This window comes from Leucoraja erinacea, chromosome 29 (assembly GCF_028641065.1).
Source record: "Leucoraja erinacea ecotype New England chromosome 29, Leri_hhj_1, whole genome shotgun sequence".
Taxonomy (NCBI): domain Eukaryota; kingdom Metazoa; phylum Chordata; class Chondrichthyes; order Rajiformes; family Rajidae; genus Leucoraja; species Leucoraja erinaceus.
In genome coordinates, this window is record NC_073405.1 from 30,013,926 (window position 1) to 30,158,104 (window position 144,179).

Here is a 144,179-nt window from a genome sequence, read left to right on the forward strand (position 1 = left end):
AAGGCACTACTTACTGCAAATGGTGGCTTTGGTGCCTTGGCTTGAAGTTGAAAGGGCACTACTTACTGCAAATGGTGGGATGAAGTTACATAGAAACTTGGAAATTAGGTGCAGGTGTAGGCCATTCGGCCCTTCGAGCCTGCACCGCCATGGTGGCTTATGATCTTTGGCTGATCAGCCAATTCAGTACTTACTGCAAATGGTGGCTTGGGAGCTTTCGCTGGAAGTTGAAGGCAATATTTACTGCAAATGGTGGCTTGGGTGCTTTGGCTTGAAGTTGAAAGGCACTACTTACTGCAAATGGTGGCATGCAGTTGAAAGGCACTACTTACTGCAAATGGTGTCTTGGGTGCTTTGGCTTGAAGTTGAAAGGCACTAACTGCAAATGGTGGCTTGGGTGCTTTGGCTTGAAGTTGAAAGGCTCTACATGCTGCAAATGATGACGGGTGCTTTGGCTTGAAGTTGAAAGGCACTACTTACTGCAAATGGTGGCTTGGGTGCCTTGGCGAAGTTGAAAGGCACTACTTGGTGGCTGGGTGCCTTGGCTTGAAGTTGAAAGGCTCTTTGGGTTGAAGTTGAAAGGCACTACTTACTGCAAATGTTGGCTTGGGTGTTTTGGCTGGAAGTTGAAAGGCACTACTTACTGCAAATGGTGGCTTGGGTGCTTTGGCTTGAAGTTGAAAGGCACTACTTACTGCAAATGGTGGCTTGGTGCTTTGGCTTGAAGTTGAAAGGCACTACTTACTGCAAATGGTGGCTTGGGTGCTATGGCTTGAAGTTGAAAGGCACTACTTACTGCAAATGGTGGCTTGGTGCTTGGCTTGAAGTTGAAAGGCACTACTTACTGCAAATGGTGTGGCTTGGGTGCTTTGGCTTGAAGTTGAAAGGCACTACTTACTGCAAATGGTGGCTTGGGTGCTTTGGCTTGAGGTTGAAAGGCACTACTTACTGCAAATGTGTGGCGTGGGTGCTTTGGCTTGAAGTTGAAAGGCACTACTTACTGCAAATGGTGGGCATGGTGCTTTGAAGGCACTACTTACTGCAAAAATGGTGGCTTGGGTGCTTTGGCTTGAAGTTGAAATGCACCAGTTACTGCAAATGGTGGCTTGGGTGCTTTGGCTTGAAGTTGAAAGGCACTACTTACTGCAAATGGGTGGCTGGGGTGCTTTGGCTTGAAGTTGAAAGGCACTACTTACTGCAAATTGTGGCTTGGGTGCTTTGGTTTGATGTTAAAAGGCACTACTTACTGCAAATGGTGGCATTACGTTGAATGGCACTACTTACCGCAAATGGTAGCTTGGGTGCATCAGCTTTAAATTGAAAAGAACTACTTACTGCAAATGGTGGTTGCTTGGGTGCTTTGGCTTGAAGTTGAAAGGCACTACTTACTGCAAATGGTGACTTGGGTGCTTTGGCTGGAAGTTGAAAGGCACTGTTTACTGCAAATGGTGGCTTGGGTGCCTTGCACTACCTACTAAAAATGGTGGCTGTGGGTTGCTTTGGCGTGGAGTTGAAAGGCACTACTTACTGCAAATGGTGGCTTGGGTGCTTTGGCTTGAAGTTGAAAGACATTACTTACTGCAAATGGTGACTTGGGTGCTTTGGCTTGAAGTTGAAAGGCACTACTTACTGCAAATGGTGACTTGGGTGCCTTGGCGATGTTGAAAGGCACTACTTACTGCAAATGGTGGCATTACGTTGAATGGCACTACTTACCGCAAATGGTAGCTTGGGTGCATCAGCTTTAAATTGAAAAGAACTACTTACTGCAAATGGTGGCTTGGGTGCTTTGGCTGGAAGTTGAACAGCACTACTTACTACAAATGGAGGCATGGCTTGAAGTTGAAAGTTGAACGGCACTACTTTCTGCAAATGGTGGCTTGGGTGATTTGGATGGAAGTTCAAAGGCACTAATTACTGCAAATGGTGGCTTGGGTGCTTTGGCTTGAAGTTGAAAGGCACTACTTACTGCAAATGGTGGCTTGGGTGCTTTGGCTTGAAATTGAAAGGCACTACTTACTGCAAATGCTGGCTTGGGGTGGCATGAAGTTGAAAGGCACTACTTACTGCAAATCGTGGCTTGGGTGCTTTGGCATGAAGGTTGAAAGCACTACTTACTGCAAATGGTGGCTTAGGTGCTTTGGTTTGAAGGTGAAAGGTTCTACTTACTGAAACTGGTAGCGCTTGAAGTTGAAAGGCTCTTTGGATTGAAGTTGAAAGGCACTAGTTACCGCAAATGGTGGCTTGGGTGCTTTGGCTTGAAGTTGAAAGGCACTACTTACTGCAAATGGTGGCTTGGGTGATTTTGGCTTGAAGTTGAAAGGCACTACTTACTGCAAATGGTGGCTTGGGTGCTTTGGCTTGAAGTTGAATGCCACTACTTACTGCAAAATGGTGGCTTGTGTGATTTGGCTTGAAGTTGAAAGGCACTACTTACTGCAAATCGTGGCTTGGGTGCTTTGCCTTGAAGTTGAAAGGCACTACTTACAGCAAATGGTGGCTTGGGTGCTTTGGCTGAAGTTGAAAGGCACTACTTACTGCAAATAGTGGCATGAAGTTGAAAGGCACTACTTACTGCAAATAGTGGCTTGGGTGCTCTGGCTTGAAGTTGAAAGGCACCACTTACTGCAAATGGTGGCTTGGGTGCTTTGGCTTGAAGATGAAAGGCACTACTTACTGCAAATGGTGGCATGAGGTTGAAAGGCACTACTTACTGCAAATGGTGGCTTGGGTGCTTTGGCTTGAAGTTGAAAGGCACTACTTACTGCAAATGGTGGCTTGTGTGCTTTGGCTTGAAGTTGAAAGGCACTACTTTACTGCAAATGGTGGCTTGGGTGCTTTGCCTTGAAGTTGAAAGGCACTACTTTCTGCAAATGGTGGCTTGGGTGCTTTGCTTTAAGTTGAAAGGCACTACTTACTGCAAATGGTGGCTTGGGTGCTTTGGCTTGAAGTTGAAAGGCACTACTTACTGCAAATGGTGGTGTAGATGCTTTGGTTGGAAGTTGAAAGGCACTACTTAATGCAAATGGCGGCTTGGGTGCTTTGGCTTGAAGTTGAAAGGCACTAACTGCAAATGGTGGTTTGGGTCCTATGGCTTGAAGTTGAAAGGCACTACTTACTGCAAATTATGGCTTTGGTGCTTTGGCTTGAAGTTGAAAGGCACTACCTACTGCAAATGATGGCTTGGGTGCTTTGGCTTGCAGTTGAAATGCACTACTTACTGCAATGGTGACGTGGGTGCATTGGCCGGAAGTTGAAAGGCACTACTTACTGCAAATGGTGGCATTAGGTTGAAAGGCACTACTTACTACTGCAAATTGTGGCATGAAGTTGAAAGGCACTACTTACTGCAAATGGTGGCTTGGGTGCTTTGGCTTGAAGTTGAAAGGCACTACTTACTGCAAATGGTGGCTTGGGTGCTTTGGCTTGAAGTTGAAAGGCACTACTTACTGCAAATTATGGCTTTGGTGCTTTGGCTTTGAAGTTGAAAGGCACTACCTACTGCAAATGATGGCTTGGGTGCTTTGGCTTGCAGTTGAAATGCACTACTTACTGCAAATGGTGGCATGGAGTTGAAAAGCACTACTTACTGCAAATTATGGCTTGGGTGCATTGGCTGGAAGTTGAAAGGCACTACTTACTGCAAATGGTGGCTTCGGTGCTTTGGCTTGAAGTTGAAAGGCACTACTGCAAATGGTGGCTTGGGTGATTTGCCTTGAAGTTGACTGGCAATACACTGCAAATGGTGGCTTGTGTGCTTTGGCTTGAAGTTGAAAGGCACTATTTACTGCAAATGGTGGCTTGGGTGCTTTGGCTTGAAGTTGAAAGGCACTTTTTACTGCAAATGGTGGCTTGAAGTTGAAAGGCACTACTTACTGCAAATGGTGGCGGGTGCTTTGGCTTGAAGTTGAAAAGAACTACTTACTGCAAATGGTGGCTTGGGTGCTTTGGCTTGAAGTTGAAAGGCACTACTTAATGCAAATGGTGGCTTGGGTGCTATGGCTTGAAGTTGAAATACTCTACTTACTGCAAATGGTGGCTTGGGTGATTTGGCTTGAAATTGAAAGGCACTACTTACTGCAAATGGTGGCTTGGGTGCTTTGGCTTAGTTGAAAGGCACTACTTACTGCAAATTGTGGCATGAAGTTGAAAGGCACAACTTACAACAAATGGTGGCGTGGGTGCTTTGGCTTGAAGTTGAAAGGCACTCCTTACTGCAAATGGTGGAATGAAGTTGAAAGGCACTACTTACAACAAATAATGGCTTGGATGCTTTGGCTTGAAGTAGAAAGGCACTACTTACTGCAATTGGTGGCTTTGGTGCCTTGGCGAAGTTGAAAGGCACTACTTACTGCAAATGGTGGGATGAAGTTGAAATGCACTACTTCCTGCAAATGGTGGCGGGTGCTTTGGCTTGAAGTTGAAAGGAACTACTTATTGCAAATGGTGGCTTGGGTGCTTTGGCTTGAAGTTGAAAGGCACTACACAGCAAATGGCGGCTTGGGTGATTTGGCTTGAAGTTCACAGGCATTATTTACTGCAAATGATGGCTTGGGTGCTTTGGCTTGAGGTTGAAAGGCTCTACGCTGCAAATGATGACAAATGCTTTGGCTTGAAGTTGAAAGGCACTGTTTACTGCAAATGATGGCTTGGATGCTTTGGCTTGAAGTTGAAATGCACTACTTACTGCAAATGGTGGCTTGGGTGCTTTGGCTTGAGGTTGAAAGGGTCTACGCTGCAAATGATGACGGGTGCTTTGGCTTGAAGTTGAAAGGCACTACTTACTGCAAATGGTGGCATGAAGTTGAAAGGCACTACTTACTACAAATAATGGCTTGGGTGCTTTGGCTTGAAGTAGAAACGCACTACTTACTGCAAATGGTGGCTTTGGTGCCTTGGCAAAGTTGAAAGGCACTACTTACTGCAAATGGTGGGATGAAGTTGAAATGCACTACTTCCTGCAAATGGTGGCGGGTGCTTTGGCTTGAAGTTGAAAGGAACTACTTATTGCAAATGGTGGCTTTGGTGCTTTGGCTTGAAGTTGAAAGGCACTACACAGCAAATGGTGGCTTGGGTGATTTGGCTTGAAGTTGAAAGGCAATACTTACTGCAAATGGTGGCTTGGGTGCATTGGCTTGAAGTTGAAAGGCATTATTTACTGCAAATGGTGGCTTGGGTGCTTTGGCTTGCAGTTGAAAGGCTCTACATGCTGCAAATGATGACAGGTGCTTTGGCTTGAAGTTGAAAGGCACTGTTTACTGCAAATGGTGGCTTGGGTGCTTTGGCTTGAGGTTGAAAGGCTCTACGCTGCAAATGATGACGGGTGCTTTGGCTTGAAGTTGAAAGGCACTGTTTACTGCAAATGATGGCTTGGGTGCTTTGGCTTGAAGTTGAAATGCACTACTTACTGCAAATGGTGGCTTGGGTGCCATGGCGAAGTTGAAAGGCACTACCTACTGCAAATAGTGTCGTGGGTTCATTGGCTTAAAGTTGAAGCACTGCTTACTGCAAAAGGTGGCATGAGGGTGAAATGCACTGCTTACTGCAAATTATGGCTTGGGTGCATTGGCTGGAAGATGAAAGGCACTACTTACTGCAAATGGTGGCTTCGGTGCTTTGGCTTGAAGTTGAAAGGCACTACACTGCAAATGGTGGCTTGGGTGATTTGCCTTGAAGTTGACTGGCAATACACTGCAAATGGTGGCTTGTGTGCTTTGGCTTGAAGTTCAAAGGCACTATTTACTGCAAATGGTGGCTTGGGTGCTTTGCTTTGGCTTGAAGTTGAAAGGCTCTACATACTGTAAATGATGGCGGGTGCTTTGGCTTGAAGTTGAAAAGCACTGTTTACTGCAAATTGTGGCTTGGATGCTTTGGCTTGAAGATGAAAGGCTCTACATACTGCAAATGGTGGGGTGGGTGCATTAGCTTAAGTTGAAAGGCACTACTTGCTGCAAGTGGTGGCTTGGGTGCTTTGACTTGAAGTTGAAAGGCTCTACATACTGCAAATGGTGGGGTGGGTGCATTAGCTTAACGTTGATGCACTACTTACTGCAAAAGGTGGCATGAGGGTGAAAGGCACTACTTACTGCAAATGGTGGTATGGAGGTGAAATGCACTACTTACTGCAAATGGTGGCTTGGGTGCTTTGGCTTGAAGTTGAAAGGAACTACTTATTGCAAATGGTGGCTTGGGTGCTTTGGCTTGAAGTTGAAAGGCACTAATTACTGCAAATGTTGGCTTGGGTGTTATGGCTTGAAGTTGAAAGACACTACTTACTGCAAATGGTGGCTTGGGTGATTTGGCTTGAAATTGAAAGGCACTACTTACTGCAAATGGTGGCTTGGGTGCTTTGGCTTGAAGTTGAAAGGCACTACTTATTGCAAATGGTGGCATGAAGTTGAAAGGCACTACTTACTGCAAATGGTAGCTTGCGTGCTTTGGCTTGAAGTTGAAAGGCACTACTTACTGCAAATGGTGGCTTAGGTGCTTTGGCTTGAAGTTGAAAGGCACTACTTACTGCAAATGGTGGCGGGTGCTTTGGTATAAAGTTAAAAGGCACTACAGCAAATACACTTACTTCCTGTTTACACTGTATATTGATTTTAGATCAAACGCTACCACCTACGTGTTATTAGTGTTTAAAAAATGGTGAGAATCTCTCTCCTGTCAATCACGCCATGAAAGCCACACCATTTCCGGTAGGAGGGGAAGGGGTTATAAAACCCAGAAGTGTGGGTGTGGCTCAATCTCTGCATGAGGGTGAGGGAGAGGTCACGACTCTGTCTGAACTGTAAATCAACTAAACACACTGAATGTCTAGTGAACTGTGAGTTTGGTGTTTTGTGTGGTTTTATGGTGGTTTCACCCTGCATGAAATGGTATGAACCTGCATTGGAATTTGGTGGCCTTGCACCCTGCTGGAAATGGAATGAAACTGCACTTGAATTTGTTGGCCTTGCACCCTGCTTGAAATGGAATGAAACTGCACTTGAATTTGGTGGCCTTGCACCCTGCTTGAAGTGGAATTAAGCTGCACTTGAATTTGGCGGCCTTGCATCCTGCTTGAAGTGGTAAAAAACTGCACTGAATTTGGTGGCCTTGCACCCTGCTGAAAGTGGTATGAAACTGCACTTGAATTTGGTGGCCTTGGATCCAGCTTGAAGTGCTATGAAACTGCACTTGAATTTGGTGGCCTTGGATCCAGCTTGAAGTGGTAGGAAACAGCAATTGAGTTTGGTGGCCTTGCACACTGCTTGAAGTGGTAGGAAACTGCACTTGAATTTGGTGGCCTTGCACCCTGCTGAAAGTGGTAAGAAACTGCACTTGAATTTGGTGACCTTGCACCCTGCTTGAAATGGTAGGAACATGGATTTGAATTTGGTGGCCTTGCACCCTGCTTGAAATGGAATTTCAAGGAATAGTCACGAGTCAACTGCCAGCCCACCAGCCGTGAGTGAGCTGCCAGCAGATCAGGCTTGAGGGACTGAGCTGCCACCCCAAGAGCCCATACCAGCACTCCAGAAAGCCCCCCTACTGGCCACCAATATTGTAATTGGTGGAGAGGTGGAATATTGCGTCGGGGGACCAGCCCTCCCATGTGAACATGGGACCCAATGGGTCCCACTTAGTCTATGTAATGTATATACTTTTCTTTTCTGGATAGCATGCAAACAAAAGCTTTTCACTGTATCTTGATACATGTGACAATAGTAGTTTAGTTTTGTTTATTATCAAATATAACAGGGTGCAGTGAAAAGCTTTTTTTTTTGCTTTAATAAACTAAAATAGTAAGATTAAACGAGAACTTACCAGTTTGAAGTTTGATCTTTATTTTATGAGAAGTTACGATGATGGACTATGTGAAGAACCCCATCCCCATGAAGGACTATGTGAAGCACGTGCGTCAATCTTCAAAGCAGCAGTGTGAAATCACAGATAATAGTGACTGAAGTATAATAGTAAGATGAGAGAAGACTAGAACTACCAGATGACCTTTATGAGGGTTGGGAGCGGAGGGCACGTAGTCCCTCATCGTAACTCCTCATAAAATAAAGATCAAACTTCAAACTGGTAAGTTCACGTTTAATCTTATTATTTTACTTTAGAGTCACGTGAGTGACTACGTGAAGATTTCAAAGCTCTGTGATTTCATGCCGTGAGAAACGAGTCTACACAACCACAACTGCTCCATTGACAAATGAGGGAAAGATTCATAATGCATACAGTCATGGCATAGATTATATACATGCTGATGCTGTTAAATGAAGTAATAATAATAGTCACATCTCTCATCCGGATGGAACCTATAACAGAACATAAAATAAAGTTGACAAATACCCCTGGTCTGGCGACGGTTTATTATAAAATGTTTGGAAATTCGTTCGTTTGACAGTGCTGCAGCCGTTAGGATGTGGTCCAGTGGAACGTAATTAACCCTTGCTGCTGCTGTTTTAGCAGCCCTGGTGGAGTGAGATCTGGAATCAGTATCTACGCCTGCATAACTCAATTCCGTTTTAACAACTGGAAATGGGCTGAACAGGTTCTTATAAAACATTTTGTAACTAACAATCATAGCTAGCTCAGAGCCTCAAAGGCTCTCGGTGACCTTGACATATTGTTGTAGATGTGTACCCTCACATAACGAAAGGTCCCTGGGTATGCCTTGACCTATTTTGAGACCTGACACCCCTACTGCTCTGCTTAAATAAATTATAACATAAAATACTATACATATTATTTACAGATGTAATCATCCTGTCCTGTCGCAATTATGTAGCGACTGACCTGTTGCGCTAAACCAGCACCAGGAGGATAACTACCTAATGAGTTCCGGCCAAAGCTAAGAATGTAGCTGGAACCCCTTGGTGAAATAGTGTTAACACAATCTCAACATCCCATACTGCATTGTACTTGTCCTGGGATAACTTGTGTTAAAGGTATCCTTTACTAACTCGATATCCCGGGTGAACCCAACAAAGTGAATCTCGTTTGCTGCAGCAAATCTGATGGAAAGCACGTTGGCACAGTTAATGGCCCTATAACTCAATATTGTCAAAGACCATTTAAAATGAACTCAAAGCGCTCAGAAATCTGTACCATTTTAAATATAACATGAGCATTAAACAAATGCTTCCAATCTCCTGAAAAAGCAAAGTACTGCTTTTTTGGTACTATCCCAGTACTCTGAATACATACAAGAATAGGTGTGACAACCCAAGCCGTAGGCAGTCTATTGAGAATCTGTAGAACATAAATTGATTTTATCATGCAACGGCTGATTTCCCGAGCCACAGGCTGAACCAGCAAAGTTACGTTTAGAATAACCATATAAGGTTGCATTATTATTATTCCCGACTAATCGGGAATCAAACTGCATAGGCCAATCACACAGTAGGAAATTTAAAGCGGGCTCTTGATGACTTATTTGAAAACCCGACTGATGAAGCAAAATGGAGGAAGACATAAAAGACCATTCCTCCTGCTTGTAGCGAGAATGTATCTTTCGCCACTGTTATGCCACATATTTTTGCAACCTGTGAATTAGCATGAAAACAACATATCTATATTCGGTGTTGCATTGAATCAGAATTTCATAAATATGGTGTGGTCCAACACCCATTCTGTGTTGTCATTGATCTGTACTTGATGATACTCCAGTGGCAAATGAGATTATGTACCTATTACAGGATTCTTTTACTTGATTGAACCCACTTTACTATCTTATGCCACCATCGTAGTGTATCAACATGAAGTTGAGCATGAAGATATGTATATTTGCTCAATCACTCTTTAACCCATAAAATGCACGTAGGGTCTATAGATAGTTGATACCAATAACTGAAGCATTAATAACTCATGCAAATCTCATCCACCTCCAAACTAGAGATGACATTCGCAATTTCCCACCTTGGGCCATAAGCATCATTTTGCAATATAATGAAATGTTTACTGTTCAAACTACTGGAGCAATGCTGCATACCGTTTGTCCACAATTGTGACTTTAGCAGCTTCAGCTGGTAATAGCAAAGCTGTATTAACAATGACCTACATGGCACTTTAATGTTTGCCATTTAGCATGCTGTCAATTCTCCCACTTGCACAGCAGCATCACATCTATTACATTGCCAATTAGTCTTAATGAATATAAAACTGCTTTATAACAACAAGGCTGTTCCAGGTTTCTATTGACTACAATCTGTTGTCCAGGGCAGAGTCACAGGTCAAATAATAGCCAAAGGCAAATCCCATTGACCAACTAGTACATTTGATAACAACTTAATTTTAACTGGATGGAGGAGCCCAATTTCTCAAATAGCTTGAGAGTGAAACAGTGAATTTTAGCAAAATACTGCATCAAAATATCATCCAGCCAATACATAACAAGTGTTTTTGAACTCTGAGTAGTCCTCTTTGAATGATTTATTGTCACCATACTATTAAATTGCCTCACCATAGCAATGCCTCCAAATATCTCCGATGACCACTGTAAATGGAAACACCCTATGGAATCAGTTTAATCAGCCATGTTTCATAATGAACAGGCCACACCTGCCATCATTTCATGTCTGCCGCTCAAAAGACAATTCTTGCCACAATTCTGACCCTGGCTTGAAAGACGATTCTGCCCATATTTCCGAGCCCCTCTTGAATGCAATCCTGGCTAAAATACTGAGTCTGCCTCACACAATTCTGGCCCAATTCCAACCTGCTTGGAATGCTAGTATGTTCAGTTTTACCTGGTTAAATGCCTCTGAGTAGATGACAATGTTTTAATCATTTGTGTATTGTACAACCAAGTGTAATCTTACCAACTTGTAAATGGTCCCTTAGTTGTAGAGTACCCTGGTAGAGTGTGTGGACCCTCTGGCCAGCTTTCATGCTGCCACCAGCTTCAGTGAACCGCTTACTGCTGATGAAGCGTGGGGTGCAATGTCACCGAAACTATGAAGCCTTGCTCGTCGTTGGCCTAATTGGTCCAACAGCTTATGCTTCGTCTTCCAGGTTTTGCCTGTGGAATAGGTCTTACCTGAATAGAAGATACGGCGGCTGGCTCTAACGTTCCCTGATAGCGGTGTTCACTGCATTGTGTTGAGATGGCAACCTTGCTGCCAGGAATGGTACCTCTGACACGTACCCTTCATCCCTTGGGGTATGCTCCACGGCTATACCCTCAGCCTTGGTGTCAGGTTACACTGTCTCCTCCTCCATGAGGGAGACATTAAGCAGCCCTGCTACAAGGCGCTGCTGGCGTGGCCTCTCCAATAGGCCAATGCTGGCATGGACTCGGCGTTAGCCTAATACTGACTTGGCGGCTTCCATGCCTTGGGGTATGCTGCTCTGCAATACCTCCAACTTCAGGGTCAGAACAAAACTGCCCCGGTAAGCTCACCTCCTCCATGAGGGAGACATTATGCAGCCCTTCTATAGGTGCTGCTGCCATACATTAAGCAGCCCTGTTACAAGGCGCTGCTGGCGCGGCCTCTGCCATAGGCAGGCACAGCCATAGAGTCGGCACCCCCTATAAGCAGCCCTGTCCAAGGCGCTGCTGGCGCGGGTTCTCCCATATGCCCAGCACTGCCATAGACTCGGCATCCCCTATAAGCAGCCCTGTCCAAGGCGCTGCTGGTGCGGGCACTCCCATAGTCCCGCGCTGACATAACTCCTGCTGTTGGAGTGTATCTAGATGGAGCCTCCTCTCCATTAGGAGTTCCATCCTGGCCAACCTCCAAATCTTTCTCATTACCGGAAGTGAACCCTCCCGGCACCAGGGCTGACATTTACAAACATAGAAATTAGGTGCAGAAGTAGGCCATTCGGCACTTTGAGCCTGCACCGTCATTCAATATGATCATGGCTGATCATCCAACTCAGTATCCCGTACCTGCCTTCTCTCCATACCCTATGATCCCTTTAGCCACATGGGCCACATCTAACTCCCTCTGAAATATAGCCAATGAACTGGCCTCGACTACCCTCTGTGGCAGAGAGTTCCAGAGATTCACCACTCTCTGTGTGAAAAAAGTTCTTCTCATCTCGGTTTTAAAGGATTTCCCCCTTATCTTTAAGCTGTGACCCCTTGTCCTGGACTTCCCCAACATCGGGAGCAATCTTCCTGCATCTAGCCTGTCCAACCCCTTAAGAATTTTGTAAGTTTCTATAAGATCCCCTCTCAATCTCCTAAATTCTAGAGAGTATAAACCAAGTCTATCCAGTCTCTCTTCATAAGACAGTCCTGACATCCCAGGAATCAGTCTGGTGAACCTTCTCTGCACTCCGTCTATGGCAATAATGTCCTTCCTCAGATTTGGAGACCAAAACTGTACGCAATACTCCAGGTGTGGTCTCACCAAGACCCTGTACAACTGCAATAGAACCCCCCTGCTCCTATACTCAAATCCTTTTGCTATGAAAGCTAACATACCATTCGCTTTCTTCACTGCCTGCTGCACCTGCATGCCTACTTTCAATGCCTGGTGTACCATGACACCCAGGTCTCGCTGCATCTCCCCTTTTCCTAGTCGGCCACCATTTAGATAATAGTTTGCTTTCCTGTTTTTGCCACCAAAATGGATAACCTCACATTTATCCACATTATACTGCATATCCACATTATACTGCATTATACTTATTTTGGTCGGTTTACCCCATATCTTGGGGACCACTGCGGTCTGGGCACCGTATCCTGGATTTCCCCTCCCCAGGAATCCCAGCATCCAGATGTATTACTGGAGGGAAAAAACCCTACCGGCATCAGGGCTGAATATTCCGGTCCGTTTAACCCCTGCGGTCTGAGAGCTGCATTACTGCTGGATTTTTACTACCCGGGAACCCCAGCGTCTATATGCATATCGGAGGGGAAAACCCGTCCCGACACCCGGTCTGCTGGATGTCCCCTCCCCGGGAACCCCAGCGTCTATGTGCCTATCGGAGGGAAACCCTCCCGGCACCCGGAGTGCCTGGAAGTCACTGACCACCTTATCAGTGACTGAATATGAGAAACCCAACATTCCCCAGCTATCTGCTTCCGCAGCGAGAACCGAGGTTTCCCCACAGCCCATAGCTGGTTTCCCCACAGCCCATGATGCACGTGCGGCTGGACGGGGTTCTTCACGTAGTCACTCACGTGAATCCGAAGTAAAATAAACTAATAAATCGCACCAGAGACCCGAATTCTATCCTGACTACAGGTACTGTTTGTGTGGAGTTTGTACCCAGTAACTGTGTGGGTCTTCTCTGGGTGCTTTGGATTCCTCCCATATTCCAAAGATGAACAGGTTTGTAGTTTAATTTGTATGTTAATAGGCTAATATGTTTAAAACAATGTAAATTGTCCTTAGTGTGTAGGATAGAGATAGTGTACGGGGTGATCACCTGTCAGCACGGACTCGGTGGGCTGAATGGCCTGTTTCCACACTGTATCTCTAAGGTAAAGTCATAGATACATACAGCGTGGAAAAATGCCCTTCGGTCCAACTTACACACACTGACCAACATGTTCTAACCACACCCATCCCACCTGCCAGCATTTTGCCCATTTCCCTCTAAACCTATTCTATCCATCTACCTGTTTAAATGTTTTATTAAACATTGCGATAGTCCCAGCCTCAACCAACTGGCAGCACGTTCCATACACCCACCATATGAAGAAGTTATCCCTCAGGATCTTATTAAATCTTTCCCACTTCACCTTAAATCCATGTCCTCTGGTTCTCAATTCCCCTACTCTGTGCAAGACACTGTGTGGCGTTTACCCGATCTATTCCTCTCATATTTTGTGCATCTCTTGCAGATGACCCTTTATGCCCCTCCTAAGAAATATAGTTCAAGCCTGCTCAACATCTCCCTACAGCTACAGCTCAGCCCACCACCACCACCCACCCCACCCTCTCACCTCCCCCCCCCCCCCCCCCCCCTCACACACACACACACACTGTGTCCTGACAACATCCTTGTAAATCATCTTCGCATCCTTTCCAGCTTGGCATCCTTCCAATGAGATGGTCCACAGAACTGAACATAAGACTCTAAATGTGACCTTACCAACGTCTTATCTAACTGAAACATGACCTCCCAACTACTCAATAGAAGATAGACACAAAATGCTGGAGCAACTCAGAGGGTCAGACAACATCTCTGGAGAAACGGACTAGGTGATATTTCAGGTCAAAAACATCAGACTTCATCAGACTGAGCATCAGACAGTCAGTCTGATCAGAGATCTCGATCCAAAATATCACCTGTTATTTCTTTCCAGACACGCTGCCTGACCCATTGATTTACTCCAGCATTTTGTACCTATCTTCGGTGTAAACCATCATCTGCGGATCCTTCCTACACATTCTGTACTCAATACTCTGTCTGATGGGAGGCTAATAAAACTAAGAGACATATAAATGGACTCAAGGATATGGGGAGAAAGCAGGAACGGGGTACTGATGATCATATTGAATGGCGGTGCTGGCTTGAAGGGCCAAATGGCCGACTCCTGCACCTATTTTCCATATTTCTAAAACTAAAGTGGATTTGTGCCTGGAAGGTCATGTTTGACTAATCTTCTTGAATTTTTTGCAGAGGTTACTTGGGAAATTGATGAGGGTAAAGCAGTGGATGTTGTATATATGGACTTCAGTAAGGCCTTTGACAAGGTTCCTCATGGAAGGTTGGTGAAGAAGGTTCAATTGTTGGGTATTAATGGTGGAGTAGCAAGATGGATTCAACAGTGGCTGAATGGGAGATGCCAGAGAGTAATGGTGGATGGTTGTTTGTCAGGTTGGAGGCCAATGACTAGTGGGGTGCCACAGGGATCTGTGTTGGGTCCACTGTTGTTTGTCATGTACATTAATGATCTGGATGATCGTGTGGTAAATTGGATTAGTAAGTATGCAGATGATACTAAGATAGGTGGGGTTGTGGATAATGAAGTAGATTTTCAAAGTCTACAGAGAGATTTATGCCAGTTGGAAGAGTGGGCTGAAAGATGGCAGTTGGAGTTTAATGCTGATAAGTGTGAGGTGCTACAACTTGGCAGGACAAATCAAAATAGGATGTACATGGTAAATGGTAGGGAATTGAAGAATGCAGGTGAACAGAGGGATCTGGGAATAACTGTGCACAGTTCCCTGAAAGTGGAATCTCACGTAGATAGGGTGGTAAAGAAAGCTTTTGGTGTGCTGGCCTTTATAAATCAGAGCATTGAGTATAGAAGTTGGGATGTAATGTTAAAATTGTACAAGGCATTGGTGAGGCCAATTCTGGAGTATGGTGTACAATTTTGGTCGCCTAATTATAGGAAGGATGTCAACAAAATAGAGAGAGTACAAAGGAGATTTACTAGAATGTTGCCTGGGTTTCAGCAACTAAGTTACAGAGAAAGGTTGAACAAGTTAGGGCTTTATTCTTTAGAGCGCAGAAGGTTAAGGGGGGACTTGATAGATGTCTTTAAAATGATGAGAGGGATAGACAGAGTTGACGTGGATAAGCTTTTCACACTGAGAGTAGGGAAGATTCAAACAAGGGGACATGACTTGAGAATGAAGGGACAGACGTTTAGGCGTAACATGAGGGAAACCTCTTTACTCAGAGAGTGGTAGCTGTGTGCAATGAGCTTCCAGTGAAGGTTGTGGAGGCAGGTTCGTTTTTATCATTTAAAAATAAATTGTATAGTTATATGGACGGGAAAGGAATGGAGGGTTATGGTCTGAACGCAGGTATATGGGACTAGGGGAGAATACGTGTTCGGCACGGGCTAGAAGGGTCGAGATGGGCTGTTTCCGTGCTGTAATTGTTATATGGTTAAAGTAGTCAAGTGTTTTATGGTCATATGTCCCATATAGAACAATGCCATTTTTATTTGCAGCAACACAACAGAATATGCAAACTTAGCACACAGGAAACAGTATACTAAATGAGAAAAAAAGTTCAGTGTATGTATACACATGCTCACATATACACAGATATACACACACACACACACACACAGATAAAACAATAATAATGCAATAATAACAATAATAGTCCATGTAGTTGAGAGCTTACATTGCATTCAGAAAGGATTCGAACCCCTTCACTTTTTCCACATTTTGTTACGTTAGTCTTATTTTAAAATTGATTACATTCTTTTTTTATCATCAATCTACACACAATACCCCAGAATGAAGAAGCGAAAACAGGTGTTTCAAAAAATTTGCCAAGTATTTAAAAATAAATAACTGAAATATCACATTTACATAAATATTCAGACACTTTGCTATGACACTCAAAATTGAGCTTAGGTTCATCCTTTTCCATCGATTATCCTTGAGATGTTTTAATAACTTGGTTGGAGTCCACCAGTGGTAAATTAAATTGATTGAACATTTCAAAAAGCAGACACCTGTCTCTATAAGGTCCCACAGTGACAGTGCATGTCAGAGTAAAAACCAAGGACTTCCGGTGGCGCTATGGAGACTTAAGTCCAGCGCCAACCAGCTCCGTACCGAGGAAGCAAAAAACGGGAGAAAATCGGGACCTACCTGCAGCGATCGTAATCTGAAACGGCAGCCTGCGTGACGTCATCAGGCCTGCGACTTTAAGGTATGTCGCTACAACACACCCCCCCCCCCCGTGGAGCACATAAAAAATCGGGTAAAGGAAGACCCCAGATGGAAGAGGAAGGCCCTACAGAAGCCTCGGCCTCAGTTACAGCGATGGCCCAGGAAGATCTTCCAAAGAAAATTAAAGGGAAAAAATCGGAAATGGATGATCTTAAAATCTTTCTGGCTGCTGAAATGAAGACTTTTGGAGAGAATTTAAAAAAGGCACTAGACACCTTCAAGGTAGATTTTAAAGCAGAAATGCACGCCACAGTTCAACAAATGCTTGAAATCTGGAAGAGGACGAGGGAGGAAGAGGTCAAAGACCAGATGGAAGTGCTGGAAGCCAGACTCGTTTCGGTGGAAACGAATGTTAAAACAGAGGTGGACCCCATTCGCCACGAACTTGATCAACACAGAATAGCGATAACCGAGCTTGAGAAATGGGCGACGACAAGTGCGGAAACAGTAAGTCAGCTCCTTACTGAAAACCAACGCCTCTCAAACATGGTGAGCAAATTAAATGATAAATGTATTGATCTGGAGGGGCGTCAAAGACGTAAGAATCTAAGAATTGTAGGGGTGAAAGAAGGAAGCGAGAGGGAAATGGGCACTCGGGATTTCGTGGCAGACCTACTACATAAAGTCTTAAAATTGGATCACAAACCTCTACTCGGCCGAGCCCATAGAGCGCAGCGACGTCGTACACAAGATGATGCCCATCCAAGACAAATTATTGTAAAAGTCCTACAGGATCATGAATTTGATGAGATAATGAAGAAAAGTGTTCGGAGCGGTCAACTTCTTTTTGAAGGCGTGAGATTTAGCATTTACCGAGATTACTCGACAGAGGTCTTCAAGAAAAGAATGCTGTTCAATGAGACCAAAAGAATATTGAAGAGTGTACCGGATTTGAGATACAGCCTGCTCTATCCCGCAAGGCTAAGAGTCACCTACAATTCCAATGAGTTCTTTTTTACAGACCACGAAAAAGCACTCGAATACGCCAAGGAAGTCGGTAACGTGCCCACAGACTGAAGAATCTACATCACTCCTTAGGAGCCATGGACTAAGATGACCGTCAGATCTAAAAGGACCTTTAAAATTCGTTCAAGAGCTTTAAAGACACTTGGAAACCGAAAATGATGGAGGACATTGGATAAAAACTATGGTCTTTTGAGGGTTTTTTTTTTCTCTTTTTTGTTTTGGCTTTTTTGTTTACTAATCATTACTATTATATGTAAATTCATATCTAACTATATAGGTAACAACTAATACTTATTAAATATCCTTATTTCCACTAAAATTATTAACATTATCAATTCTTATAAAAAGTTAATACGGTATAAGATGGATAACAATGATCAATAATTAATAGTCTTTGATAAATGAAGAAAGGAATTACATACTATAGTATATAGAAAGATATGTAAGAGGTAAATTAACCTATATCATAATTAAGATTGACGGGTTTCCTTTTCTTTTTTTCGCTCTATTTTTCAATTTAAAATCATTTTGCTGTCTTGAACCTTTCTGCAGGGTTACGTGTTGATACTAGTATGCATGTGGGTATGTATACATATATATATATATATGCGTGTACGTAGGTAGGTGCATATATATTGTGTGGGTATAAGTATGACTAGGTAAATAAGTTTGATACTCCCAAAGAAGTTGATTGAATGTTAAATATAATTTCTTTTTTTTTTTTTTTTTTTTTTTCTTTCCTCTTCCTCGGGCACGGAGCTGGGAATTTTTTCGTTTTACAAAGGCTACGGAAGTCTTTAGAATTCTAGCCACGTTAGTGTGGCTATCACTAACTACACTAATTGTAGATGTAGTTCTTTTTTCTTCACCCTACACTAACCAACCCTATCACTTTTCTTTCTTTAAATATTTCTCTAACTCAAGGTTTGAATGGAAAAACAAGACCAAGGCAAGGAGATATGATCGGAAGAATGATGTATTCGAATTTAAATTCATCTATCTGAGGTTTGGGAGCAGGGTCAGGTTCTATGTGTTGTTCCTTCTGCCCGGTTATAGACCACCTCAGAAGCAATATGCAAGATGCTAACATGACAAGAAGGGGTCAGGGAATAACATTTTGTAGTTGGAATGTCAAGGGAATCAATGAACCAATTAAGAGAAGTAAAGTTTTGGCACACCTAAATCTAATCAAAACAGATATAATATTTCTTCAAGAGACACATCTTAAAAAGGAATCTCAACACAGACTTAAAGCTAAGTGGATCGCTGAATCATATCATTCCTCTTTTTCCCACAAGTCAAGAGGAGTTGCAATAGTAATTCGTAAAGGAATACCTTTTGCGACCTCTTCAATAATAGTGGATATTGATGGCAGATATATTATAGTGGTTGGAGAGTTAAATGGAGAAAAAGTGATCCTTCTAAATGTTTATGGGCCTAACTTCGATAACCCCACTTTTTTTTAACAAAACATTTAATAAAATTCCTGAATTTGCACAATACAAATTAATAATTGGAGGAGACTTCAATTGTACATTAGACCCATACTTAGATAGATCATCAAGGCAAAAAAAAGCAACATCCAATTCAAGTGTATTTTTAAATTCATTTATTAATACCACTAATATTAAGGATATCTGGAGAATAGAAAACCCAACCGGACGGGAATATTCATTTTATTCACCAGTACACAAAACATACTCAAGAATAGATTACTTTTTAGTTGACTCTACGTTTATTCCATTTACTTATAATTCAAAATATCATAACATCATAATCTCAGATCACGCACCGGTAACATTCATGATTAAATTAAATGGAATGTCCGAGAAACAAATATATTGGAGACTTAACCCACAAATCTTGAACGAAAGATCATGCCAGGAATATATTATTAAACAAATCCAAATATTTTTTGAGGTAAATGACAACCCTGACACACCTGCTTCTCTTATGTGGGAGACGTTTAAAGCGTATGTTCGAGGTACATTAATCTCTGCCCAAGCATTTTATAATAAAGAAAACAGGATTAAACAACAAGCACTGGAAAGTGAAATTAAGCAACTAGATATAGAAAATGCGAGAACGCCATCTACGTTAAAACATAATAAAATTGCTGTACTGAAATATAAATTAAATAAAATGTACTCAGAACAAGTAATAAAACTTTATCAAAAAACCAAACAATTACAGTTTGAATTTGGAGACAAACCACAAAAACTATTAGCACGCCAGCTGCGAAAAATGGAAGGGGAAAAAATAATTCATAAAATTAGAACAGAGACAGGAGAATTATTAAAAATGCCCAAGGATATAAATGATAGATTTCTACAATACTATCATAACCTTTATTCAACTAAAACTGTAGCACAATCAGAAGGAACAGCAGATTTTTTAATAAAATGTAATTTAAAAGGTTTAGATTCAAACGATAGAGAATTATTCGAAAGGGAAATTACGATAAAGGATATTGAGGAGTCTATTGGCTCTCTAAAAAATGGTAAGGCAGTAGGGCCAGATGGTCTAGGTTCCGAATTTTACAAAAAATTTCATGATTTGCTGTGCCCACGCTTGCAAAGACTATATGATTATATCTACACCCAACAGAAACTTCCAGACACCTTAAATGAATCTATAATAACGCTTATTCCTAAAGCTGATAAAGATCCGGAAGATCCGGGATCATACAGAGCAATTGCACTTCTGAATACAGACCAGAAAATACTAACTAAAATACTAGCACGTAGATTAAGTACAGTGATGAATAAATTAATACACCCTGACCAAACAGGCTTTATTCAGAAACGGTATTCATATTATAATCTAAGAAGATTATTTAATATTATATATACCAAGAGAATTATTAATGAAGATTTAGCAATAATCTCACTTGACGCTGAAAAAGCATTTGATCAGGTCGAATGGCCTTATTTATTTTCGGTGATGGAAAAGATGCAGCTAGGGGAGAAATTTTGCACATGGATAAAACTGCTATACACAAATCCTACGGCTAGAATACTTACCAACCAAAGACTGTCATCTAAATTCAGTCTATCTAGAGGTTGTAGACAAGGATGCCCGTTATCTCCATTACTATTTGCACTTGCTATTGAGCCACTTGCAGAAAGAATTAGGGGGCATCCGGAAATATATGGGTATAACACTAAAGACACAGTGAATAAAATTTCTCTATACGCAGATGACGTATTAATTTACATCACAAAACCAGAAATTAGTATCCCAAACCTATTAAAACTAATAAACCAATTCGGTGCACTTTCAGGATACAGAATAAATTGGAATAAAAGTGAAATTATGCCAATAAGGGAACATAACAAACAGATAATACAACAATTCCCATTTAAAGTAGTAAATGAAAAATTTAAATATCTAGGTATCTATGTAACTAAGATATATACATCATTATTTAAAGCAAATTTCCCCCCATTATTGAATAAATTACATAAGAATATCCAATACTGGAAAACATTACCTATTTCAATGGTTGGCAAAATTAATGCCATAAAAATGATTTTTTTACCGCAAATATTATACCTTTTTCAGACGATTCCGATATACCTGGCAAAAAACTTCTTAAAAAAATTGGACTCTATTGTTAATGATTTTATCTGGGATTATAAGAATCATAGGATAAGCAAAAGACACCTGTGTAAATCAAAAAATAATGGAGGCTTGGTTTTACCTAACTTTTTGTTTTATTTCTGGGCAGTTAATATTAAAAATATGAATTTCTGGTTGGGAGAAATAGACCAGCAACCAGACTGGTTAAAAATGGAAAAGGAAGATTGTATGCCTTATGATATTGGTTCGATATTATTTGCTACGTCTAAATTAAACAAGAAAATTTACAGGGAAAACCCTATAATATTTAGTGCTATAAGAATCTGGAAACAATTAAAAAAGACATTAAAATTAGATAACTTATCTCTTTTTCTTCCAATTGTGAATAATTCATTGTTTAAGCCTTCATGTTTAGACGGGGGTTTTACACAATGGAAGAATTATGGAATTAAAAATATGGGACACCTTTACAAGGAAGGCTCTTTTTTGACATTTCAGGAGTTGCAACAGATTTATGGACTTCGAGGAAATGATTATTTCAGATATCTTCAACTTAGAGATTATGTTAAATCGAATTCTAAAAATTTTCGAAATAGAAACCCAGAGATTCTTGATGAATGTTGGAATAAGCATCCTAATACAGAAAAATTAATATCTTATATATATAATATCTTATTAGACAGTGACATTCCTTTGACGGACTTACACAGACAAGCATGGGAAAAAGAATTAAATCAGGTAATAACGAAAGACACTTGGGAAGAAAGTTTACAACACATACATCAGTGTTCACTAAACGCAAGACATTCTCTAATACAATTTAAAGTAATACATAGGTTACATTACGCCAAAACAAAATTACATAAAATTTTTCAACATATCTCACCTATATGTGATAAATGTCAACATTTAGAAGCTACGTTATCGCACATGTTTACAAACTGTACAAAAATTAAAAAATTTTGGGTAAATATTTTTAGTATAATATCCAAAGTAACCAACACACAACTGGAACCAAATTCAAAATTAATAATACTCGGAATATTAGAATTAAATCAAACACTTAGAATAACACAAAGAAACTTTATCGATTACAGTTTAATAACAGGAAAAAAATTAATCCTAAAATTTTGGAAAGGCCCTACGGCCCCCACAATCAAAATGTGGATTATAGAAATGACGGAGACCTTAAACGTGGAAAGAATCAGATTTTCCCTGTTGGACAAACAGGAATTATTCGTTGGAATATGGTCTCCTTTTATTGATTACTTAAAGGGTCAGAATAGTTCAGCACAGGAACCTGACTAGCACTCGGACTAAAGATTGGATGAAATGCTATACTCCGAAATGTACGAACATATCTCGAATGATGTTTTTAAACTCTAACAAATTTTTCCATTCTTCTTCAATTACCTCTTTCACTCCTCTTCCTTTTTTTTTATTTTAGCTTTCCTTTTCCTTCTTCTCTCTCTCTATTTCAACTATCCCTCTATCTAGTTATTAAAAAAAACGAAGAAAAATGCAAAAAGTATTGGAGACAATGTAATAATAACTGACAATATTATCAATTTAAAAATGTAAGACAGTAATGATGTAATAGATTATGTACCTATCTCCAATTAAAAAATTAAAAAAAAAAAAAAGAAAAGAAAAGAGTAAAAACCAAGCCACGAAGACAAGGGAATTGTTCATAGACCTCAGAGACAGAAATGTGTCGAGACACACATCTGGGAAGGGTATAAAACAATTTCTGCAGCATTGCAGGTTCCGAAGAGCACAGTGGCCTCCGTCATTCTTAATTGGAAGACATTTGGAACCACCAGGACTCTTCATAGAGCTAGCCGCCCAGCCAAACTGAGCAATCGGGGGAGAAGGGCCTTGGTCACTCTGACATCTCCAGAGTTCCTCTGTAGAGATGGGAGAACCTTCCAGAAGAACAACTGCAGCACTCCACCAATCAGGCCTTTATGGTAGTAGCCAGATAGAAGCCACTCCTCAGTAAAAGGCACATGGCAGCCCGCTTGGAGTTTGCCAAAAGGTACCTAAAGGACTCTCGGACCATGAGAAACAAGATTCTTTGGTCTGATGAAACCAAGATTGAACTCTTTGGCCTGAATGCTAAGCGTCAAGTCTGGAGGATACCAGGCACCGCTCATCAGGGTGAAGCATGATGGTGGCAGCATCATGCTGTGGGGATGTTTTTCAGCGGCAGGAATTGGGAGACTAGTCAGGATTGTGAGAAAGATGAACGGAGCAAAGTTCAGGACGATCCTTGATGAAAACCTGCTCCAGAGTGTTATGGACCTCAGACTAGGGCAGAGGTTCACCTTCCAACAGGACAACGACCCTAAGTATACAGCCAAGACAACGCAGGAGTGGCTTCGTGGCAAGTCTGTGAATGTCCTTTAGTGGCCTGGACTTGAACCAGATCGAACATCTCTGGAGGGACCTGAAAATAGCTGTGCATCAAAGCTCGCCATCCAACCTGAGAGGATCTGCAGAGAAGAATGGGAGAAATTACCCAAATACAGTGTGCCAAACTTATAGTGTCATACCCAAGAAGTCTTGAGGCGATAATTGCTGCCAAAGGTGCCTCAACTAAGTACGGATTAAAGGGTCTGAACACATATAAATGTGATATTTCAGCAATTTCTTTTTAATTACTTTGCAAAAATTTCTAAACACCTGTTTTCCTTTTTTATTATGGGGTATTGTGTGTAGATTGATAACAAAAATGAATTTAATCCATTTTCGAATAAGGCTGTAACAAAATGTGGAAAAAGTGAACAGGCCTGAATACTTTCTGAATGCACTATGTTTGAGGTTGTAGTGTTTAATGACTAATAATAAAACTAATATTTGGTTTGTTAACCAGCAGTTCCTTCTTACGCATTCTATACTCAATACTCTGACTGATGTAAGGTTAATAGATTTAATTATATTAAATAAAATTAAACTAAGTCTGAAGAATTCTCGACCCAAAATGTCACCCATTCCTTCTCTCCGGAGATGCTGCATGACCATCTGTGTAACTCCAGCATTTTGTGTATATATTTGGTTGAAACCAGCATCTGCAGTTTCTTCCTAAACTAAATGTTTGTTTTGTTAAAAAGCATCTGCAGTTTCTTCTAACATTCTCTGGCAGATAATAAACAAATTGTAAATAATAAACTAAACTACACCCACTGTGTTCCTCCAACATTTTGTGTCTATCTTCAGTTCAAACCAGCTTCTGCAGTTCCTACACAACTGAACTAACTGCTTAAGAATGAACAGCAGATGCTGGTTTAATCCGAAGCGATACAAAAAGCTAGAATAACTCAGCAGGGCAGGCAGCATTTCTGGAGAGAAGGAATTTGTGGCGTTTCAGGTCGAGACCCTTCTTCAGACAGGTTCAAGGGCAACAAGAGATATAGACAATGACGTGGCGAGATAAAGAAAAATGAATGTAAGATATGCAAAAAAAAACCTAATATAAAGGCCATTATTAGCTGTTTGTAGGGTGAAAATGAGAAGCTAGTGTGATTTGATGGGGAAGGTATAGAGAGACGGAATGCCAGGGCGACCTGGAGTGAGAGAAATCAATATTCAAACCGCTGGGCTGTAAGCTGCCCAAGCGAAATATGGGATGTTGTTCCTCCAATTTGCATTTACCATCACTCTGACAATGGAGGAGACTGAAGACAAAGGAATGGGAAGGAGAATTAAAGTGTCCATTAACCAGGAGATCAGGTATGTTCAGGCGGGCTGAGCTGAGCGAAACGATCGTCCAGTCTGCGTTTGGTCTCGCTGATGTATAGGAATCCACATCTGGAACGGATAATGTTTGGTGTGTAAACCAGCATACAGTTCCTTCCTACACAACAAAACTAAAGGTTTGGTATGTAAACCAGCTTTTACAGTGGTCGATTCGACAACAGGCGTGGGCAGCGTGACGTCACCGCCTGAGCTGGGCGGTTGACGTCATGGACGCGGGTGTCTGGTTGCGTGACGTCAGGGGCCGTGACGTCAGGCTGACGGCGACATCCTTTGTGTGTGTGTGGGGGGGGGGGGGGGGGGAGAGAGAGAGAGCCCGGACGCGGAGAACAATCAGTGTCAGCGGCCGACAGACCGACCGACGGAGACGCGGAGCAGCCGCGGCGGCGCCGGGCCTCAACTCCAGGTAATAGCGGGCGGCCGCTCCTCCCTCTCGCTCCTTCCCTCCCTGTGTGGACTGCCTGAGGCCTAAATGAGGGGGGAGGGGGGAGACATTGTGGCCGTTTGACTCGGGGCCGTCGCCATGGCTGCTGCCCACGTCACGGCAGAGGCCGCTCGGCTCGGCCCGGGACGGCGGCTCCTGGAGTCCGGACGTCTCTTTCCCTCTCTCCTCCACAGCCTCTGCACAGACTCTGCGGCTGACGGCCGCCCCGGCTGCGGATCGCGGCGCTGCCACCGTTCAATGGGATCAGCTCAGACCAGTTCGTACTGGCTGGTGTGTGGAAGTCCCGCCCACAAACACCGCGCCCATTGGTGCCCCGCGCCTCACTTCCGCCCACCGTCCCGCTCCTGATTGGCCGGCGGCGCTGCCACTCAGGCCCTGTCAGTGCCGGGGTTGAGCGACATTTTCTGGACATTCCGGCTAATGGTCTTTATCCTTGTTCTTTGTTTCTATTGGGGTTTAAAGTTGTATTGTTTCTATTGTTTGCCGTGTACATGATTATTCACGAGGTCAATTCAACGTCTCCCCACCCCCCCCCCCCCCCCCCATTAATGTCAGTTCAAAGCGTCAAAGATAGAGATTGTTGGTGTGCTAATGTATTAGTTAAAACACGGTGACTATTTTTGAACCATTGTGGCAATTGTTCAATTATGAAAAAAAATTATCTAAGAGGTGCAATGGAAAAAAAAACACTTGTATTTTACAAAGTAGCTTGTTAAATTTCATTGTTGGGGTATAAGATTTATGTCCTTGTAGTTTTTAATCTTTGCTACTTAGTGCAGTACTTTATCGATGTGTTTTGGCCAGTACTAAAGAGATTGTATATGTTACAGTGACTGGTTGTTCCAGTGTATCACCTTTCTTGGCAGCAAATGGATGAGGTTACATTCCATGAGTTTTGTTACTGACACTAAAAACTACGTTTTCAGGGTATGAAAAAAGTTTATATAGAATTGCTTAACTTACAGTGTGCTCCATAATTTTTGGGACAAAGACCCGTCGTTTATTTATTTGCCTCTGTACTCCACAATTTGCGGTTTGTAATAGACAAAAATCACATGTGGTTAAAGTGCACATTGTCAGATTTTATTAAAGGCCTTTTTTATACATTTTGGTTTCACCGTGTAGAAATTACAGCTATGTTTATACATAGTCCCCCATTTCAGGGCACCATAATGTTTGAGATACATGGCTTCACAGGCGTTTGTAATTGCATGCCTCCTTAATGCAAGTATAACAGAGCTCTCAGCCCCTAGTCTTTCCTCCAGTCTTTCCATCACATTTGGAAACTTTTATTGCTGTTTATCAATGAGGACCAAAGTTGTGCCAATGAAAGTCAAAGAACCCATTATGAGACTGAGAAACAAGAATAAAACTGTTAGAGACATCAGCCAAACAGGCTTACCAAAATCAACTGTTTGGAACATCATTAAGAAGAAAGAGAGTATTGGTGAGCTTACTAATTGCAAAGGGACTGGCAGGCCAAAGAAGGCCTCTGCAGCTGATGACAGAAGAATTCTCTCTCATGAAGAAAAATCCCCAACCACCTGTAACACTCAGTAACACTCTTCATTATATCGGAGTGATGGCAAGAGCAAAGTATAGAGGAGAGAAAAATCGGCTCAAGATCCAAAGTATACCACTTCATCTGTGAAACATGGTGGTGGGGGTGTAATGACCTGGGCCATAACACCCAGGCCATAACACTGCTGAAGGTACTGGCTCACTTATCTTCATTGATGGTACAACTGCTGATGGTAGTAGCATAATGAATTCTGAAGTATATAGACACATCCTATCTGCTCAAGTTCAAACAAATGCCTCAAAACTCATTGGCCGGCAGTTCATTCTCCAGCAAGACAATTATCCCAAACGCTGCTAAAGCAACAAAGGAGTTTTTCAAAGCTAAAATATTGTCAATTCTTGAGTGGCCAAGTGAATCACCTGATCTGAACCCAAATGAGCATGCCTTTTATATGCTGATGTGAAAACTGAAGGGGACTAGCCCCCAAAACAAGCATAAGCTAAAGGTGGCTGTAATATTGGCCTAGCAGAACATTACCATAGAAAGCACCCAGCAACTGGTGATGTCATGAATTGCAGATTTCATTGCATGCAAAGGATGTGCAAGAAAATACTAAACATAACTACTTTCATTTATATGACCTTGCAGTGTCCCAAACATTATGGTGCCGTGAAAAGGATGAGATTTTTTTATTTTTTACCAATCTCAAATTGTGTAGTACAGAGGCAAATAAATAAATGATGGCTTTAAGAAGGAACTGCAGATGCTGGAAATTCGAAGGTACACAAAAATGCTGGAGAAACTCAGCGGGTGCAGCAGCATCTATGAAGCGAAGGAAAAAATATAACGGTGGGCGGATGGTCGGTGAGGCGGGGCGGCGCGGGTCAGCCAACCCGGCTAGGCGACGTGATGAGTCGGTGGCGTTGCGGCGGCCATGATCGGGGAGCCCTGGTCCGGGTTAAATGATGGGTCTTTGTCCCAAACATTATGGAGTGCACTGTGTGCAGCCACTGAAGTTTAACATACCAGACAGTCCTTTTCCTCTCTATTTCTTGCTACTCTTTCACAATTATTTATGCCCCAGTCCTCTTGTAAAGGAAAATATAAGTTGTTATATTACATACATAGAAAATAGGTGAAGGAGTAGGCCATTCAGCCCTTTGAGCCAGCACCGCCATTCAATGTGATCATGGCTGATCATTCACAATCAGTATTCCATTCCTGCCTTCTCCCCATATCTCTTGATTCCGCTAGCCTTAAGGGCTCTATCTAACTCTCTTTTGAATGCATCCAGTGAATTGGCCACCACTGCCTTCTGAGGCAGAGAATTCCACAAATTCACTCTGTGTGAAAAAGTTTTTCCTCATCTCAGTTCTAAATGGCCTACCCCTTATTCTTAAACCGTGGCCCCTGGTTCTGGACTCCCCCAACATCGGGAACATGTTTCTTCCATCTAGCGTGTCAAATCCCTTAATAATTTTATATGTTTCTAAAAAATCTCCTCTCATCCTCCTAAATTCAGCGAATTCAAGCCCAGTCGTTCCATTCTTTCATCATACGTCAGTCCCACCATCTCGGAAATTAACCTGGTGAGCCTACGTTACACTCCCTCAATAGCAAGAATGTTCTTCCTCAAATTAGGAGACCAAAACAGCACCCAATACTCCAGGTGTGGTCTCACCTACAAGTGTAATGAGATTTGCACTCAAATCCTCTCATTATGAAGGCCAACATGTCATTAACTATCTTCACTGCCTGCTGTACCTGCAGTGGGGTGGGAGGGGAGAGGAGGAGCCAGCGAAGGGGGACCAGAGGAGTAGTGGCTCGAATTGGTAGTGCGATGGGTAAAGCACAGCGGGCGCTGGTCGTTCTCCGCTGGGATCAGAGTCTCCGCTTTCTGTTTGGCGACATCTCCGGGCTGGTTTTGGTCTCCCACGCTGGGCTGGTTTTGGTCTCCCACGCTGAGCTGCGTTGGGTCTCCGACGCAGGGCGGCTGCTTGGGTCGGGGCTGATTTGGGTCCCTCCGAAAATCAAGTTGGAAACCTCCGCTGGCTTTCCTCAGCTCCAGTAAAAATGCAATGGCGCAGGAAGGGGCGGATCGTCCCGTCGAGTGACAGCGAAAGAGTCCATGGCGCCGACTGGCAGGAGAAGAGATCGATCTGTGCATACGCTGTTTTTAAGATTTTTAAACTTCACTAACTTTTACGACATTCAACCAATCTTGGTTGAATGGACGCAGCACAGGAGAACGGTGAGTGAACTGGCTAAAAATCGTAGCGCTATTGCGAACCGTTTTTGTGCAAATAGAAAGACTGCCAAACCGGAAGATAACAAGATCAGAGTTTTAGTTATGTATAGAAGATAGATAGATAGACGTAAACCATTATTCTAAATAGCTGTGGTCCCAGCACCGAGCTTTGCAGCATCCCACTAGTCACTACCTGCCATTCTGAAAGGGACCCGCTTATTCCTACTCTTTATTTCCTGTCTGCCAACCAATTTTCTATTCATGTCAATAACAATACCATGTGCTCTAATTTTGCCCACTCCTGTGTGGGACCTTATCAAAGGCTTTCTGAAAGGCCAGGTACACTACATCCACTGGCTCTCCCTTATCCATTTTGCTTGTTACATCCTCAAAAAATTCCAGAAGATTAGTCAAGCAAGATTTCCCCTTCATAAATCCATGCTGACCTGGACCGATCCTGTTACTGTTATCCAAATGCGCTGCTATTACATCTTTAATAATTCACTCCAGTATCTTTCTCACCACCAATGTCAGGCTAACTGGTCTATATTTCCCTGCTTTCTCTCTCCCTCTTTTCTTAAAAAGTGGGATAACATTAGCTACTCTTCAATCCATAGGAACTGATTCAGAATTAATAGAACGTTGGAAAATGATCACCAATGCATCCACGATTTCTAGAGCCACCTCCTTGAGTACCCTGGGATGCACATCGGGCCCTGGGGATTTATCGGCCTTCAATCCCATCAGTCTGCCCAACACTATTTCCTGAATAATGTGAACTTCCTTTTGTTCCTCCGTCACCCTAGATCCAATGTCCCCTAGTACATCTGGGAGATTGTGTCTTTCTTAGTGAAGACAGAACCAAAGTACCTGTTCAACTCGTCTGCCATTTCCTTGTTCCCCATAATAATTTCACCAGTCTTCACGAGACCCACATTTGTATAAACTAATCTTTTCGTTTTCACATACCTAAAGAAGCTTTTGTTATCCTCCTTTATATTCTAGGGTAGCTTACCTTTGTACTTTGTCTTTTCTTCCCGTATTGCCTTTTTAGATACCTTCTGTTCTTTCTGTTGTTTCCCACTCCTTAGGCTTCCCGCTCATCTTTGCTATGTTATACGTCTTATCTTTTAGTTTTATACAGTCCTTGACTTCCCTTGTGGCCATGATTGTCTCCTACTACCCTTAGAACCTTTCCTCCTCTTTGGAATGAAATGATCCTGCATCTTCTGGATTATTCCCAGAAGTTCCAGCCATTGCTGTTCCACTGTCATCCCTGCTAGGGTCCCTTTCCAGTCAACTTTGACCAGCTCTTTCCTCATGCCTCAATAGTCCCCTTTGTTCAACTGCAATACTGACACCTGATTATACCTTCTACCTCTCAAATCGCAGATTCGAATTTATCATATTACAGAAACATAGAAAATAGGTGCAGGAGTAGGCCATTCGGCCCTTTGAGCCTGCACCGCCATTCAATATGATCATGGCTGATCATCCAACTCGGTATCCCGTACCTACCTTCTCTCCATACCCCCTGATCCCTTTAGCCACAAGGGCCACATCTAACTCCCTCTTAAATATAGCCAATGAACTGGCCTCAACTATCTTCTGTGGCAGAGAATTCCAGAGATTCACCACTCTGTGTGAAAAAAGTTTTTCTCATCTCGGTCCTAAAGGATTTCCCCTCTATCCTTAAACTGTGACCCCTTGTCCTGGACTTCCCCAACATCGGGAACAATCTTCCTGCATCTAACCTGTCCAACCCCTTAAGAATTTTGTAAGTTTCTTTACCTTGAGTTCCCTTATCAAATCCAGTTCATTACACAACACTAAATCCAGAATGGCCTTCTCCCTGTTAGGCTCCAGTACAAGCTGCTCTAAGAATCCATCTTGGAGGCACTCTACAAACTCCCTTTCTTGGTGTCCAGTATCAACCTGATTTTCCCAGTCTACCTGCATATTGAAATCTCCCATAACCACCATAGCATAACCTTTGTTGCATGCCAATTTTAACTCCTGATGCAACTTGCACCCTATATCCAGGCTACTGTTTGGGTGCCTGTAGATAATTCCCTTTAGAGTCTTTTTGTCCTTACAATTTGTCCGTTTTTTCCACAATTACTGCATCTTCTGATTCTATGTCATCCCTCTCAAAGGACTGAAGTTCATCCCTTACCATCAATCTTAACTTTCAATCTTAACTTTTTTTGTTAATTTGAATGAAGGTTTATTTTTAAATGTGCCCCAGTTCATTTGCTTCACAACATATCAATTTTATTCTTTTAATTGCTTCATAATAATCTGTAGGTTCACAGGATTACTTTGTATATAGGTTCTTGGCCAAGGCCATGCAGCCCAATGGATCTATTCTTGCATTAATGTCCAACATTAGCAACAGGTCCATTCCTTTCCATGAAATTGTTCCCTAGTCTTTATTGTTGTGCATTAATTACATCACAAACGATTGTAACATCTACCTGTAGTTTAGTTTATTATTGTCACATCTACTAAGGAACAGTTAAAAGCTTTTGTTTGCTTGCTATCCAGTCAAAATAAAGACTATACATGATTAGAATTAAGCCATCCATGCAGATAAAGGGTATAACATTTGGCGCAACAGTAGAGTTACTGCCTATAGCGCCAGAGACCAGGTATTGATCCTGACTACGCCTGCTGTGTCTGTCTCTAGTTTCTAGGTTCTCCCCATGACCTGCATGGGTTTTCTCCGGTTTCCTCCCACATCAAATACATACAGGTTTGCAGGTTCATTGACTTGGTATAATTGTAAATTGTACCTAGTGTGTAGGATAGTGCGGGGGTCGCAGGTCGGTGCAGATTCATTTTCGCGCTGTAACTCTTAAACTAAACTTTTTTTAAAAGCCTCATTAAAGATGATTCGAAGATCCCCAGTAAGGTAGATGGGAGGTCAGGACTGCATTCCAGCTGATGATACATCCTACTTGTTTTTGTTAACAGCAAAACGAGCTGCTGCAGAACCTGTAGCATTGTTTTTGAATAACTTTTGTATATTAACTTTAAATTATTAATACACTTAGTAATTATTACTTCTGCCACTGCCAGAGCTCCTATCAAACAATCTTGGCAAATTATATTTGAGCAATGCCACGGATGCAGTGTTGCAATCTTGCACTTGAAGGCATTAAATCTGAGGCGGAACTAAAAACTACTTGCATGTAGGCTTACCAATTGGATAACTAAATGGCAGTTATAAACAACAATACTTGAGATATTTATTTTTTTAAGTTACCGGTGCTTCAAAATGAATGGTCTTTGCCGCAATTGGATAACAATGAGCAGACAGGATTTATTCCGTTTTTATTGCTGCCTCACTGAATGTCGTGTCCCTTTGGGAGAAGTATCTGGGTTTTATGGTGGGAAGCACCAAGTGACCATGTTACACTTTCTGATTATTGGTTTTTGAAAACCTGGATGTTTCTAAATTTTCCATGCTTTCTGTACTTTAGGTTGTGAATCTATCAACGGTTGATCTTTAGTTGGAGGGAATTTCTTTTCAAATTATTTAATTCTGACCTAAGTCATATTTGGTTGAATATTTTGCATCTGGAAATGTTTTGACATTCAAACTTTACTTGGCACAGTTTTTTCATTAAGTTTTGACGATTGTTTTTTTTAAAAATGCGTATAAAGCTGAAGTTAATGGGAATGTAGGGAGTATTTTAACAAAAGGGGTAGATATAAGGTTAATGTGGATAGGGGGCAGTTTCTGATGTATAATTTGGCTGTAAATGAATTTCCTTATTATCACTACACAAACTACTGAATTAGAATTATTCTTATTTGTAATAGTCCTTAGCTGATAGTGGGATGCAATGTGACAGTATGGTGCATGTATGATGGCTTGATTGCAGAAGTGTCCCTGAATGCTTGAGACATCAAATGGGGAACAGGCTTATCATAATCATCATGTGACAGGAGTAGAATTAGGCCATTCGGCCCTTCAATTGTATTCTGTCATTCAGTCATTACTGATCTATCTCTCCTTCCTAACCTCATTCTCCTGCCCTATAACCCCTGACACCCGTACTAATCAAGAATCTACCTATCTCTCTGCCTTTAAAATATCAATTGACAGCCCCCACAGCCTTCTGTGGCAAAGAATTTCACAGATTTACCACCCTTTGACTAAACATGATGAACAATGTCCACGAGTAAAATATACTTGGGATGTAAAAATATGCTATCCAATCATATCAGATAATACAATCGTCAAACTCAAGTACAATAAGTAGTTCAAAGGGGATGTTACAGAGTGCAGAATATAGTTATCTGCATTGTAGGCAACAGTTCCATAGACAAAATGCATTGACTGCAATTGGATAAAATGTGGTGGACTTACAGGTGGAAAAGGGATTTAAAAGAGGAGAGCAACTGTATCAGATGATGGTGGATCTTTCTGTGGGAAGAGCATGCAAGCAGTCACCATGCTTGGCACCATCTTGCAGTTGCCAATTGGTTAGTGTAGATAATGGTATGTGTGCGAGTGATAAAACAAAAGTAAAACGGAACAGTTGGAAGGCTGTGCTGATGACGAGAGCCATTCATCCTGATCGATGACCTACAGCAGAACAGAACACTTCTGATAGGGGCAGTGTTAACACAGGAGACTGCAGATGCTGGAGTCGAACAGTCATACAGATTAGATACTCAGACCCTTCGGCCCAGCTTGCCCATATAATCATACGTTCTGAGATGCTACCTGACCTGCTGAGTTATTTCAGCCCTCTCGTTTGTAAGCCAGCATCTGCAGTTCTTTGTACCTAGAGGTCCTCCAGCAGTTTGATTTTTATTATAATGCTAGACCAATTGCTTCCCCAACGCAATATTGCACCCGTTCCCCCAACGCAATATTCCACCACTCGAGCATAGCCCCCAACTGCGCAGACGCGGCTCATTTCTCCTAGTCCCCCAGCATTCCCTCCTCTTCACCTTTCCTCTTCAATCCCTAGAGGGGGGGGGGGTAGAGAGGGAGGGGGAGAGGGGGTAGAGTGAGTGAGGTCTCTCTCTTCAATCTAGAGAGCGAGAGGGGGGCAGGGAGGGGATCAGCGAGGGAGGGGTTCAAAGAGAGGGGGTAGAGAGAGAGAGAGAGAGGGATCAAAGAGGGAGGAGAATGGAGAGGGAGGGGAGTAGAGAGGGAGGGAGAAGGGTAGAGAGGGTGGTAGTAAGGGTAGATTGGGAGGGGGATGGAGTATAGATGTGGCAACTACCCTCGCCCAACATCGTGAGGCCTCACCGCTGAGGTCTCGATGTCTCCTTCACCGCCGCGGTCTCGATGCGTCGCGGGTGGAAACCCGGGTCGGAAAAAGCGGAATGTTAAATACGGCCCACCCCCTGCAAGCTGCTGGCCGCCCACTCCTCCTTGGTGGGTGCCCACCCCCTGTGACGTCACTGGAAGCGGGTTTAAGGAGGTTTGCCGTTTGAAAACGTGGTTTTGACTATTTTTAAAACACTGTAACTTGTGAAATATAGCACGAAATGTGAAGTTAACCAGTTTATTTTGTCGAAGGGGTTAATGTAATTAATAATCTGTGAAAATGTCTGCGCTAGCGCGTGGCGTTTTGACGAAGGTAGAAAGACACACACACGGATACACGCACACACACATGCATACAAGATGAGACTTTTATAGGTATAGAGATATACATACAGAACGAGTTACCTGCAGCAGTTTAGTTTAGCTTTAGTCTAGTGATACAGTCAACAAGCCCATCGACCCACTGGGTCCGTGCTAACCAGCACTCCCATACATTAGCACTGTCCTACACAAAGTCAATTAACCTACAAACCTGTACGTATTTGGAGTGTGGCAGTAAACCGATGGGGAGAATGTGCAAACTACATACAGACAGCACCCATAGTCAGGATTGAACCCTCGTCTCTGGCAATAGAAGACAGCGCCTCTACGCTGCGCCACCGTGCTGACTTTCGAGTTGAATTTGATATCTATTCTGGAAGATTTTAAAATGCCTGGATGGGAGAGGAAGTACTGTTGCTCAAGGTTTTCCCTTGATTCAAACTCGGAGAATGTCCGTAGCGGATCCGTAGGAGTTCGTGGATGTCTCAAACCGGTTCGTAATGCTAACAGTAGGTGCTCGGGACATACGGCTAACTCGTGATGTTTTTTCATCACTGTAAAAAATGTCCACGAGTAAAAAAAATACTCGTGATGAAAAACATTGTTATTTTTTACTCTTAGTTAGACCATTACGACCCGCTACGAGACATCCACGAACTCCTACAGACCCGCTACGGACATTCTCTGAGTTGTAATCAGGAAAACACGGGAGAACTCGTGAATTACCTCGTAGAGTGGGACGGGCTTAAATTTCATAGAACTTTTCTTTTGTGCCTTTTCATGTTGTCAGGGCTCGAAATTAACGGTTGCCCGGATGCCACAGACCACTCGAAGTGCCGCCGGGCAACCTAAACGGCGAGTCATTTTGCCCGGCTTGGCAACTTGGTCTATACCGAAGATAGACACAAAAAACTGGAGTAACTCCGCAGGTCCGGCAGCATCTCTGGAGAAAAGGAACGTGACGTTTTGTGTCGGTGACGGTTGTGGGAAAGATGCTAAGTGTGGCTTGACGGAGCGAATGACGGGACCCGCACATCAGCGGCGGCGACGGCTCCATCTCCTCCTCCTCCTCCTCCTCCTCCCGCCCCACCCGGCCTGTTAGTGGCAGCTGCTGCCACTCCGCCAGCGGAAGTAGAGTAGGGGGGGCGGGGAGGCTGAGGATCGAGCGCGGTGATTGGAGGAGGGAGACGAGCCAAAACACTCTCGGCAGCCCTGCACCGCAGCCAGGACCGATCCCGGTCTCCGGCGCTGCAATCGCTGCCGAACCGCCACTGGACCATCCCCGTCCCCACCTGAGATACCCCCCCCTCCCCCGGGGGTGGCCAGAGGCGTCGGGAGTCAGACGGGCGCGGTGCCCCCAGGCCCACAGCCAGCGCAGAAAAGCAGCGCAAAACCCAGCTCACTGCCTGTCCCGCCAGGTTAACCAACAGCCATGTCTGGATTGAGACAGGGCTGTAGGTGAGACGGGCACAGTTGAGCTGCATTTAGCGCTGGATTGAGCTGAAATTACCGTTCACAGAAGCTTCCGAAGCCTCGCGTGTGAGTGTGCGCATGCGCGCGCGCCCGTCAAGATAATATGTCCACGGTCCCCTCTATATTTTGATAGCGATTTCCGTGCCTGACAGGTGTTGTCCGAGGAGCGCTGGCCTTCCTTCCCACCTCCTCTGCCCCTTCCTCTCTCTCTCTCTCTCTCTCTCTCTCTTGTACGCCCCCCTCCACTCCCCTTATCCTGAGACCCCTCCTCTCCATTCCAGCACTGATCCCCATTCCTGCCTCTATTCAGTCCTCACTGACATCGCCTGTGCTCCCCACTCCCCCCTCCCCCATCTATTCATCCTGCACTGATCTCCCTAGTCACCTCACATTGATTCTCCTGCCACTCCCCATCAATCCTACACTGGACCCCCAATTCATCCTGTACCGACCCCCCTTCTAATCCATCCTGCACTGCTCACCTCTTCATTCTGCACTGCTCCCCCCCATCCATCCTGCACAGATCCCCCCCATTCAACCCCCCTGTCATCCCCCGCGCTCTCCCCTCACAATTTTACCTACTCCAACCAACACGCACTAATTCCTCTGGTTCAATCCATCCATTCCGCACCAATTGCCTTCTCAAGCCCCCCCTCCCGCCACCTATTCACCCTGCACTGATTCATACACCCCCCCCCCCTCCCGATCCTATTGTGCTGGAAATGTCTTCACAGCTAACATTGACTATGTTTGATAATGGAATGCAATCAAATATGTTTTAATTCCCAATGTTATTATTTGTTTTAATCCATAATGATGGATTAATTAAATTATGAACACGTGAAACATTAAAACCGCAGTGTTCGATTGTCACTGCCACGTTATTACAGAATTCATTTTAATGGCAAATCAATGCTCTTAATATGGAGTATCAGTACTGTAGTTATTTAATGAGCAATATTCACAACTATACGTTGGATTTATCCAGGTTTTACTTCTACAGTCAGCCATGTACATCACATATTTAGTCAGGAGATATTGCAGTTGAAATTTTAACATTCATTCTGAAGTGGGAATGATGGAAAAAGCGTTTATCAACAAATTAAAAAAAAAATGGTGTATACAAGCTGGGTATCTTCATTACCACATACATCTAATCTGAATGTCCAGTAATGTGGCGTCTTGACAGCTTTAAATATATTACCAAACATTTGCTGCATTTATGTTCTTTGGCCATCTCTTGTTAGTTATAGGTATGTTGCAAAGCCTACCTGAAGCGTCGCTGAAAATCTGTCCCAGCCCGTGTGCGCGATTTTGGCGACGTTTAGAGGGGGGCGGGTTTAAAACGCGATTTTCTCTAGGCTGTTCCAATCGAAGATGTTCAGCCTAGTTAATTATTAACGAAAAATCGCTGGAAGACCCCGTCGCAAAAGCTATTATTAGTTTTAAAGGCCTTGTATAATAGTTATAGTAGTTTAAAAATAAATCTCTAAACCCGCGACCACCGGCAGCCGTCAGGGTCGCATAGAGCAGTCAACAGAAGGTAGGTTGTTTATTTTTACATTAAAAAGGGCTTCTTAAGATCCCTTTATACAAAGTTTAATATTGCGAGTAGCTCATTTTGGCCCCATTATATCCCGCAGTATTTTTCTGGGCATTTGAGGGCACAAATCTAGCGCAATGTGAACGTTCTAAACCAGCGCGTTCACAGGATCCCACTAGAAAGCTGATTTAAAATGGACTTTAATTTACAGCAATTGAACACTAAATTCTTCCATTTGGCCTATAAATTAATGTAAATGAGATTTAAAAATCATGTTTTATCGTGAATTATTTATGAATATTATTTGGACACTTAGGCTATTTAAAAATACAGGTGCACAACCTTTTATCCGAAAGCCTTGGGACCAGACACTTTTCGTAATTCAGAATTTTTCGGCTTTCGGAATGTAAGATTTTTAGCGTAGATTTTAACGGCCGGCTCAGTGGTAGAGTGCTCGGCTCGTATCCGCAAGGTCGCGAGTTTGCGCCTCGATCCCGGCAGTTACTCGATCGCGAGTTTGAGTCTTCAATGTAGTTTTTTCTTGCAGAATAGGAGAGAATAGGGAGGGTTAGGCTGGGATCATTCTCTGCGAGATAATCTTAGTGCGGTAGACAAGTGTAGGAGAGGTGTACTGACTGTGTGGGCAGAACTTTGGAAGTGATTGCCCACCATTCTCAAAAGCCGCTGTGTCTTCCTGTCCCTCCAACTCCAGAGGAATCCGCTCCCCGATGGGCCGCTACGGCGACAAGTGGCAGTTCGCCCACAGCCCGAGCTGCGCCCCCTCATCCGCAACCCGGGTTCCTCTGGAGTTGGAGCGGGACTGGGCTAGAGTTGTTGCTGGCTGTGAGTCTCTGGGATCTCCGTGCTTGCAGTGGGCCTGGGGGTCGGTGTCCCGATGAGGGGCGCAGCTCGGGCTGTGGGCGAACTGCCACGTCGCTGTAGCGGCACATCGGGGAGCGGCTTCTGGTGGTCCTGACGTCTCTCAGCTCCTGTCCAGGGGGACGGCCGGAGACGTCAGGACCAACAGGAACCCGCTCCCCGATGGGCCGCTACAGCGACAAGTGGCAGTTCGCCCACAGCCCGAGCTGCGCCCCCTCATCCGCAACCCGGGTTCCTCTGCAGTTGGAGCGGGGCTGGGCTAGAGTTGCTGCTGGCTGTGAGTCTCTGGGATCTCCGTGCTTGCAGTCGGTGTCCCGTTGGTCCTGACGTCTCCGGTCACCCCTCTGGACTGGAGCTGAGACTGGGAACTGTACCGCCCTTGCCCCCTCCCTCTGCAACTGCAAACAACCCCACAGTTCCCAGTCTCAGCTCCTGTACAGGGGGGTGGCTGGAGACGTCACAGCCCGAGCCATCAGCTTCTGTCCCTACGGGGACAGCGGAGAGCGTGTTCCTCTGGAGTTGGAACGGGGCTGGGCTGCTGCTGGCCGTGGGTCTCTGGGTTCTCCGTGCTTGCAGTGGGCCTGGGGGTCGGTATCCCGTTGGTCCTGACGTCTCCGGTACTGGCACTGGCTCGAACGTGAAGACAGTGCAAAGCCCCCGCGCCGGTGCAATGCGCGGGGAGCTGGAGAGGGGAGGGAAGGGGTCACACACATGGCCGGGAAGCAGAGGGGTGTAGGTGGGGTGAAACTGAAGGGAGTGACAATTTGCTGCTGCCTGCCCGCTGAGTTAAAAGGTTCGCACGCAAGACTCACGATACACTGTGTATCGTGAGTCTACCGTGGGAACTTTATAACTCAGCGGGCAGGCAGCAGCAGATTGTCAATTATTAACCCTCCCGCGCAATATACCCTCACCTTCTCTTTTATGAATGGGGATTTAGTTCCCCTTTCTTCGAGGACCGACCGGAGGTTCCGCTGTCACCTCTGCGGGCCGCCCTCGGTGAACGTTTTCAAGGACCATTATTCAAGGACTGAAAAAATGTCGCTATTCGGAGGTTTTCGTTATTTGGATCTTCGGATAAAAGGTTGTGCACCTGTAGTAATCATTTATTAAGAAATGGATAGTTTAGATCTAGTAATTGAAGTTTGAAATTAGCTACACTTGGGTAACTAACTAATTATAAGCTTTAATTTCAGGTCATCCAAGTAAGATTATTTTATATTTGTTTCAGAATGGTTCAATCTACGATAACTGAAAATTTCATTCAGTTCTCTTAATTTTTAAGAAGGTTATGGGCTTTTGACTGCACACGATCACAGCTTTTTTGTTATGTCCATAGAAAATCAATAGGGAACAAGATGCTTATTTCCGAGTATGAAAATGGCCATAACTTTTTAAATACTTGAGATATGAAAGTGAATTAGGTGTCAAATTAAACTTCTTTTTATGCTTTATCTGATGGGATAAATTACAGCCTTGATTTTTTAAATCTCAAAATTTTGTAACATTGCTATTAGTTAGTGTAATGTTTAACCATTCAGATGGGTATAGTCAGTTTTAACAGCTATTATCATAAAATGCCTTCAGAAAATTCCTTGCAACCTGTATATTTTGTTGTGGATAAATTATGTGGGAAGCGCGAGTGTTTCTGTACCAATAGCAATAACGACCCATGCTATGGCCATGTCATGATAATTTTCGATCCTTCACAGAAAACATGCTTGCATCAATCTAGTGTGCATGGTTAAGCATATATGTTATCAAGGTCCAGGATTTATTGACACAGGTTGATCATACGCTGAATAATCCAACCACATTTTTGTTTGGAAGTGGAAAAAAATAATAAAAATTGCATTAATTGCAATGTGTAAAAAGAGTTGAGATACCGTATTATAATTTTGCTGCATGTCATTGTGGTATATATCATGTCTTGATTGGTGAATATGTTAGTTTGTGACTTTATTTGAAGCAGAAATAATATGTGAATGCTTCATTGAGCATAATTCCGACTGGTAACTATGCACTTCGTCCGAGCACGCGTCATGCAAGCCATCTTAAATGACCACCTAAAATGTCATTTGGCAACCTAAAAAGCTGCCAAGGTTGTCCGGCTGGCAACAGGGAAAAAAAGTTAAGCGAGAGCCCTGGTTGTGGATTGGGATCATGAGCTAACTGCCTTTACATGATTTGCTTGGATATAATTTTCAAGCCGTTTGCACAGATGTACATTGTATGAGAGAACCGAACTCTGCTTGATCCAAATGCCACAGTGGCGTAGCCGTAGAGCAGTCTTACAGAGTCAGAGGCCCACATGTGATCCTGATTACGTGTGCTTGTCTGTACAGAGTTTGTACGCTCTCCCTACGACTGGGTTTTCTCTAGGTGCTCCAGTTTCCTCCCACACTCAAGTCGTACAGGTTTGCAGGTTCATTGGCTGCAGTAAAATGGTAAATTGTCCCTAGTATGTGCGATAGCACTGGTGTACGGAGTGATCGCTGGTCGGCTAGGACGTGGTGGATCGAAGGTCCTGTTTCTGTGACGTATCTCTGAAGTCTAAAGTAAAAATCTACCTACATGCTGTTGCTGTAAATTTCCACATGCCAGAATTCCAGAGTTGCAGTGTTTCATGGTATTAAGCAGTTCTGTGAAAATAAATGTAATATTGGGTCATCGGTAAATTCCCAGCCATCATTGTGCCTATCCAGCAGACATGAGTAAATAACATTGGATCTATAGATGACAACACCTTGACTCAACAAATACTGCTATTTCTAATTGCGACGATGTACATTTTAATGACGATTTGGCGTTAAAACAAAATGCTTCTCTCAGCCTTTTGTAGCAGGTTTTATTCAAGAAATGATATGGTTCACAGTACAACTATTTCCCAAGAATAATCTTTAACTGGCAAGATTGTATATCAACAGATTTGAAAGAAATTGCAACAATGGGGATGAGAATGGTATAAATCCAATCCACTTATTCTAATAGACCAGAATATTAGGTAAAAATAACACCATATTTTAAATAACTAATTTTGACTTTTAAGCCTGTCAGTGCAAACGGATATTAGATTTTAATTTTATCTTGATGTCCTTGGAGGAACACTTGGCATTGTCTATGTAGAACACCTTTAATAAAGGTGTCCTGAAACTTATATTTACATTGTGTGAAAAATCAGCTAGTTTTTCATTTTGGGAGTTGGTATGTTAAAGTTATATGCAGTGGTACGTCCATGCCAACAGAATTCAAAGCTGTCAATAACTCATTTCTGGAACGTTTGTGTAAGGCATTTTTAACCAATGAATTGAGATTTATTTCTCCATTCTTGTTTCATCCTTTAATGTTTTTGTTTTCCTATCAGTCATTAGAATTTGAGTAAATATTGTGGCTATTGTGTATAGACCATTGTCTATTTGTCTTTGTTTTTATATACTAAACTATTTATGGGTTTTACAGAGTAATATGTTTTGCATATCTGTTGTGCTGCTATACAAATAATAAATTAATTGTTCTGTTTTGGGACATATGACAATAAAACACTCTTGACTTGCTTGAAAATGACTTGTAAATAATGTTTTGACTCCCTCTTTGTTTCATTGAACGCTGACTCCTCACTTTGATAACTTTGTTGTTTCCTATCTGTGCATTAGTAGAAATGTGACTTTGTTCATGGACCAGAGTGTGGTTCTGGACTCGGCCAATGCTCCCACAAATACACAAAGGAACAGTCAGTTCTTTAGACAATTATTTTCTTTGCCAGATAGATAAAGCTTTAATCCAGCAGCAACTGAATGGGCATCAATACAATTTTAAATATAAAACTGTTATCCAGTTGGGTCTGGAGTGAAACTGAGATGTGGGCACAGAAACAAACACTTTAATTTCCTCTTCCACAGTCCACAATCAGTTCATTGGTTTTACTGATATTGAGAGCCAGGTTGTTGTGCTGGCATCATTTGGTCAATCGGTCGATCTCACTTCTATACTCTGACTCATCACCATCTGTAATTCGTCCAACAACGGTGGTGTCGACGAACTTGAAGATGGTGTTCGCACTGTGTCAGGCTACACAGTCATGAGTATAGAGGGAGTAGAGCAGGGGGCTGAGCATACAGCCTTGAGGTGCTCCCGCACTGATTGTTAATGAGAAAGAAGTATTTCTGCCAATTTGAACAGAACAGTCTGTGGATAAGGAAGTCGAGAAACCAATTGCAGAGGGATGCGCAGAGACCCAGTTCCATGAGCTTAGTAACCAGCTTTTTTTTGTTGTTATTTTTGTATCAAAAATGTATTTAATTACGAACACGATACAAAAACCAAAAAAAAACAAAACTGTGTTGACATACCCACCACCATATTACAAAATCACCAAACTATTCGGACATTGAATTACAAACAACTATGTTACAAATAACACCACCCTCTCTAACACCACCCGGGTGCGGACGGAACCCCGGTAAAGGGACAAGTATTCTGGCTCGGGCAAAGCCCTCTTCCGTCTGGCGCCGTGACTTGCAGATGGCCAGCTTGGCCAGGCCTCGGAGCAACCCAATCAGGACATCTACAGCCCTGCCCACTCCCTAGATCCCGTCACCTGTCCTTCGGTCACTGCCAGCAAAACCACTCCTCCCCCCATGGACCCTGTGGAGTGGCGGTGCTCCTTGCCCTCCGGACCCTGGCTACAAGGGACGCTGTACTGATCCCTCGACCCTCAACAGGAACAACGCTGCTCTTGGTCATAGCGTCCTTGTCCAGATCGTCCAAGAGGGACCTGGGCTGACGCCGGTCATTCCCCTTCATCCCTTGCACCTCCTCTCCCCTGCCCCTCCTGAGGATGAGGTTCAGTGAGCTGGTGAACCCGTGTAGGTTTGGCCTCCAGGGGGAGGCCAGTCTGGTCCGGATGTTGGGCTCTTTCGGTGGCCTGGATGAACTCACGGATTCCTTCCACAGGAATGAGTGGAGTGGCATCGGGGGGAGCGAGAACATCCATTGACTCATTATCTGAGGAGTCCCCTTCCACCTGCTCACTGAGGATGGAGACACCAGGGGTTTTGTTCCCCATGTGTTTTATCTTTGCACCTTGACCCCCCTTCTTTTGACCCTGACTCAACTACAGCGGGGGTGGGAGCAGGGGGCGGGAGGGGGTTTAACGCCACCGGAGTTGGATGCTTCCATCCGGGATTTGGGGTAATTCCTCCGAATATGCCCCACTTCCTTACAGAACACGGCCTTCCCAAACATCCTTCCCACGTACAGGACGCCTGTGGGCTTGGTCGTCACGGCCATGTCAGCCGAGCAGTCCTCTAGGTTTATCTGAGTGGGCTCGTAGCACCTTATGCCATGATGGAAAGGCAGGTTCCTCATGGCGAACCGGCCCCCAGAGGTGCAGCTGAACCAGCCACCTTTGCATAGCTCCCGGAAGGCCCTGCTCACCGAGACCTTGCATGGTATCAGACGCTCCAATTTAAACAGGGGAATTAAACACAATGCCAGACAGATGTAGACAGTCCAGATAGTGTGAGGCCAAGTCCACACACAAAAACAATATGGAACAGGTCGACGGAGGAAGGCAAGTGGTGTCGCCTCGAATGATGATAATGGAGGCTCTCCCGAAAAACTGCTGCATCACAGCCTCTTTGCCCGGCTATCTCGGCTCTCCTGTATTCTCTGGCGAGCTGCTGACCTTCGCAGGCAATCCCAGCTGGTCTTCGCTGCTCCTGCAGCAAAGTTCGGGATTTGCCTGCAGTCGTAGTTGTTGGAAGCCTCCTATCTCCGAGAGAAAGGAGGCCCCGTCAGCTCCAGGTTCCAAGGCTGCAGAAGGAGGTCGTGACGGTGCAGAAAACCTCCCACACTGCACGAAAGTCAGACCGGCCCAGTCAGCACCGATGGGGCAGTAAGTTGACAAGACCTTTCGCAGTCCCAAAACTTTAAAACAAATCTCTGCAGTGTCGCAGTGGTTCTCAAGGTTTTTTAAAAGTACCGCTGTACCTCCTCCAATTTAAAAAAATGTTTAAACTTACTTGTTTTTGAGTTTGGATGGGAGCTCCGCAACACCACACCTCCTTGGAGGGGATGATGGGATTGAACGCCGAGCTGTAGTCTATAAACAACAGCCTGACGCAAATGTTTTTATTGTCCAAGTGTTCCAGTGCGGAGTGTAGAACCAGTGAGATCGCATCCTCCGTGGACCAGTTGTAACACCACCGGTTGGCGCCAGCAATAGCTGCCTCACTAACAAGTCTGACTGTCCTTTCCTTTGTGTTTTAATCCATGGCCGTCCGAAGGGGGGGTGCGTTGGGTGCGGTCGCACCCCGTTTTTTTCCAGAATAAAAACAAATCCAGAGAAAACAAAATTGGAGCGCAATCAGTGTTTCCACTTTGAAGGAATTTACCGGAAATTCGGGATATTCTGGTTCTGGCCTGCGGGATGATTTGAAAAAAAATATTTGCGACCTGCGCAGTTGGGGGAAGTTGGTGATGCGGTAGCGACATAAAATGACTCTGTCTCTCCGCGCGCAGTGGGAGGGATTAGACGCCGCCATTTTCAATGCATCACCTCGACGCACCAGGCCTAATTTGGGTGCGTTGGACCGTGAAATATTGTGTTGCGTTGCGGGAGGTGGAAATTTTTTTTTTTATCGGGGGTGTTAAACTAATGGTCCAATCCGACCCGCGGGATGTGTTGGGGGAAAAAAAGGAGTGCCTGCTTCTCCGGGGAGGGCTGCGGTGTCTCCCAGCACGGTGCATCGCTTCCATCCGCGCCGTCAGAGCCTCACCGCTGGCCAACCTGGTGGCTATGGAGCAGGTCTGCTGCCGGCAGGCGGTCTGCGGAGGCTGTACTCCCGTCGCCGGGCGAGAAGCGGGAAGGACTGACTCCGAACAGTGCTGGCAGCGGCCGTGACCCGATACCAGGCGCCGCTTCTGCCAGGTCCACGCCCTCCCACCGGTCGCTCGCCCCACCCATCCTGCACTGATCTCGCGATCCATCCTGTACTGTTCCCCCTCCATTTATCCTGCACTGGTCCCCCCCATCCACCTTGTAGTGATCTGCCTATTCATCCTGCACGGACCTACCCATTCATCCTGCACTGGACTACCCATTCATCCTGCACTGATCTACCCATTCCTCCTGCACTGAACCACCCATTCCTCCTGCACTGATCTTCCCATTCACCCTGCAGTGATCTCCCTATTCACCCTGTACGGATCCACCCCATCAATCCTGCACTGACCTCCCCCCCCCCCCCCCCCCCCCCCCCATCCTGTACTGTGTCCCCCCGTCCTGTACTGAGCCCCCATCCTGTACTGAGCCCCCATCCTGTACTGAGCCCCCATCCTGTACTGAGCCCCCATCCTGTACTGAGCCCCCCCGTCCTGTACTGAGCCCCCCCGTCCTGTACTGAGCCCCCCCATCCTGTACTGAGCCCCCCCATCCTGTACTGAGCCCCATCCTGTACTGAGCCCCCCCGTCCTGTACTGAGCCCCCCCCCCCCGTCCCTGTACTGAGCCCCCCCCCCCGTCCTGTACTGAGCCTCCCCGTCCTGTACTGAGCCCCCCCCCCCCCCCCCCGTCATGTACTGGGCCCCCCCATCCTGTACTGAGCCCCCATCCTGTAGTGAGCCCCCCATCCTGTACTGAGCCCCCCCCCATCCTGTACTGAGCCCCCCCCCATCCTGTACTGAGCCCCCCATCCTGTACTGAGCCCCCCCCCATCATGTACTGAGCCCCCCCCGTCATGTACTGAGCCCCCCCCATCCTGTACTGATCCCCCCATCCTGTACTGAGCCCCCCCCATCCTGTACTGAGCCCCCCCCATCCTGTACTGAGCCTCCCCATCCTGTACTGAGCCCCCCCCATCCTGTACTGAGCCCCCCCCATCCTGTACTGAGCCCCCCATCCTGTACTGAGCCCCCCCCATCCTGTACTGAGCCCACCCCCATCCTTTACTGAGCCCACCCCCATCCTGTACCGAGCCCCCCCATCCTGTACCGAGCCCGCCATCCTGTACGGAGCCCCCCCCATCCTGTACTGAGCCCCCATCCTGTACTGAGCCCCCATCCTGTACTGAGCCCCCATCCTGTACTGAGCCCCCATCCTGTACTGAGCCCCCATCCTGTACTGAGCCCCCATCCTGTACTGAGCCCCCCCATCCTGTACTGAGCCCCCCCACTCTGTACTGAGCCCCCCCACTCTGTACTGAGCCCCCCCCCCCGCCCTGTACTGAGCCCCCCGCCCTGTACTGAGCCCCCCCCCGCCCTGTACTGAGCCCCCCGCCCTGTACTGAGCCCCCCGTCCAGTACTGAGCCCCCCGTCCTGTACTGAGCCCCCCGTCCTGTACTGAGCCCCCCCCCCGCTCTGTACTGAGCCCCCCCCCCGCTCTGTACTGAGCCCCCCCCCCCCGCTCTGTACTGAGCCCCCCCCCCCGCCCTGTACTGAGCCCCCCCCCCGCCCTGTACTGAGCCCCCCCCCATCCTGTACTGAGCCCCCCCCCCGCCCTGTACTGAGCCCCCCCATCCTGTACTGAGCCCCGTCCTGTACTGAGCCCCCCCATCCTGTACTGAGCTCCCCCCCCCCCGCCCTGTACTGAGCCCCCCGTCCTGTACTGAGCCTCCCCGTCCTGTACTGAGCCCCCCCCGGTCCTGTACTGAGCCCCCCATCCTGTACTGAGCCCCCCCCATCCTGTACTGAGCCCCCCCCATCCTGTACTGAGCCCCCCCCATCCTGTACTGAGCCCCCCCCCCATCCTGTACTGAGCCCCCCCCATCCTTTACTGAGCCCACCCCCATCCTGTACTGAGCCCCCCCATTCTGTACCGAGCCCACCCCCATCCTGTACTGAGCCCCCCCCCCCCATCCTGTACTGAGCCGCCCCCCCCCCCCCATCCTGTACGGAGCCCCCCCATCCTGTACGGAGCCCCCCCCCATCCTGTACTGAGCCCCCCCCATCCTGTACTGAGCCCCCCCATCCTGTACTGAGCCCCCCCTCATCCTGCACTGAGTCCCCCCCCATCCTGTACTGAGCCCCCTCATCCTGCACTGAGTCCCCCCCCCCCCCCCCCCCCCCCCCCATCCTGCACCCCCCCCCTCCCCCCCCCATCCTGCATGGCAGATGCAGTATAATGTGGATAAATGTGAGGTTATCCACTTTGGTGGCAAAAATAGGAAAGTAGATTATTATCTGAATGGTGGCCGATTAGGAAAGGGGGAGATGCAATGAGACCTGGGTGTCATGGTGCACCCGTCATTAAAAGTAGGCATGCAGGTGCAGCAGGCAGTGAAGAAGGCGAATGGTATGTTAGCATTCATAGCAAAAGGATTTGAGTATAGGAGCAGGGAGGTTCTACTGCAGTTGTACAGAGTCTTAGTGAGACCACACCTGGAGTATTGAGTACAGTTTTGGTCTCCTAACCTGAGGAAAGACATTCTTGCCATAGAGGGTGTACAGAGAAGGTTCACCAGACTGATTCCTGGGATGTCAGGACTTTCATATGAAGAAAGACTGGGTAGACTCGGTTTGTACTCGCTAGAATTTAGAAGATTGAGGGGGTATCTTATAGAAACTTACAAAATTCTTAAGGGGTTGGACAGGCTAGATGCAGGAAGATTGTTCCCGATGATGGGGAAGTCCAGAACAAGGGGTCACAGTTTAAGGATAAGGGGGAAATCTTTTAGGACCGAGATGAGGAGAACTTTTTTCACACAGAGAGTGGTGAATCTCTGGAATTCTCTGTCGAAGAAGGTAGTTGAGGCCAGTTCATTGGCTATATTTAAGAGGGAGTTACATGTGGCCCTTGTGGCTAAAGGGATCAGGAGGTATGGAGAGAAGGCAGGAACAGGATACTGAGTTGGATGATCAGCCATGATCATATTGAATGGCGGTGCAGGCTCGAAGGGCCGAATGGCCTACTCCTGCACCTATTTTCTACGTTTCTATGAGACCCCCCCATCCTGTACTGAGCCCCCCATCCTGTACAGAGCCCCCGTACTGTACAGACCCCCCCGTCCTGTGCTGAGCCCCCCGTCCTGTGCTGAGCCCCCCGTCCTGTGCTGAGCCCCCCCATCCTGTACTGAGCCCCCCGTACTGTACAGACCCCCCCATCCTGTGCTGAGCCCCCCGTCCTGTGCTGAGCCCCCCCATCCTGTACTGAGCCCCCCCCCCATCCTGTACTGAGCCCCCCCCCCATCCTGTACTGAGCCCCCCCCCATCCTGTACTGAGCCCCCCCATCCTGTACAGAGCCCCCCCATCCTGTACTGAGCCCCCCCCCATCCTGTACTGAGCCCCCCCCCATCCTGTACAGAGCCCCCCCATCCTGTACTGAGCCCCCCCCCATCCTGTACTGAGCCCCCCCCCCCCCCCCCTATCCTGTACTGAGCATTGGAGTTATCCAGGGTTTACTTCTACAGTTGGTTATATACATCACAAATCTGGTCAGGATATATCTCAGTTGAATATTCCAAAATCCAGGGGTGACAGGGAGCACCGTGTGTCACTACGCATCACGACGTGTCATGACCTGACCACGCGCGCCAACCTCTTTTCAGGTTGTCACCGAAAATGTCACCCAAGTGGGACAGGCCTTTCACTCGAGTGAGCGAAACTTGAGGGCAAGGCTTTTGAAGGCGGTGGCGGCGTCGGCGGCAAACTTCTCCCTGGCCAGGTTCTCAATCATCTCGGGCTCGAGTCCGCAGTGCTCGAAGAAACTGTTCAAGCGCGAGCAGGCTCGGGAGAAGCGGCAGTTGAGGTCGTAGTGCAAGCGCTGTAATCCACCTTCATCAACCTGCCGCTTGAGCGGCTCCTTGGGCTGACCTTGTGCTGCTTCTCGTGGAGCTGCTGGTGTGGTTACTTGTGCATCCTGGGATGCTGTTGGTGTGGAGACTGGTGCTTCCTGGGGTGCTGCTGGTGTGGTTATTGTGCACCATGGGATGCTGTTGGTGTGGTGACTGGTGCTTCCTGGGGTGCTGTTGGTGTGGTGACTGGTGCTTCCTGGGGTGCTGTTGGTGTGGTGACTGGTGCTTCCTGGGGTGCTGCTGGTGTGGTTACTTGTGAACCCTGGACTGTTGCTGGTGTGGTTACTTGTTCCCCCTGTGGTGCTGCAGCCTCTGTATCTGCTAATTCAGCCCCTTCCGACATTGCTTCTCCTGTTGCCAGCACCTGCTGCTTGTCGCGCTGGCCGCTAGAGCCGGGCAGCAGCCGCAGGACCAGGCTGCCACTGCCCTTGAAACTGTGGTCGCTGCTGGTGGCCGCCGCTCCCCGCATGAACTCGCACTTCTGCCGGTACATGACCAGCGAATTGGGTCTGAGCTGCCTCTTGGAGCTAGAACGATGTCAGGCGGAAACATCAGCTGCCCACTCTGCTGGGGGCTGCCAGAGGCCAGGTAAGTCTTTGTGTTGCTGCTGGCCCCGTTGCCGCTGCTGCCACCTGACCCCACCATTTGACTGTGGAGGTAGCCGGGACCTTTGGTCATGAGCCTGAGCGGCAGAGAGACGCTCACCTCGGTCGGCATGCTTGCAGTGGCCACGATCTCACTCGGCACCTTACTTTGATCCAGCAACGTGGACAAACATGTTTTCACATCCACAAAGAAGCAAAGACCAGGACTTCCATGAGCAATAACAGGCTGTCTGCAATCACCTTCATCCACATTCTATGACGGCAGACCTGTTGCACTGACCTCTGTAGTCATGAAGACACTCAAAAGGCTTGTGCTGGCCAAGCTGAAAAATATCACAAACTCCCTGCTGGACCCTCTGCAGTTTGCATATCGGGCCAATAGATCTGTGGACGATGCAGTCAACCTGGGCCTGCACCTCTAACTACAGCACCTAGACCACCAGGGGACCTGTTTGTTGATTTGAACTCTGAATTCAACACCTTTTGCCAGAGCTACTACACTCTAAACTTTCCAAGTTGACTGTGCCTGAACCCCTGTCAGTGGATCTCCAACTTCCTGGCAGACAGGAAGCAGCATGTGAGGCTGGGAAAGCACATCTCGGACCCGCAAACACTCAGGATAGGAGCACTGCAAGGCTGCGTACTCTCTCCTCTACTCTCTCTACACCAACGGCTGCACCTCCACAGACACCTCTGTCAAGCTTCTCAAGTTTGCGGACGACACAACCCTGATTGGACTGATCCAGAATTGGGAGGAATCTGCCTACAGACAGGAAGTGTCACAGCTGGCATCCTGGTGCCGTAGCAACAACAACCTAGAGCTCAATGCTCTTAAAACAGTGGAATTGATTGTAGACTTTAGGAGAGCTCCCCCTCCCCTCACCCCACTCACCATCAACAATACCACAGTCACATCTGTGGAGTCTTTTAAGTTCCTGGGAACCATCATCTCCAAAGACCTTAAGTGGGGGGCTACCATCGACTCCACAGTCAAAAAGGCACAACAGAGGATGTATTTCCTGCGGCAGCTGAGGATGCATAATCTGCCACAGGCAATGATGGTCCAATTCTACACTGCCATCGTAGAGTCTGTTCTCACCTTCTCCATCATAGTCTGGTTTGGCTCAGCCACAAAGCCCGACACCTGGAGGCTGCAGCGAATCGTCCGATCAGCAGAGAAGGTTATTGGCTGCAACCTTCCCTCCATTGATGAACTGTACACTGCAAGGGCCAGGAAGCGAGCGGGCAAGATCATCTCTGACCCCTCTCACCCTGGCCACAAACTCTTTGAATCACTACCCTCTGGAAGGCGACTCCGGACTGTCAAAGCTGCCACAGCCAGACATAAAAACAGTTTTTGTCCACGAGTAGTTGCTCTATGCAACAGCCAAAAATCTGTAACTTCCCTTTGATCTGGTATTTTGTTGGTTCACATGCTTGATCAATGGTGTTTTATCATTAGTGTTTTATTATTATTAATGTTTAGTGTTTTCTGAGTTATTCATAACTGTCACTGTATGTCATGTTACTTGTGGGCGGCGCACCAAGGCAAATTCCTTGTATGTGAATACTTGGCCAATAAACATACTTACTTATTCACTACGACTTTGTCCATCACTCGGACAAAGTCGTGACTAGGTTTGCTCAGTTACATTCTTGGAAAATGGAACTGGAAAACATGAATTCTGGCTAAATGGCAATATATGCAGGCGTGCCACGAGTGTCCGTCGCCTGCATCACTACACCAGGACTTCCATGAGCAATGACAGGCTGTCTGCACTTACCTTAATGTACATTCACTATGACTTTGCCCATGACTTGGACAAAGTGGTGACTAGGTTTGCACAGTTACATTCTCGGAAAATGGAACTGGAAAATGTGATTTATGGCTAAATGGCAATATATGCTGATCTGCCAAGAGTGTTGTCAAAGTCTGTGAGAGGAACCCTAAACAGTCTGCCACTCCCCTCACACTTTGGGAGCCCAAACAGGGCACTGCAAGAAGAGGTAGAAGTTGGGCTACCTACATCAGTGTACTAGCTGCGGAATGACACAGGCCTTGGACGTTAACGAACTGATGACTGCCATTAAAGATAAAGCCACACTTCGGGAGACCAAACATGGCACTACAAGAAGAGGTAGAAGTAGGGCCACCAGCATCAGTGTACTGCGGAACGAAACATGCTTTGACAGCATTAACAAACTGAGGACTGCCATGCTAGATTAACTGGTCTGAGGACCAGTTTATTCGTGGGACCAGGAATGGCATATAGGCTAAGGGCCAACTAATGCCTTTGCATTAGTCCTAGGGGTAAATGGCAATATACAGCCAGGAGCACCTGAATGATTATGCAGCATCACGTCAGCATGTTTGATTGTTTGGTAAACTATATGACGATATGCAGAATTTATGTATATTATTATATATTTTTATGTTATGGAATCAAAATCAAGAATTATAAATTCACATTTCAAAAATGGTATAACAATTCAGTAATACTGATTCTCAGTATTCAATAATGATATTTGAGAATACATGAGGTTGCTTGCAAAACACTGATTTTCAAAAATCCAGTTTCTGTGTAGTACGTTCCATTGCATTTATGTGAGAAATACCGATTTCCCCAACAAAATACTGATTTTCAGCCATCAAAATGTGGAAATGCTTGGTGAAACTTGGCAGCTTTGCAATTATTCACAATCACATTATGTTTGAGAATTCAAAATGTGACTTGTAATCTTGTTTATGAGTCATCATGGAACTAGAATTTGGTATAATAATATGACAATAAAATAAGTTAGTTCGAAAGTGATCATAGTAATGTAAATGCACCATTGAGTTTGACTTCAATTTTCATGATGGAAATTGATGTCAAACTAAATGTTGTATTCACATCACTATTCCATGTTGAAATTGAGGTGATGTGAAGTTGTTAGGTCAGGAGGACCATTAAAGGTGCACTGCACACACTAACACAGCCTAACAGTAACAGGCAATCAAGTCACCACAAAACATTTAAAAAAAGGTTTTCTTTACTGCAACAACTTACAGTATTTAATTTGCATTTTTTGCATTCTCCTTTACAACATTTTTCATAACATTTTACAAGAGTACAACTTGATTATTAAAACAAGGGCAACAATTCTTGATTTAAAAAAATGTATACAACAATGATCCCAATCATTCCATTCCACCCACTCATTAATCTTGACTCCACGAAAATTATTTCTGAAACATTGGTCATAAATTTGGTGCAAAAATGCTCCAAAATAAGGCTCAGAATGCAACAGAGATCATCGAAAACCCTGGCCGCAAGGGGATTCACGCTCATGATATGAGCTGTGTGCACATTAGTTCACATAAATATTTTGTAATCCTGTCATGCCACCCACCTTTTTGTAAAGCTTCGTACGGGCTGTAATTGTGTGTGTGTTAAATGTATGTTTTTAGTGTTCTTAAACTTATATTATGTGGGGGTTGGGGGAAACTTTTTCTAATCTCTTACCTCGACGGAGATTATTTCCGTATTGTATCTCCATATTCTTCTCCAGAGATGCCCCCTGCTGCCTGACACTCCAGCATTTTGTGTATATTTTGGTGCATCAACCAACCTGTTCTATGTGGGGGTGGGGTGATAGTTTTGTTAATTGTCACATGTACTGAGGTACAGTAAAAAGCTTTTATTGCGTGCTAACTAGTCAGCACACAACAAAAGCTTTTCATTATACCTCGGTACACGTGACAATAAACTAAATTGAAGTAATTGCTGGAAACATTGGAATTACTCCTGACATGCATATTGCAGGGGGAACGTTCAGATGGGAATTCATGGCAAGGAGTGTACCAATTTCTTTGATGAGATACAAAACCTGACCTTCCTTATCCTTCCTGCTATCCATGGAACAGAAGAGTCTTTCCAAGTGAAGTGGTACATCACTAACACTTCCAATGTTGTGTATTCCACTCAATGCACGCAATATGGGAATTTCTACATCGAATAATACAATTTGTGTGACTTGGACAGCACAGTGACGCAGTGGTAGGGTTGCTGCCTTAAGTCCCATTTTCCCGAGTTATTCATGAATTCTCCTGAGTTATTCACGAATTCTCCTGAGTTTTCAAACTCGCAGAATGTTTATAACGAGTCCGTAGGATGCAGTAGGAGTCAGTGGATATATCGCAGCAGCTCGTTATGCCAGCCGTAGTTATCCGGGGCATCCGATAAGTCGAAAAATCAGGTAAATTTAAAAATGTCCACTAGTAAAAAAAAATTGCCCCGAGTACCTACGGCTGGCATAACGAGCCGCTACGATATCTCCATGGACTCCTATGGCCTCCTACTGACTCGTTACGAGCATTCTGCAAGTTTGAAAACATGGGAGAATTCATGAATAACTCTGGACAGTGGGACAGGCCCTTTACAGTGCCAGAGACCCGGGTTCGATCCTGACTGCGGCTGCTGTCTGTACAGAGTACATACGTTTTCATGACGATGTGGGTTTTCCCCGGGTGCTCCGGTTTCCTTCCACACTCCAAAGACGTACAGGTTTGTAGGTTAATTGGCTAGGATAAAAATTGCAAACTGTCCCCTGTATGCTAGTGTACGCGGATTGCTGGTCGGCCTGGGCTGAAGGGCTTGTTTTCATGCTGTGTGTGTAAACCAAACTAAAAACTAAACTTCTGCAGTTCCTTCTTAAAATCTAAACTAGACTGCTTTGTAAAACGCCTTCAGTGAATCTGCAAAGGTGTATTTGCCTGTAACTTTGATTCTCCATTCATCTCTCATTTAGATTTTGCTTTCTTTGGTCTCCTACACTATTTCTAACAAAGCCCAATGTAAGCTCAAGAAATAGGACCTAATTTTCCATCTGAACATACTGCATCTTGCCTTTTGTCAGAACTAGCCAGTTCTAAGGCAAGGTCGATCACCGAAAACATAAATTCTTCTCACTCCATGGATGCTGCCTGATCAACTGGTTATTTTAGGCAGTGTGTGTTCTTGTGTTCTTTCCTCTCTCTGTAACTACCATTATTCATTTGATAACAAGATTACTGATTGTTTATCACATCGATAACTTTGATTTCCACTATACCGCAACATTCCCTGTATTGTCTCTGCAATCTTTCTCAATTTTTCCGTGTTAATGTCGGGTAATTGACCAAAAATATTACCTGTTTCTCTCTTTACAGAGGATGCCTGCCTGGTGTGACCTGCTGTTACTTCCAATGCTTTGTCTTTATTTCACTTCCAGCAAGTACTTTCTTTAAAATTGTTGATCTTGGGTGTTGATAGATTACAGGCGTGATTCCTTTGCCTGTCAACTGAAGATACTGGCTGAACTTTGGCCAATTCAAATAACGTTACCTGAATGTGGAGCCAATGGGGTGCTTTTGCAGCATTGGGGTGTTTTTGGAATTGTTTTATGTATTTTCCATTATATAGTTTTGCCTTGTCCAAATCCAAGGGAAACGATTTTGGAAAATCTTGACAAGGTTGGGAAGCATCTGTGGAAGGAGAAACATGAGTAAAGTTTTTGGGTCAAGGACCCCATGACATAATGCTAAAATAAAAATTTGGTAAATAGGGTGGCACAGTGGCACAGTTGCGGCCTTGGAGCAACAGAGACCGGATTCAATCCTGAATACGGTGCTGTCTATGCTGAGTTAGTACGTTCTCTCGGTAACTGTGTGGGTTTTCTCCGGGATCTCTGGTTTCCTCTGAAATTTGAAAGATGCACAGGTTTGTAGGTTAATTGGATTTGCAAAATGTCCTCAGTGTGTAGGATAGTGCTAGTGTGTGGGGTTATTTATTGCTGTTGGTGCAGACTCAATGAGTCAAAGGTCCTGTTTCCACGCATTTCTCTAAAGTCTGACGGTAAAGTCTAGATTTTGAATGGATTGATTAAAATGTGATGGAAATATTTTAAGTCTCTTTGGGGACCCTTTATCTCATTGGCATGGTTGATTTTCTTGCAGCAAAATATAAATGGATAACGCCAGTCAGTACTTTGTAACATCAAGCCTATAGTGTGTTAATCATTTTGTACATGTTGTCTAAGTACATACAGGTATGTCGCTGCTTGATTAAATACCTGTAAAGATGGGTGCAAATGCATTTTAGTTTGCCTTTCATTTTTGTTCATTCTTAAAGTCACTAACTTCTAGAAATGTTTTTAAATGGAGAAATAATTTCACAACACTGCTCTTGTTGCAGAATTTTTTGTCTATCTTTAAAAAAACTCTTCTTGTAGTTCAGCGGGTGAGGCAGCATCTATGGAGCGAAAGAAATAAGCAACGTTTCCAGCCGAAACCCTTCTTCAGCCCAAAAAGTTGCCTATTTCCTTTGCTCCACAGATGCTGCCTCACCCGCTGAGTTTCTCCAGCACTTTTGTCTACCTTCGATTTTCCAGCATCTGCAGTTCCTTCTTAAAAACTTCTTGTAGTTCCCTTGGTTTTTTGAAGAGGTTTTGGAAGTAATATTTCTAAGTGAAACTATTTATTCTCCCCTTCATTCTTTCTATGCCCGACTGCATTGAATTTGACTTTGATTGGATTCTGAATGATACCTTCGTGTGATGTGAAATTTATTATTGACAGAATTGGAGTAGTCTTCACAAACTTAAGTCTGAGACTAAAACAGGATACAAGTAGTAGGAACGGTTACAACAAGATGATTTTTTTTCATCCTAACTGGTAGTTATTGCTTGTTACTATTTTAACCAAATTCTGATAATTTATGCAAGGGAAAAGAAATCTGTAATGTTTTTAAACTTTGTGACTATGGATGCGGTCTGTGTGGAGTTTAGACATTCTCATGTGACCTGCGTAGGTTTTCTCCTGTTTCCTCTCACACTCCAAGATGTACAGGTTGGTAGGCTAATTGGCTTAGTAAAATTTGAAATTATCCCGAGTGTGTGTAGGGTAGTGTTAGTGTACGGACTAGACGGTGTGGACTCGGTGCGCCAAAGGGCCTGTTTTTGCACTGTATCTCTTGTGGTTTACTTTAGTAATCCTAAAATCTCTGTACTAATTACACCTGAAGAAGGTGAAGTTTTGAATGTGCTTTTTGATATTAGTGAAATATTCTCCATCACAATATTAATGATATTAATTTATAATATATTGTGTGATTTTTAATTCAATGTTTATTTTCTCTCCCTCTCTTTTCAGATTGCACGGTGTGTGTATAAGACACGATGGCCCAGGAAACGAATCAGACGCAGGTCCCCATGCTGTGTACCACAGGCTGTGGTTTCTATGGTAATCCAAGAACTAATGGAATGTGCTCAGTTTGCTACAAAGAATATCTGCAGAGACAGCAGAACGGTGGCAGGATAAGCCCACCAGGTAAGTCGGGAAGCTTCGGTGTGGAACACGTGAAAAACCTTTACAAATGGATTGGGGAAGCCATCTACTTTTCTGGTTTCCTGTTGTGCAATTCTGGTAAGCCAAGAAAAAAAATCTATTGATCCATAACTTGCTACAAAATAACAATGAGACAAATTGTGCAATAGGTAAAATAGAGAGATCCACATCTTTGTGCAGGAAGGAACATGTGTACAAGTGTCCTGTTTCCTGTCATATCCCATCACTGAAATATTTGTGGCATGAAATTGCAGTTTTTTCCCAGGTTTTTCCAAATTTTTTGTTCTTGAAATATGCAATATATTTGTAACAAAACCAGTTCTCTTTATAAAGTTTTTTTTTAAACACAAAATGTTCTGCTCCAAACTAGTCAACAAAGGATGTGCTTTAATAAGTTCATTTAATCACCTGGGAAGGAAGTAAATATGTTACTCTTTCTTACGCTCATGGCTCTTAATTTTTAGAGATACATCGTGGAAACTTTGGCCCACCGGGTGTGCGCCAACCAACAATCACTCCTCCACTAGTTCTATCCAACGCACTAGGGACAATTGTGCTGGAGAAACTCAGCGGGTGCAGCAGCATCTATGGAGCGAAGGAAATAGGCAATGTTTCGGGCCAAAACCCTTCTTCAGACTGTTGTAGGGGGGGAGGGGGAGGGGGGCGTGGAGAACAAAGGAAAAAAGAAGAGAAGGAGCCCAAGGGCTGAGGGAGAGGTGAGAAGGGGAGGAGACAGCAAGTGCTACCGGAAATTGGAGAATTCAATGTTTGTGCCGCTACAGTGCAGACTTCCCAAGCAGACGGTGGTGCTCACTCTGGCCATGGAGAAGGCCCAGGATTCGGAATGGGAGGAGGAGTTGAAGTGCTGAGCCACCGGGAGATCAGGTTGGTTATGCGGAGGTGTTCGGTGAAACGATCGCCAAGCCTTCGCTTGGTCTCACCGATGTAGATCAGCTAACATCTAGAGCAGCGGATGCAATAGATGAGGTTGGAGGAGATGAAGGTGAACACCTGGAACGACTCCTTGGGTTCTTGAATGGAGTCGAGGGGGGGAGGTAAAATAACAAGTGTAGCATCTCTTGCGATTGCAAGGGAAAGTGCCCGGGGAGGGGGTGGTGCAGGAGGGAAGGGAAGAATTGACCAGGGAGTTACGGAGGGAGCGGTCTTTGCGGAAGGCAGACAGGGGGGGAGATGGGGAGATGTGGCGAGTGGTGGGGTCACATTGGAGGTGGCGAAAATGACGGTGGACTTTTTGTTGTATGTGACGGCTAGTGGGGTGAAAGGTGAGGACTAGGGGGACTCTGCCCTTGTTATGAGTGGGGAGGTGGGGAGAGAGAGCAATGTTACGGGGTATGGAAGAGACCCTGGTGAGAGCCTCATCTATAGTAGGGGAGGGGAACCCCCGTTCCCTGAAGTGTGAGGACATGTCCGATGCCCTTGTGTGGAACACCTCATCCTGGGAGCAGATGCGCCGTAGACAGAGGAATTGGGAGTAGGGGATGGAGTCTGTACAGGAAGCAGGGTGGGAAGGAGTGTAGTCTAGATAGTCATGGGAGTCAGTGGGTTTATAGTGGATGTCGGGCAGAAGTCTATCACCTGCGATGGAGATAGTGAGGTCAAGAAATAGTAGGGAAGTGTCGGAAATGGTCCAGGTGTATTTGAGTGCCGGATGGAAGTTAATGGTGAAGCGGATTAAGTCAGTCAGTTGTGTGTGGGTGCAGGAGGTAGCACCAATGCAGCCGTCGATGTAGCGGGGGTAGATGTTGGGGATGGGGCCCTGGTATGCCTCGAACAAGGATTGTTCAATGTACCCGACAGAGGCAGGCATAACTGTGGCCCATGCGCGTGCCCATAGCTACGCCTTGTATTTGGAGGAAATGGGATGAGCAGCACCTCATATTACTCTTACAGAGTGAGCACCACCGGAAATTGGTGGAGCAGCACCTCATATTCCGCTTACCCTCAATAACTTCTCGTTTGACTCTTGAGGGTAGTTGAGGCCAGTTCATTGGCTATATTTAAGAGGGAGTTAGATGTGGCCCTTGTGGCCAAGGGGATCAGAGGATATGGAGAGAAGGCAGGTACGGGATACTGAGTTGGATGATCAGCCATGATCATATTAAATGGCGGTGCAGGCTCGAAGGGCCGAATGGCCTACTCCTGCACCTAATTTCTATGTTTCTATGTTTCCATTGGGCAGTCTGCACCATAGCGGCATAAACATTGAATTCTCCAATTTCCGGTAGCCCTTGCTGTCTCCTCCCCTTCGCAGCTCTCCTTCTGCCCTCGGGCTCCACCTCTTCCTTTTTCCTTTCTTCTTCCCGCCCCCGCACCCTACATCAGTCTGAAGAAGGGTTTCGGCCCAAAACTTTGCTTATTTCCTTTGCTCCATAGATGCTGCTGCACCCGCTGTGTTTCTCCTGCACTACTACCTTCGATTTTCCAGCATCTTCAGTTCCTTCTAAAACACTAGGGACAAATTACCGAAGCCAATTAACCTATAAACCCACATATCTTTGGAATATGGGAGGAAACTGGAGCACCTGGATAAATCTACACGGTCAAAGGAGAACGTACAAAACTCCGTCCAGGCAGCACCTGTGGTCAGGATCAAAGCTGGGTCTCTGGCGCTGTAAGGCAAGAACTCTACTGCTGAACCACTGCGCCGTCCTATCTTGATATGGCTCCTTAGACTGTCTGGCCTACAAAATATTTTTAGCAGAACATTTATATTTCTATCTTAACAAGTTTGTGCGGCTAGTTCATCACTGGTTCATTTCACTGGAAAAGTCTTTTATTCAACGAGATCCAAATCAATTTCCAATATGGATTGCCTTGATTTAAATCATTTTCAATTTTTTTAAATGTTACGATTTGTGCTTGGGGTAATTTATTATTAAGAATAATTGTCAGGCAATTCGAGAAGTTTACAGTTCTAACTATTCATTGTTCCTTCAGTAAATAGAGTACCATTCCGTGAGGAAGGATGATGCATAATGAATGATTCTTATCCCGGAAGCGCCTTATAAAAGCTCAAATCTCTGTTTAAAACACGCAAGGAAGGGATAAAATTAACTCTAAATTCATTCTAATCACAAATTGACAAAGCTTACCCATAATAAGCAAAAGGCTGAGGTGAAGGTGTTTGCTTCTCTTTTGTAATTGAGTTTGATGAATTTGCGTTGATGTTTCTTTGCTCAACAGCAGCTACTGGGGCAAGTAGTAACAGCAGCTCGAGTACCGAGTCAATCCCGGTTCAGTGTACGGAAGGAAACCCTGACATGTCTGCAGATATCTCCATGAATGGCACCTCTGCCAAAACTAGGTATGCACTGCAGTCGTAAGATTTATAGCAAACCTAGCAGAATCTGCATGGTGGGAAATATTACAGCCCTGTGTTTCTCAAAACCTCCTGCGACCTTCAGCAATGCTGGGTTTTGATTTCCTGTGTATAAATATAAATATCCCAAGGGTAAGATAAAAGCATCCTTTGAAATACCGCTTTTCTCAACATTGAAAAATATGTGTGTACCTATTTGGAACAACATCATTGAAGTGGAGGGTTAGTTGGAAATTATTGGTTGAAACTTTTCATCAGCCACAATGCTACACCAATCTTGACCAGTAGTTCCTTCAGCCACAATTGTCTTCAAAAATTATCTGCCTTAAAGTCTGGCAAAGAAAAATACCCGACAGTGACTTAGCTTTGGGTTTGCTGACATTAATACAGCACTCACTAGATGAAGGTCGTACTGGTTTCAGAAATCTTTAATTATTACTCTTGACCTATGAAGGATATATTATCTGTAAGCCTGACAGCATTTTAAATCATCTCTCGCCTCTTTCCAGCACTCCGGTAACACAGCAGATGACAGCGATGAGCATCTCCCAAGATGAATCAAGCCTTGACAGTGAGGGAACTCTAAAATTGGAAGTCATTACAGCATCAGGTTGGTTTTCATATGAACGGGGGTTTGTTCATAAAAATCACAATTTTCATGCTGCAGATCTGCTAAAGTAGTTGTATTTTTTAATTTGCTAATATACTGGCAGAATTCAGTTGTGTACTGAAAATGGTGCATTGGAATAAATGTATACTATACAGCTCCTCAAATCTAAGTTTCTGTGTGATTAAATTGTGGCCTTTATCTGGTCTACATTCGTGTACCTGGACAGGTCTTGATAACCTTGCGGAACAAAATTTGCGGCAGTTTTGTAATTTTCATTTGACCTAACATGGTTTAATGATCTACATTTTATTTACTTTTATCTCTACCTTTCAATTCTTTCATCATCTGTTAAACATTAACATCTCAATTACATTACTAAAATGTTATCTTTAAGAGTATGGAAACTTGGTCGATTTGGGACAAGTAGTGATAAATTCTCAGCTCCTGTCCAGGGGGGTGGCCGGAGACGTCAGGACCAACAGGAACCCACTCCACGATGGGCCGCTACAGCGACAAGTGGCAGTTCGCCCACAGCCCGAGCTGCGCCCCCTCATCCGCAACCCGGGTTCCTCTGTAGTTGTAACGGGGCTGGGCTAGAGTTGCTGCTGGCTGTGAGTCTCCGGGATCTCCGTGCTTGCAGTCGGTGTCCCGTTGGTCCTGACGTCTCCGGCCACCCCCCTGGACAGGAGCTGAGACTGTGAACTGTACCGCCCTTGCCCCCTCCCTCTGCAACTGCAAACAACCCTACTCTCCTGCTCACCTGAAAGGGCGGTACAGTTCCCAGTCTCAGCTCCTGTACAGGGGGGTGGCCGGAGGCGTCACAGCCCGAGCTGCACCCCCTCATCTGCAACCCCAAGAACAAGACGTACCTTGCACACCATCAGCTTCTGTCCCTACGGGAAGCGTGTTCCTCTGGAGTTGGAACGGGGCTGGGCTGCTGCTGGCTGTGGGTCTCTGGGATCTCCGGGCCTGGGGGTCGGTGTCCCGTTGGTCCTGACGTCTCCAGTGACTGGCACTGACCTGCTGGCTGGCATCGCCGACGTGAAGACAGTGCAAAGCCCCCGCGCCGGTGCAATGGGCGGGGAACTGGAGAGGGGAGGGAAGGGGTCACACACATGGCCGGGAAGTAGAGGGGTGTAGGTGGGGTGAAACTGAATGGAGCGACAATCTGCTGCTGCCTGCCCGTTAAAACGTTCCCACGCAAGACTCACAATACACTGTGTATCGTGAGTCTACCGTGGGAACCTTTTAACTCAGCGGGCAGACAGCAACATATTGTCAATTATTAACCCTCTCGCGCAATATACCCTCACCTTCTCTTTTATGAATGGGGATTTAGTTCCCCTTTCTTCGAGGACCGACCGGAGGTTCCGCTGTCACCTCTGCGGGCCGTCCTCGGTGAACGTCTTCAAGGACCTTTCTTCAAGGACTGAAAAAATGTCCGCTATTCGGGGCTTTTCGTTATTTGGATCTTCGGATAAAAGGTTGTGCACCTGTACTGCCAATTACTTGCTTAACTTGTTTATAAACGTATAATCTGTTAGCTGGCAGAACCTGTCTTCTCCCTTCTGTTTGCATTTGCCATAGCTGCCAATTTAAATCTCTGATATATTCCTAGCTGCTGTGAACTTAGAAACTACAGAAAGTTCCACAAACGGAGAGAAAGCTCCAGAAAAAACAAAACCCAAGAAGAACAGATGCTTCACCTGCAGGAAGAAGGTTGGATTGACTGGTAAGGATAAAGCAAAGTGTCGTCACAATATTTTAAGTAGACTTGTTACGCTGAATATGGATACGGCAATACGAAATGAAAAAAAAAAATGATTTTCAATACCTCTTCAACTCTAGGCAGGCACGCTGAATCGTTAAACTTTCTCCAAGATTTATTTATATGAGTTATCCTCTAGAGTGCACAACATTAAATGATTAAGATGAAACTGCAGATGCTGGTATACATTTAAGATAGACACAAATTGTGGAGTATCTCAGCAGGTTAGGCAGCATCTCTGGGAATAGGTGACCGTTTCTGGTCGAGACCCTTCTTCATGCCCATTTCAGGTCGAGACCGTCTTCAGAAGGAAGGTCTGAAGAAGGGTGTTGTCCCAAAACATCACCTATTCCATATTTCCAGAGATGCTGCCTGACTCCAGCATTTTGTGTCTATCTTCAACCTTAAATTATTGATTTGCAAAAAACAGCATACCGATGACCCCTGCCCACATTACAAATGGGTTGTGTTCCTAGGAAAACTTTTCCCTTTCTGTAATAAGAACCATTTTTCCCCACAGGCTGTTTTTAATTTAGTATTAAGCCATTTTAATAGCAATGACAAAACAATCCATTGCTATTATTTAACAGCCACGGTCAAAGTTAGACTTGGGAGATGGACAATGATCCTATGAAAGAAACAACAAATTGTGAATTTTGACTTTTTGTCACTAAGTACTATGGGCAGTAAAATTTGGATAGGACATCAGTGCCTCAATTGGGTGGGAATTCACAACAGTGTTCATCCATTGCAGTGCCCTCTCCAGTCCAACAAGTTTAGTTTATTGTCATGTGTACCGAAGTTTTTGTTGCATGCTAACCCATCAGCGGAAAGACTATTTATGGTTAAAATCGAGCCATCCACAGTGTACAGATACATGATAAAGGAAATAACGTTTAGTGCAAGATAAAGTCTAGTAAAGTCTGATTAAAGATGGTCCGAGGGTCTCCAGTGTAGATGGCTCAGGACCGCTCTCCAGTTGTTGAAAGGATGGTTCCTATAGTGTAGGCATTCATCTGCAAGGGTCTTCATCTGCAAGACACTTTCTCTGACGTGCAAGCTTCCTGGATTAGGAAAACACTGAGGAGGTGGGATATCGGGGAAAGAGAAGGGATTTGAGGATCCAAATTCATGGGAAAAAGATGATTACGTTTAGTTTGGAAATACATCATGGAAACAGGTCCTTTGTCTCTCCATGCCGATCATTATCATCAGTTCACATTAGTTATCCCACAGAGGACAATTAACTAACAAACCTGCACATTTTAGGATGTGGGAGGAACCCCACATAGTCACAGGGAGAATGTGCAAGCTCTACACTGACAGTCCGGATTGGACCTAGCAGTGGCGCCGAGAGGCATCAGCCCTGCCAACTGTGCCCCTTTGCTGCCCAAAATGGTGTAAAAGTAGTTTGTAGGAGATTGTGAGTGGGGAGGGGGGAATAAATGGGTGTCCGTGGAAGTGAAGTAATGGCAGAGGAACTACTTTGTTTCAGTTTAGTTTATTGTCACGTCTACCGAGGTACAGTGAAAAGCTTTTATTGCGTGCTATCCAGTTGGTTTTGAGGAGCTGGTGTAAGAGATAGCCACGGCTATTGGGCTCACCGCAAAGTAACTTGCCAGATGCACAGCGTGGCATCACTGCATATCACCAGCAATTTGTCCTGACCAGCCACATTGAAGCTATGGCCAAGAAAACATACCAACCCCTCTACTTTGTTCTAGGGATTTAGGCATGTCCCCAACTATTTTCACCACCTCCTACAGATGTGCTGTAGAAAGCATTTTATCGGGATGCATCACAGCATGGTTTGGGCCGCTCAAGACCACAAGAAATTGTAGAGTTGGCGTCGCAGCCCAGACCATGTAAACCAAGCTCCCTTCCATTGACCTACATGTCACGTTGTGCGTAGGCCACCCGCATAATCACGGACCGGTCTTCTCCCCTCTCCCATCGGGCAAGAGATACAGAAGTCCTTCCATATTCAGGGACAGTTTCATCCCCGCTGTAATCAGGCGGCTGAATAGTTCTCTCATCAGCTAGAGTGGAGTCGTGACCACCCATCTACGTCATTGGAGACAATAGACAATAAGGGCAGGAGTAGGCCATTCGACCCTTCGAGCCAGCACTGCCATTCAATGTGATCATGGCTGTTCATCCACAATCAGTACCCCGTTCCTGCCTTCTCCCCATATCCCCTGACTGCACTATCTTTAAGAGCCCTATCTTGCTCTCTTTTGAAAGTATCCAGAGAACCGGCCTCCACCGCCGTCTGAGGCAGAGAATTTCACAGACTCACAACTCTCTGTGTGAAAAAGTCTTTCCTCACCTCTGTTCTAAATGGCTTACTCCTTATTCTGAAACTGTGGCCCCTGGTTCTGGACTCCCCCAACATCGGGAACATGTTTCCTGTCTCGAGCATGTCCGAACCCTTAATAATCTATATGTTTCAATAAGATATCCTCTCATCCTTCTAAATTCTAAAGAGTGTGCAAACCCAGCTGCTCCATTCTTTCAGCATATGCCAGTCCCGCCATCCTGGGAATTAACCTTGTGAACCTATACTGCACTCCCTCAATAGCAAGAATGTCCTTCCTCAAATTTGGACACCAAAACTGCAAACAATACTCCAGTCCTTTGAACAACTTTAATTGGACTTTATCAGACTTATCTTGCACTAAATGTTGTACCCTTTATCATTTATATGTATACTGGATGGCGTGATTGTAATCATGTACAGTCTTTTCTTTGACTGGATAACATACAAACAAAAGCTGCCCCTTTGTACACGTGACAATAATTAAAACTAAACTGAGACAACTGCCACAGAGACTAGAGAGGTCATGGAATATCAGGGACAATGCGTGACTATCGACCCAATCAACACTGACATTACATCCAAATCTTATTGCCCCTTAACATTGAATGACAAAAAATAAAAATTACATATTTTCTTTCACACTGTGTGGTGATTATTGTTCTCCCCATAGAGTTTCATAAGAGTGAATTTTATTCCTCAAATCTTATAATTATTTTTTGTGATTTGTGAATTCTGTAAGTGTAAATTTCTGTGCCGCTGTCCAGAGTGCAAATGGTTTTAAAATGATGTTAAAACCAGAATTCATTCTGGTTTTTACATTTGAAATTTTCAAAATAATTGGCCCAAATTAGTGCTTGGTTCAAAGATGATGGGCACAAAATGCTGGCGTAACTCAGCTGGTCAGGCAGCGTATCTTGAGAAAAGGTAATAGGTGATATTTTGGATCGAGAGATGGGGCCAGCAAATTGGAAGTGTAAAATCAGGACCGGTGTAAGAAGGGAGGTGAATATTGATTTAAAGGTGTTGTATTTGAATGTGTGCAGTATAAGAAACAAAGTGGATGAGCTTGTAGCACAGTTAGAGATTGGTGGGTATGATATTGTGGGAATTGCAGAGACGTGGCTGCAAGAGGATCGGAGCTGGGAGCTGTTATACGTTATATCAGAATGACAGGAAGGTGGACAGAGGGGGTAGGGTAGCTCTGTTGGTTAGGAATGAAATTCAGTGAGGGGTGATATAGGATCAGAAAATGTAGTAATTGTGGATTGAGCTGCGATATTATACGGGTAAAAGACCCTAATGGGAGTTATTTATAGGCCCCCAAACAGTAACCAGTGTATAGGGTACATGTTACATCCGGAGATAAAATTGGCATGTAAAAAAGGGAATGCTACGTGGTCATGGGAGATTTCAATATGCAGATAGACTAGGAAAATCAGGTTGGTACTGGACCCCAAGAAAGGGAATGTGTAGAGTGCCTCCAAGATGGATTCTTAGGACAGCTTGTGTGGAGCACATCAAGGAAAAGGCAATTTGGGATTCAGCGTTATGTAATGAACCGGCTTTGTAAAGGAAACTCAAGGTAAAGGAACCATTAGGAGGTAGCGACTACAACATAAGTTTTAATCTGCAATTTGAGAGTGGGAAGATGAAATCGGATGTGTAATGCAGGTGAGCAAAGAGGACTACAGAGGCAGGAGGGAGGAGCTGGCCAAAGTTGACTGGAAAGGTGCCCAAGCAGGGATGACGGTGGAACAGCAATGGCAGGAATTTCGGGGAATAATGTGGACGATGCAGGATCTTTTCATTCCGAAGAGGAAGCAAGATTCTTGAGGCGACTGTGGCTGACAAGGGAAGTTAAGGACAATATAAAACTAAAAGAGAAGGCGTATAACATAGCAAAGATTAGTGGGAAGCTAGATGATTGGGAAGCTTTTAAAGAACAACAAAAGGTAACTAAAAATAATATACGGGAAGAAAAGATGAAATACGAAAGTAAGCCAGCCAATAATATCATAATATAGCGAGAGTTTCTTCAGTTGTATAAAGAGTAAGAAAGGGATAAGAGTGGATGTTGGATCGCTGGAGAATGATGCAGGAGAAGTGATAATGGGGAATAAAGAAACGGCAGAGGAGTTTAATAACTTTTTTGCATCAGTCTTCACAGAGGAACTCAGCAGTAATGTGCGTGAAATTCAAGAGAGTCAGGGGGTGGATGTTAGTGGAGATGCTTGGGAAGCTGAAAGGGCTGAAGGTTGAAGTCATCTGACGGATTGCACCCTAGGGTTCTGAAAGAGGTGGCTTTAGAGATTGTGGAGGTATTGACAGTGATATTTCAGGAATCACTAGAGTCAAGAGTGGTCCCAGATAATTGGAAACTGCCCGATGTTACCCCATTGCACAAAAAGAGGGCAAGGCAGAATAGTGGGAACCATAGGCCAGTTAGTCTGACCGGTTGGTAAGATTTTACAGTCCATCATAAAGGATGAGGTTCCTGAGTACTTAAAAGTTCATGATAAAATAAGCCAAAGTCAGCATGGCTTTGTGAAGGGCAGGTCTTGCTTGACAAATTTGCTGGCATTCTTTGCGGAAGTAAATAGCAGGACAGCCAAAGGAGTCAGTAGACGTAGTTTACTTTGATTGTCAGAGAGCCTTTGATAAGGTGCCACATGTTAGGCAGCTTAGGAAGATGAGAGCCCTCAGTATCAAAGCGCAGTTACTAGCCTGGATATCAGGTTGGCTGAATAGCAGAAGATAAAGAGTGGCAATAAAGGGAGCTTGTTCTGGTTGGCTGCCTGTGACTAGTGGAGTTCCACAAGGATTGGTGTTGGGGCAGCTACTTTTCACGTTGTATATTAATGATTTGGATGAGGGGATTGATCTAGGAATTAATAGGTTAACCTATGATGAGTGTTTGTCGGTACTTGGCCTGTACTCGGTAGAGTTTAGACGAATGAGGGGGGACCTCATTGAAACATACAGAATAGTGAAAGGCTTGGATGGAGTGGATGTAGAGAGAATGTTTCCACTACATGGAAAGTCTAGGACTAGAGGTCCTGAAGGAGCCTGAAAGGATGTTTTAGGAAGGAGACATTTATTTTGTCAGAGGGTGGTGAATCTGTGGAATTCTTTGCTGACAGGGTTGTCATAGTGGGTGACTTTAATGTTCCCAATATTGACAAATAGAAGGTACAAAATGCTTATGTGGAGCAGAATTTGCGAGTTGTATCCAAAAGAGTTTCTTAAAACACTCTGAATAATCCAATTCGAGGAGGGAACCATACTGGACCTTGTGTTGGGATACGAGCCAGTCTAAGTGTTGCTTCAGTAGAAGAGTATTTTGGGGATGATGATCACTCCATACGTTCCATGAGGAGGGCAAGGTAAGGGCACTTTGGAACTGCAAAGAGGTAGTAAATTTTGTCATAAAGAAACAGAACGTATATGTAAGGTTTAAGAAGATAAAATCGGACAGGGCATTTGAAGAATATCAGGGCTTTCACTTAACTTTTATTCTCTGTTGTCAGCCGGGCAACCAAGGCAGCTTTTTAGGTTGCCAAATGACAAATGCCAAATTAGGTGGTCATTTAAAACGGCTTGCATGACACGTGCGATAATGTGCTCGGACGAAGTGCGTAGTTACCAGTCGGAATTATGCCCAATGAGGCATTCAAATATTATTTCTGCTTCAAATAAAGTCACATATTCACCAATCAAGACATGATATACACCACAATGACATGCAGCCAAATTATAATACAGTATCTCAACTCATTTTACACATTGCAATTAATGCAATTTCTATTATTTCTTTCCACTACCAAACAAAAATGTGGTTGGATTATTCAGCGTATAGAATAGAATAGAATAGAATAGAATAGAATGCAATTTATTGTCATTCAAACCTAGGTTTGAACGAAATATCATTTCTACAGTTTACAACACAATCCAAGACCCACACTTAACACAGTTTTACATAAACATCCATCACAGTGAGTCTCCAACATCTCCTCACTGTGATGGAAGGCAAAGTCTTTATCTCTTCCCTTTGTTCCTTCTCCCGTGGTCCAGCAGTCCAACTGCAGTGTCGAGGCGAACTGGGGCTCCAATGTTAAAGCCCCCGGCGGGTGATGGTAAGTCCTGAGGCCGTTTAAGCCACGCCGGGCGATGTTAGGCCCCGGCTCCATGTCCTTAAACCCGCGATTCCAGCAGGAGAAGTCGCCGATGCGGAGCTCGGAAAAGCGGTCTCCCACCACGGACCTGCGAGCTCCCAATGTTCCCGTTCACCGGGTCTGCGGCCGGTGCCTCCGAACTCCAAAAGTCGGGTCGCAGCCGCACGCCACCACAGCTATTCCCGCTCCGAAGTCGACCAGCTCCGCGATGTCCGTTCCGCAGGCTCTGCAACTGGAGCCCTCAGGTTAGTCCCGGCCGGAGGTCGCCGCCGGCTCCACGAAGTTAGGCCCAACAACATCCGAGACCCGACAGGTAATAGTCGGGTCCCCGCACAGGGAAGAGATTCAAACGGTTTCCCCACAGCCCCCCCACCACCCCCCACATATACACAGCTAAAAAAAATAATAAAAACTGACTCAAAGACATACATTTAACAAGACAAAAATTAACAAAGACAGACGACTGTAGTCGAGCCGCTGCTGTTAGGCGCCGCCACTGTATGATCAACCTGTGTCAATAAATCCTGGACCACGTTAACATATGCTTAACCAAGTGGTCGGGGTGCCGATGCAGCGCGATCAGTGACTATGGGTGGGCGGAGGGAGCAGACCGTCCCCAACTCTGCTGCAGCTGACGTTGCCTGGAGCCGCGGCCCCGCTGCACCCGGCCCCGTGTGTGGGCGCTGCCGACCTACAGCCCCGTGACATTGCGGCCCATAGTAGGAGACGGGGCGGAGGGAAGTCGTGGCCGGACAGCGCTGACCCGGGGGGGGACAGTGGGGGCTGTCCCGAGGGATGTGCTCCTTCGGCCGCTTACACCTTGGTGCTCGGGTTCAGACCAAACCTTCCCGCTTTCAATGATGGCACCCACAAATATTTATAGCACAAAAAATGATAATTTTATCGTTTTTTAACAGGTAAGAAGGTACCGTGTGTTAACAGTGTGTGCCGGAAGCTGCCATGTCCTCCACATGGATTGAGCTGCTCCGTGCGTCACGCCCTTTGACCCGATGACCTTACGTGCAACCCCTCTATACAGGTTGCAAGGAAATTTCTAAAGGCATTTTTTGATAATAGCTGTTAAAACCGACTATACCTAAATAACCTAGATAAATCCAACGTATAGTTGTGAATGTTGCTAATTAAATAACTACAGTACTGATACTCCACATTAAGAGCATTGATTTGCCGTTAAAATGAATTCTGTAATAACGTGCCAACGTAGCAGTGACAATCGAACACTGCGGTTTTAATGTTGCATGTGTTCACAATTTAATTAATTCATCTTGATGGATTAATACAAATAATAACATTGGGAATTAAAACACATTTGATTGCATTACATTGTGAACATTCACTCTGAAGATATTCCCGGCACAATAGGGTCGGGGGGAGGGGTGGGTGGGTGTGTGAATCAGTGCGGAATGGATAGATGGCAGGGGAGGGGGGGTGTTGAGAAGGCAATAGGTGCAGAATGGATGGATTGAGGCAGGAGAATCAGTGCGTGTTGGTTGGAGTAGGGCCTGAACATCGGGCCACCTGTAGTGGCGGCTGTGGGGTGCTCGGGGGGGCCCGACCATGGGTGAACATTGGGGAACATCAGCGAGGAGGTTGACTCGACTTTGGTTCCTTCCCCCACAGTGGGAACTTTACAGCCGCTGGGGGGATGTTGTGTTGTGGATTACTGTGTTCTGTGTTTTGTGGTTTTTTTTTTTGTATGACTGTAAGGGGAAAAATAATTTTGTTGTCATTTCATTGAAGACAATGACAATAAATTAAATCAAATCGAATCAATTCCTCCCGACCTCGGCATGAGGGAGGGTTTGTTTTGAAAGCGGTTATCGCCGTTGGCGGAGTGGCAAGCAGCGACCACTATCAGGGCGGGCGGAGTGCGGGAGGAGGATGAGGCAGAGCTGCTGCAGGAGCCTATGTTGAAGATCTTTGCATCTTTGGCCAAAGGTGAGGTCCTGGAAGACTGGAGATTAACCAGTTTTGTTCCTTTGTTTAAGAAAAGTAGTGAGAATCCAGGTAATTATACGTGTTAGTGGTTAGGAAACTATTGAAGAGGATTATTTGGGATAGAAGTTCCATCCGTTTGGGTTAATTAGGGACGATCACCATGGCTTTGTACGAGGCATGTTGTATCATAAAACATGCAAAATAGGTGCAGGAGGAGGCCATTTGGCCCTTCGAGCCTGCACCGCCTTTCACTGTGATCATGGCTGATCATCCACAATCAGTAACCCATGCCAGCCTTCTCCCCATTTCCCTTGATTCCGCTAGCCCCCAAGAGCTTTATCTAGATCTTTTTAAAATTCATCCAGTGAATTGGCCTCCACTGCCTTCTGTGGCAGAGAATTCCACATGTTCACAACTTTCTGGGTGACTATCGTACTAACTTGACTGAGTATTTTTTAGGAGATCGCGAAGATGACTGATGAGGGTACGGCAGTGGATGTTGTATTCATGAATATTAGTAAGGCATTTGATAAAGTCCCCCATAGCAGGCTGATCCTGAAGATTAAGATTCACGAGATCCACAGTGAATACTTGGTCGACATATTCAAAACTGGCATACTAATAGAAGGCAGAGGATTGTGGGTAGTAGGGCAATATTCAGGCTAGATGTCTGTGATCGGTGGAGTTCCGCAGAGATCTGCTGGTTGTGAAATATGTTCATGACTTGGACGTAAATGTAAACGGGTTGGTTAGTTAGTTTACAGATGAGGCCAAGATTGCCGGAGTCACAGACTGTGAGGAAAGCTGTCAAGATAAACAGCCGGATATATATCAGCTACAGAAATGGCATATGCAGTTTACTCTGAGCAAGTGTGAGGTGTTGCATTTTTGGAGATCGAATGTAATGGGAAAATATGCAATTCATGGCATGAACCTTAACAGCATTGATATACAGAGGGATCTTGGGGTCTGTCCATAAGTGGCGAATGTTAAAGAAGACATAAGGTATGCTTGCTTTCATCGGTCGGGAATTTGTTTAAGATTCTGGAAGTCACGTTGCAACTTAATATTTGCCTGGGCCTCATTTTGAGTATTGCTTGCAGTTCTGGTCACCAAATTACAGGATGGATGTGGAAGCTTTGGAAATGGCATGGAAGTGGTTTGTCAGAATATTGTCCGAATTAGAGGGTAGCCTTTAGGAAAAGTCATAAGGAATAGCAGTAGAATTTGGCCCATCAAGTCTACTCTGCCATTCAATCGTGGCTGATCTATCTCTCCCTCTTAACCCCATTCTCCTGCCTTCTCCCATAACCTCTGACACCTCAACTAAACAAAAAGATTGGTTGGAGAGGTTGGAGAAACTTGAATTGTTTTTTTCCAGAGTACTGGAGGCTGATAGAAGTATATAAAATAATGAGAGGCATAGACAGTTAGAACTCATTCCCAAGAGTAAAAATGTTAGATACTAGAGGACATAGCTTTAACTTTGAAGGAGTTGTGCAGGAAATGTTTTTTTACACAGAATGGTTGGTACCTAGAACGTGTTTCCAGTGGTACTGGTATAAGCAGATACATAATTATATTTAAGAGGCTTTTAAATAGGCACATGAAGAATATGGGCCAAATGCAAACAGATGGGACTAGCTTAGTTGAGACATCTTGGTCAGCTTAGACGAGTTGGGCTGAAGGGTTTGTTTTTGTGCTGCATGATAAGATGCCGGCCAAGGAGATTAGTTGAAGTGGGGATCATGTTCGACATATACATTGTCTGCCTGTTCCTGTGCTGTTCTATGTTCTGTTAGTTTTCAATGGGGCTTTAGTTGTCACATGTGCAACTGCACAGTGAAATTATTTTTGCATATTTACACATGCAGGCACTGTTTTTGTCATTTCCACAAGTCCACACATTCTATAGTGTCCTAACATTGATCTCACTATCCTCCATGTTCTTGGTGAATATCATTGCAAAGTGCTTGTTTGGTACCTTGCCTACATCCTCTGATCACCTTTATCCGTGAGTGATCCTATCCTTTCCTAGTTATGCTCTTGTCTTTAAAATATGTCTTAAAAAACATTAGGATTCTCTTTAATTTGACTTGCCATTGACATTTCACGGCTCCTTCTGGGCTTCCTAATTTATAGTGGGTGGCAATTTGGGTGGCAGTTTGAACTGTGAAGAGGATGTTAGGAGGTTGCAGAGTGACCTGGAGAGGTTGAGTGAGTGGGCAGATACGTGGCAGATGCTGTATAATACAGATAAATGTAAAGTTATCCACTTTGGCGGCAAAAACAAGGAGGCAGATTATTATCTCAATGGGGTTGGGTTAGGCAAGGAGGATGTGCAGCAAGACCTGGGCGTCCTAGTACACCAGTCACTGAAAGTTGGCGTGCAGGTACACCAGGCAGTGAATAAAGCTAATGGAATGTTGGTCTTCATAACAAGAGGATTTCAGTATAGGAATAAAGAGGTTCTTCTGCGGTTGTATAGGGCTCTGGTGAGACCACATCTGGAGTATTGTGTCCAGTTTTGGTCTCCTAATTTGAGGAAGGACATCCTTGTGATTGAGGCAGTGCAGTGTAGGTTCAAGAGATTGATCCCTGGGATGGTGGGACTGTCGTATGAGGAAAGATTGAAAAGACTAGGCTTGTATTCACTGGAGTTTAGAAGGATGAGGGGATATCTTATAGAAACATATAAAATTATAAAATGACTGGACAAGCTAGATGCAGGAAAAATGTTCCCAATGATGGGCGAGTCCAGAACCAGGGGCCATAGTCTTAGAATAAAGGGGAACCCATTTAAGACTGAGGTGAGAAAAAACTTTTTCACCCAGAGAGTTGTGAATTTGTGGAATTCCCTACAACAGAGGGCAGTGGAGGCCAAGTCCCTGGATGGATTTAAGAGAGGGTTAGATAGAGCTCCAAGGGCTAGTCGAATCAAGGGATATGGGGAGAAGACAGGCACGGGTTATTAATTGGGGACGATCAGCCATGATTGCATTGAATGGCGGTGCTGGCTCGAAGGGCCGAATGGCCTCCTGCACCTATTTTCTATGTTTCTATGTAGTTGCTTGAGTTTTTTCCTACTTACTTTATATTCCTGAAAGGCACGGACAGATTTAATCTTCCTAAAGCTTGCTAAAACTTCCGTGCCTTTCAGTAAATTTTTGACTAAATTTACAGCCCTTCTTGTCTTCCAATGTTCTCTTGTCCCTCCTCCTTACTGGAACATGCCAGTACTGAACTCTGATCAACTCGTCTTTAAACAACTCCCACATGACAGAAGTCATCCTGCCCCATAACGGTTAATCCCAATTTACAACTCTAGCTCATGCCTAATAATGTTGTAATTTGTCCTTTCACAAGGGTCCAGCCTTGTCCTTATTCATAACCATCTTAAAACAGAGTTGTGATGTGCAAAGTTCTCTGAATGCGCTCCCACTGAAACGCCAGACACCGATGCAGACTTGTTTCCCAATTCAACGTCCAGTAGTGTCACATTTTAATGATTCAGTGATATTTTGTTGTCGCGTACCTAGGTACAGTGAAATTCTTTGCTTTTGCATATAACACACAAAGTATGCAAAGAGTCGTCACTTATCTGAAACAGACAAATTAAAAACAGTAATCGTTAAGAGTCCCGATGGTCCCTCTTTGTTCCCTGAGGCCCAACCATCAACCACCTCATCTTCAGCCTGACCACCTCTCCCCCTCATACAGTTAGCCAGCGAGCCATCCCTCTCTTCCCTGGTCGTTCATGCCCCAGGGGGGCGCCTACCGCAGTTGACCTTGAAGGTGCGGCAAGTTGTCCCCACTCCCAATTTTTTATTGAGTACAAGAGGTTTAGACAGGACAAAGTCCCAGTCATTGTTGAGAGTTTTGTTAAATCTCTTTTTCTAATGCTGCGTTTTTTGTTTTGTCTAACAGGATTTGATTGCAGATGTGGAAACCTTTTCTGTGGACTTCACCGCTACTCAGACAAACACAGCTGTCCTTATGATTACAAGGCTGAAGCAGCAGAGAAGATCAGGAAAGAGAATCCCATTGTGGTGGCTGAAAAAATTCAGAAATTATGAACTGCAATATTGTAGCAAGACTTTCATGTGGGAAAATCCAACATGGTATCAAGAGCCCAGCTTAATACAAAACCTGTTTGTGTGCAAACGGATAGGCATGAGATTGGCAGATGGTTTAGTCAATGGCTTCCTGCTGATGGAAATTTGCCCTGTGGTACAATGAAGAAACTATATTATCAAGTATGGAAAGTTAAAGCAGCCAAGGAACAAGGTGAACTGTACCACACATGCAGTCCCTTTTTCAGCAGCGGGCTTTTGACTGTGCCTTCTGTCTTATTAATCTACTGAGATCAAGTCTGCAGGGAACCAGGCCACTGTACCCATTTATGTGCCTGTAGGTACTTGTGCCCCTTTGCAGAACCCTGAGTAATGACCTCATTTGGCTTACTTCTTTAATGAGCTATGAACTTATTCTTTGTGTGTTGGATCTAGGTGATTATATACCTTTTTTCCCCTCAGGTAATTACCGATGTATAGCAGGGATCTGGCGTTGTCCAGTACTCTACAGACTGAAAGATGGACTTAGAAGTTGCCATGGTACACAAGAGAAGAGAAGATGCTGAAATCAATCTAATAAACTGATTAAAATTAATTTTCAGAGTTAAATGAAAAAGACAACAGTCATACACTATCCTGTGTATCATGGCTGCTTTCTGAGCTAAAAAGGTTAATTCATGCAGGTAAGTATAGATATTATTCATGGCACAATTACTAAAGTATTTTTTTATGGGTGGGCAAACAGGAGGTTAGCCAAAAGAGTCTTTACCCAGACAAATTAGAGGGACAGTATCTCATTTCAGTAAGTTTGCTGTCGGATTTACAGTGATGGATTATACCAAAAGACCCCAATCTATTTTTAATGTCCGCCATATTTATGGAAATCTCCACAGCATGGCATTAAAAGGAAACAAAAAGAATCTACGTCTGGCAAATGACTTGGGTTTTCTTTGCAGTATTATTGCCTTTATTGAATTTTTGAAAGAAAAATATTGGGTTTGTGGCATCCAGATTAGTTTTGAGCCAAAAAGTGATTGTGTTTAAAAATGGATGTGAGACTGGTCTGGGCGTGGTCCGGTTCACTGCACACTTCAAGCTGAGCTACATGCAAATAAATTGCAGTGTTGCAGTCTTTGACCATTTTTTTCCCTTCCTTTTTAATAGCTAATTACAGCTTTGATAGTTACTCACTTTGTAACAATGTACAGTTTAAACTTGTAAATTGGAAAGGGATGATGACTGAATGCTTTGGGTGCCAGTTGTGTGCTTGTTTTTCTTCTATATAATTTTCTTCCTGTAATGAAAGTATGATATAAAATGATAATATATTGTAGTTTGCTTGAATTGTGTGTTTCCGGTCATATTAGTTTAGTTTTGGATTTCTGAAGTTTCAACCAGACGCGTGCACATGCTCCAACTGTAGCCTTTCACTGTGTATGACACCTAACCAAGCAACCCATCTCTCTCTCTCCGCATTGCTGTTAAACATTATTCTTTCTTGGCCCACACACAAATTATAGTGGAAATAAATTGAAATGCTGACCCGATCACCACAATGTTTTATGATCATATCCAATGAAAAGCATGTTGAGAATACGAGCGGGTCAGGTTCACGGTGTACGCTTAAAAAGAAAAGTACCTTCTCCTGAAGTGTTCATAATCAATGCAATCTAAGATATTAGGAACAATACATGGTAAATGGGGGAGAGAAACAATGAACAAAGAAGCATTGTTGTGTACACAGATAATTCTATGTCCAAATTAGGACCGAGATGATTTAGTAGAATGTACGTCCATTTTAAGCTTTGCACGCTGTGTTTCTAACAATTTCTGGGAGTAATTTTTCCTCAAATTTGTGTGCTTTGGTCTATTCCCTCCTTTGCAAATCCTGAGACTAATGTGAATTTTAATGGAATCAAATGCATAATTTCTATTTTGTTGGCCTTTGTGCTGGATTTTCATTGCATATCAGAGGAATGCAAATTCAAATGTTATATTTGAATAGACACCAGCAATATTAGTAGGTGAAACACTTAATTTTGAAAATATACAGCTCCGTTGCAATTGAAACATGTACTCCTATCAAAATGACAAATTTTAAACTGCCAAAATGCAGCAAATTAAAAAAAAAGTTGCTTCTTACAAAGTTGGTTAATGTTAAATGTGCATTACATCAGATCAGTATTGCCCCTTCTCCCAACATGCCCCAAACTTTACCAACAGCCTGTCTAGTAGCATGGACTTTTTTTTCTTTAAAAAAAACCACTGTTGTCGTCAGCTAAGACTTATTTTGCAGTTTTACTTGTGTTGAAAATTAAGTACAAGTTACATTGTACCTCGACTTGTGGGAAATTTACATATCCAGCAAGTTTGTAAAAGAATTATGAAGAAGGAATATCTCAATGTTCATTTTGAGATGACAGCAGAATATCACGCCAGTCCTACTCCACAAAGAATGAAGTTTGCAGATCAGCCACCATGTTTAACTATTATCCAAACCTTATTCTTTCAAATTAATGATTTGCTTTGATGAATGAAGAGACTTGGTTTCTGTTGAAGCAGTCTTTAATTTTGCTGCTTTTAAACTTGTATGAACAGTTTTCCCGTTGTACTGTGTAGTCATAAATTATCTCCGTAAAATTTGTTGTTTCATTATGCACTAGCTGTGGATGGAAGTAATCGAATGCACTGTTAGGTTATTGATAAATTTTGATTTCAAAATTACTTTTTTTACTTAGAATATTTTTAATTGGATCTGCCATTTAAGGTCTTGTTTAGACTGTTAAAGTGTTGCTAGTTCACAAACCCATGTAAACCCATAAAATGAATTTTGGTTCTTCAAAGTAATTGTGTAGTTAACAATACTCAATACTCTGAGTAAGGTGCCATTCAAGAATAAAACTTCCATTTACAGTCTACCGTTAATGCTGTTTTTGCTTGAAGAATTACCCAGTAATTAAACATTTCAATAATACAGTGCAAGATTTTATTTAACAGGATTTCAGTTTGACTTCACAAATTTTGAAATGCCCTATCCCGTAGCATTTTGCTACATTCTAAAAACAACTCAATGCGCTTGGTTATTAAAAACATTTTGAGCTAATTGCCCTACCCTGACCACTTGGTTGGATCTACAATTATTTCTTTCCTTGCAAAGGTTGTCTGGTGGTTATGTAGAATTCTAACATGGGAAAAGCTTCCTAGTTGTCATTGGAAACACTATGGAAAATTTTAGCATCCACCAAAACTGGAGACTGCCCGATGGGATCTCTATTTCGTCACTTTAAAGAATCGCAATTCTGGCACCATAGCCTGAGATACGAGACCGCAGATGCTGCAGGCTAGAGCAACTGACAAATCGCTGGAGCAACTCGGCAGGTTGGGCAGCATCCGTGGAGACAAATGGACTGTCACTGTTTCAGGTTTAGACTATTCATCTGGACAGATAATTAATTTTGTATTGTATCTCGACAGATGAAGGATCCCAATGCAAAATATTAACTGCCCATTTCTTCTACAGATGCTACCTTACCTGCTGAGTTCCTCCATGAGTTTGTGTTTTGCTCCAGTACTGCATGGTTCCATGGAATGCGTTCCAGGTCTGGAGTGAGTGAACACATTGAACGCTTACAATTGTTCTTGTTTCACAAATGTTGCCCATCTTTAGAAATGTCCTTGCTTGGATCGAATCGGATTCCTACGTCTGTCGCACATTAAGACTAAAACTGAGATACAATTAGAGTTCCGCAGGCTAGGTAACATGAATTGGCAAAACTGTTAAATGAAAGTACACTTTAGCTTTTAAAAGATAAACACTAGTAATATTGGTATGTCCTGTTTCAAGTTTTTTATGCACTTCGAATATTATGTGTCCTAGCATTTATTATGCTTTTAATGTTCATTTAACTTGTGGCATTTCTTTGCAAACCTTTTCACAAAGATCTGCACTGTTTTTGCATCATTTTTTTTGTGGTTGATCTAATAAATGCTAATGGATAGTATGTTATTGGCATTTTTTAAAGAGACCTGACAAATTAATTTTTACTTGGATATACCTTGCCTTTCACAGTTAATGATGGTGTTCATAATTTAACATCACATCCATTGGAAAGTATGTTGTGCCTTCAAAGTGAATGCTACTATGCTATATCCATCAAGCCACCATCTAGCTCCCTCCTCATTCCTTGGCCATTCACTGTGTGGAGGCAGGAAATAGTTTTTGGTGACTTGTCACAATTTCACCTGCCTCTTGAAAATTTAATGGGAATAGCCAGGTGTTGCAAGTACATTGGAAATTTCTCCTATATCCTCGTGGATAATAACAGTCAAAAGGAGCATGTTTATTGTGGTTATTAAATTTCCCAGGCGAGCAATTATATCCCAGAGAAATTTGATCTCAATGGACACTTGTTTTCTAAGTGCAACAACTTCTATCTTCCGTTTGCTGAATGCTGATTTGGATTTGCATTTGTAAGATGACGCATGTGCCTATGCATTTGATAAGGACCACTGGACAATATTGCATTACTGAAATTATTTTGGAGTTGTATGAAAATGACAAAGTATGCAATGGTATTTGAAAGTAAAGTACAATTGATGATTTTAATATCTAGTGTGGCACAAATATTTTTGACAGAAGTAATGGTCCTAATTTTGACATTTGAACAAAATATTGTCGTCCAGTAAATCTCCCTCTGACAGATTCTGGTGGCATAGTGAGACATTACCCTTTCTATACTGCTGATTCCTGTATAATACATAATCTAAACTGAAATATTTGATGATCTAATGATGATTGTCTATTTTGATATTCACAGTTTGAAAGATGCCTGTTTTCCTAAGTATGTAGTTTCCAACAGGCATGGTTCACCTTTGTGTGTTGATACACCATGGTTGAACTTCTCTTTTCTTAAAAAGAAACATTATTCTAGATATCTTTTATTGTTGGTTAGGCTTGAGAATATAAATTTTCACATGTATTAATTAACCACGTGTTCTGCATAGCTACCAGGAAATTTTGGAAAATGTAAGAATTTTTCATCGTTATTCTTGCTTTTTCTGTGAAATACCTCATTTTGGTTTGGCTAACTTTGCCTAGAACTGTACAATCCTTAAATCCATACATACCCTGAGATGTGACAGAATTATCAATGTTTAACCTTCCTACCGGCGTGGATCTTTCAGCTGCTTAACATTTGAGCTTGTGATGATTGAATCCAAAGGCATCTTCACTGTAAACTGACAAGACTGGTTTCCGAGTGGAATTTATTTTCTAATTCAAAACTAAATAACGTAGATAGTTTAATGGTCATTTACTGAGTTATTTTGCAAGTGACCCTCTGCTACATACTATTTTCAATGTTTTTTTTTTTGCCCAGCGAAATGCAAGCTTCTGGTTTATCTTAGTGCATGCACTTCATTTACTTTGGTTATATTTTACAGTATATTGACTGTTTATTGTACATTGTCACTAAAAACCCCAGGTTTTTGAATTTGTACAGAGCACACTGTTATATTCAAGTTAATACTTGATTTAGCTTGTGTTTGGGAAATGTTGTAATGTGTAAATAAACTGTTGTACAGATATTATGATGAGCCGGTTTCTTGCCTAAAGCCTGTTTACACTGTCTGGTTCACACTTGCGGGCCATTCTGTTGAAACACGAAAATGGGTTGTGGTATCATGTGGATTTAAAGATCATATGTCGTAAGCGATTATAATATTCTTCCCAAAATAACTAGTTATTGCACTGGGGCAAGGGGATATTCAAATCTCCCCATTTTGTTCTAATTAGATGGCTAAAACAAATAAACTTTAAATGATATAACTGAACCAAAGATTACTGTTGGTCAGGAGCCATTGCTATTGGTGACGCATGTACTGTTTACTGACTATAAATGAAAACGAATGCACTGACTAAATGGAAACGATTACAACAAACACTAACTTACCCCACTACACTTTTATGGGAGAACTGTTTAAATTTTAATATGTTAAAAGATTCATTGGTTCTAAGTATAAACTGAGTTATTTGTGTATTTGCATTATAGTACTTACATACCAAGATTAGAACTCTAATCATTTTTGGATTTGTGTGAATCTAACTCTAGGACTCAAAAGCAGACTTTAATTGGCCTACCAGCATTTCTGCCAGTAAGCATTCAGTTTATAATAAGAAAAAGCAATATTGTTCAAATTTAAGTGTAAACAAACTACTAGAGGTAACTTAAGTATGATTTTTCACCGTGATCCAATTTAAAATGTGTGTTTTTAGTTATACAAATCCCCGAGTTTATTCCGCTGAAAAATATTACCTGCAACATGGACACCACTAAATTTCTGTTAAACTTCTGATTGTAAATGGCCTAACTTGCCCACACCGGCCAACATCTACGCTGGTCTCACCTGCCTGCGTTTGGCCCATATCGGTCTAAACTGATCCTGTCCATGTACCTTTCTAAATGTTTCTTAAATATTGCGATAGTACCTGCCTCAACTACCTCATCTGGCAGCTTGTTCCATACACCTACCACCCTTTGTGTGAAATAGTTTCTCCTTAGATTCCTGTTAAATCATCCTCCCCCCTCCCCCCTCCCCATGGAGCAATGATTGCTGAAGTAGCTTCAAGGTATTGTTAGCTTAAAAACTACACTGTTTTGGTGTCCTCGTGTTTTACTGATCCATAAACAATCGAGTTTAAGTCTGAAGAAGAGTCTCGACCCAAAATGTCACCGATTCTTTCACACCAGAGATGCTGCCTGTCCCACTGAGTTACTCCAGCATTTTACATCCAGCTATCTTTGGTTTAAACCAGCATCTGCAGTTCCTTCCTACAGCACTAGTTCATTTGTGTTGTGGGAGGGTGGGTGATTGGTAAAGCTGCCATTGTTAGAAATCTACCTGGGCATTATCAAATTTAGCTGCCAAGCCCTTTAATTGGATATGGGAATGGTGAGCAAAAATCTTCAGGTTTAAAGCCAAGGTCGCTGTTGGAATTTCAGACTTTAACCGAGAATGATTGACTACATAGCTGGCAACAGAATAATAAAGGAAACCTCTAATTGACCGGAACAGGGGAAATGTCATTGGCTATACAAAGGAGCAAGATCGTAAAAGCAAATGAAAATCATGTTCATAATTCAATTTGTTTTTGCTGCATTAGCCCATTGTTATTAACCAGGACAAGGCAGATGAGCAAGCAGAATTGGAGTCTGAAGAAGGGTTCTGACCAGAATGTCGCCCATTCCTTTCCTCTGGTGAAGTGGCCTGACCCACTAAGTTACTCTAGCACTATGTGTCTATCTTCAGTATAAATCTACATCTGCAGTTCCTTACTACATCTGCAGTTCCTAACTTTTGATGCAAATCTGTATGTGGGCAACAAGCCTTGTGGATGTGAGAGATCGGAATGATCACAGGAGAGCGGTGAAATAACCTGGTCTATAGACAAAGGACATGCGATGGGGAGCAGCCAGGGCCAGACCAGTCTGACAATGTTGGATAAAAGTTCACGATCTATAACCATCTAAGTTCTTGAAATGGCCTGCACAACCCTAATTGTATCTCAGCAAAGGAACACCGCGGCCCACCTCTTGCACTACCCTGGACTTGCTTTCAAATTGGGCATTGCTCTAATGTCATGTTTGCTTTCCAGTGTCTTTATTCTCACTGTCTTGCAGAATCTGTAGAATTTGTTTTTGTGTTTTGAGTCTCTGTGCCTGTAATGCTACTGCAAGTAAGATGTTCAGAGTGCAAGTCTGCTTTGGGACAGAGATGATTGTGAATTTATGGAATACCCTGCCACAGAGGGCAGTGGAGGCCAAATCACTGGATGGATTTAAGAGAGTTAGATAGAGCTCTAGGGGCTAGTGGAGTCAAGGGATATGGGGAGAAGGCAGGCACGGGTTATTGTTAGGAGACGATCAACCATGATCACAATGAATGGCGGTGCTGGCTTGAAGGGCCGAATGGCCTCCTGACAATTCGGGACAGGAATAGAATTGACTGGAGTTGGTGGTGGTTGCAGATGCCACAACCAGTGGTATGAATATTGATTTTTCTAACTTCAAGTAATCCCTACATTCCCTCTCTCTCCATCCCTCCCCCACCTAACTCACTCTTGCTTCTTGTTCTCACCCAGCAAACAGCTAACAATGGCCTACTTCCTTTATCATTTTTACCTTTTTGCATAGCTTCCATTCAATTGTACCATATCTCTACATCACCGTCTATGTGGATAAATGTGAGGTTTTCCACTTTGGTGGCAAAAACCGGAAAGTAGACTATTACCTGAATGGTGGCCGATTAGGAAAAGGGGAGATGCAACGAGACCTGGATGTCATGGTACACCAGTCATTGAAAATAGGCATGCAGGTGCAGCAGGCAGTGAATAAAGTGAATGGTAAGTTAGCATTCATAGCAAAAGGATTTGAGTATAAGAGCAGGGAGGTTCTACTGCAGTTGTACAGCATCTTGGTGAGACCACACCTGGAGTATTGCGTACAGTTTTGGTCTCCTAATCTGAGGAAAGACATTCTTGCAATAGAGGGAGTACAGAGAAGGTTCACCAGACTGATTCCAGGGATGACAGGACTTTCATATGAAGAAAGACTGGATAGACTCGGCTTGTACTCGCTAGAATTTAGAAGATTATGGGGGGATCTTGTAGAAACTTACAAAATTCTTCAGGGGTTGGACAGGCTAGATGCAGGAAGATTATCCCCGATGTTGGGAAAGTCCAGAACAAGGGATCACATTTTAAGGATAAGGGGGAAGTCTTTTAGGACCGAGATGAAAAAATCATTTTTTACACAGAGTGGTGAATCTGTGGAATTCTCTGCCACAGAGGGTAGTTGAGGCCAGTTCATTGGCTATATTTAAGAGGGAGTTAAATGTTTGCCCTTGTGGCTAAAGGGATCAGGGGGTATGGAGAGAAGGCAGGTACAGGATACTGAATTGGATGATCAGCCATGATCATATTGAATGGTGGTGCAGGCTCGAAGGGCCGAATGGCCTACTCCTGCACCTATTTCCTATGTTTCTATCTCTTGTTTCACTTTCCACCGACTCAATCTGCCCCAGAAACGTCACCCATTCCTTCTCCAGAAATGCTGCCTGACCCACTGAGTTACTCCAGCGCTTTGGGTGTATTGTGATGGATGCCGTCTTTGGTCCAGATCTGGCAGGTGAATGCAAATCTGCGGTCTGGCCTGGGTGTGCACGTGCCTAACGTCGATCTGAATGAGATCTCAATGAGAACTTTTAGGATTAAATTTGTTCACCCAGCCGTGACACAACACACAAAAGAGTTCCAACAATCAATCAACTAGATCCCAGCCTTGTGATGTGAAAGGATGTTAGGAGGTTGCAGGGTGCCCGGGACAGGTTGAGTGAGTGGGCAGATGCGTGGCAGATGCAGTATAATATAGATAAATGTGAGGTTATCCACTTTGGCGGCAAAAACAAGGGGGCAGATTATTATCTCAATGGGGTTAGGTTAGGTAAGGGGGAGGTACAACGAGACCTGAGTGTCCTTATACACCGGTCACTGAAAGTTGGCGTGCAGGTACAGCAGGCAGTGAAGAAAGCTAATAGCCTTCATAACAAGAGGATTTAAGAATAGGAGTAAAGACGTTCTGCAGTTGTATAGGGCTCTGGTAAAACCACATCTGGAGTATTGTGTACAGTTTTGGTCTCCTAATTTGAGGAAGGACATCCTTGTGATTGAGGCAGTGCAGCGTAGGTTCACGAGTTGGATCTCTGGGATGGCGGGACTGTCATAAGAGGAAAGATTGAAAAGACTAAGCTAGGATTGAAAAGACTATTCAGTGGAGTTTAGAAGCATGAGGGGATCTTATAGAAACATAAAATTATAAAAGGACTCGACAAGCTAGATGCAGGAAAAATTTTCCCAATGTTGGGCGAGTCCTGAACCAGGGGCCACAGTCTTAGAATAAAGGGGAGGTCATTTAAGACTGAGGTGAGAAAAAACGTTTTCACCCAGAGAGTAGTGAATTTGGGGAATTCCCTGCCACAGGGCAGTGGAGGCCAAATCACTGGATGGATTTAAGAGAGTTAGATAGAGCTCTAGGGGCCAGCGGAATCAAGGGATATGGGGAGAAGGCAGGCACGGGTTATTGACTGGGGACGATCAGCCATGATCGCAATGAATGACGATGATTGGCCTCCTACACCCATTTTCTATGTTTCTAATGAGAAAATGCTTTTCATCAGGTAGTATTGCATGGGTTAATGATATGTTTTACCTGTTAAGTGAATGTTTAGATGGTAACAATCCAACTCTCATTGTAAAATATGTTTGAAAATATTTGCCCAGATATTTATGGCAAGCACTGTGGTGCAGCAGTAGAGTTGCTGCCTTACAATGCCAGAGACCCGTGTTCGATCCTGACCATGGGGGCTGCCTGTACGGAGTTTGTACGTTCTCCCTATGACCTGCATGGGTATTCTCCGGGTGCTCCAGTTTCCTCCCACACTCTAAAGACATACAGGTTTGTAGGTTAATTGGCTTCTGTAAATTGTCCCTAGTGTGTGTAGAATAGCACTAGTGATTGATGGGAGAGAAGGCAGGTACGGGATACTGAGCTGGATGATCAGCCATGATCATATTGAATGGCGGTGTAGGCTCGAAGGGCCGAATGGCCTACTCCTGCACCTAATTTCTATGTTTCTATGGTCAGTGTAGACTCCAGTTTCCATACTGTATAAAGTAAAGTAGCAATGTAAATGTGTTTAGTTTAGAGATATAGTGACTTCAGGAAACAGGCTCTTAAGGCCCCCCTATTCCGCTCCGACCAGCGATCTCTGTGCATTAACACCCATATGTTAGTTCCTTGCTCAGATTAAGATGATCATAGTTAAACTATACTCAAAAGACTCATTTTTTTTTAACACCTAATGCCTGGCATTCTGCTAATGTAGATCTCCATTTCTTTAACTATAATTGTAAAGAAAGGAACTGCAAATTCCAGTTAGAAGAGCACAAATCACCATATATCCTTGCAAACTGTTTTTCATTTTGGCCAGCCGTTTAAAAAAAAAACACTTGAACACCCAGATGCCATTTGGAGCTCTCATGACACCAACTTTGAATGATCTAACACAACTACTGCTGTCACAAAGTTAATGTTCACACTCGACTAAGTCCCTTGTTCTCATCTCTGTCCAAACCATACCTGCCCCAGTCTAGCCTCCTGTCCTTGACCTCTTATAACTAGTATTCTATGACTCAATCCTTTGCTTACTAATCTTTCCTCAATGTTTAAGCTCCCCCTTAAACCCCATGCATTCAATCACATTCCTGAACTGATGTAATTCCAATATTCTTCCAAGTAATGATACGTAGTTCCCCACCTACATAACATTAAAGATGATAATGACTAGGAGTCATTAATAGAGGAATAGCTTTCACTAGAGAATGGTTGGAATATTGAACATCACCAGAAATGAGTGGGTTAACCTGTGATGAGTGTTTGTCAGCTGTACTCGCTGGAGTTTAGAAGAATGAGGGGGGAACTCATAGACACTTACAGAACAGTGAAAGACCTGGATAGAATGGATGTGGAGAGGATATTTCCACTAATGGGAGAGTCTAGGACTAGAGGTCATGGCCTCAGAATTAAAGGATGTTCTTTTAGGAAGGAGAAGATAAATGTCTTTAGTCAGAGGGTGGTGAATCTGTGGAATTATTTGCCATAGAAGGCTGTGGATGCTGTCAGTGGATATTTGTACGGCAGAGTTAGATAGATATTCTATTAGTACAGGCGTCGGAGTTTATGGAGAGAAGGTAGGAGAATGGTTAGGAAGAGAGATAAATCAGCCATGATTGAATGGTGGAATAGACTTGATGGGCCAAATGGCTTAATTCAACTTTCATTCCTGACTAAAAAAAATACTAGTTACTTTTTAAGGGCAAGTTGAAAAAGTACAAAAGGGTGGAAAGAATAGTTTTGCAGGTGTAGTCAAATGAAATTGGGTGAAAATACTTTTGTGGCATAAAGGGAGGAGATTGAGAGAAAGGTTGTTGTATTGACACCAGATCATGAGGTTCTCAATGTCAGCAAGACAAAGGTGATAGTGATGTGCTTCAGGAAACAAAGCAGTACACGTATAGTATACCTTGATGGTGCCAAAGTAGAGATGGTTGAAAGCTTCAAGTTTCTAGGAATAGATATCACCAGCACCTTGTCCTAGACTACCCATGTTGAAGCAGTGGCCGAGAAAACACACCAACATCTTTTCTTCCTTGTCTTCTACGAGAAGAGGAGGGACAACCAGGATCCCTACGCATGATGCCGATGTGCCAGGGCAGGTTGCGAGTGCAATGGCAAAATTAACCTAGACCCAGGGGAAATTATGATAACTGAGGAAGAGGAAGCATGCGAGACCAACCACCCAAAATAAATAGATGTTATCAATGCGGGGAATCGGGAAGTTGGAGGCAAAATTGTCCCATCCGAGGGGATGATCGTGGAGGAGATCAACGCCACACCCCGTACACTGCTCACAATCCCTTACGAAACTGACCCAAACTGACATATGTTCCCCGTAGTGGCGAGACCAGGGGATGAGTCCATTGTGTATATGATGATAGGGGACACCTGTATTCCATTTTTGATTGATACGGTGCAACCTCGTCGACTCTGGATCAGGAGCTCGTGGAATATATGAGGTTCCCATTGTCTAACAGAAAATCCCCACTATCCAGTTTGGATGGCCACATCCGCCAGTATCCCATGCCAAAACCCCTCACTGTGACATATGAATCTGTATGCCATACCTTACCCTTTTCAGTAACCACAAATCTGGGATGTAACCTGGCAAGACGAGATTTATTAATGGGACAGGGAGCAGAAATCAGCTGTTCCATTAAAGGAAACCACCTCCAAACAGAACCTATACACCAGCAGATGATTGCATACTTTCAGACTCCCCAGTGGTGGGCTATGAACCTCCCACCATCCCCCTTATGTCCAGATATCCCAGATCCACATATTACTTTATTCTATGACACTACGTGGTGTTATGAGGTAGCGGAAAACTTTCACAAGCCACTGTTACACACCCCCACAGAGGTGACCCTGGTAGGGCAGGTTACAGGCCCGCAGGGCACATTAGTGGCAGAAATACAACATTAATTATGGAGACAAAGATAACTCGTGCCTCCCCATCTCACTAACTTCGTGGCCACATGACATTCAGCTAAATAACTCGGGTATCTGGTATATATTCTGAACAGCAGGAAACACTGCCGCAGAACCCAGCATTTTTCACAGTGGACGATTGGACATTGGGCCAATCAGTAGACATAGCAAGGACACATCCGACGGCATCACTCGACAACTGCTACGGACACGGCTGATCGCATTTGATTGGCATCACCTCATGAGGTAGGACGGACCACCTGTGCACCAATCTAGGTGACCCTTAAGCCCGACGTTCGCTTACCAATACCCTCTTAAACCAGAGGCTGCAGCAGGAATACGGCAGCTCGTGAGCTCCCTGCAACATCATGACAGCTTGGTCCCATGCTGATCACCGTGTAATACCCTAATATTCCCCATCCCGAATCCAGGACGTACAGAATGGCACCTAGTCCAGGATCTTCGTTTATCTAGTATCAGTGGCCCGGCCCTCCCCTGGATTGATCACCGCGTCTCCCTGAGGAGAGGGGTGGAGCAGGGACTGTGTACGTGAAGCACAGTGACTGGAGGGGCGGGAGCGTTGCACTGCAGGGCCGGCCTTAGGAGGTGCGGGCCCAATTGGGAACAATTTTGGTGAGCCCCAGGTTCCCAGCCAAGGTCTGTAGAATCATAGAAATACAAATAAAGTCTATTATCCATATAATTAAAACCCTGATCTAGACCACTTCCTGTTTGCACTGCATATTAAGTTTAGAAAAAAATGCTACCACTTGCGGCTGTGATTTTTGGCCATCTTACTCAGAGTCCCCCTCCGCTGCGCAGGACAAGAGGATGTTCCCCATCGAAGAAAAATAAAAGACTTATTAATGTTTAAAAAATGTTGAGATTCTCTCTCCTGTCAATCACGCCATGAAGGCCACACCCCTTCTGGTGGGAGGGGGAGGGACTATAAAACCAGGAAGTGTGGACTGCTTCAGTTCTCTGGATTAAAATGCAAAAGCTGTTTTTGGTTTGAAAATGCAAAAGCTGTCTTTGGCTTATTGAAAATGCAAACGTTGGCTTTGGCTTATTGAAAATGCAAAAGTGGTTGTTGCCGTATTGGAAAGTGCAGTTGAATTTGGTGGCTTTGCATCCTGCCTGAAGTGGCATGAAACTGCACTTGACTTTGGTGGCCTTGCACCCTGCCTGAAGTGGCATGAAACTGCACTTGACTTTGGTGGCCTTGCACCCGGCCTGAAGTAGAATTTCAAGGAATAGATTTGAGTCAACTGCCAGCCACCAGGCGTGAGTGAGTGAGCTGCCAGCGCACCAGGCTTGAGTGACAGCCACCAGCCCAAGAATACATTCGGCCCACAATATCCATACTAGCCCTCTGGCAACCAGTCCATTCAGCCTACAACACCCATACTAGCGTTCCAGAAAGCCCACTGGCCGCCAATATTGTAATTGGTGGAGAGGTGGAATATTGCGCTGGGGGACCAGCCCTCCCGTGTGAAGCTGGGACCCAACAGGTCCCACTTAGTCTAGTGGACTTTATATCTCTATGGTAGAATGGAAAGTAATAGTACGATTAAACAAGAACTTACCAGTTTGAAGTTTGATCTTTATTTTATGAGGCGTTACGTTGAGGGATTACATGAAGAGCCCGCCAGCCTGCATGCGCATCAATCTTCAAAGCAGCGGTGTGAAATCACAGATATCAGTTGTTGAACTGAACATAGTAAGATTAGAGAAACTAGGATACCAGCTGATCTTCATGATAGAGGGTTGGGAGTGGAGGGCACGTAATCCCTCAACATTACTCCTCATAAAATAAAGATCAAACTTCAAACTGGTAAGCTTGTTTAATCTTACTATTTTACTTTGGAGTCACGTGAGTGACTACGTGAAGTTTTCAAAGCTCTGTGATATCATGCCGTGGAAACGAGTCCATGCGTCACACACTGCATCAGTTTACCAAGCATGAGTGAACATTAATAATGCATTCAGACATGACATAGATATAAAGACATGTTGATGCTTTTTAATGAACAAATGGTGATAATAGTGACCCTGCTCAACCGGGAGGAAACTATAAAACAGAACCTAAATAGAGTTGGCAAATACCCCCGGTCTGGCAATGGGTTAGTTCTAAAAAGTTCGGAACGATCGTTCGTTTGACCATCCTGCAGCTACTAGGATGTGGTCCAGCGAAACGTCCATAACCCTGCTGCTGATGTTGTTGCAGCCCTGGTGGAGTGAGACTTGAAAATGTCAATATTCACTCCTGTATAAGCCAGAACCCGTTTCAACCACCGGGAGATGGTCTGTACTGATGCCTTCTTATAAGCCTTTATGTAACTAACAAACATTGCTAGTTCAGAGTCTCTAGGGTTCTTAGTGACCTTAACATACTGGTGTTGACGTGTGACCACACACAACCGAAGGTCCATGGGATATGCCAACAAATGCCAACAAACCTGATGCCCCTGGTCTACTTTGCTTGACTAAGTCATAAACATAAAATGTTATTTTGCCTGCAGATGTAATCATCCTGTCTTGTCATAGCTTATGCCATGACTGGACCCGTTGCGCTGAACCCAGCACCATGAGCATAACCACTTTGTAAGTTGAGTTTTACCAAGGACAGGGATGTAGCTGGAGCCCACCGGCAAAGCGGCGTTAGCACAATGTTAACATCCCATATCTCTGCGTGCCTGGGCCTAGGAGGTTTTGGGTTGAAGAAACCATTCATAATCCAGATATCAGAGGGTGAGACCCAACCAAGTGGATCCTGCTCCCCGCAGCCAATATGATGAGAAGGCACGTTAGGAACAGTTAATGGCACTATAACGTAATGATTGTCAAAGACCCATATAAAACTGAACTTCAAGACGTCTGTCATCCGTGCTGAATTATATGTAATATTAGCATTTAAACAAAATATTTCCCATCTTCTAAGGAGGAAATGTACTGCTTTTTTGATGCTATTCCTGCAATCTGCAGTGAGCACATCCATGGTTCGGTCTGACAACCTGAGCCACAGGAACGGTCTTCTCAGAGTCTGCAAGTCAATGAATTGATTTTTTCATGCAGAGGATGGTTTCCAACATCACGGGTTAAACCAGCAATTTTTGTGTCTAGAATAACCATATGAGGTTCTATTAGCATTCCCCACATCAACAGGAACCATGGCTGTATAGGCCAGTCAGGCACTACGAGAAATGCCTGAAGCAGGAACTTGCTGAATTTTTGCAAGACCCGACTGATGATGCAAAAATGGAGGAAAGACATAAAAGGACATTCCTCCCCAGTGTAGCAAGAATGCACCCATCGCCACTGGCATGCCACATATTTTTTGCAACTGGTTGCAAAACATCTCGATTTTCGGACAATGTCATTAATACTTTATCATCCAACATCCATTCTGTGTTATTGATTTTACGTGATGATACACCAGCGCCAAATGAGGTTATGTAAACTGTCACAGGATAGAGTTGATTGCACCCATGTGATTAATATATGCCACCGCCAAAGTGTATCAACTTGGAGTTGAGCATGCAGATTATGCATATGTGCACAATAACCTTTAACGCATAGAATGCACTCAGTATCTACAGGTAGTTGATACCATATAACTGAACAATTGGTAACTCATGCAAATCGCATCTGCCTCCGTAACTAGAGATGGTATTAGTAATTTTCCATCTTTGAGCATTAGCATCAGGTTGTAATAAAACTTAAGATTACTGACCAAAAGTTATTATCAATGGTGAATACTGTTTGTCCACCATTGTGACTTTGATAGCTTCAGCTGGTACTAGCATAGGTCTGTTAACAAAGACCTAAATGGTACTAAAGAGCTTGGTCCTTTGCACATTTGTAAGTTCTGATAATGCAAGGCCCAAATTGCACTGCTGAAAAGCACAGCCACTATATTGCCAATTACACTGGTCACTTGATGTGCTTTTACTAATTCTAACCTCTTGCCCCAGGGCAGAGTCACAGACAAATTAACAGAGTTAAAGGTAAATCCCAATAATCAATAACTCCAGTTGGTATCAACTTAAATTTAACCGGATGGATGAGAATCTCAAATATAGCTTGCGGCTGAAATAGTTAATTTTAGCAAAATACAGCGTTTAGAATACCTTCCAGATAGGCCATAACAGGTGATTTTGGGCTCTAAGCAGCCCAAGCCCTGGTTTTTAGTAATTTGGTAAATAACCTGGGAGCTGGTTAGCCTATTTTGCAACACTAACTGTTATTATTGCCCCATCCAGTTAAATTTCAATATCTCCGGTGATCCCTTTGAATGGGAACTGAATAGTATGTATCTTCTAACAAAGTTTCCTATGCTGAAATGTCTATACTGCACATGCGAGGTAAATCAAGGATGAACCGACCTCCACCAACTTTCACAATGATCAGGCCACGCCTGCTATAATTCCCAGCCTGTCTCGAAAGACAACTCTGGCCATATTTCCAAGCCCGTCTCGAAAGGCAATCCTGGCTCGGAAGCCTGCTTGGAAACCTTGTATAATGTGCAGTATAAACTAATTTCATGTTTTTATTGTTATTTGTACAAATCAAGTGTAAATATTACCAACTTGTAAATGGTCCACCTACCCCATGTTTTGGAAAGAACCAGACCCACCTACCTCCATGGTTACCGTTGGTCTTATGGTGAGACCAAAAGGCCCCTGATGTGGGTTCTATTTCCGTTTCTCTATTTTGGAGAGAAGGACTGCTGGGGTGCGTGAATTCCATACATTTACTGAGGACCGGCTTGGGCCTTGGCCTGGAAGACCTTTGCCCAGCTTCAGTGAAACATAGAAACAAAGAAACATAGAAAATAGGTGCAGGAGTAGGCCATTCGGCCCTTCAAGCCTGCACCGCCATTCAAAATGAACATGGATGATCATCCAACTCAGTATCCCATCCCTGCCTTCTCTCCATACCCCCTGATCCCTTTAGCCACAAGGGCCACATCTAACTCCCTCTTAAATATAGCCAATGAACTGGCCTCAACTACCTTCTCTGGCAGAGAATTCCACAGAATCAGCACTCTCTGTGTAAAAAAAGTGAACCGCTTACTGCCGATGGAGGCGTGGGGTGTGATGTCGCCGAAAAAATAAAGCTTTGCTTGTTGTTGGTACCTTGATTAGTCTGACAGCTTTGCTTCCTCATCCTGGTCTTACCTGTTGGATAGGTCTTCCTCGAAGAGAAAATTCGGCGGCTGGACATTGCTGGCCTTACATGAGCCTGCAAATTTGGGTGTAAGGCAGGTCTGATGGAGTTCCATTTCATTATGAAGTGTGCATTGTACATCAACATCAGGCCAGTAATTACAAAAATTTGTTGGTTTTTATCTCCTGGATTTTCATGCCCCTTCCAATGTCACCCCAAATAGCGCTGTTCACTGCCAGACATCCTTCTCAGTTGGAGTCAGTTACGCACTGACCTCTCGTACTCCCCTCTACGGAGAGGGAGATCTGTAAACAGCCTTGAAACAGGTGCTGCTGCAGGCCCCGAGGAGACCTGCGCTGATATGGCCCCGTTTCATGGACCATATCAGGATGGAGCATCACATTTGTGGGTTAAACGCCCGAGGACACTATCCATGCTCCATTTGGGTTCAACGTCCGAGGACGTACCCATCTTGACAGGCCTAACCATCTTACTCTTGGCTTTCCCCCCTTTCTGGGGAACTACCGCGGTTTCTATCCATCTTACTCATTGTCAGTGACTTGGGTAGCGAACCCGGCGGCCGCCGGCTACCCACACTTCCGTGGTCTCTGTAATAATAATAATAATAATAAATTTTATTTATGGGCACCTTTCAAGAGTCTCAAGGACACCTTACAAAAATTTAGCAGATAGAGGAAAACATGTAAGGGGAATGAAATAAATAGTAGAGACATGACTAGTACACAAAGTAAAGAGAGAATTAAATTCAAAACACAATATGAGGCAATTAATGCACAGATGAAAAGGGAGGGGGACGTGGGGCTAAGGATAGGCAGAGGTGAAGAGATGGGTCTTGAGGCAGGACTGGAAGATGGTGAGGGACACGGAATTGCGGATCAGTTGGGGGAGGGAGTTCCAGAGCCCGGGAGCTGCCCTGGAGAAGGCTCTGTCCCCAAAACTGCGGAGGTTGGATTTGTGGATGGAGAGGAGACCGGCTGATGTGGATCTGAGGGACCGTGAGGGTTGGTAGGGGGAGAGGAGGTCAGTGGGGGGGGGGGGGGGGAGATGGTGGAGGGCTTTGTAGGTGAGGACCAGGATTTTGTAGGTGATCCGGTGGGAGATGGGAAGCCAGTGAAGTTGTTTGAGGACTGGAGTGATGTGATGCCAGGATTTGGTGTGGGTGATGAGTCGGGCGGCTGCGTTCTGGACCAGTTGGAGTCGGTTGATGTAGGTGGAGCTGATGCCAAGGAGAAGTGAGTTGCGATAGTCCAGTCGGGAGGAGATGAAGGCATGGATGAGTCTTTCAGCAGTGGGAGGTGTGAGAGAAGGCCTGAGTTTGGCGATGTTGCGGAGATGAAAGAAGGAGGTTTTAATGACATGGCGGATGTGAGGCTCAAGGGAGACGGTGGAATCAAAGATCATGCCAGTTGCGGGCCTGGGGAGATGGGGAGACAGTGGGGTTATTAATTTTGCTGAGTGTGGCTTTGGAGCCGATGAGGAGGAATTCTGTCTTATCGCTGTTGAGTTTGAGGGAGTTATGTTGCATCCGGGTTTTTATAGCTGACAAACAGGAGTTGATATGGGAGAGAGAAGGGGGGGGGGGGGGGGGGATTTGGTACCGAGGTAGATCTGGGTGTCATCGGCATAACAGTGGAAGTCCAGGTTGAAGTGGCGGAGTATCTGACCAAGGGGGAGGATGTAGATGATGAAGAGGAGGGGGCCCGAGTACGGAGCCTTGGGGAACTCCTTGAGTGACTGTGGCTGTAGCAGAGGTGTGGTTGTGGAGAGATATGGAGTGGGATCTGTTGGAAAGGTAGGAACGGAGCCAGCTGAGTGCAGAGCCTTCAATGTCGAGGTCTTTGTCTGGTGAGCAGGATGTTATGGTTCACTGTATCAAAGGCTGTGCTCAGGTCGAGGAGGATGAGGATGTTGAGGGAACCAGTGTCAGCAGACGTGAGGAGGTCGTTGAGGACTTTGAGGAGAGCAGTTTCTGTGCTATGGAGGGGGCGAAAGCCAGATTGGAGGGGTTCAAGTAGGTTATACGCAAGGAGGTGGGAATGAAGTTGCGACGCAACGATACGCTCCAGGGTTTTTGAAAGAAAGGGGAGGTTTGAGATTGGGCGGTAGTTAATGAGAGAGGAGGAATCAAGACCAGGTTTCTTTAAGATTGGTGTGACAGCAGCAGTTTTGAAAGCGGAGGGGACAATTCCTTGGGACAATGAGGAGTTGAAGAGATTAGTGAGGTAGGGGCAGAGAACGGGGAGGCAGGACTTCAGCAGGGGAGTTTGGAGAGGGTCGAGGGAGCAGATAGTGGGTTTGGAAGAACTGATGAGTTTAGAGATTTCAGTAGGGGTGACCAGGTCAAACTGGGAGAGGAAGCAGTGTGGAGGAGGGGTAAGGAGGTCAGTGGAGATGTTGAAAGGAGGGGCCTTGGTAAGTGGTGGAGTAGATGCTGGGGAGTCGGGTACAGAGGATAAAGATTGATAGATGGTGCCAATTTTATCAGCGAAAAAGTGGAGGAATGAATTGCAGAGATCCGGAGTAGAGGTAGGGAGAGTGTTGGCTCGATAGCCAGTTCCCGATGGTCCGTAGCTAGTTTTCCCCCGTGGTCCGCGACCGGGCTTCCCCGTGGTCCATAACAGGTTCCCCGTGGTCTGTGACCGGAATTCCCCACGGTCCATAGTCGGTTCTCCCCGTGGTCCCTGACCGGGATTCCCCGCAGTCCGTAGCCAGTTCTCCATGCGGTCCGTGACCGGGATTCCCCGCGGTCATAACCGGTTCCCTGCAGTGCGACCGGGATTCCCCGCGGCGGAAGTTATACTTCCCCGCGGTCCATCCAGCAGGAAACACTGTAAAGAGCTTTCCTTTTTTTTAAAAAAATATTTTATTTTATTAGAAGTAAGTACAATTATATGGCACCAAAGAGCCTAATATATATTTTCATAATACATTTTATGTACAGCTTCTTATTTTTTTGTTATAATAAAGAAAGATGCGAATTAGAAAAATAAATTAGATAGTAAAGGATAGAAATGCTTGAGATATATAGTGTGTGAAGAAAAAGAAAAAAAGACGAATCAGTGAAGAAAGTTGAGGAAAAGAAAATAGAAAAAAGAGAATAAGACATAAAAATAAATAAATAAATAAAAATAAAAATAAAGGTAAGAAGATCATTGTTCCCGTTCCCACTCTTCTCTAAGTTCCTCTGTCGATGGTAGGTCTATATTTACAATACTATTATATAAATATGATATTAATTTTTGTGTCAGCTTCAATATTCATTGCTTCTTCCAACAATTCAGGAGTTATTTTTTGATATCCTTGTATATATTTTTTCATGAAATCGCAAATCTGAAGATATTTAAAATATTGGTTGTTTTTCAGTTCATATTTTAATTGTAATTGTTGGTATGATAGTAGGATTCCCATTTCGTGCATATCCCCGATCCTTCTAATTCCGAGACTTTCCCATTGGTTATATGTTTTATCAATAAGAGATGGTTTAAATAAAGGGTTATTCGCTATTGGCATTAACAGTGATAAATTTCTTAATTTTAAATGTAATTTTATTTGTTTCCAAATTCTTATTGTACCATATATAATTGGGTTCTTCTTATATATTGTGTTATTCAGTTTTTTCGGGGAGAAGAGGATTGTTCCTATATTGCAAGGATGACAATCCTCTCTCTCCATTTTTATCCATTCTGTCTGTTGGGTAGAACTATCTAGCCAATAAATTATATTCTTAATATGCACTGCCCAGTAATAACACATAAAATTCGGAAGTGGAAGTCCCCCGACCTCTTTTGGTTTACATAAGTGTTTTTTTGTAATTCTATGTGATCTATAGTCCCAAATAATATTAGTAATATTAGAGTCTAATTTTGTTTTTAAGCATTTTAGTATATATACCCTTATAGACTGAAATAGGTATAGTAATTGTGGTAGGAAGATCATTTTTATTGCATTTATTCTACCTAATAATGATAATGGAAGTATTTTCCAAAATTTAATCAGCGTATTTTATTTAATAAAGGTATAAAATAAGCGTTGAAAAATGCTTTATATTTTCTAGTAATCTGAATACCCAAGTATTTAAATTTTTCTGTTGCGATTTTAAAGGGGATCTTCAGTAAGTCTTGAGGTTTTAATGTCATGATTTCACTTTTATTCCAGTTTATTCTACATCCAGAAAAAGACCCGAATTCCTCTATTAAATTTAATACATTTGGTATGCTTGTTTGTGACTTTGTAATATATAAAAGTGTATTGTCTGCATATATTGAAATCTTATTCTTTGAGTCCCTGGTATTATAGCCCTGAATATTCGGATGAATTCTTATACTTTCAGCCATGGGTTCTATCATAAGTGCAAATAGCAGGTTGATAACGCACATCCCTGCATATTACCCTTGATAGTTGAAATTTTTTAGATAACATGTTGTTAGTTAAAATTCTTGCCATCGGTTTATCATACAATAATTTTACCCATGTTATAAAATTCTCTCCCATATAAAATTTTTGCAGTACTTTATATAAGTATTGCCGCTCTGCCTGATCAAAGAGTCCAAAGAAATAATTTATATATCTTCTTCCTCTACTTTATGTGAGTACATTATATTAAACAGGCGTCTCAAATTATTAAACGAGTATCTTTTGGGTATAAACCCCGTTTGATCAGGGTTTATCAATTTACTAATATATTTGCTTAATCTTCTTGCTTAAAGTCTTTGCTAAGATTTTCTGGTCTGTATTTAAAAGTGACATAGCTCTGTATGAGCCTGGATCTTCTAAATCTTTATCTTCTTTTGGAATAAGCGTAATAGTTGATTCTGTTAGTGTTTCAGGTAGTCTGTTTCCTTTAAAAGCATGGGAGTATAAATTAAATAAATAAGGCCTCGTTTTCTCATGGAATTTTTTATAAAATTCATTACTACAACCATCTGGCCCCGGTGTCTTACCATTTTTCAACTATATTATTGTTTCACCTATTTCTTTGATTATAATTTGAGCTCCAAGTTACTCTTGTTCCAAAAGGCCAGTTTTGGAAGATTACAGTTATCTAAAATTGTTTTAATTTTACTATCTTCTATTTTAATTTTAGATGTGTATAAATTTTGGTAAAATTGAGCAAATCTATTATTAATATCTTTAGGTAGTATTAGTAATTCACCTTTCTCTGATTTAATTTTAGTTATAGTATTTTTACTTTACTTGTTTTTTCAATTGTGCTAAAAGCTTATGTGGTTTGTCACCAAACTCAAAATGTTCCTGTTTTGTAATTTGGAATAGTCTTATTACTCTTGCCGATAAAATTCGATTAAGTTTAAATTTCAGTAATATTATCTTATTGTGTTTAACTGTCATGGAATCTTTAGCATTATCCAACTCTAACTGTCTGATTTCTTGTTCTAACAACATTTGTTCTGTCTTATTCTTTTTATTTTGAAAACTTTGATATGAAATTATAATTCCTCTAATAAATGCCTTAAGGGTTTCCCATAATAAAGAAGGTGAGGTACCTGGTGTATCATTTGTATCAAAAAAAGGTTTCATTTGTTGTTTTAAATATTGATAGCCTTGTAATTTGGCGGCGCTACTCACCCGTTGCAACGGCCCCTACAGCCTGTCTGTCTGTCTTTTTTTTTTTGTCTAGTTATATGTAGTGTTGGTGTTTTTTAATACTGGTTTTAAATGTGTATATGCGGCGGGGGGGGGGGGCCGTTTAAAATCTTTTCCCTGTCCGGGAGACCCGACCTTTTCCCTGTCGGGTCTCCGTTGTCGTTGGGGCCTAGCACCGTGGAGCGGCCTCCAACCTGAACGACCCGGGGGCTCGGGAGACTGTGGAGTGGCGGACTACTCACCATCGTGGGGCTGGCCGGCCTCGGAGTGTGGGGAGCGGTGGCGACTCGCTGCTGCGACTCGACTCCTGGGGCTCGGAGGCTCCAGCAACGCAGCCGCAGGTCCGGTGGACCGGGACATCGGGAGCTCGCGGGTCCGGGGGGAGAGACCGCTTCCCGGAGCTCCTGCAACGCGACTTCTCCAGCCCATGTCGCGGGGATGGAACAACCCGGAGCGGAGTCGTACATCGCCCAGCACGGCTTCATGGCCGTGGGACATTCCAGCGCCCGCCGGGGACTCCAACATTATGACTTTTAGACAGGGAGCGGGGCCTAAAATGGCCGTGGTACTTATCAACGCCCGCCTGGGGCTTCGACATCGGGAGAGACATGGAGAAAAGGGGAGAGGAAAGACTTTGCCTTCCATCACAGTGGGTCCACTGTGATGGATGTTTGTGTGAATTAAATTGTGTTTATGTCTAGGAAATTGTCTTTGATTGTATGGCTGTGGAAACAGAATTTCGTTTGAGCCTCACTGAGGCTCAAATGACAATAAATGATATTGTATAGTATTGTATTGTATTGTAAGTCATTTAAAATATGTGTATTAAACCTCCAAAAATATATTTTACCCAGCATTCCCCCAAATTTTACTGAAAATGTCAACGGAGAGTGATCTGAGATACTACTAATGTGGTATGTTGGATTGATTGTATATGGCATTAATTTCATATCCACTAAAAAATAATCAATTCTTGAATAAGTTTTATGTACCGAAGAGTAAAACGAGTATTCCCTTCCAACTGCATTAGCAGATCTCCATACATCTATTATATTAGTATTTTTTATATATGTATTTAGAAGTTCACTAGTCTTAGATTGTAAATGACCCCTTTGTTTTTCTGATTTATCTAGATATGAATCTAAAACACAGTTGAAGTCCCCCCCTTTTATCACATTTTGGTAATTAAAATATTATATCTATAATTTTATCAAAAAATTGGGGGTTGTCAAAATCTGGAGCGTAAATATTTATCACAGTTAGTGGGGTTGCATAAATTTCTCCCGAAACTATAATATACCTTCCCTCTTTAACTGATATAGTATTCATTAATTTAAAAGGTATACCTTCTCAAATAAGAATAGCTGTACCTCTAGATTTAGAAGTAAATGAGGAGTAGTATGATTAGCCTATCCACTTCGCCTTTAATCTCATTTGCGTATGTTATTTCATGGGCGTTTCCTGCAAAAGCATTATGTCGCTTTTCTAAGATTTTAGTTGAGCAAAAATTTTACCCCTCTTAATTGGTTCATTGGCACGGCTCATATTACAACTACAGAATGTAATTCCTCCATTCTTTATTTGTCTATTGTCTTGCATTGTAAATCAAGGTAGTGAATCATATGGTGCAACCAAATACCTCAGAATTCTGGGAGTTGGGTGGTCATCCCAAGTTATTAGATTTATATTGCACTTCCTTCTTATAAAGTGCCTTAAAAATGAAAGAAAATATGTGATATACAATTAATTACAAAAAAAATAAACAAATAAAAATCTTGATTGTGCTTAAAAAAAAAAGTGCTATTAATAGAATAGAATTACGTTTAGTGTGAATGAAATTTTGTGCCTGCAGTCATACATACAATAATACAATAATAAACACCAATAAACAAAAAATAACATCCACCACAGTGAGTCCTCCAAGCATCTCCTCACTGTGGTGCAGGCAAAAATCTTAGGGCTGCAGTCTCTTCCCTCCTCTTCTCCCTCTGCGCTGAGGCGATACCCCACCGGGCGATGGCACAAACAGTCCCGCGGCTCACCGAACCCTGCAAACGGGCCGGCTCAAACACCACGGCCCGGGGTGGTCGAAGCTGCCGCCCTCCAGTCCAGTGGACAAAGCCGCTGGCCCGCGGCTGAACCCCGGACTCAGGTAACCGCCGCCAGAAAGCCGTCCCAGCCACTGGAGCACCGTTCCAGCCCCGAGCCGGATTGCCCTCACGTGATTGCCGTTCCACCCTCGAGCTGGGCCGCTCCGACGGGAGCGCCGTACCTCCCACGAGCTGGGCCGCCCCGATGGGAGCGCCACAGCCCCTCACGGGAGAGCCTCAGCCCCTCGCCAGGCCGCCCTCACGGGAGCGTCACAGCCCCTCAAGGGAGCGCTGTTCCAGCCCAGAGCCGGACCGCCCTCACGGAAGGGAGCCCAGGGCAAATCCTGACTGGCTCTGCCTCTGGAGTCTCGAGATCACTAGCTCTGCCATTAGGCCTCAGCGCAGACGGAGGCAGAGAAGGGGGATACGAGAAAAAAGTTGCATTCCCCCGAAGGGAGAGACAGCAAGCCCCGTTTCAAACCCCCCCCCCCCCCCCCCCCCCCCCCCCCCCCCCCCCCCACATAAACACAACCTAAAAACCAAAAACTTACCTAGACAAAACGAAAACGAAAAAAACAACAAAAAAATTAAAAATGAACGGACTGCAGGCGAGCCGCTGCGGCCAGGGCAGCGCCGCCACTATCTAAGAAAAGATACCTTAATGACGAATAGCCATCGATGATGGCAAAAAATGTATAGACTTCCGTTGATGTTGTTATACATTGAGCTCCTCCCCCTTGGTAGAGCCTCATAAAAAATTACAGACCGTTTCATATTCTGTCTTTTATATGAATTTATCAAACCAGCACCAGTGAAAGCCGAAAGAAATCAGGAAAAGACATAAGCAGTAAAAAATCAAATATAAAACACAACATATACACGATTATATAAGTATACTAGACTAAGTCGGACCCGTTGGGTCCCAGCTTCACACAGGAGGGCAGGTCCTCCAATGCAATATTTCCCCTCTGCACCAATTCCAATATTGGTGGAATTGGGGGGGGGGGGGGCTTTCTGGAGCGCTAGTATGAGTGTTGTGGGTCAAAGGGACTGGTTTCCAGAGGGCTAGTATGGACATTGTAGGCTGAATGGATTCTTGGGCTGGCAGCTCAGTCACTCAAGCCAGACCCCTCCCCCACACGCATTCAGTCCATCTCCCCTCAATCTCCCCCCCCCCCCCCCCCCCCCCGCCATGCACTCTTGGTGGCTCTCCGACAGCACAAACATTCCTGCCTATTAGGTTACTATTGTGATGAAGAGCCCGCAGGCATGGCAAGTGGAAAAAGGATTTAAAGGTTTAAAATGTGAATGACTTAAAATATACCAACAATTTAAATGTTAAAGATGAGATGTATTAAGTTATTTTTTGTTGTGTCTCTTGCTGTGTTCTGCTGCTCACTGCCTCTTGATAACATTTTGCTTTTGATATAAAAAAAAGACAATGTTAATATAGAGAGATTAAGCGGTCAAATTTTAACAAAGAAAATCTGAGAAAATCCAAAGACACTTACACAGACACAGACACGCACGCACACACAGACAGACGACGCGCACACACACTTTTTAGGAGCAATAGAGACCCTTTTTGCAAGCATTTTGGAACCAATAGACACTTTCTGCAACCATTTTAGAGCCCCAAGAGACACTTTCTGCAACCATTTTAGAACCAATAGACACCTTTTGCAAGCATTTTAGAACCAATAGATGCATTTTGCAAGCATTTTAGAACCAGTAGAGATACTTTTTGCAAGCATTTTAGAACCAATAGAGACACTTTTTTCCAAGCATTTTAGAACCAATTGACACTTTATAAAACCTAGAGACACTCTTTGCAAGCATTTTAGAACCAACAGAGACACTGTTTGCAAGCATTTTAGAACCAGAGACACTCTTTTCAAGCATTTTAGAACCAAAAAAGACACTTTCTGCAAGCATTGTAGAACCAATAGTGACACTTTCTGCAAGCTTTATAGAACCAATAGAGACACTTTTTGCAAACATTTTAGAACCAAAAGAGACTTTTTGAAAACATTTTAGAACCTGTAGGCACTTTTTGCAAACATTTTAGAACCTGTAGGCAATTTTTGCAAGCATTTTAGAACCAAAAGGGGCACTTTTTGCAAACATTTTAGAACCAATAGAGACACTTTTTCAAGCATTTTAGAACCAATAGAGACACATTTTGTAAGCATTTTAGAACCAATAGACACTTTTTGTAAGCAGTTTAGAACCAATAAACACTTTCTTCATGCATTTTAGAACCAAAAAAGACATTCTGCAAGCATTGTAGAACCAATAGACACTTTTTGCAAGCATTTTTGAACCAAAAGCGACACTTTCTGCAAACATTTTTGAACCAATAGACACTTTCTGCAAACATTTTTGAACCAATAGACACTTTTTGCAAACATTTCTGAACCAATAGACACTTTTGCAAGGATTTTAGAACCAATAGATACTTTTGCAAGGATTTTAGAACCAATAGATACTTTTGCAAGGATTTTAGAACCAATAGATACTTTTGCAAGGATTTTAGAACCAATAGATACTTTTGCAAGGATTTTAGAACCAATGGACACTTTTGCAAGGATTTTAGAACCAATGGACACTTTTGCAAGGATTTTAGAACCAATGGACACTTTTGCAAGGATTTTAGAACCAATGGACACTTTTGCAAGGATTTTAGAACCAATGGACACTTTTGCAAGGATTTTAGAACCAATGGACACTTTTGCAAGGATTTTAGAACCAATGGACACTTTTGCAAGGATTTTAGAACCAATGGACACTTTTGCAAGGATTTTAGAACCAATGGACAAGGATTTTAGAACCAATTGACACTTTTGCAAGGATTTTAGAACCAATGGACACTTTTTGCAAGCATTTTTGAACAAATATTGATACTTTTTGCAAGCAGTTTAGAACCAAAAGAGACACTTTTTTTCAAGTATTTTCGAACTAATAGACACTTTTTGCATGCATTCTAGAACCAAAAATACTTTCTGCAAGCATTGTAGAACCAATAGACACTTTTGCAAGCATTTTAGAACCAATAGAGATACTTTTTGCAAGCATTTTAGAACCAATAGACACGTTTTGCAAGCATTTTAGAACCAAATAGACACTTTTTGCAAGCAGTTTAGAACCAATAGAGGCTCTTTATGCACGCATTTTAGAACCAATAGGGACACTTTTTTGCAAGCATTTTGGAACCAATAGACACTTTCTGCATGCATCTTCGAACCAATAGACACTTTCTGAATGCATTTTTGAGCCAAAAAACACATTCTGCAAGCATTGTAGAACCAATAGAGACACTTTTTGCAAACATTTGATGAGAACCAATAGACACTTTTTGCAAGCATTTGAGAACCAATAGAGACACGTTTTGCAAGCATTTGAGAACCAATAGAGCCACCTTTTGCAAGCATTTTAGAACCAATAGACACTTTTTGCAAGCATTTTAGAACCAATAGACACTTTTTGCAAGCATTTTAGAACCAATAGACACTTTTTGCAAGCATTTTAGAACCAATAGACACTTTTTGCAAGCATTTTAGAACCAATATTGATACTTTTTGCCAGCAGTTTAGAACCAATAGACACTTTTTGCAAGCATTTTTGAACCAATATTGATACTTTTTGCAAGCAGTTTAGAACCAAAAGAGACACTTTTTTCAAGTATTTTAGAACTAATAGACACTTTTTGCATGCATTCTAGAACCATAAAGACACTTTCTGCAAGCATTGTAGAACCAATAGACACTTTTTGCAAGCATTTTAGAACCAAAAGGGACACTTTCTGCAAACATTTTTGAACCAATAGGCACTTTTTGCCAAACATTTTAGAACCAATATACACTTTTTGCAATCATTTTGGAACCAATAGACACTTTTTGCAAGCATTTTAGAACCAATGGACACTTTTTGCAAACATTTAAAACCAATAGACACTTTTTGCATGCATTTTAGAACCACATTAAGTGCACTCACAGTTGAGTAGACAAGTGTTCAGTGTTATTCACAGCTCAGAGAAACGTGACCCTCTGGCTTCCTCCATCTTGAAAAGATTGAGTGAGGCACACCACTTCCTGGTTTTATAGTCCCTCCCCCTCCCACCAGCAGGGGCAGCAGAGAGAATGACATATCTTTTAAAAACATTAATATCTCTCTGATTTTTCATCGATGGGAAAAATCCTCCAGTGGTGGTGGAGGGGGGCTCTGAGTGAGGTGGCCAAAAATAACGGCCGTATGTGGTGGCGTTCTTTCGGAAATCACGCCACAGTGTGCCAAAAACGGTCAAGATCAGACTTTTAGTAATATAGATATGTCTTTCCAATTTATCTAATCTTAATCTAATCTAAACTTTACCATATATATCCACCCAGGATTCTTACAGAATATCCCATTCTTTAACTACCATACAAGCAGGTACCAACACCATACAAGCAGGTACCAAGGGGTTAACCACCATACAAGCAGGTACCTACCAAGGGGTTAAACTTTGAGCTTTTCGTTCAAGGTGAAATATGGCCAGCACTCTACAAATTCTCTCTACACATTCCAGAGAGATAAGCTTTGTAATTGTCTGGAAAGCTCCGCCATTTTAACCAGTTCAAAAATCTATCAGAAGAATTAAAAAGTTCAATCTTCTTCCTTGTCGACATCTTCCCCCAATGTTTTCTTTATGATATCCACTGCATACTTAAAAGCTTTTCCGGGATCTGTAAATGAGCGTTCAGTGCCGTTATAAGACACCTTCATTCTCCCCGGAAAAATTACCCTATATCTAACTCTGGGGACATCCTTCAGAGTGTGTCTTGCCGGTGTGAACAATTTCATTCTCCGGACGACCTCAGATGGGTAATCATGGAAAGTTCGAATATTACCCTCACAGTATGTCAGCTTCATCCCATGGGTAATCTTTCTCAATATAAATTCCACTGAAGAAATATCACGGAATTTCACAATTATCTGTCTTGAATAATTTGTTCCTCTTGCAACACGCCCAACTCGGTGAGCGACGTCTATTCTTGGGTCTTCCGACAGTTCAAAGACATCTTTGAGTAAATCAGTAATGAAAGTACATGCTTGAGATTCATGTCCTTCTTCCACTCCAAGAATCCTCAGATTTTGTCTTCGAAATCTTGCCTCTAAGTCCAGACATTTGTCAGTCATTCTTCCAAATTTTTCCTCTTCAGTTTTCTGTGATTTTTTCAAACTCCTTATTTCCGTAACCATCTCTTTTATCTCATTCTCCATCTCTTCCATTATTTCATCCAGTTTTCCGATATCATCCTTCACATCTTTAAATTTCTTGTTTTAGTCATTTTCGATTCTAACACACTCTGACTTTAGTTTTTTTTAAATCAAATTCCTTATATTGCTTCTTCAGTTCTTTTAACTCACTGCAAGTATTATAAATTTTTTGAGAAATTCTCTCCATATTAGTCTCCATACTCTGCTTATTACTCTCCATATGAGACCCCATACTCTGCATCTTTTCCAGTGTAATATTGATTGCAGCAGTCATATCTAAAAGCATTTGCTTTACCTCCTTCTCCTTCTTGTCTCCTTTTGTAGCCATTTCAAGCAGACCCTTCTTCTGCTGAGCCTTCTTCTGTCTTTGCAGAGTATCCACTACTTTCTAAGACTAATAGTGTTTTTCTTAGGTGCCCTTGAGCTTTTTTCTTTGCTCATTTAAAACCCCCGATTTTCACCGTTAAGCTCCCCGATTTTCACGTCACCTTCTGTTGATGTCACCTTTACAGGACACCAAGCAGCTCCGGTGAGTTTTTAAAAAAAATCGGTACTGACTTTAAAACGGCTTTTTTGCGATTTTTGCGGGAGAGGAGCTCAATGCCACGCCTTAGTGCTCCATGGCGCCACCGGAAGTCGTAAAGAGCTTTCCTGCAAGGAAAAACAGAATCTGGAAATAAGTTGAAAAACTTACCTTCAGGTGTAATCTTACCGCTGGAGGAGCAGCGTGCCTGCCAGCCAGTCGTTGTGCAATGCGATAGATGATATGACGCGCATGCGGGCTCTTTACGTAGTCACTCACGTGACTCCGAAGTAAAATCAAAATGTGCGCTTAAAAAATGCCTGCGATTTAATGGACCAAACAGGTCAAAGCTACATTTTATTATAACATTGCATACATGTAAGCCTACAAGTAACAAACAAAATGTGTACATCACCTCTGAAAAGTACATAGTTACAATACCACTTGTTTCAGTGACTGTGAAATGAAAAAAAAAAAGTAAGTTCATTGACTAGATCTGGCAAACCAATAACTATTGTGGGGGAAACCAGTCCAGGCATAACATTTTGGGCTTCAGCCTAATCCTATCCTTTGCGCTTCTACCCCATCCTAACCTGTGTGTGTGTTGTGTGTGTGTGTGTTAGTTTTCTGTGCGTTATGTGTGTGTGTGGGAGGGAAGGAGCGAAGGGAGGGAGGGAGGGAGGGAGGGAGAGAAGGGAGGAAGGAGAGAAGGGAGTGAGGGAAGTAGAGAAAGAAGGGAAGGAGAGAATGAAGTAAGAGGGAATGAGAGAAAGGAAAAGAGAGGAAGGAGAGAAAGAAGGGAGGGAGGTAAGGAAAGAAGGGAAAGAGAGAGAGGAAGGAGGGAGGGAAGGAGAGAAGGGGGGAGGGAGGGAAGAAGGGAAGGGACGGAGTGAAGAGAAGAGGAGAAGGGAAGGAGAGGGCCGGCGGCAGGAGCGGATGCCAGGGTCTGGGCGAACGCATGTGAGCTGAGGCCGAGGTTTGTACACGTTGCTTCCAACCCCGGCCCGGCCCCACCTGTAGTATTCACCGCATCTCCCCGGGGAGAGAGAGGTGGAGTAGGGGCTATGTAGCAATGTTACAACATTTTGAGATTTTAAAAATTGAGTCTGCAATTTATCCCATCAGATAAAGCATAAAAAGAAGTTTAATTTGACACCTAATTCACTTTCATGTCTTCAGTATTAAAATAGTTATGGCCATTTTCATACTCGGAAATTAGCATCTTGTTCCCTATTGCTTTTTCATTGACTTAACACAAAAGCTGTGATCGAGAATAGTCAAAAGCCCATAACTTCCTTAAAAATTGAGAGAAATTTTCAGTTATTATAGATTGAAGCATTCTGAAACAAATATGAAACAATCTTATTTAGATGATCTGAAATTAAAGCATATAATTAGTTAGTTACCTAATTGTAGCTAATTACAAAATTTGTTTACTAGATCTAAACATCTATCCATTTCTTAAGAATAGATGAACATGTTTAAATAGCCTAAGTGTCCAAATAATATTCACACAAGAATTCACAACATAACATACTTTTAAAATCTCATTGTCATGGATTTATAGGCCAAATGGAAGGAATTTAATGTTTAATACCTGTAAATTAATGGCCATTTAAATCAGCTTGCGAATGCGTTTTTCTGGAACGCGACCATTTGGAATGTTGCGGTTGCAGTGATTTAGTCCCCCATATCAGCAGCAAAAATCTGTCGGTTCGTTCGGGGGAAAAAATCACCTTTTCGCAACTTAAAATGTGAATTAAATGCATCTTAAGAAACACTTTTATACATAAAAATAAACTACTTTCTTTTACCTGTCCCCTACTTAAAATCCGGCACCGTTGTCGGCGTTGACGGCTTCAGAAGCTGATTTTAAAATCACTCCAGCGATTAACTTGTCAGGCAAATTTAAAAAAAAAACACACAGAACGCCCGTCGGAACGATTCTTCGGCAAAATCTTGCACTCCAACAAAATATAATACAGGACAAAGTAGGAAAAAAAACGCGTTTTAAACCACCCCCCCCCCCCCCCCCCCCCTCAAACGCCACAAAAACGCGCACACAGCCAGTGGCAGAATTGCAGCGCCGCTGAAGGTAAGTATTGTAACATACCTAGGCTATGTGCATGAAACACGGTGACCCGGAAGGGCGTGAGCGCTGCCCCAGGACCATGAGGGACCTCCCCCTCCATTCCCCCTCCCCATCAACCCCTCCACCTCTCTACTCTCTCTCCATCCCTCTCTCCACCCGGGTTAGATCTACCTGAGCCGAGAGTACATTACTCCAGCGTGGGGCCCAATTGGGAGCTCTCAGTGCCCAGAGCCTCCGAATCGGCCACTACAAATCAACGAATCAACCTACCAGTCAGCGCCGCCCGCGGTGGAATCCAATGCTGCGCCGCCACTGCTGAAACTAGCTAACGTGGAGGGAGTGTGAGGCAGTGTCAATTACGTGGGCTGAGCAAATTCAATATATTTATATGTGAAATAAGTTACCTGGAGTATGGAAGGTGAGGACATGTAATGAAGAGGTTTACAAACATTACATTGGTAATATATAGATCCAGGATTATGCCATAAATGCCATGTGCCTTTTCATGCCTTATTTGATGATTTCACCAGGATAATGCCTTTTTCACGATCAAGTGCCTAAATCAGCCTTTTTTTGCCGTTTTGCTCAAAGGTTGTGCTATTTTCTCTAATTGTACCGTGATTTCTTGGATCTTGGAAACTTTATTGTCATTCAGACCTTTCGGTCTGAACGAAATGTTGTTGCCTCGCCGTCATACATATAATAAAGTAACAAAACACACAATAAACACAAATTTAACATCCCCCACAGTGAGTTCCCCAGACACCTCCTCACTGTGATGGAAGGCAAAAATCTTAAGTCTTTGTCTCTTCCCTCCTTGTTCTCCCTCTGCGCTGAAGCGATCCAGGCCTCCGATGTTGTGACCCCCACCGGGTGATGGTGCTTTAGTCCCGCGGCTCAACCGTGCTTCGCGAACAGGCCGGTTCAATCTCCGTGGCCCGGGGTGGTCGAAGCTGCCGCCCTCCAGTCCAGCGGAAGAAGCTGTTGCCGCGGGAGCTCCAGAAAAACAGGTCACCAACCTGTGACCTGCGAGCTCTCGACGATGTCATATACTGGGCCCACGGCCGAACCTCCGAGGTCGGGTCGCTGCCGCCGTCAATTTCAATGACGTTTTCTATGTTAACACATTAATATTAATGTTATTAACGTGTTAACATAGTATAATTTACAAGAAAATTTCCATCACCGGGGCGAAACCGGGGGCGCCACCATCGGTCATTCATTCGTTCATGCCACTGCCCGCTTCTCCAAGATCTATTTAAGAATGAACTGCAGATGCTGGAAAATCGTAGGTACACAAAAATGCTGGAGAAACTCAGCAGGTGTGGCAGCATCTATGGAGAGAAGGAATAGGCGAAGTGTCTGGTCGAGACCCTTCTTCAGACGGATGTGGCGGGGGGGGGGGGGGGGGGGGGGGGGGAGTTGGGAAAAAGGAAGGAAGAGGCAGAGAGAGTAGGACTAGAAGGAGAGCTGGAAAGGGTGAAGGGGAGGAGGGAGAAGACAAGGGTTATCTAACATTAGAGAAATCAATGTTGATATTACTGGGGTGTTGACAACACAAGCGAATTACCCAAGCTTGTCTTCTCACTACATTTACTGCTGGCTCCAGTTGCAACTCTGAGTTTTCGAGTGGTCTGTGCAAGGCATTCATTATGTTGACATCAACTTCAACATTGTTGTGCAGAAAATTAGTGTTGAAGTTGCATGCAACATAATATGGATCTCAATAGACGAAACAACCGATGTTGTGAGGAGATATGTTGCCAATGTGGTCATCGGTACACTGGAGGCAGGTCAACCATCAAAGTAGTATTTGTTGACATTGGAAATATTGGAGAAGTCAAACAGGAGGAAGGGTTTCGGCCCGAAACGTCACCTATTTCCTTCGCTCCATAGATGCTGCTGCACCCGCTGAGTTTCTCCAGCAATTTTGTGTACCTTCAACTATTATTCAGTTGTTTACATCTTCACTTGCTGATCTTTGGCCAGAAGATATAAAACACAAGAATGTTCTTCTGTTTGTGACTGATGCAGCTCCGAAAATGAAAAAAGCTGCTCGTGCTCTTAAAGTTTTATTCCCAATACCTGGGAGAATATCGTAGGCAAGTGGATGTAGCCTTGCGGTAGGCGAGACCAGGTATACTGTTGACCCTCATAGGTCAAAGCAAAAAGATATTGGCTGTCCTCATGCACTGGTATTGCAAAGAAAGCATGTTGCAAGTCCACTACCGTAAAAATTGTAGCATCTGTGGCAGCAACGTACGGTTAGGGGAGGCAGAGCCTCACCTGTCGTACTGCCAATGAAAATAGCTGTTAAGAAAAACAAATAAAAATAATAATAAAATAAAATAAATATACTTTTTCCGCTGATCATCTGGTATAAATGTCTTTTCTATATGAATCTAATCATTTTTTTATAGTAAAAATCGCCAAATTTGCACAGCTCCGCTCTAAATACAGGGAAAGATAAGAGGTGAGGCAGCGACGAACTGAGCCTCCCCTCATATTGCGCAACCCCTCTGAAACTGCATGGAGCGCGGGCAATAAGCGTGTGCCAGATTTATATAGAAAAGACATTTATACCAGATGATCAGTGGAAAAAGTATATTTAGTTTATTTTATTATTATTTTTCTTTACTTTTCTTAACAGCTATTCTCATTGGGAGTATGACAGGTGAGGCTCTGCCTCCCCTGACCGCACGTCGCTGCCGCAGACGCTATCATTTTTATGGTAGAGGACTTGCAACATGCTTTCTTTGCAATACCAGTGCATGAGTGTAGATGAGATATGCATGTGCCTTTAATATAGTTACCTCATCACTACTAACCACTACCCATATCACAAGTATAATTACAACCTCCCCACCCACATATCGCTCTCTAGTTTCCGTGACAGACCACGTACAGCTAGTGCTCTTTGTATAAAATACAGTATGAATAAAATGAAGTAAAGTTACAGTGTGTCCCTATCACTTCTTTACATGGTGTCATACTTCGTACCTTTGCGCCTCCTGTTTATCAGCTGTTTATTTAATTTTGCCCCAGTTTTCTGTTCCCTCAACACCTACTGATGTGCCCAGCCTGCAACGTTTCCTGGGCATGGTAAACTACCTGGGGAAGTTCATCCCCGACCTCAGCGAGCTCAGCGCACCCCTGAGGGATTTGATAAAGAAGGACACGGCCTGGGCTTGGTTCCCTCAACACCAGAAAGCCTTCGACATTCTCAAATCCAAGCTAATCAGTACCCCCACACTTAAATGTTTTGACCTGCAGCGTCCCATTGTCATCACCTGTGACGCCTCTCAGTTCGGACTCGGTGCCGCTTGCCTACAGCTCCACGACGGCCTGCAGCTGCCCGTCTCCCACACGTCCCGTACCATGACCCCTGCCGAACAGCACTACGCACAGATCGAGAAGGAGTTACTGGCCGTGGTGTTTGCCTGCTCCAAATTCAAGGACTACATTCTAGGCAACACCTTTACCATCGAAACTGATCACCAGCCGCTTGTCACCATCCTCAACAAGTCGATCCATGTTGCCTCATCCCGACTGCAGCGCATGATGCTGCAGCTCCAGCGCTTCACTTTCGAAGTTGTTTATCGTAAGGGCAAAGACATGTTCATGGCCGACACGCTGTCCCGCGCCCCGCTAACATCCATCGATCGCCACCCCTATGAAATGTCTGACCTAATGGTGCTCAATGTGAACATTGTCCCATCACAGCAGATGAAGTCCCTGGTCGCGCACACTGCCGATGATCCTGCCCTGCAACAGCTTGCTGCCGTCATCCAGCAGGGCTGGCCCGACCGTCGTTCCGCTCTGCTGGCTGGCACCGTGCCCTACTTCCTGGTCCGTGATGAGCTAGTACTACACGATGGCGTGGCAGTGAAAGGACATAAGGTTGTTGTGCCTGCTGCGCTGCACGACCACTATTTTCAGGCCGCTCACCGCGGTCATCCTGGAGCCGAAGCCACCTTGTCTCACGCCCAGAGCCAGTTCTATTGGCCTGGTATGGCTCAATACATCCGGGAGAGGGTCTCCTCGTGTGCCACCTGCACCAGTCCTGCCGCCCCCTGACGCGCCTTTTCCCCGGTCAGGTCGTCCGCATGCAGACCCCTCCGGTCACTCCAGGCTCGCAACCGTCGTCGCCTCTGCTGGGTCGCCTGGGTCCTATCTCGTCAACCATGCAGGAACCGTCTATCGCTGCTCCCGCCAACAACTGCGGCTCGTCAACGAGCCACAACCGCCTCCCGCGGATCCTTTTGCTCCCCCACTGCCATTTCGGCCTCCGGGCGATGCTCTGCCCGCCACCCCTCGCATGCCACGGTCTTTACCCTCTCAGCTCTATCAGTTCAATCCTCCTCCGGCTCTACCTCCCTCGCCTGCCCGCGCACTGCCCGCTGCCGACCCTGCATCTCCTCCTGCCTTTCTGCCCTTGCCTTCTCCGTCCCCTCCCAGCTCCCCCGTTCCAGTTCGGCCGTCTGCACCTGTTCCACTTCTTCCTGCAGGGAGGGAAGATGGTGAGATGCGAACCCGGTCGGGACGGTTGTCAAGCCGCCTGTCCGCTATGGCGACTTTGCTTAAGCATTCTAGCGCATGAGACGTGGTCGCCCTGTCACTACTTTGTTTGCCTTTCGTTTCCAAGGGGAAGGATGTAGATGAGATATGCATGTGCCTTTAATATAGTTACCTCATCAATACTAACCACTTCCCATATCACAAGTATAATTACAACCTCCCCACCCACATATCGCTCTCTAGTTTCCGTGACAAACCACGTACAGCCAGTGCTCTTTGTATAAAATATAGTATGAATAAAATGAAGTAAAGTTACAGTGTGTCCCTATCACTTCTTTACAATGAGGACAGCCGATATCTTTTTGCTTTGACCTATGAGGGTCAACAGTACACCTGGTCCCGCCTACCGCAAGGCTACATTCACTTGCCTACGATACTCTCCCAGTTATTGGGACAACAATTAAAAACATTAACCTTGGGCCATGGATCAATGATAATACAGTATGTTGATGATCTATTACTCGCAAGCACCGGGCCAGTGGAAAATGCTGAAGATACAAAGGAACTTTTAGAAGCAATGCATAGCTGGGGCTATGTGCAGTATAATGTAGTATCCACATGCAGTATAATGTGGATAAATGTGAGGTTATCCATTTTGGTGGCAAAAACGGGAAAGCAGACTATTATCTAAATGGTGGCCAATTGGGAAAGGGGGAGATGCAGCGAGACCTGGGTGTCATGGTACACCAGTCATTGAAGGTAGGCATGCAGGTGCAGCAGGCAGTAAAGAAAGCGAATGGTATGTTGGCTTTCATAGCAAAAGGATTTGAGTATAGGAGCAGGGAGGTTCTACTGCAGTTGTACAGGGTCTTGGTGAGACCACACCCGGAGTATTGTGTACAGTTTTGGTCTCCAAATCTGAGGAAGGACATTATTGCCATAGAGGGAGTGCAGAGAAGGTTCACCAGACTGATTCCTGGGATGTCAGGACTGCCTTATGAAGAAACACTGGATAGACTTGGTTTATACTCTCTAGAATTTAGGAGATTGAGAGGGGATCTTATAGAAACTTACAAAATTCTTAAGGGGTTGGACAGGCTAGATGCAGGAAGATTGTTCCCGATGTTGGGGAAGTCCAGGACAAGGGGTCACAGCTTAAGGATAAGGGGGAAATCCTTTAAAACCGAGATGAGGAACTTTTTTCACACAGAGAGTGGTGAATCTCTGGAACTCTCTGCCACAGAGGATAGTTGAGGCCAGTTCATTGGCTATATTTAAGAGGGAGTTAGATGTGGCCCTTGTGGCTAAGGGGATCAGAGGGTATGGAGAGAAGGCAGGTACGGGATACTGAGTTGGATGATCAGCCATGATCATATTGAATGGCGGTGCAGGCTCGAAGGCCGAATGGCCTACTCCTGCACCTAATTTCTATGTTTCTATGTTTCTATGTAATGCATAAAAGAAAGTCACCCGAGGACAGGGCTAGGTAAAATTTCTGGGAATAATACTCAGCACCACGCAACAAGCTTTAGCCCCTGCTCCTGTTGATCCTGTAATCAACCACACCATCCCAGGTAACCCAAAACAGATGCGAGCCTTTCTGGGGCTGGTTAATTTCTGTTGGCGATGTATTCTGGATGTTGGCGTGTACATTAAGCTAATCTCACCCCTGGCATCCGCAGATGCTCCTCGAGAATTTGCCCGAACCCCCGCACAGGAGGAAGCATTCACTACACTTAAGGCTGCCTTAGCGGCCGCACCCACTATTAGCCGGCAGCTCTACGGCCGGATGTTCCAGATGTATGTCACTATTATCCAAGATTGTGTTTCGGCTGTACTTACCCAATACCAAGGTGATAGATGCCCAGTTGCTTACTTCTCGGTCCGCCTTGATGCTGTGGTCCAGGGCTACCCTCCATGCACAGATTTTACCAGGACTGCATGCAGCCGTTGCTGCAGCTTCCAATCTTACCCTGCACCAGCTGGTGGCAGTATACACCACTCATTGTGTTGCAGCCCTGCTTAACACAGGACAGACTATATATTTAACTCAAGCCCCAATAGGCCGCTATGAAGCAACCCTCCTGAACAATCCGTACCTTACCTTCCATCATTGCACCACCATCAATCCATTAGCATTTCTTACAGAACCACGCAAATATCGCAAAGATCACTACATGATTGTGCATCGGCAAATGAACTATTAACCACAGCCCAACTGGACCTACAGGATATTCCTCTCGAGCAGGCAGATTATGCTTGGTTCATAGATGGATCCTCTTTGGTCCCCGACAATGGACACTGAACCACGGGCTATGCCACAGTAGCGGACAATGGGACCATAATAGAAGAAGGCCAGTTCCAAAACGCTCTCTCCGTACAGCAGGCAGAACTTTACAGTCTCACTAGAGCGTGCATTCTGGGCCAACTTCACATCTACACAGATTCTCGATATGCCCACGATTTTGGAGTCCTCTGGCAGCATTGGGGCTTTTTAATGTCTTCCAGTACTCCCATTAAAAATGCCCTTTATTTAACCAATCTGTTGCAGGCCTTAACTCTCCCTCACCGAATGGCCATTATTAAATGCAGTGCACACACGGGGGGCTCAGTTGAGATTTCTAGAGGAAATGCCTTGGCCAACACCTCTGCTCATGAGTGGGCCTGCCACTTCCTCAATGTTGTCCCTTCTGAACAAAGTGTTCTTGCAAACTGAATGCCTCTGCCAGACATGGGTGAAGTTAAGTTAATGCAGGGGGACACCTCTGCTGTGCACAAAGATCTTTGGAAACAAGAGGGCTGTGCCATTGATACTGCAACGGGCCTCTGGATTACCCCTCTTGGACAGGTTTGTGTACCTGATGCATTCTTACCAATACTGTTAACTTGCATGGTAAGGAGAGAATGGTTAGGATGGCTAAGAAAACATGGTAGCACCCAAACATTTGACAGGAGGCACTCAAATAGGCCTCTGAGTGTGGGATAGGCCAGCGGAATAATCCTGGCAAAGTGATAAAAGGTCCTAAGGGGGTCACTCCTATGCCATCTTGACCATTTGAATGCAAACAGATAGATTTTATAGAAATGCCACGTGCACAATACTACAAATATTGTTTAGTAATTGTTGATTTATTTAACAGATGGATTGAAGCTTTGCCTACTACAAATAATACAGCAGAAACGACTGTAACGTTGCTACTAAAAGAAATGATACCCCACTTGGGATTGTAAACCACTATCAGCTCCGACAATTTATAGCAACTATTAATAAGGAAATATGCCTCCATTTTAACATTAAACAACAATTTCACTGTGTTCACCATCCACTGTCAGTCTGCCCTCTCCTCATTCTCATCCACTTCACCTCCCGGTACTTTTCCACCAGTCCCTCCTTCTCCTCGCCTGCCTGCCACTCCCCTCTCATCAGCCCAACTCTCCTCACCTGTTGCACTCAGTTGCCTCTGATCACCTATTAACCCGGTATATAGACTCTCCTCACCGTTCACACAGTGCCAGATTGTTCTCAGCATTCATGCAAGACTCTCCAGCAATTTCCCGACTGCCTACACGGATTCGAACCTGCCTGCCCCTGACCATTCCGTCCTGTCGTCTTCCCGGATATCACCTCTGCCTTCTGTCCCCGACCACGGCCTTCGTCCCGTACCTCCTGGTTTCTGTCTGCCTCTCTCCTGGACTGTTTGGTGTATCCCTGCAATGGCTCCTCGACTTCCTGCCTGGCTTCGACTCTCCTTTCGTCTGTCCCTCGCTGGTTTGTTTGCATCGTGTGTTGGATCTCCTGGTTACCGGACCTTCCGCTACCCCGACTACGTCTCCTGCCTGCCCCTCTTCGTAACCCTCGCTCAATCCTGAGCCTCTGTGTGAGTACGGTGTACCCATTCCTGTGTTTCTACTCTGTGCTGCTATTGGGTCCATGCTATACCCGTTACGGTACAATCTGGCCAACAATGGACTCCGCGCACACAACGTCTCCGTCAAACCGCTTCGAGAGGATTGAGCACACCCTCCTGCAGCACGAAGCTATGCTCACTGCCTCCAACTCCGAGGTTCGACAGGCTGTGTCAAACCAAGAGCAAGCATTGGTTGCACTAGTCACCCAGGTCCAACAGCTGACGACCACCCTCGCCCAGGCTTCGCCTCCGGCTCTGACAGCACCAGCTCCCGGTCCGCCAGGACCATCACCTGACTGGCAGAGCTCGGCTGTGTGGAACGGCTGAATGGGAGCGACGCACGCCGGCTTGCTCCTCTTTCCAGGCCTTCGCCGCGGAGCTTCGCAAGGTGTTCGGTGAGGTTTCGATGGGTCCGGACGCTGCGGGAGGTCTGCTGGGGTTGAGCCAGGGGAACCAGAGCGTCGCTGACTTCGCCATCGACTTTCGCACCAGGGCCCGTCAGAGTGATTGGAACGCTCCGGCCCAGTGTGACGCTTTCTTGCTGGGTTTGAATGACTATCTCAAGGATAAGTTGGTGTCCCACAACCTTCCTTCTTCTCTGGATGGGCTTATCGAGCTAACGACCCATCTGGACCGACGCATCCTGGCGAGACGTCGGGAGAGGGGACAGGGACAGGCGGTCCACCAGCAATCCGCACAAGCTCGTTTTCCTTCGTAGACTGGACTACCCTCGTCGGGGCAACCGTCGTGGCAACCCGAACCCATGCAGGTGGGTCGCACCAGTCTCACCCCCGAGGAACGGGAACCTCTGTCTCTACTGTGGGCTGGCGGGTCATTACATCTCCAAGTGTCCAGTAAAGGGCCAGACTCGCCAGTAGCGGAGGAATTACTGGTGAGTTGAACCTCTGAACTTTCCTCTGCCCGACGCCCTCTTTGTCATGCCCGTCTGCTGTTGTCTGATGGTTTTCACACCCTCGCCACCTTCATAGACTCTGGTTGTGACATTAATCTTATGGACATGGATCTAGCCCATCAGCTAGGCATCAGTTGTGTTCCCCTGCCTAAACCTGTTCCCGCCAACGCCCTCGACGGCCATCTCCTGGGGACTGTTTCTCACCAGACGGTCCCAGTGCGCATGCTCCTGTCTGGTAATCTCCATGAGACCATCCAGTTCCACATCCTGCAGTCTCCCCGTCTTCCCCTCATCCTGGGTTACCCCTGGCTTCGGCGACACAATCCCAACATCGACTGGAGGACGGGGGTCATCTTGGGTTGGAGCCCTTCCTGCCACCAAGTGTGCCTGAAGCAAGCCTCAGCTGCTCAACCGGACACCTGCTCCAGTTCCGCTCCAGATCTGACGGGGGTCCCAGCCAAGTACCATGACTTTGGGGAGGTGTTTAGCAAGTCTAGGGCCACCTCCCTTCCTCCTCATCGGCCCTATGACTGTGCCATAGGCCTCCTGCCTGGTTCCGCTCCTCCTAGGGGTCGCCTTTACTCCCTGTCCGCCCCTGAGAGAGGCGCCATGGAGAAATACATGAACGACTCCTTGGCTGCTGGTCTCATCCGTCCCTCCTCGTCTCCTGCTGGGGCTAGGTTCTTCTTTGTGGAGAAGAAGGACAAATCTCTGCGTCCCTGCATAGATTACCGGGGGCTCAACGGCATCACGGTGAAGAATCGCTACCCTCTCCCACTCATCTCCTCTGCTTTTGAGCTCCTGGAGGGGGCCACCATCTTTTCGAAGTTGGATCTACGCAACGCCTACCACTTGGTCCGCATCAAAGAGGGAGATGAGTGGAAGACCGCCTTCAACACTCCCACAGAACATTATGAATACCTGGTGATGCCCTTTGGCCTCACCAACGCCCCGGCCGTCTTCCAGGCTTTGGTCAATGACGTTCTCGGGGACATGTTAAACAAGTACGTGTTCGTCTATCTTGATGACATCCTCATCTTTTCACGGACCAAGGAGGAACACGTACACCACGTCCAGGCAGTTCTACATCGGCTCCTGGAGAACTCGCTCTTCGTTAAAGCTGAGAAATGCGAGTTTCACTCCCCGTCAGTCTCCTTCCTAGTATACATCGTTGAAGGGAACCCAGGCAACATTCTAGTAAATCTCCTCTGTACTCTCTCTATTTTGTTGACATCCTTCCTATAATTAGGCGACCAAAATTGTACACCATACTCCAGAATTGGCCTCACCAATACCTTGTACAATTTTAACATTACATCCCAACTTCTATACTCAATGCTCTGATTTATAAAGGCCAGCACACCAAAAGCTTTCTTTACCACCCTATAATAATAATAATAATAATAATAATAATAATATATTTTATTGTCATTGCACGTCAGTGCACCAAGATTTAGTAGGCAGCTCCAACCGATGAAAAAGAAAAGTAAAATAAATAAATAAGCTGTGTGTCGTGACCATCCGAGGGAGACAGTCCAGGGGGGATGGGGGGCACTCAGCAGGGCCGGTTCAGAGCCGATATAGCTCTTGGAATAAAGCTGTTTCTGAGTCTGGAGGTTCGGGCATTGAGGCCTTGTAACGTCTGCCGGAGGGAAGTAGTTCGAACAGACTGTTACAGGGGTGTGATGAGTCTTTATGGATGCTGACGGCCTTCCTGAGGCACCGTGTGTGGTAGATGCCCTCCAAGGCTGGTAGCTCTGTCCGAATAATCCTCTGCGCTCTGTGGACAACGCGCTGAAGAGCTCTCCTCTCCGCCTCCGTGCAGCTGAGATACCACACAGAGATGCCATACGTTAATATGCTCTCTGTGGTGCAGCGGTAACACGTTGTCAGCAGCTGTTGGGGCAGACCAGTCTTTTTTAATGTCCTCAGGAAGAACAGTCGTTGCTGTGCCTTCTTGACCAGCGCAGCGGTGTTGGTGGACCATGTGAGGTCCTCTGAAATGTGAGTGCCCAGAAACTTAAAGCTGGACACTCTCTCCACATTTTCCCCATAAATGGAGATTGTGGCGTATTCTCCATTATCGGACCTCCTGAAGTCAATAATCAGCTCCTTGGTCTTGGAGATGTTTAGTGACAAGTTGTTACGTGTGCACCAGTCCGCCAGGTTCTGCACCTCTGCCCTGCATTTTGTTTCATCACCGTTGGTGATCAGCCCAATCACTGTTGTGTCGTCTGCAAACTTCACGATGGTGTTGGTGTCGAATGCAGGAACACAGTTGTGAGTGAAGAGGGAGTAGAGCATGGGGCTTAGTACACAGCCCTGTGTTGTGCCGGTGCTCAGGGTAATAGTGGAGGACAGGTGCGGGCCCAGTCTCACTGCCTGCGGTCGCTCCATCAGAAAGTTCAGGATCCAATCACATATCGGCGAGCTGAGGCCTAGCTGGTGGAGTTTGGTGGTGAGCTTGGTGGGGATGACCGTATTGAATGCAGAGCTATAGTCAACGAAAAGCATCCTCACGTACGTGCCTTGACTGTCCAGGTGAGTCAGGACAGTGTGAAGAGCCAGAGAGATGGCATCCTCTGTTGATCTATTTGCCTTGTATGCAAATTGATGAGAGTCCAGTGAGGCAGGGATGCTGGATTTGATATGGGAGAGGACCAGCCTTTCGAAGCACTTCATTGGGATTGGAGTTAGGGCAACCGGGCGGTGGTTGTTCAGGTTGGTGACTTTAGACTTTTTCGGCACCGGCACTATGGTGACTGTTTTCAGGCACTTGGGTACCTTAGCCAGAGATAGAGATGGATTGAAGATTCTCGTGAATACCTCCGCCAGCTGTACAGCACAGTCCTTTAGTACCCTTCCCTGGATTCCATCCGGGCCTGCAGCCTTGCGTGGATTGATCCTACGCGGAGCGCACTGTACCTCCTGAGTGCTCAGTGTTAAGGCCTGTCCCTCCGCCATGGCTGGGGTTATTCCACTCCTGGTGGTGTTGCCAGTTTCGAACCGGGCAAAGAAGGTGTTCAGTTTGTTGGCCAGTGTGATATCAAGATGAGATATCTACATGAGATTCCACTTTCAGGAAATTGTGCACAGTTATTCCCAGATCCCTCTGTTCACCTGCATTCTTCAATCCCCTACCATTTACCATGTACGTCCTATTTTGATTTGTCCTGCCAAGATGTAGCATCTCACACTTATCAGCATTAAACTCCATCTGCCATCTTTCAGCCCACTCTTCCAACTGGCATAAATCTCTCTGTAGACTTTGAAAATCTACTTCATTATCCACAACCCCACCTATCTTAGTAACATCTGCATACTTACTAATCCAATTTACCACACCATCATCCAGATCATTGATGTACATGACAAACAACAGTGGACCCAACACAGATCCCTAGGCACCCCACTAGTCACTGGCCTCCAACCTGACAAACAACCATCCACCATTACTCTCTGGCATCTCCCATTCAGCCACTGTTGAATCCATCTTGCTACTCCACCATTAATACCCAACAATTGAACCTTCTTAACCAACCTTCCATGAGGAACCTTGTCAAAGGCCTTACTGAAGTCCATATATACAACATCCACTGCTTTACCCTCATCAATTTCCCGAGTAACCTCTTCAAAAATTTCAAGAAGATTAGTCAAACATGACCTTCCAGGCACAAATCCATGTTGACTATTCCTAATTAGACCCTGTTTATCCAGATGCTTATATATATCATCTTTAAGTATCCTTTCCATTAATTTGCCCACCACTGACGTCAAACTAACAGGTCTATAATTGCTAGGTTTACTCTTAGACCCCTTTTTAAATAATGGAACAACATGCGCAGTACGCCAATCCTCCGGCACTATTCCCGTTTCTAATGACATTTAAAATATTTCTTCCATAGCCCCTGCTATTTCTACACTGACTTCCCTCAATGTCCTAGGGAATATCCTGTCCGGACCTGGAGACTTATTCACTTTTATATTTCTCAAAAGTGTAAGTACTTCCTCTTCTTTGAATCTCAGTTTCCAAAGCTACTCTACTTGTTTCCCTTACCTCACATAATTCAATATCCTTCTCCTTGGTGAATACCGAAGAAAAGAAATTGTTCAATATCTACCCCATCTCTTTTGGCTCTGCAGATAGCTGTCCACTCTGACTCTCTAATGGACCAATTTTATCCCTCGTTATCATTTTGCTATTAATATAGCTGTAGAAACCCTTTGGATTTACTTTCACCTTACTTGCCAAAGCAACCTCATATCTTCTTTTAGCTTTTCTAATTTCTTTCTTAAGATTCTTTTTACATTCTTTATACTACTCAAGCACCTCATTTACTCCATGCTGCCTATAATTATTGTAGATCTCTCTCTTTTTCCGAACCGTGTCCAATTTCCCTCGAAAACCATGGCTCTTCCAATTTTTACTATTTGCTTTCATCCGAACAGGGACATAAAGATTCTGTACTCTTAAAATTTCACCTTTAAATGTACTCCATTTCTCTTCCACACCTTTCCCATAAAACAAACTGTGCCAATTTACTACTCCTTTTAAATCCTTTCGCATCTCCTCAAAGTTAGCCTTTCTCCAATCAAAAATCTCAACCCTAGGTCCAGTTCTGACCCTCTCCATAATTATATTGAAACTAATGGTATTGTGATCACTGGTCCCGAACTGTTCCCCAACGCATACCTCTGCCACCTGACCCGTCTCATTTCTTAACAGGAGGTCCAGCACCGCCCCTTCTCCAGTAGGTACTTCTATGTATTGCTACAAAAAACTATCCTGCACACATTTTACAAACTCCAACCCATCCAGCCCATTTACAGAATGTGTTTCCCAGTCTATGTGTGGAAAATTTAAATCTCCCACAATCACTACCTTGTGCTTTCTACTAATATCTGCAATCTCCTTACATATTTGCTCTTCCAATTCTCGCTCCCCATTTTGTGGTCTATTATACACCCCTATAAGTCTTGCTACCCCTTTCCCATTTCTCAGTTCCACCCAAATAGCCAAAGCACTGCTGTAATATCTTCCCTGATAAGCAATGCAACACCTCCACCTCTTGCCCCTCTAATTCTATCACACCTGAAGCAACGAAGGTTTAACTGTAGATTAAACCTGACCATATTACGGTCACCACCTCCTAATGGCTCATTAGCCTCAAGTTCCTTTATCAAATCCAGCTCATTACTTAACACTAAATCCAAAATTGCCTTCTCCCTGGTAGGCTCCAATACAAGCTGCTCTAAGAATCCATCACAAAGGCACTCTACAAATTCCCTTTCTTGGGGTCTAGTACCAACCTGATTTTCCCAGTCTACCTGCATGTTTAGATTCTGGAGTAGTTCCTGAGGATTGGAGGGTATCTAATGTAACCCCACTTTTTGAAAAGGGAGGGAAAGAGAAAATGGGGAATTATAGACCAGTTCGTCTAACATCGGTAGTGGGGAAACTGCTAGTCAGTTATTAAAGATGGGATAGCAGCACATTTGGAAAGTGGTGAATTCTTTGAGCAAAGTCAGCATGGATTTATGAAAGGTAAATTTCTGTCTGACGAATCTTATAGAATTTTTCAAGGATGTAACTAGTAGAGTGGATAAGGGAGAACCAGTGGATGTGTTATATCTGGATTTTAAGTAGGCTTTCGACAAGGTCCCACACAAGAGATTAGTATGCAAACTTATAGCACACGGTACTGGGGGTTCAGTATTGATGTGGATAGAGAACTGGCTGGCAGACAGGAAGCAAAGAGTAGGAGTAAACTGGTCCTTTTCAGAATGGCAGGCAGTGACTAGTGGGGTACCCCAAGGCTCAGTGCTGGGACCCCTGCTATTTACAATATATATTAATGATCTGGATGAGGGAATTGAATGCAACATCTCCAAGTTTGCGGATGACACGGACCTGGGGGGCAGTGTTAGCTGTGAGGAGGATGCTAGGAGACTGCAAGGTGACTTGGATAGTTGGGTGAGTGGGGAAATGCATGGCAGATGAAGTATAATGTGGATAAATGTGAGGTTATCCACTTTGGTGGCAAAAACAGGAAAGTACAGTATTATCTAAATGGTGGTCGATTAGGAAAAGGGGAGATGCAACGAGACCTGGGTGTCATGGTACACCAGTCATTGAAAGTAGGCATGCAGGTGCAGAAGGCAGTAAATAAAGCGAATGGTATGTTAGCACTCATAGCCAAAGGATTTGAGTATAGGAGCAGGGAAATTCTACTGCAGTTGTACAGGATCGTGGTGAGACCACACCTGGAGTATTGCATACAGTTTTGGTCTCCGAATCTGATGAAAGACATTCTTGCCATGATCAGCCATGATCATATTGAATGGCGGTGCAGGCTCGAAGGGCCGAATGGCCTACTCCTGCACCTATTTTCTATGTTTCTATGTTGAAATCTCCCATAACAACCACAGCATTACCTTTGCTACGTGCAAATTGTAACTCCTGATTCAACTTGCATCCTATGACCAGGCTACTGTTTGGGGGCCTGTTGATAAGTCCCATTAGTGTATTTTTACCCTTACAATTCCTTAGTTCTATCCATACTGACACCACATTCCCTGTTTCAATGTCACCCCTTGCAATGGACTGAATTTCATTCCTCACCAACAGAGCTACCCCACCCCCTCTGCCCACCTTTCTGTATTTTCGATAGGAGGTATACCCTTGAATATTCAGTTCCCAGCCTTGGCCCTCTTGCAGCCATGTCCCTTTTCTACTAATCATCCCTTGTACATCCTCATCCAAATCATTGTTATTGTAGCGGCAGATTTTCATATCTTTAAGGTAATTAGCACCCTTGCTGCTATTTGGATGAGAATGGTTGAAGTGGGTGTCTTCGAAACGCATGTGAGCTCACTCACAGGGACCTTCAGAGCTTCTTCTCAGATACAGCTTCAAAACAGTCTTTTAATGAATAAATGCTTTATTGTTGCTAGAAAACAGTAAGATACATCCAAGTTTCTTCCGACTCATTACTACAATCTTCTGCAAACTCCAGCTTATTACTTTAGACATTAGAAAACTCCTCGTGTCTCCGTAACACTTGCAAGATCTGGCATGCGGCCCGCTTGATCCCGCATGGTAGAAGGCACCTTCCCCATCGTCTCTCCAAACTAATCTAAGAAAAAAACTTATGTGCAAGCACCTAAGCTCCAAACTCACCCCAAAACACGTCATAAATCCCACTCACAATATAACGGGCAGTCTAAAATTTAAAGGCACATGCCATCCTCAATGACATGCAAAACAGGCCAAATGGCCACTACATACCGGCCCCTAATTGCTCCGAGTATATATACGACGTAATTACTAATAAACATCAAAAAAGTGGCCATAAAGGCTTAACATATATCAAAGCAAAAATCAGTGAATAAAACCCTGTGGCTCCTCGTCGGGAAATTGAACCCCGGTCTACCGCATGACAGGCGGGGATACTAAACACTATACTAATGAGGAAAAAATAGCATGCACTATATATCTGCAATCAGAATTCTTCATTGATTCTTCCATCTTCACTTTCGCCTAATTAGCACAACTTGGTTATTAATCTTATTAAAACAGTGGTTTTAATTCAAAGTCGTATCGTTCATACCAAACCCTTAAAATCAGGCATGATACCCAGTATATAGTCCAAAACATAATAGTCCAAAGCTTTGATAGCATGAAACGTCTTCCTCCATGTCCAATCAACTCATTGATGTGTTGTAACAGTAATGTTGAAATGTGAAAATCCTTCAAAAGAATAACAGGATCTTTAACAATAAAATTCACCGTTAAGTTTGATTTAATGTCTGAGACATTAGCAGAGGTTTCACATCCCAGCTCATGCTTTGGCCATTCTCTGTCTGGCTTGCAGAGAGATTTTAGTTCATTGATCCATTTCTTCTCGCTTATGAACCGGGGCGCTGTCAATTCTCTGGAAACTTCATTTGCAGAATTTTCTTCTGTGTCAACATATTTCAGTTGTACCACAATAGTAACTCCCAATGCTCTTTCCATTGGCAAATCGTCTTTGTCCAAATCCAACTCTCTGTATTGTATTGTATTGTATTGTAAATTTATTGTCATTGTCTCAATGAAAGACAACAAAATGAATTTCCCTTTACAGTCAGTATCATAAAAATAATAAAATAATAAATAATAAAACGTATTAAAAATAAAATAGAATTTAAAAAAAAGCACAAACACAGAAAGTTGACGACACAACATAACACAATGGCACCAAGGTGAGGAAGGCACCATTGTCCAGCCAGCCTCCCCTCCGATCTTCCCAGATGTTCACCCGTGGTCAGGGCCTTCCGAGCACCCGCAGTCGCCATCCCGGGCGGCCTGATGCTCAGGCCCTCTCGCCGGGCTGATGGAACGCCGACGCCGAACCCCGACGGTGAAAATCCTCCTCAGCGGCCCGGACCTCCCGATCAGCCGCCTCCCGCAGCCGGAGTCCGCAGCTCCCGAGTCCGCAGGCCGAGCCGGGCAGAGTCACAGGACCCCACGATGTTTGTCAGCGCCGCCCGCGTTGGGAGCTCCGCGAACCACAGCTCCAGGATGTCGGTGCCGCAGGCCCAGCACTCCGGGCTCCAGACGGCGATCCCCGGTAAGGCATCGCCAGCCCCGCGATGTATCAGCACTGTCCCGCTGCTGCTGGAGCTCTGGTCGGTCCAGGCAGGAAAGGCCGCGCCAATCCAGTAGGTAGGCCGCTGGGGGGGGGGGGGGGGGGGGGGGGGCGAGGACGCGACTCGAATAATAGTCGTGTCCTCTCCAGGAAGTGACTGAAGGACGGTATCCCCCTTACCGTACCCTCTTTCCCCACATTAAAACATTAAAAAAAACATAACAAACACACTTCAACATAACAAAAAAAACAAAAAAACAAAAAAATACCGGGCTGAAGGTGGAGGCAGCTGGCACCAGTGCCACCGGAAGACTTTGGTTTCTTTGGTTCTGCCATCTAGTGGAATGCTTTCACAATTGCCGTTGTTCCACTTTCAAACTATAAATCCTCCCTTATTGCAAAGAGAAGTCAGATGTTCTACTGGTAGAATTGCTTCCTGCTCAGTAGATCTGGATTTTAAGTAATCATCCTTGTACAAATTATTCTTCATAAAGATTCTTAATTCATGAAATTTATTCTTCTCGCCAAACTTGCGTTTCAAAGTCTGGGTACGTTGATCTGCCATACGACGATTATTCGACAGATTTAACACTTTCTTGTTTGAAAGGTAAGTCCACAAAATAGTGCCCATCAGTTTTCACTGAGTAGTTCATAACATCCATGAACTTCAACTCTTCATTCGACATCTCTGGTACTTTTGTTGAAGTCATGATTGTATGGCTTCAGTTTATCAGTAGACATTTGATTACCAGCAATGGCAGGACAGTTCATCTGATTTCCCATTTCATGGTTCCTTTTAAAGGAGCCATAGATAACCCATCCAAGTCGGGTTTTCATAGCATACGGTCCTTCACCTTGGCTCCTAACAATCTGTATAGGTTCCAAAGCCTTCAAAACATTCATTCCGATAAGTAGATCAATACTAGAATTTATTTCAGATATCTTGACATCCTTCAGGTTATGCCATTGTTTCATGTCTTCATGTCTTGGTATATTCTGACGACCAACAGGCATAGTTCCATGCATAAACACTTCAGATATCGGTATGAAACCATCTTCATCCAAACTGGATATCTCCATACTCGTAATGCAATGACTCATGGTCTCTTTATCTTTATTCATGGTACGTAATCAAATCTTAGTCTCTTCTTCTGTGATATTCAATCTTCTCATCAGGTTTTCTGTGCAATAGGTAGTCGATGGCTGTGATCTAGAAAGGCATATGTTTGCAACACTGTATTTGTCTTATGGTTCCTTACCTGTACTGGTAAGATAGAAAAATTACAAGCTCTACCCCGGCACCAATATGAGCAGTTGCTTGAGGCGAGGTGATAGCATTTCTAGTAGTTGGCTTCTCGCCTGGTTCTTTTCATCCTCTTCTATTTGCTCTGGTAACTCATCATCCGTTTGTTCCAGTTCTTCTTCTTCTTCTTCTTCTTCTTCTTCTTCCCGGTGCTCTGGGAACTCTTCTTCAATGTGAAGTGCTTCAGGATGATATTGTTTCCATCCATAACAAATTAGAGAACTATTACAGCCTCTCACCACATGTCCCTTTTTCAAACATCAAAAATAGATTCCCTTCTCCTTCAAGAAATCCATCTTGTCTTCATATTCTTTCATCTTGAATCTACGACACCATCTTATGGTGTGACCAACTTCATCACATAACAAACAAAATGCTATTTGCTTGCTAGTAGACACATTTCTTTTTCTTCCATCTGTCTTTTCCACAGGTACGGTCGTGATAGCAAAACACTTCTCTTAGTTTCAGATTTTTCTTCAGTTTTGGAAAAGGTTTGTTAGTTGCCATCAGTTTGTAATCTTCAATATTCCCATAGTGTGGTTCTAACATGTTCTGTACTTCCCTGTCCAAGAATTCCACCAGATCTGGTAGCCTGACTACTTGATTCCTTGCATCTCTAATTTTGCCTGCTTCATCTCTTCACTTTTCTCTCAGTCTTCTGGGCAACTTGCTATGGATGATTCTAGTATTACTCACAAGATTCATTTCTTCCATGTGGCCAAGATTTCTCATCGAGCTGCACCAATCCCTCAGATATATTGCATAATCACTCAATGCCTCCCCATCTTCTGGCTTGATTTCTTTCCAAGCATGGGTATTCTCCATGTATGCATTAGCAATCCTCTGTTCATCACCAAAATGTTCTTCAAGTAATCTTCTTGCCTTTTTATAGCCATGGCTGCCTGGCTCCTTCTGACAACTTTCTACAAGTACGTTCACACTTCCACTTGAGTACTTCAGCAGAAATTGTAAGCGCTCCTTCTCATCCATAACTTTTGTTTCTAATATTTCTTCTAATGCCCTTACAAAGGCTCCATACTGCAAAGGATCTCCACCATACGTAGGAATTTCTACTGGTGGTAGAATGAGAGAGCTATGATCTCGTTGAATTCAGATTGCCTATTCAACAGTGCCAATAATCCATCCTCATAACTTTGTCTTGGCTCCACCTGTTCAAAAACAGGCCTTTGTGCCACCTCCAACGTGACCCCACTACTCGCCACATCTTCCCATCTCCCCCCATATCTGCCTTCCGCAAAGACCGCTCCCTCCATAACTCCCTTGTCAATTCTTCCCTTCCCTCTCGGTCCATCCCCTCCCCGGGCACTTTCCCTTGCAACCACAAGAGATGCAACACTTGTCCCTTTACCTCCCCCCTCGACTCCGTTCAAGGACCCAAGCAATCGTTCCAGGTGCGACAGAGGTTTACCTGCATCTCTTCCAACCTCATCTATTGCGTCCGCTGCTCTAGATGTCAGCAGATCTATGTCGGTGAGACCAAGCGGAGGTTGGGCGATCGTTTCGCCGAACACCTCCGCTCGGTCCGCAATAACCAAGCTGACCTCCCGGTGGCTCAGCACTTCAACTCCCCCTCCCACTCCGTCTCCGACCTCTCTGTCCTGGGTCTCCTCCATGGCCACAGCGAGCAGCACCGGAAATTGGAGGAACAGCACCTCATATTCCGTTTGGGGAGTCTGCACCCCGGGGGCATGAACATCGAATTCTCCCAATTTTGTTAGTCCTTGCTGTCTCCTCCCCTTCCTCAGCCCCCCTGCTGTCTCCTCCCATCCCCCAGCCTTCTGGCTACTCCTCCTTTTCCCTTTCTTGTCCCCACCCCCCACCCCCGCCCCCGATCAGTCTGAAGAAGGGTTTTGGCCCGAAACGTTGCCTATTTCCTTCGCTCCATAGATGCTGCTGCACCCGCTGAGTTTCTCCAGCTTTTTTGTGTAACCTTTGTGAATCAAACTGGCTTGCTCGAGCTTGTGCACCAGGCCTCGAAAAAGCATGGTCCACTATTGGTTTGTCTCGAGCATCTACAAATGCTCCAATAGTAATTGGTTTCGATCTAGCACCTATTTGCTGAGATTAAGTTTTACCCAACATATTTAGATTTTCCAAGCTAAGGTATCAGGTGGACCTTAACCGTGGAATCGATACAACTGCTGATTCACTTCGAGCAGTTTTTCTTCTTGGTCCAGAGCTCATTGTCCTTGACAATCTAGAGCTGCATCTTGACCCCTCACTTTCCATTATCTCCTTCTTTGCTTTGGCCACCGCCATCTTTGTATCTAATTCCAGTTGTTCCGTACGTCGCCTCATCTCATCTTCTTGTCGCGTCATCTCTTGTTGCTGTCGCATCATCTCTTCTTGATGTTTTATTTTATTTAGCGAGTGCAAAGTCCTTTAGCCAAGCAGTTGCCTCTTGATCTGCTGTATGAAGGGTGACAAGTCCTCCTTTGAGTCTTTGTTGAGGGCATGCTTCAATGATGTGTTGCATTGTTTGCTGCTCTCCACAAGCACACCGTGGGGTTGGACTACTGCCCCATTTGTGAAGGTTGCCCATCAGGGGCCATGTCCAGTCCTGAATCTATTCAGCGTCGTCCACTGCTTCCTTGGGAGATTGGTGCCAGGGACTGGTAGGGTGGGGTCTGACACCAGATGTTTATTTGGGACGTCCTTGGACACCCATTCCTTTTTCCAAGCTGATTGGATGGTGAAATCAGCTGGTGGTGGGTTCTTCCAAATTGGTCGTCTAGATGGAAGTCGAGCAGTGGGTGGGTTGAAGATGTCCATGTGAATTGGCAGGTGAGGGGAGTTTTTGGTCTTTTGGAGCATCCTTTGAGTGAGGACTACTCGCCGGATGTGTGGAGGGGCTATGTTGGATAGGACAGGGAGCCAGGGGAGTTGTGATGAGCAGATTGTTCCTGTGATGATCCTCATTATTGAGTTCAGTTGAGTGTCCACTTGCTGTGTGTGGGATGACCTGGACCAAACAGGGGCACAATATTCGGCTGAAGAAAATGCAAGGGCTAGTGCTGAAATGCACAGTGTGGGGGCTGCTGCCCCCCACTTTGAGCCAGCAAGCTTACTGAGGAGATTGTTTCTGGACTTCACCTTAGCTGCTGTTCTTTTTGAGATGTTCCTTGAAGGATAGGGTCCTGTCAAGGGTCACTCCGAGGTAGGTTGGAGTGGGGGCATACTTCAGTTTGGTCCTGCTCAGATAGATGTTTGGTTCTCTTGTGGCTTCTGAATTATGGAGGTGGAACACACTGGAGACCGTTTTTTTCTGGGCTTGGTTTTAGGCGCCAGGTTTTGCAGTACTTGTCCAGTTTAGCAAGGTCTTCATTGAGCACCTGTTCCAATGTACCAAAATCTGGTGCTTGGAAGGCCAGACAGATGTCATCTGCATAGATGAATTTGCAGGATTTGGTGGTGGGTAGATCATTTGTGTAAAGGTTGAACAGGGTTGGGGCTAAGACTGACCCTTGCGGGAGCCCATTCTTCTGCGTTCTCCATGCACTCTTGTTCTGACCAAGGTGAACTCTGAACCTGTGATTGGAGAGCAGAGATTTGATGGTTTCTGATGCCCAGGCAGGTAGTGCTTTGGTGAGTTTTAGGAGGAGGCCTTTGTGCCACACAATGTCCTAGGCTGCGGTGAGATCAAGGAACACTGCCCCGGTCTTCAGTTTGTTCTCAAAGCCATTTTCAATGCAGGTGGTTAGGGCCAGAACTTGTTCTCCTGTGCTGCGGTCCTTGCGGAAGCCTGCCTGATCCACACTAAGGATCTCTTCTACTCCTGGAGATATACGTTGTAGTATAAGGCGTTCTAAGATTTTGAGTGGAACGCAGAGTAGAGAGATTGGGCAGTAGCTTTCTGGTAGTTTTTCGTCTTTGCCAGGTTTTGGTATAGCAATGACTTTTGCTGTCCGCCATATCTTTGGGATGGAGTTAGTCTGTATGGCCCTAGTGTAGAGTTGGATCAGCCAGGTTAGAGCTCGAGGGCCCAGATGTTTCATGAACTCTGGAGAGATGTTATCATAACCTGCTGCCTTTCCACATTTCAGGCCATGCAGGACCTTCTCCAGTTCAGCCACCTCGAAGGGCTCAGGGTTTCTTTCCTTTCCAGATGTTCGTCGAAGTGTCCTTACCTCTGTTGCGACAGCTCTTCTGGTGGACTTGTCTTGGGATGCTTTTGCAATATTCAGTAGGTGGGATGCAACCTGGTTGGGTGTGACAGAAGGTCGATTTTCGATAGGGGGCTTCTGTGCAGCTCCTAGGCGACGGATGAGGCTCCAGCATTTTCTGCTAGAGTGGGTGAAGTTTAGGTGGTTCAATAAGTTAGGTCTTTATTCTCTGGAGCGCAGAAGGTTAAGGGGGGACTTGATAGAGGTCTTTAAAATGATGAGAGGGATAGACAGAGTTGATGTGGACAAGCTTTTCCCTTTGAGAATAGGGAAGATTCAAACAAGAGGACATGACTTCAGAATTAAGGGACAGAAGTTTAAGGGTAACATGAGGGGGAACTTCTTTACTCAGAGAGTGGTAGCGGTGTGGAATGAGCTTCCAGTGGAAGTGGTGGCGGCATGTTCATTGGTATCATTTAAAAATAAATTGGATAGGCATATGGATGAGAAGAGAATGGAGAGTTATGGTATGAGTGCAGGCAGGTGGGACTAAGGGAAAAAAAGTTGTTCGGCACGGACTTGTAGGGCCGAGATGGCCTGTTTCCGTGCTGTAATTGTTATATGGTTATATGGTTATATAGGTGAAATTTAGCTCTGTTACTGTCTCCTCCCATTTCCTTTGCCGGGCTGAAGATAGTGATTCAATGAGATGTTCTGCTATCTCAGGGTCCCCTGATGTTTTGTAGGTTTGTACGAGGGCAGCGCTTTCTCCATCCAGGCATGGGACGTAGAGGGGACGGTAGCCTCTTGGAATTGTTTTGTGGGCGGCTTTATAGATGGCGCTGCAGAAACGGTTGTATGCTTCATCTACAGTGATGGTGTGGAGTGGGATGGTAACAACACTCTGGTCTAGAGTTTCACTGTATTTCTTCCAGTTAGCTTTGCGGAAATTCCAGCGCATCTTTCTTGGACTGTTTATGACTGGGAGGTGTAGGCCGATGTGTATGAGTGAGGGGCGGTGTTGACTGTGTGGGAAATCTTCCAGGATGAGGGTCTGTGCAGGGTAATGGGTTCCATTCAAAGAGCTGACCCAGCACAAGTCAGGAGAGTAGTCCTTGTTCCACCTGGCAGTGGAATGTTCCTCTTTGTTTTGGGTCGTGTATGAGAGCAAGGTCATTTCTGGATACCCAGTCTGAAAGTGCCTCCCCATCATGATCTGCTGCTGGGTAACACCAGTCAGGGTGGTGGCTGTTAAAGTCTCCCACATAGATGGCAGGGTGGGGTAGGGTGGGTAGGACTTGCTGATCCCAGTTGGCACTTGGTGGCTTGTACACATTGACAATGTGGAAACCACCAATAGTTATGTTATCCGAGAAACTTGCTATGGTCAGGTGATTTGCCTCAGCTATCTCAGAGCGCACATAGGTAACACCAGGACATCTGAAATGTCCTCACTATTCAGGGAACGGGGGTTCCCCTCCTCCACCATAAATGAGGCTCGCACCAGGGTCTCTTCCATACCCCGCAACACTGTTCTCTCTCCCCATCCCCGCACTCGCAACAAGGGCCGAGTCCCCCTAGTCCTCACCTTTCACCCCACCAGCCATCACATACAAAAAATAATCCTCCGTCAGTTTCGCCACCTCCAACGTGACCCCACTACTAGCCACATCTTCCCATCTCCCCCCATATCTGCCTTCCGCAAAGACCGCTCCCTCCATAACTCCCTTGTCAATTCTTCCCTTCCCTCTCGGTCCATCCCCTCCCCGGGCACTTTCCCTTGCGGCCGCAGGAGATGCAACACTTGTCCCTTTACCTCCCCCCTCAACTCCGTTCAGGGACCCAAGCAATCGTTCCAGGTGCGACAGAGGTTTACCTGCATCTCTTCCAACCTCATCTATTGCGTCCGCTGCTCTAGATGTCAGCAGATCTATATCGGTGAGACCAAGCGGAGGTTGGGCGATCGTTTCGCCGAACACCTCCGCTCGGTCCGCAATAACCTAGCTGACCTCCCGGTGGCTCAGCACTTCAACTCCCCCTCCCACTCCGCCTCCGACCTCTCTGTCCTGGGTCTCCTCCATGGCCACAGCGAGCAGCACCGGAAATTGGAGGAACAGCACCTCATATTCCGTTTGGGGAGTCTGCACCCCGGGGGCATGAACATCGACTTCTCCCAATTCTGTTAGTCCTTGCTGTCTCCTCCCCTTCCTCAGCTCCCCTGCTGTCTCCTCCCACCCTCCAGCCTTCCGGCTACTCCTCCTTTTCCCTTTCTTGTCCCCACCCACCCCCACCCCTGATCAGTCTGAAGAAGGGTTTCGGCCCGAAACGTTGCCTATTTCCTTCGCTCCATAGATGCTGCTGCACCCGCTGAGTTTCTCCAGCTTTTCTGTGTAACCTTCGATTCTCTAGCATCTGCAGTTCCCTCTTAAACACGGTTGCACATCCATGTTTGGCATGGGGCGCATAGCAAAGAAGGTCAAAGCCATTGATGGTGTAACGACCCGCTTCCTCTGTGCCAACGTGAGTCTCTTGGAGACAGATGGCGTCAATGCAGTGTTGGTGGGCAAGGACTTCGATGAGGCATCGCTTGGCTGCAGAGAGGCCTTCAACATTCAGTTGTAGTATTCGGAGAGCAGGTCCAACTGCTAGGTGCTCTTGAGGCTGGTCGTTGTTGCTGCTTTCGGCTTTAGGATAATGACTAGGATTATTTAACTTGGCTCTCAGGCATCGTCTTGTAGAATTTAGTCTGCTGGAAGGATCATTGGCTTCCGCAGGCGGGCCTGGGTACTGACGGGGGGCGCGACGAGAACGCTGATCCATTGTCCCCCAATGTTGCCTCATGGCTCCTTGATCCCACTCGATCTCATGTTTCTTCTTCATGGTATCCGCTTCTACTGAGAGTGCAGCTAGCTCAGCTCTAACTCCCAATCGAGCAGAAGCCCTCAAAACCGAACTGGCTGAAGCACCAGATTTATATCCTGAACTGTCTGAGCTGCTACTGCAGCCTCTGCTGTTGCTGTTGCTGTCGGTTTTTTTGGCCACAGACTTTGCATGCAGTAATGAAGGCGTGGCCTTTGCCATTCATACTTGGGCTATGGGGGTCTTCAACTGATACTCTTCATTGCTTGAAGATTCTTCGGTACTTTCAGAATCGGACTCGCTGTCCGAGCTGGTATTGGCCTTCTTGGCCGCAGGCTACTTAGCTGCAGCAGCCGCCTTGACCAGCGTGGGATCAGCTTTCCTCTGTTCAATTGTTATGACAGGTTTTAGGGTTGCCTCTTCATCACTACTGTCTGAGTTGTCGTCTGACAAGTCACTGATTTCCATTTTACTCACTCCTGCGGCTAGTCACGCCTGCTTTTGCATTCTGAATTTTGGGAGGTGGTACAGCAATGTACAAACCTTGTTGTGCTTTGACTTTTGCAGGAGACTGTCTGAACTGCATCTGAACTGTCAGACTCTTCAATGCTTGAATTTTCATCTTCCATTCTGGCACCTTGTTGCTTCACACTTCCAGCTACTAAGCTCGTAACATGTGACATAATTTCAGATAATCACTTCTCTGCCTTTTTCATGAAGCCATTGAATATCCATTTCTTATCTTCAACCCACTGGGTGTGTCTTCTGTGTTCTTCCCAAGGCAGCAGTGAACACTGCAGTACATCTTGTTTCTTGCCAACTTGGTTTCTTGGTAGAGGTTCCATAGGTGGCTCATATTAGATTTCACCTTGATCACATTCTGTTCTGATTCCATTAGATTTTTCTGTGTATTAATTAATCTGTTAACCTGTAACCATAATTTGTTTCTCTCTCTCTCTCTCTCGGTTTCCCTCAAACAGGCAGTATGTGTATTATCTGTTTCTTCTCGATACACGAGTTCTCTGTAGCTACCAATGGATTTGTTAACTTCTTCCCATATCAAGTTCTTCTTTCTTTGGGTTTCTTTAAGTTGTCTGGGACTTTCTTCACCACCACGTGGTTCATCTGGTGTAGCTCCATCTTCATCTTCTAATTCCATGATTTTAAAGAGGTCTTGGCAGATTGCCAAGTCTTTAAATTAATCGAAAAAAAGTCTCTGCTAGTAGCTGTGGCTCTGTTTTGTCAACATTTCTTTCAAAATCATAACATACTGATAATGCAGAGAATATCTCTGTAACTCCAGGTGCAAAAATATGATGCTAATTCAAATGGAATGCATTTATCACAAGCAATTCAAAACAATCCAAGGTCGGTCTGCTTTCCCCAGACAAGCTGGAGAAAACGACTGTGGTGGGACTGATAAACAACAACGACGAGTCTGCCTGCAGGGATGAAGTCCAAAAACTGACTGTTTGGTGTACCAAGAACAACCTGGTACTCAACCCATCAAAGACAAAAGAACTGGTCGTTGACTTCAGGAGGAAGAGGAGAGAGGAACCTGCTCATTTATACATCAAAGGAGACATGGTGGAGAGAGTCACTGGCTTTAAGTTCCTGGGAATAAACATCTCCCAGGACCTCAAATGGCAAATGAACACCGTCACTCTCGTGAAGAAGTCACATCAGCGGTTGTATTTCCTGAGGTCTCTGCGGAGAGCAAACGTCTCACAGCCGCTGCTGCTGTCCTTCTACCGATGCGCCGTGGAAAGTATCCTCTCCTATGGCATCCTGGTGTGGTTTGCTAGCTGCACTGTGGCTGAGAGGAGGGCGCTGCAGAGAGTTATAAAAACTGCACAGAGCATTACAAACGCTCAACTGCCCTCCTTGGATGAAGGCCACAAACATCAAGCAAGACACATCCCACCCTGCCAACCACCTTTTCTCTCTGCTACCCTCTGGGAGGCGATTCAGGTCTCTGAAGGCTCGCACCGGTAACTAAAATATAGTTTCTACCCATGTGTGATTAAAGAGCTTAATGCCAACAGACAACACTGGGGAAGCAAAATGTAATTCCAAGAAATGCCGCCAAATTCTTTTTAAATACTTATTTATTATTTTACTAATAAATGTACATATGTGTCAATGGTTGTCGTGTATGTATATATTTTTTTTAACCGTAGGAGATGTAATGGAATTTTGTTGCACTGTATTGTACACTGACAATAAACATATTCAATCATTCATTCATTCATTCAATCATTCATTCAAACACTTTCTGATGGCTCCGTTACAGAAGTCTTTTAACAAAGCTGTGATTTCAATTCAAAGAGTAATAATCGATTTGTACACTCAAATCCTTAGATACGTCTTCAGATAAGTCTTGATGCTGTCGATAGACCTCAAGGCCTCATCTGGCCGAGATCTTTATTTCCAGTTCCTCTTGGAACCACTTTCTCCTCTGGCTAAGCCTCTCCAAGAATCTTAGCCAATCTTCTGTCCCAATCTCTGGGACTGGTATTGTCTTCAGTTCCCTGACTGGAACCAGTCTTCTTCTGGCTAAACCTTACCGAGATCTTAGCCTGGTCATCCTGGTTCGACTTAACCTTCTGTCCCACTCTCTGGGACTGGTATTTAACCCCCCTGCCGGAAGTATCCTTCTACTTAATGTAGCGGCAGATTTTCATATCTTTAAGGTAATTAGCACCCTAGCCGTTATTTAGTTGAGAATGGTTGAAGGGGATGTCTTCAAAACGCATGCGAGGTCACTCACAGAGACCTTCAAAGCTTCTTCACAGATATGGCTTCAAAACACAGTCTTTTGATGAATAAATGCTTTATTGCTGATAGAAAACAGTAATATACATCCAAATTTCTTCCAACTCGTTACTACAATCTCCAGCTTATTGCTTTAGACATTAGAAACCTCCTCATGTCTCCGTAACACTGGCAAGATCTGGCATGTGAGCCGCATGGCCCGCATTATCCCGCATGGTTGAAGGGTTAACCTTCCCCATCGTCTCTCCAAACTAATCTAAAAACTAAACTTCTGCGCAAGCATCTAAGCTCCAAACACGCCCAAAAACACATCATAAATCCCACCCACAATATAATGGGCAGTCTAAAATTTAAAGGTACATGCCATCCTCAATGACATGCAAAACAGGCCTAATGGCCACTACAGTTATAAACCACAAACAGCAACTGGTCCAGTACATGCCCCGAGGCATCCACAAACATCCAGTCCGACAAACAAATTTCTACCATCTTCCATCCATGAACCCAATTCTCTATCCAGTTGGCTAGTGTAAAGTAATATAGACGTCGTCCTTAGTCCTTCACTAAGTCTTTATTAAGACACTACTTCCACACGTCCCAGCACTGACCACAACTGGTCTACACACGTACTGGAACCTACAGGGGAGGGTGCATGCAGAGACTACAGTTATACTACAAAATGTGGGAGTGTCAATATGGTAATGAGGTAACTACATATATGGTTTCATGCATAACCATCTACATCCTTTCCCGTAGAATAAACAGCAGCAGGGTAATTATACAAACCTGCAATATAGTGACAGTATCAATTATCAAACAGCACAATACTAAGCAAAGTCGCCATACCGATCAGGGGCCCGGACAACTCTACCTGAGCGGGTCCGTACAGCACCCTCACTCCCCTCCCCCAAAGAGAAAGGCAGGGGCAGAGAACAATGAGGGGATGGTGGATCAGGCATCAAAACAGGGGGCTGACCAGAAACCGGTGGACTGAGAGGCGAATAAGAAGGAGAAAGAGAAGAAGTAGAACCAATAGGTGAAAGACGTGGAGGAGACACACCGGCTGGGGAGCTGAAACCAGGAGGCACTGGGGGAGTCACGGTGGGGGCACGACAACAACAGGAGTAGGCGGCACAATCCGAGGAGGAGAGTCGGGCCACGGAGAGGATGGCTCCGGGAAAGAAATCGGGGGCGCAGGCTCACGGACAGCTAACAGATGTTGGCGACTGCGACGGTACACAGTGCCCTCGTAGTCTACTAAATAGGAACGGGGCGAGTCCGCGACCCCTACTACAGTGGCAAGTTTGGAAAACCCGGTAGGTGTCTGCATACGGACAACCTAACCCGTTGTGAGGGGAGGTAGGGGGCGGCAAGACTTGTCATGGGACCGACGCTGGATTTCGTGGCGTTGAGAAATACGGCGGTGGACCGCGTCAGGGGGACGTACCACCGGGACCAGCGACTGCTGAGAGATTGGCATAGGTGGCCGGAGGACACGGGACATGAGCCGGTGAGCAGGTGAACCCAAAACCCCATCTCTAGACACATTGCGCAGATTTAACAGTCCCTGATAGAAATCACAGTTAGACAAGCGAGACTGCTCCAGCAACGTCTTCGCGCTGCGCACAGCACGTTCAGCCAGACCGTTACTCTGAGGGAATTCAGGGCTGCTAGTATAGTGAGTAAAGTTCCATTTGGTAGCGAAGGCAGCAATTTCGGCACTTGTAAATTGACGGCCGTTGTCAGTCTGGAGCTTGACCGGGGAACCAAAGGCAGCAAAGTGACGTCGCAGCTTTCCGATGACCATCTCCGATGTGATGGTGGGAAGAAGGTCCACTTCAAACCAGGACGAATACGAGTCCACTAACACCAGGTAGTGCTTCCCACGCCACTCAAAAATACCTTTCACGATGATACCGTCCCGAACCACAAGCTCGTCTCGAACCAGGAAGAACGGGCGCATGCCAGCAGGCAGAGAGTGGGGCTTGCGGGGCCACCCGCGCATAATGACGGCAGACAGCTGTTGCAAGTCAGGGTCAGCAGCAGTGTGACTTGAGCAGGCACTGCAGCTGCTTTGAGGGGACAAAATTTACATTAAGAACGTGCAGGTCTTCTTGCTCGTATGGATGCTGGGCACAGGAGGACTGAGGTGCCCTCGACAGAGCATCGGCAACATGCATTTCCGTGCCCCTCCTGTACACAATGTCGAATTCGAACCGCTGTAGCTGTAGCATCATCCGCTGCAGACGGGCCGGGGCAGCATGAATGTGTTTGTTTAATATCGTAACCAGCGGCTGGTGGTCTGTTTCCACCATGAACCGAACACCAAAGAGAAAGTCCCGGAACTTTGAGCACGCAAACACCACAGCCAGGAGCTCCTTTTCAATTTGAGCATACCTTTGCTCCGTGTCCGTCATGGTACGAGAGGCAAACGAGACAGGCAGCAGAGAATCCCCATCACAAAGTTGCATGCAGGCTGCACCGAGGCCAAAACGAGAGGCATCGCAGGTCACCACAATTGGGAGTCGGAGATCGAAAAATCGGAGAACCGGAGTATTGACCAGCATTTTTTTCAAATTGTCAAACGACTGTTGGTGCTGCGGGCTCCACGACCAGGCAACATCCTTCTTTGTCAGAAGGCGCAACGGCGCACTGAGCTCACTGAGGCGCGGAACAAACTTGCCCAGATAGTTTACCATCCCAAGAAACCGCTGCAGGCCAGCGACATCAACAGGTGCAGGGAACTCGGAGATGGCAGCAGTTTTGTTAGGGTCGGGCTTCAAACCTTGAGAGGTAAAAATGTGACCGACATACGACACCTCAGACAGTCGGAACCTGCATTTGGATGGGTTTAGTTTGAGGTTTATCTGGCGAGCACGGTCGAGGACCTGTCGGAGATTTAGGTCGTGTTCCGTGACATCCCGACCATACACGAGGATGTCATCTACAATGATGGCACATGGGAGCCCGGCAAACAATTGCTCCATGGAGCGCTGGAAAACTTCGCTGGCCGAGCTTATCCCGAAAGGCATTCTGAGAAACTTGTACCTCCCAAAGGGCGTTGCAAAAGCTGTCAAATCAGTTGACTGACTGTGCAGTGGAATCTGCCAAAACGAACTTCTGGCATCAAGAACAGAAAATACGGTGGCTTGACCAACCTGGGCAGCAACATCCTCGACAGTCCTCATAGGGTAGTGGGGCCGCTTAATGGCAGTGTTCAAGTCCTTAGGGTTGATGCAGACCCGAATTTCGTTCTTCCCTTTTTTTATAGTAGCAACCATCGTAGACACCCAGCTAGTGGGCTTACTGATAGCTTCTAGCACCCCCAAGTTTACCATTTTGTCCAGCATAGCTTTAACTTTGTCTTTCATCGCGAAAGAAACCCTATGGGACGGACGGCACACAGGAGTTATGGAGGAATCTGTGGTAATTTTATATACGAGCGGCAGCTTGCCGAGTTGATCATCAAAGAGGTCAGGGTATTCAGAGACAGGGTCCAACACCACCCGCACCTCATGGACTGTGCTGTCGAAAGCAACCAGGCCCAGATCCTGGCAAGCCTGATTACTCAGTAGAGGCACACAATCACAATCCAATACAAAAAACGATAAGTCACGAGATGTCTTCTGTAGCTTGCAGTGGAAAGTTACCCTCCCCACAGGTGTCAGTTCCTCCCCTCCGTATGCTCGCAGCACAGAGCGATCCGCAGTCAGTTGTTCATTAGACCTTATCTGGTGGAAGAGTGATCTTGAAATTACGCTGACCTTCGCACCAAAGTCCAATTTCGCAGTGAAGGTTTTGTTATTGACAGTAACTAGCACCGATGGATCAGGGAGTCGAGTCTGGTTGTGCAGCAGAGCGTAAACACTGGCATCCCCCATAGAGATGCTGGAGTCTGAGTCGAGGTATGTGGAAATAAGTTTGGTGGGACAAGAACAAGAAGAAACAATGGGTCTGCCAGGACAGTCAGGTTTGTGAATTTTGTGGAGAAGGTAAAATCGGGCTGTGCGTGGCTGGGGAACGATGAGGTTGGAGGCTTGGGAGGGCAGGGAGCCGGAAGCGATGAAGCCAGTGATAGTGTTTGAGATAATGGCCTGGTGGGGTCATGGTGCAAGGATAAGTAGGAGGAGGTGTCTGAAATTTGGCGCCTGGTCTCAGACCGGTAGGGGTCAGCATGCCAGACTACCACGGCAACTCCCTTGTCGGCAGGTTTGATCACCCATTTGTGCTTGTTGCAGAGTGAGCGGAAGGCTGTACGTTCAGTTGTGGGGGGGAGGGGAATAATATTGGGCAGACAGCACATGGGGTCTGGGCAGCTGAAGACAAAGGTGTGCACTGTGAAGCTATTCAATTTGTGGAAAACCGGTCAGAATTAAGGCGGGGGGGGGGGGGGGGGGGGGGGGGGGGGGTGGGGGGGGGAAGATAGCTAAACATGGTAATGGAGGGGAATGTGAATATAGGGAGGGTGGCTCATGGAGGGCATCTAAAATCAGGATCAGAATTTTACGGCCAACATCAGCAGTGACAGGTGAATGCGATTGGTGCAACTTGGGAAATAGGGAGAATCGTGCAATTGGTCATGAATAAGCTGTTTCTATTTTACTCTCACTCTGGCCCTCCCAATACCTCACCTTTTCTGCAATTCACCAACACCTCCCTTGTTCTTGCTGTTTCTCTCTCTCTACACCTGCTGTCCGCACTCACTCCTCCTTGGCCAATCCCTCCCTCATTGTTCATTTCCATCATTTCTCATTTCTTTTTTAAGGCAGAGATAGATAGGTTCTTGATTAGTACAGATGGCAGGGATTATAGATCAGCCTACTGTCTATGGCTCTTCCTTTCATCTTCCCGCACCCACTCCCCCACCCCCATATGTCTGAAGAAGGGTCTCAACCCAAAACGTCACCCATTCCTTCGTTCCATAGATGTAGTAGACTTCATGGGCCGAATGGCCTAATTCTGCTCCTATCACATGAACTTATGAACCTAGTGTACACAGGACTGCTCCACCCTGCTCCATTATCATCAATTTAGAATCCTCCATCAATTACTGCCAAGACTTCTCCATCTATTCACATAGGAACACAGCAAACTGGGGTAGGCTACCTGCCTCTTCCAGTAATTCATTTTACACTGTAAAGAAAATCCAACACAACTTAGTTTTACTTTACCATCCCCTTATCTTGAACTCATGTGCCCTTCTTTGAGATTGTACCTATATATCTATATTACTAAAACTCTGATCTTGGCCACTTCCTGTTTGCGTCTTATATTGATTTTAGAAAAAACGCTACCGTGTACGGCTGTGATTTTTGGCAGAGTCCCTCTCCGTTCATCAGGTGCGGAGGATTTTTCCCATCGATGAAAAATAAAAGAGTTATTAGTGTTTTAAAAATATTAAGATTCTCTCTCCTGTTAATCATGCCATGAAGGCCACGCCCCTTCTGGTGGGAGAGACGGAGGGCTATAAAACCCAGAAGTGTGGGAGCGGCTCAGTCTCTGCAAGATGGAGGAGGGAGAGGTCATGACTCGCTGTCTTTCATGGCCTTGCACCCTGCTTGAAATGGAATTTCAAGGAATAGCCGTGAGTCAACTGCCAGCCCACCA

At 44.7% G+C, this 144,179-nt stretch overlaps 1 protein-coding gene across 9 annotated transcripts; it reads left to right on the top strand.

Annotated features, from left to right (window-relative positions):
- The first annotated feature begins 25,178 nt into the window (after window positions 1-25,178).
- On the top strand, window positions 25,179-81,210 carry LOC129711369 (AN1-type zinc finger protein 5-like). Of its 9 annotated transcripts, none has more exons than XR_008725830.1 (7): window positions 25,179-25,302; window positions 57,188-57,460; window positions 60,587-60,707; window positions 61,232-61,332; window positions 62,951-63,064; window positions 76,087-76,307; window positions 79,145-81,210. XR_008725830.1 is itself a non-coding variant. In XM_055658985.1 (6 exons), exons 2-6 carry the CDS (start codon window positions 57,214-57,216, stop codon window positions 76,188-76,190), a joined length of 687 nt encoding a protein of 228 aa, XP_055514960.1. In that variant the 5' UTR covers window positions 25,180-25,302; window positions 57,188-57,213; the 3' UTR covers window positions 76,191-81,210. The 9 variants fall into 9 exon arrangements, 6 of the variants coding, with proteins under 6 accessions (XP_055514960.1, XP_055514961.1, XP_055514962.1 ...); XR_008725829.1 differs by adding an exon at window positions 75,479-75,993 and having other exon boundaries at window positions 25,185-25,302; window positions 76,087-81,210; XR_008725828.1 differs by adding an exon at window positions 75,479-75,961 and having other exon boundaries at window positions 25,185-25,302; window positions 76,087-81,210.
- The last annotated feature ends 62,969 nt before the right edge of the window (window positions 81,211-144,179 follow it).

Excerpts from the sequence above, each read along its gene's own strand:
- LOC129711369 (XM_055658983.1), top strand. The coding sequence starts at position 57,214 with ATGGCCCAGGAAACGAATCAGACGCAGGTCCCCATGCTGTGTACCACA. Across the intron at positions 60,708-61,231 it reads GGCACCTCTGCCAAAACTAG|CACTCCGGTAACACAGCAGA; the intron begins GTATGCACTGCA and ends GCCTCTTTCCAG. Across the intron at positions 61,333-62,950 it reads GGAAGTCATTACAGCATCAG|CTGCTGTGAACTTAGAAACT; the intron begins GTTGGTTTTCAT and ends ATATATTCCTAG.